Here is a 144,179-nt window from a genome sequence, read left to right on the forward strand (position 1 = left end):
TCTGCTAGCTAAGCTTGTTACCTCGTTTTTCAGCTCGTGAATTGAGTTTTTCATTTCTGTTTGATTTGTTTTTATAGTTTCAATTTCCTTGGTAATATATTCTTTGTGTTCATTGAGTTGTTTTCTGATCTCCCTATATTGCCTTTCTGTGTTTTCTTGTATATCTCTGAGTATTTTTAAGATTTCTATTTTAAATTCTCTGTCATTTAGCTCCAAGGCTTCCAATATGTTAAGTCTTTTCTCCATAGATTTTTCCACATCTATTTGTGTTACCTCTCTTTCTTTTGTATCCATAATATTCGATTTCCTCTTTCTTATTGGCATCTGAGGGTGGTCTTGTGGTCTTGTTGATAGCACTAATTAGAATTAATAAAGAGTAAAAAGTAAAAAAAAAAGAAAAAAAAAAAAAAAGGTAAAACACCCCACAAAAAAAAAACAGTAATAATTTATTATTTCCCCCTTTTTTTCTTTCTTCTCTTTCCCTCCTCTCCCCTCCTCAGGGAAATATCGTGCCTATAATGGAGGGCCTGATTTGGGATGAAGAGTTCAAGGGGCAAAAAAAAGGGGAGTAGGGACCTACTAAATGCAAAAAAAAAAAAAGAAAAAAAAAGGAAGAAAATCTTAGACAAGCATAAGATGATTTGCTTGTGAGTGATGGTCAACTAAGAGATATAATGAGAGGGATAAGAGGGAACCATAAAAAAGGACAAAAAAAGGAATAATAAAGAAGAAAAAAATAAAAATAATAAGTAAAAATCTGTTGTATTAAGTGGAGCGAAGACTAAATACAATGGAGACCTTGGGTTGGGAGGACCCAAAATGCCACAAAAATAAACAAACAAGAAAAAAACAAAAACAAAAGCGAAAAAGAAAAATAAAGCCAAAAAAAGCCTTAAGTCCCAAATTAACTAATTTGTTCGTGATTGAGGATTAAATGGGAGGAAAGTAAAACGAGAAAAGAAAAAATGAATAGAAAGGAAAAAATAAGAAAAAGAGAAAAATGAAGGAAGAAATAAAAAAGGAAGAGAAAAAAACAAGATAAAGCAAAACAAACAAACAAAAAAAACAAAAGAGGAGAGAGTGAGAGTTAAGTGTTTTGGAGTATAACCTTAAAGGAGGGTGAGGATGAAGAAGAGAAATAAAATGTAACACTTATGGGTAGTGTAGTTCAAGAAAAGGGAAGCATAAGATGGGCAGAGAATAGAAGGACCGAGGTGGAGGAAATAAAGGCAATAAGATAGAAGAAACAAACAACAACAACAAAAAAAAATTAGTGGAACAAATTGTAAAGTCTGTGGATTTTTCTTGATTTTGAGATGTTAACTTCTTCCTTTTTCTTTTCTCTCCCTCTTCCTGGTCGGTGACTCTGTACCCCAGGCTCTGCCCCGTGTCACACTTAGGTAGGGATTTGCAGTTGATGGGATTCTATGGCAATGTCATATAATTGGCTTTAGTCTTGCTGGTAGTCAAGGCTTGTTGGCGTTTGCAGGGTCCAACGATGAGAGAGTTTGCTTTCCTGGATTCTCTCTCCTAGTCCCCCCTTCCTGAATTAGCAGCCTGGTGATCCAGCTATAAGGCTGCACCTGCTTCTGCCTGGGGAGTAAGAGGCTCAAAGAGCTGGGGAATCCCCACTCTATCCCCACTCAGTGCAAGGCTTTGGGAAAGGCTCTGGCAGTCAGGGCCTCCAGTGTAATCAGGCGGGGGTGGGAGTCAATTGTTGTCAAGGTGACTGTTCAGCGCCTAGCATTCAGTTGGACCTCTCAACCCAGGCTTTCCACACTTTGTAGCCTGTTTTGGCTGCGAAGAAGAGGCACTAGTCTCTGCTTGCGACTAGTGTAGTATAGATCGTATTATCTGCCAAGTCCTTCTTGTTAGCGTTTATCCCTGAATATGGAGGCTCTATCAAACAGAAGTTTCCCCCGCCCCTTTAGCGAGAGGCACTAAAAAATATCACGCCTCTTGTCTTGGGTCACTGAACTGAGAGAGATCTTATCAATTAGAACCGAGGGTGCGCAGATTTCACGGGTTAAGCTAATTTCAGTGATTGGGTTGCAGCTGTGCTCCCGAAGGTATTTCAGGCTGCCTGCGCGCGCTCCTCCCCCAACGCTTGATTGTTAGCTTGAATGGCTGGGTGAGGTGCCCCGCCCACGGAGAGAATCTCCCAAGTAGGGAATACTGCCCTGGGGCCTCTCCCGCTCCCCCTGCTGCTGGCAGCTGGGGCGCACCGGGCGCAGGATGATGGGGCAGCCTGGGTGTGCGGGCCAGCAGGGCGCTCTGGGTGCGTGGAATGCCCAGGGTACACGCGCGAATGGGGTGCTCCGGGCACCGGTGGCTGGCGACTCTCACTCGCAGTGCGCGGGCCGCTGGGAACGTTAGCAGTGCTTGCTCTGCAACCGGGCGCGCGCCAGCGGCTGCTCACCGCTCCGGAGTGTGGGCGGTACTCGCTCTGCAACCGAACCGGGCGCGCGCCTGCGGCTGCTCGCGGCTGCTCGGGGCTGCTGCTCGCAGCTGCTCGCGGCTGCTGCTCGCGGCTCCCGAGTGTGGGCTGACTCACCACAGGCGCACTCCCTCGCGGCTTGAATGAACGTCCCTGCGGTAGCTTCCTCCACACCCTCGTCTCTCAGATTCAAGTGATAACAGTCCTTTCGCTTTCAGTTTGTGTGGAACTCCGGAATGCTCCGAGGATAAATTTTCCTGTTTCTAGTTGATAAATTTGTTGTGATTTTGGGGAGATCTGTCGGACGCGCTGCTCACGGCGCCATTTCCGTGACGTCACTCTCAATAGCATTATTTTTGTTTGTTTTCTCGTGATATTTTTTCTGTGTTTCCACTAAAGCCTTTCTAAATTTTATTTTGTTTTGGTGTATTTCTTCCTTCTCTGGGTAATTTTTTACAATCTCAGAATGCCATGTACTGGCTTGTGAAATTTACTGTAAACTCAGCATAGTCACTGTCACCTCCCAGGAACAGGAACTAATCTTGATCATTTTCAGGGGCTTTCCCCTTTTCAGACACCTGCTGGGATTCCTGGGAGTGAAAACATATGCTTTTCCTGCTTGGCTTGGAGGTGCTCTGAAATATGTACAGGGCTGTCAGAATTAAGTCTTCACAGGAAGTCAGACCTGGGGAATCATTCATTCAATATGATGATGTTTAGGTAGTAGAATTCAATGAGGTCATTTCAGAGATCAAAGGTCACAGCCCCACAGTCCAGTTATTGGAATTGTGTTTGAAAATTTCAATTTCCCCCTTTATATAAATACATGCACATGAATGTAGGTCCCCTGGAGATGTGGTTGTACAGACTCCCATCTAATAAGGTGGAGAAGATCAGAGAAGACCCTGGTTTTAATAGTGTTGCTATCTTGGCAACCAGACCTATGGCAGAGACACAGCTTGTGTCAATTCCTACTAACACACAGAACACATCCATCCTTCTATGTGTAGAGGGAGCATACCTTTTAACACCCAAACTAGAACACTTCTAGTAGTGAAAAGAAATGTCATTAACAATTTCAGCAGGAAACAGGTGTATACCAGGGACATTTGGTTAATGGACTAATGGGGAATGTTGAAAAGAGAATGAACACCATCCAAGTTTTTATTAACGGGCTCTCAAAGGCCCTGGATCTCCAGACTTGAGAGGGAGTTGATACAGCAGAACCCTGGCTTTGGCAGGACACACCTGGTTCACATCATAGTTGAGCACTTGTTATTTCTGTGCTCTTAGACAAATTTCCTAATTTCTCTGTCTTTCAGTTTTCTGGTTATAAGTGGGAACAATAATCCTTACTACTCAAGGTTGTTTTGAGGATTAAAGAGATAATTTGGGTATAACATTTAGCATGTTGTCTGGCACGGAACATTACTGGATAAATAACTATATTTTTAGTTATTGTCCCTACTTAACCAATATAAAATAATGATATAGCCACATATGAGGTAGAAAGGAGTCCTTTGACTTCTTGTTTCATACTTCCATTAGGTTTCCAAAACAGTCCTATTTAGGGGTTATTTTTTGGGTAAAAATACAAAAATTTATAGATCTTTAGTTACTCATTCAGCAAGATGATGATGATGATGGTTATTATTATTATTGTAAGTGAGGCACTAGATACTCCATGGAATACCATCATTGGCAAATAAATAAATATGTAAATAAAAATAGTACAATTTCTGCCTTCATGGCCAGTTGGCTCAGTGGTAGAGCATTGGCCTGGCGTGCAGGAGTCCTGGGTTCAATTCCCGGCCAGGGCACACAGGAAAAGTGCCCATCTGCTTCTCCACCCCCCCCCTCTCCTTCCTCTCTGTCTCTCTCTCTCTTCCCCTCCTGCAGCCAAGGCTCTATTGGAGCAAAGTTGGCCCCAGGCGCTGAGGATGGCTCCATGGCCTCTGCCTCAGGCACTGGAATGGCTCTGGTTGCAACAGAGCAATGCCCCAGATGGGCAGAGCATCACCCCCTGGTGGGCATGCCAGGTGGATCCCGGTCGGGCGCATGTGGGAGTCTGTCTGACTGCCTCCCCATTTCCAACTTCAGAAAAATACCAAAAAAAAAAAAAAAAAAAAGTAGGCCTGATGTGTGGTGGTGCAGTGGATAAAGCGTCGACCTGGAAATGCTGAGGTCACCGGTTTGAAACCCTGGGCTTGCCTGGTCAAGGCACATATGGGAGTTGATGCTTCCAGCTCCTCCCCCCTTCTCTTTCTCTGTCTCTCTCTCCTCTCTAAAAATGAATAAATAAAAGAATAAATAAACTTAAAAAAAAAGTATAGTTCAGAGAGTAAAAAATACTTACTCAAAAATCACACAAAAGTGTTATGAAAGTCAGGGTTCAGCCAAAGAAGTAAAACCAACAAAATATATATATTAAGAAATTTGTTGCAAGGACGTGGGTTCCTCAACTGGGTTGGCTAGCTAGGCAAGTCTAAAACTACTAAGCAAGCTGTCAGAAGACACAAGCCGGAATCTCTCCCATATGGATTGAAACTGATGTCCACATACATATTTCCTCAGCTTGATTTTTAAAACATTTTAATTGAGTGAATCAGGTTCTACCCAGATTTTCTAAAATAATCTCTTTTACTTAAATTTAACTGATGATAGATTTAAATACTACAAAAAACCTTCACAGCAACACCTAGGTTAGTGTTTGAATAAAAAATGGGGATTGTAGCCAAGTGAACACATCAAAATGACCATTAAAATGTAAAAGTACAATCATGGAAATAATTATGAAGAAGAGATGCATGCTATTATAAGATTGAATAGGAAGAAAAAGTTGACTAAACATGGAGGTAAGGCAAACCTTGACTTCTTCATTATCCATTTGTTGCTTTGCAGGTTGGCTAAGACATCATGGTTGCACACACTGACTATTGTCTTTAAAAAAATAATTTTTTTTTTTAAATTTTAGTGAGAGGAAGGGAAGCAGAGAGACAGACTCCCGCATGTGCCCACATCGGGATTCACCCAGCAAGCCCACTAGGGGGCGATGCTCTGTTCCTCTGGGGTCATTACTCTGTTGCTCAGCAACTGAGATTTTTTTTAGTGCCTGAGGCAGAAGCCTCAGAGTCATCCTCAGTGCCTGAGACCAACTCACTCAAACCAATTGAGCCATGGTTGAGGAAGGGAAAGAAAGACAGAGAAGGGGAGGGAGGAGGGATGGTCACCTCTCCTGTGTGCCCTGACCAGGAATTGAACACGAGTCATCCACACACTGGGCCAATACTCTACCACTGAGCCAACTGGCCAGGGCCTTAAAGGGAATAATTTACTTCATTTATATGGACCCAAGTTATCTTCCAAGTGAGCCAGGCCAAAATAAATCTTCTTTTTAAAATGGTTCTAAGAATGTTCTTTGTCTTAATGTAAACGTAGACACATATTTTATCATCAACACCAAAAAAAATTGTCTAGCTTTCAAAAAAATATTTTAAGATTTTCTGAAATATAATGAACATTAGTGTAATTAAGAACTTAATATATTACCTTCAGTTCTTGACAAAAACCTCTTGAAAAGGTAGTACAGTACATTTATCCCTTGCACTGATAAAGTAACTTTCACTGGAAAAGACAGTCTTCATATAGGACATAGACAACCCTTGGTGACAGCGTAGTCCAGTGGAGAACAGAATGAGCCTCAGTACTGTGTGTACAGCTTCCATCTTTACGGTAGAAGCAAAAGTAAATGTGTAGCTAATCATTGCAGGCACTCCATCTGCACTTTCAGAACCCAGATGTTTCGTACAATTGAAGTTTTGCACAGCAAATAAACTTTTTATTCTCTCGCTATTTTAAAGGTGCTGGTAGCCTTTAGAGTTTCAAAAAGTGTTCATAAACTAGCAAATTTTCATGGGTGACCTCAATGTGGATAGACTGGATAAAAACCAGGAGCTGGATGAAGAGAGAAGTCAGGATTGAATTACATCCTGACACTAAAGAGAATAACTGTCAGTTCATCCATATCATGCTTCAAAACATTAAGTCAGAAATTTTGGAGTGGATAAAATCATTTGTCAAGGGCACTGCCCCACTTATTTCCTCTTGTCCAAAGCACAACCAGTCCTATCATTTCCAGGACACATGGCTCTACCACACTCTTTCATAACTGTGAGAGTCTTCTTTTCTTATGATTAGATTTGAGATAAGCACATTTGAAAGATGCTTTTGACAGGGGTTGTATGTTAACACTAACCCACGTTTTGTTACAGTCCTAGTCTTTGCACATTGAACCTCCGCTTTAGACAACAATCTGTACTGATGAGTTGTTAGGATAGAGAATTGTTAACTTTGCATCAGCCTTATAATTCACATGTTTCTGTAAAAGGAAAATGATGCACTTCCTTGGGTACCCTTTGCTTTGGTCTTGAAACTACAGTGAGGCCAGAATCAGCAATCTGTCCTATTCAAAAAAATATAATTCTAATTTTAAAATCATTGACCAAAAAGACTTTATTTCTGCGTCTTATTCTTTTCTCTCCTCACTCTATTTTCCTTAGCAATTAGACTATTTATTTCAAATTGCATCATCCACCTCACAGAGCAACAACGAAGTTCCACCCAGCCAATGACACTTTGAAGGAAGCGTGGGTCAGAGCAGTGTGACTACAGAAGCAGGCGTGTTGGGGATTACCATTGCCATTCTCTCCAAATGAGCACTATCTTTAACGCCAAAATAAGGGAGCAAACCAAAAAAGAGAAAATCTTGAGATTCAGAACACAGATAATCTAAATCAGTAGATAGGTGAAGGGAATTCCTAGGATAATTAGGAAGTGATGACCTAAGGTATTAGGTGCAATTAATGTCTGCTCTTGATAAAAGCAGAATAAAAGCTCTCAAGAGGGAAACCTTCAAAAATAAAACATTGAAGAGAGATTTCTTTCTGGTGAAAAATTATACTGACTATTGGCATGTGTGTGGACACTTAGCAATAAATATAAGGAAGAAATAAAATAAATAAGTGGCAACAGACAGGTACCTAAGATGCCAGGTGGCTAAAACAAAGATTTCCAATTATGGCCAAAGGGAAAAGGCTGGAAAATCCTTTAACCCGCAAAATAAGTATAAAACTTGGCTTATTTTTTAAAAATATTTCAGGGTGCTGGAAATTAAACAAAGGCAAACAACAAATTGAGAAGCATTTATTACTAAAAAATCTTTGCTGAACTTCAAATAAGAAAGTAGAAATCTGGCCATTCTTGCCTGGGGGTGTTCCCATCTAGTCTTTCAGCTCAGTAGGTTTGGTATTTGTAGAAGGGTGAGGCTAGCCTCAAAGCTATCAGTTTTGCTAATGAAGGTGCTGACTTGACTTAGAATAGAGGCCAATCACCCCACTACCCACACACATACCAGCATTATTGCCAGTAATAGTAGCAATCTTTGTTTGTTTGTTTGTTTATCTTTGTTGCTTTAGTGAGAGAGAGAGAGAGAAAAACATCTGTTCTGGTATGTGCCATGACTGGGGATCAAACTCACAACCTTAGTATAAGATGATGATGCTCTAACCTTCTGAACTATCTGGCCAGGGCAATAGTAGCAATCTTAGCAGGAAAAGAATACCGAAAGCTCTGCAATGCAAACCTGAGATTGTAATCCTGATTGGTATGAGTGGCAGACCTGTGACCTAACCAGAAATTTAGCAGGTAGATTCCAAAACAATTAACCAAAGAAGAGCTTGCTATCCCTGGCCGGGTGGTTCAGTAGATAGAGTGTTGTCCTGGTGTGCCAATGTAGGGGATTCAATTTTGACACTTAGAAGAAGCAATAGATGAGTGGACAACTACTTGGAATAATTAAGTGGAGCACCGATTTTATGCCTTTCTCACTCTCCCACATCAATGGGGGAATAAAAGAGTTAGCTAACATTTTTTCACATGATTGGTTGGTTGGGAGGCCACAGGTATGTACTGAAATAAACCAAAATTAATTTTATCAGGTCAGACAGAGAAGACCTGAAAGAGAGTGACAGAGTGTAAAGTAGGGTCAAAGAGTCAAATTTAGATGTGCCCTAGCCAACAAACAGATTGTATAGGCAAGATGTACACCTTACTAACTTTAGGTATTTGAGTACAACAGTTGGCCTATTATGGGCTGACTAGTAAGCTATATTTACTATGTTGACCTTTAATTTAGTATGATTAAGAAAAAGACACAAATTAGTAAATTCAAGAATAAAAACGGGGACATCACTGCTAACTCTAATATCAGCAACAATATTTTGTCAAAAAAAATTAGAACACTTAGATGAAGCAATTTCCTCAAAAGACACCAACTACTCAAACTGACTCAAGAAGAAATAGAAAATTTGACTAGACGACTAAGTAAAAGAATTAAATTAGTAATTAAAAATCCACAAAGAAAAGCCCAGGCCCTGGTCACTTCATTAGTGAATTCTATCAAATATTTAAATAAGAAATAATAGTAAGTTTTTACAAATGCTGCCAGAAAATACAGAACAAGAATATACTTCCCAAAGCTAAGAGGTAGTAGTATCCTGATACTAAAGCCAAATAAAGTTATCTCAAGAAAACTATAAACAAAAAAAAAACAACAGGAAAAATCCATTGATACAGAGAATAATGTTGCCAAAGATGGTTACCAAAGATAAGTGAAAAAAAATTCACGATTAAAAATGGTGTGTGGGAGGTGGCAAGATGGCAATAGAGTAGGCAGACGTATCAACTTCCACCTCCCAGAACCAAAGTGAATTACAACCTAATTTTAAGAACCATCATCTGGAAAAACCAACTTTGAACTAAACTAAGAGGACTCTTTAACCAAGGAACACCGAAGAAGCCACACTGAGACAGGTAGGAAAAGCAGAAATGCAGAGAGGGCTGCCCAGCTCCCGGAGCAAATGGCAGCCCAGAGATACTTGTGTGGCAGGAAGTGAGTTTAGCGGAAAAGGGAGGGTCCTGAGCCCCAGGAACAAAGCCCCAGCCTGCAGCCCCAGAGCCTAGAAGAGGCATAAAGACAGTATTTAGTTGCAAAACAAGTCAGGATACTGTTTGTGAGAAAGAGACCGATTTTTCAGACCCAGGATTCTTCTTAAAGGGACTGCACAGAAAACTTTTGTAACAACCACCCACCCGGGGTTCTGGGGGATGGGAGAGAGGAGAGGACTGGAGCAGTGGGAAGAGAGTGTAATCTAGAAAGCACAGGAAGAAACACTTTGAGGGAGAGCCACCTTAACCCCTGGGCTGAGTGACTCCCCAAATCTAAAGCGAATATTTCCCCTGGAACTGGCAATACCAGCAAAGGGAAGAAGGACACCAGCCAAACAAGCTCTCTCGCAGCACTCAGAGCAGAGTCGCTAAGAAGGAGTGAGCTTTTGGGACTATAGTATGGAGTGTTAGGATCTGAGCTGCAGCGCCCCCACCCACACGGCTGAGGGCTTGCCCAAGGGCAAGCGATGGTAGGATGCAGAAATGTGGTTCCGCAGCAAGGGCAAAAACTGGCTGGCCACGACTAAGGCCCAGGTGTGAGCTCAGTCTTGCCTAGCAAAGGTGGAGGGGACGTGCAAAAGTGGTAAGGCCCAGCTGCGGGCCTACTGGCAATCTCACCTGCGGGGGAAGGGTGGGAGCCCCGGAAGGGGCGGAGACCTGCTGCTGAGCAAGGGCACATGGGTGCTCAGCCTCGCCCAACCTGCAGAACCTAGGCTTGTGGCCCGACATGTGAGCTGGCTTCTCCCACAGTGGTGGGGCAAAAGCCTAGAACAAGAGGAGTCCCTCGACTGAGTGTGGGCATGCAGCCCCATCTGGCCAGTGGAGCCAAGGCTTGCAGCTGAACCGCAAGAAGGCTTGTCCCATGGGGGCGGGATGAAAGCCCGGAAACAAGCAGAGACCCGTAGCTGAGCAAAGGTGCTCATCCATGCCTGTGGTGCTAAGGCCTGTGGCCTGGGGGTGTGGCACATAACCCCACCCGTGGGGCGGGGTGAAGGCTGAGTACACCCAGGCTTGTAGATCCCAGCATGTGATCACAACCCCTCATGTGGAAGAGAGGCAGAAACCGCAGTGACAGCCCCAGTGGGCTGGAATGGGCAACGCCCATATCTGAACATCCTAGGCAGCAGTGGCAGAGGGGGTGGTGGGCCTGCAGAAAGACCACACCTAGGGAACACAGAGGCCACACTCATTGGACTCCAGTGGCCAAAACCTTCTTATACACAGACAAAATAGGAAGGCAGAGAAATGCAACACAAATGAGTCAAGAGAAATCCCCAGAAAAGAACCTGAATGAGTCAGATATAATCAAATTACCGAATGCAGAGTTTCAAATAATGATTGTTAGGATGCTCAGAGATCTTAGAACAGGGGTCCCCAAACTACATCCTGCAGGCTGCATGCGGCCCCCTGAGACCATTTACCTGACCTGCCGCACTTCTGGAAGGGGCACCTCTATCATTGGTGGTCAGTGAGAGGAGCATAGTTCCCACTGAAATACTGGTCAGTTTGTTGATTTAAATTTACTTGTTCTTTATTTTAAATATTGTATTTGTTCCCGTTTTGGTTTGGTTTTTTTTTACTTCAAAATAAGATATGTGCAGTGTGCATAGGGATTTGTTCATAGTTTATTGTATAGTCTGGCCCTCCAAAGGTCTGAGGGGCAGTGAACTGTCCCCCTGTGTAAAAATTTTGGGGACCCCTGTCTTAGAACAACAATAGATGGTCATTACCAACACCTAAATAAAGATATAGCAAATATAAAAAAGGACATTGAAATAATAAAAAAGAATCAGTCAGAAATGACAAATACAATATCAGAAATGAAGAACACAATGGAAGGAATTAAAAGCAGGATGGATGAAGCTGAGGATTGAATCAGTGAGTTAGAGGGCAAGATAAATGAAGGCACAGAAGCAGAGCAGAAAAAAGAAAAGAGATTCAAAATGTCTGAGGAAACTCTGAGAGAGCTCTGTGACAACGTGAAGAGAAATAACATCCACATCATAGGGGTTCCTGAAGAAGAAGAGAAAGAACCCTTGTTCAATCATAGCATACCTGAGAACTTCCCTAAATTAATTCAGGAAAAAATCTCACATGTTCAAGAAGCACAGAGAACGCCATTAAAGAGAAACCCAAAAAATCTACACCAAACACATCATAATTAAAATACTAAAGCTAACTGATAAAGAGAAAATATTAAAAGCTGCTAGAGAAAAAAAGGCTATCACCTACAAAGGAGCCCCCATAAGGATGATATCTGACTTCTCAACAGAAACACTTGAGGCCAGAAGGGGATGGCAAGAAATATTCAAAGTAATGCAGAATAAGAGCCTACAACCAAGACTACTTTATCCAGCAAGGCTATTGTTTAAAATTAATAAACAATAAAAAGCTTCCCAGAAAAAAAAAAAAAAACAACTCAAGGAATTCACTACAACCAAACCAAAGCTGCAAGAAATGCTAAGGGGCCTGTTGTAAACAGATCAAAGGGGAAAAAGAATATAGTAAAAGAGGAATATAGCTTTAAAGAAAAAAAATGGCAATAAACAATGACATATCAATAATAACCTTAAATGTGAATGGATTAAATGACTTGATCAAAAGACATAGGGTAGCTGCATGGATAAGAAAATAGGACCCGTAGATATGCTGTCTACAAGAGACACATCTTAAAACAAAAGATGCACATAGACTGAAGGTAAAAGGATGGAAAAACATATTTTATGCAAATGGAAATGAAAAAAAGCTGGGGTAACAATACTTATATCAGACAAATTGGACTTTAAAGCAAAGGCTATAGTAATAGATAAAGAATGTTACTATATAATGATAAAGGGAGCAATCCAACAGGAAGATATAACCATTATAAATATCTATGCACCTAATATAGGAGCACCTAAATATATAAAGCATACTTTGATGGATATAAAGGGCAAGATCAACAGCAATACTATAATAGTAGGGGATTTCAATACTCCACTAACATCACTAGATAGATCCTCAAGAAAGAAAATTAACAAAGAAACAGCAGACTTAATGAACACACTAGATCAACTGGATTTAATAGATATCTTCAGAACCTTTCACCCTAAAGCAGCAGAATATACATTCTTTTCAAGTGCTCATGGTACATACTCTAGGATAGACCACATGTTAGGACACAAAAGCGGTCTCAACAAATTTAAGAAGATTGAAATCATATCAAACATTTTCTCTGATCACAATGGCATGAAACTAGAAATCAACAAAAACAGAAATACTGATAAATACTCAAACACTTGGAAACTAAATAATATGTTATTAAATAACGAATGGGTTAACAAAGAGATCAAACAAGAAATAAAAAAATTCCTAGAAATGAATGGTAATGAGCACACATCAGTTCAAAATTTATGGGACACAGCAAAAGCAGTCCTGAGAGAGAAGTTCACAGCATTACAGGCAATTGTTAAGAAGCTAGAAAAAGCTCAAATAAACAACTTAACCCTGCATATAAAAGAACTAGAAAAAGAACAGCAAGTAAAGCCCAGAGGTAGTAGAAGGAAGGAAATAATAAAGATCAGAGTGGAAATAAATGACACAGAGACTAAAGAAACAATACAGAGGATCAATGAAACCAAGAGCTGGTTCTTTGAAAAGGTAAACAGATTGATGAACCTTTACCAGACTCACCAGGAAAAAAAGAGAGAAGATTCAAATAAATAAAATTAGAAATGAGAGTGGAGAAATAACAACTGCACAACAGAAATACAAAATATTGTAAGAAAATACTATGAAGGACTGTATGCCAAAAAATTAGACAACCTAGATGAAATGGACAAATTTCTTGAAACATATAATCTTCCCAAAATTAATCTGGAAGAATCAGAAAACCTAAACAGACCAATTACAACAATTGAGATTGAAACAGTTATCAAAAACCTCCCAACAAAGAAAAGTCCTGGGCCTGATGACTTCACAAGTGAATTCTATGAAATATTCAAAGAAGAACTAACTCCTATTCTTCTCAAGCTATTTCAAAAAATTCAAGAGGAGGGAAGACTTTCAAGCTCCTTTTATGAGGCAAGCATATTTCTGATTCTAAAACCAGGCACAAACAACACAAAGAAAGAAAATTATAGGCCAATATCTCTGATGAATTTAGATGCTAAAATCCTCAACAAAATATTAGCAAACCGGATCCAGCAATACATGAAAAAAATCATACATCATGATCAAGTGGGATTTATTCTGGGAGGCAAGGCTGGTACAATATTTGCAAATCAATCAATGTGATTCATCACATAAACAAAAGAAAGGAGAAAAACCAGATGATAATTTCAATAGATGCAGAAAAAGCATTTGATAAAATCTAGCACCTGTTCATGATCAAAACTCTCAGCAAAGTGGGGATACAGGGAACATACCTCAACACGATAAAGGCCATCTATGACAAACCCACAGCCAACATCATACTCAATGGGCAAAAATTAAAAGCAATCCCCTTAAGATCAGGAACAAGGCAGGGGTGCCCCCCTTTTACCACTCTTATTCAACATAGTTCTGGAAGTCCTAACCACAGCAATCAGACAAGAAGAAGAAATAAAAGGCATTCAAATTGGAAAAGAAGGAGTAAAACTATCATTATTTGCAGATGATATGATATTGTATATAGAAAACCCTAAAGCAGGGGTCGGGAACCTTTTTGGCTGAGAGAGCCATGAACGCCACATATTTTAAAATGTAATTCCTTGAGAGACATGCAATATGTTTAACACTAAATACAAGTAAATGTATGCATTTTATGTAAGACCAACATTTTTTTTTTTTGTATTTTTCTGAAGCTGGAAACGGGGAAAGACAGTCAGACAGACTTCCGCATGCACCCGACCAGGATCCACCCAGCACGCCCACCAGGGGGCGAGGCTCTGCCCACCAGGGGGCGATGCTCTGCCCCTCCGGGGCATCACTCTCCCACGACCAGAGCCACTCTAGTGCCTGGGGCAGAGGCCAAGGAGCCATCCCCAGTGCCCCGGGCCATCTTTGCTCCAATGGAGCCTCAGCTGTGGGAGGGGAAGAGAGAGACAGAGAGGAAGGAGAGGGGGAGGGGTGGAGAAGCAGATGGGCACCTCTCCTGTGTGCCCTGGCCAGTAATCGAACCCAGAACTTCTGCACGCCAGGCCGACGCTCTACCACTGAGCCAACCAGCCAGGGCCAAGACCAACACTTTTGAAGTACAATAAGTCTCTGAATTCTTTTTAATAACATTGTTATGCTCTTGCTAACCAATGATGAATAAAGTACTTCTTACCATTAATGCAACTTCTGGTGCTACATGGTTTTGCTGATCGCTTTGTAGTCTGGTTGATATGTGGTGAGGTTAAGCTTCATGCAGGCATTGAGACTTCCATCTGTTAAATGTGACCGTAGGGTAGTCTTAATGTTCTTTAGATGTGAGAAAGACTGCTCACATGCATACGTAGAGCCAAACATTTTCAGTATAGCAATACTCACATGCTGCATTGTGTGATATGTGATGGGAAGCACTTTCCAAGTTTTGACAATCAGCTGGTCCGCGGGTTGAAGTTTTTTCATTTCTCTCCACTTGTGTTTGCTCGCCAACTCTGCTTGCTGTCATGCAAGTCTTTCAAAATCTTTATTCAGTGACTTGAACTTATTCACCCACATGTCTGAGGCCTTCAGGTCAGCAGCTTGTAGCTCAAAATCTTTGACGGAGACACCGGGGATGTAACTCAGGTTGGCTCTGTTCACTGCACACTCGTGTGGATGAGTGGTGAATTAAAAAGAGATGAGTGAGCTCACTAAATTCTACAAAGCATGCCTTGAATGACTGCAGGAGATTAGATGTGAAGCCCGCTAGCTGCTGGAAATCAAGATGTTGAGCAGGGTCACTTGCTGTGCATACATCTTTAAACTCTCCCAGTTTTTTAAAGTGTAGTAAATGACCTGTTTCAATGTCGACTATGAAGAGTTCCAGCTTGTTTTCAAATGCAAACACTGCTTGTTGAAGGGATAAGACTGTATTTCCAACTTGTATTTTCCCATTGAGCTGGTTCAGATGTTCAGTCATGTCCACAAGATAGTAGAACTTCAGGAGCCACTCAGTGTTAGCTAACTCAGGATGCTTGACGTTTTTCATTTCAAGAAAAGTCTGGATTTTGCTCAGATAAGTCATGAAATGGCTGAGCACCTTCCCTCTTGACAACCAACACACATTGCTGTGCAGAAGCAGACCAGGATAATTATTCCCAACTTCATCCAGCAGTGTTTTAAACTGGCGATCATTTAAAACTCAGGCAGCAATAAAGTTGATCACCCGAATGACCAGTGACATCACTTTACCAAGCTGCTTGCCACACATATGAGCACAAAGTGCCTTCTGATGTAGGATGCAGTGAAAACTTAGAATGAGTCTCTTTTCATGTTCACGAAGAAGCGCTAAAAATTCTCCGTTTTTCCCCACCATGCATGGAGCACCATCAGTACACACTGAAATAAATTTATCCATCAGTAGATTGTTTTTTTTCTTTAGCAAACTCAGTGAAAGACTTGAATAAATCCTCCCCTCTTGTTGTCACTTTCATGGGCAAAACAGCAAGACTTTCCTCATGTAGTGTGTCACCGACAGCATACCTCGCAATCACGCTGAACTGGGATAAATGGCTTACATCTGTTGACTCATTTAAAGTGAGAGAAAAGAATGGTGCTGCATTTATGTCCTTAACTTGTGTTGCCTCAATTTGATTTGCCATCATGATGGTACGATCGTGAACAGTTCTTGCCGACAGAGGCATGTCTTTTATTCATTTGATTATCTTGTCTTATCTGAAAAGTCGTCAAAAAGTTCATTGGCAACATCAAGGATGAATGTTTTGGCATACTCCCCATCTGTGAATGGCGTTCCATTTTTCACAATTGCTAAAGCACCAGCAAAGCTAGCTGAATTCCAGTCACCTTGTTGGGTCCAAACATGGAATTGCTGCTGACTACCTTGCACTCTGCACAGTAGCTCTTGACATACTTTCTTTTTGCTGTTCCCCGCTGGATATTTCGATGCAGATATAATGTGGCGTGTGTCAAAGTGCCGCTTTATATTTGACTGTTTCATCGATACAATTTTATCATTGCATATTAGACACACAGCAGAACCTGCTTTCTCCACAAAGGTGAATTCCTCTGTCCATTCTTGCTGAAAAGTACGATGCTCCTCATCTTTTTTTCTTTTAGCCATTTTCTTCATCAAAAGGGTTTCTGCAATTAGCTAGCTGACTACTTGATTAAAAGGAGGGAAGTTTACTTTTTGACCTCACAATGACCCGTGTACATTTCACATTATCCAATAAAAATTTGGTGTTGTCCCAGAGGACAGCTGTGATTGGCTCTAGCCACCTGCAACCATGAACATGAGTGGTGGGAAATGAATGGATTGTAATACATGAAAATGTTTTACATTTTTAATGTTATTATATTTTTTTATTAAAGATTTGTCTGCAAGCCAGATGCAGCCATCAAAAGAGTCACATCTGGCTTGTGAGCCATAGGTTCCCGGTCCCTGCCCTAAAGTCTCAGTCAAAAAACTACTGGACCTGATAAATGAATTCAGCAAGGTGGCAGGAATAAAATTAATACTCAGAAATCAGAGGCATTTTTATATACCAACAAAGAACTGTCAGAAAGAGAAATTAAGGAAACAATCCCCTTCATTATTGCAACAAAAAAATAAAGTACCTAGGAGTAAATTTAACCAAGGTGATTAAAGACTTGTACTTGGAAAATTACAAGACATTGATAAAAAAAATCAAGAAAGATACAAATAAGTGGAAGCATATACCGTGCTCATGGTTAGGAAGAATAAACATCATTAAAATGTTTATATTACCCAAAGCAATTTATAAATTCAATGCAATACCAATTAAAATACCAATGACATATTTCAAAGATATAAAACACATATTCCAAAAATTTATATGGAACTAAAAAAGAACACGAATAGCTTCAGCAATCTTAAAAAGAAAGAATGAAGCAGGAGGTATCACACTTCCTGATATCAAGTTATACTATAAGGCCAGTGTACTTAAAACAGCCTGGTACTGGCATAAGAGCAGGCATATAGATCAATAGAACAGAACAGAGAGCCCAGAAATAAACCCACACCTTTATGGACAACTAATACTTGACAAAGGAGGTAAGGACATACAATGGAGTAAAGACAGCCTCTTTAACAAAGGGTGTTGGGAAAATTGGACATCTACCTGCAAACAATGAAACTAGACAACCAACATACACCATTCACAAAAATAAACTCAAAATAGATAAAAAGACTTAAATGTAAGCCGTGAAACCATAAGCATTTTAGAAGAAAACATAGGCAGTAAGCTCTCGGACATCTCTCACAGCAATATATCAATATTTGCTGATTTATCTCCATGGGCAAGTGAAGTAAAAGACAGGATAAACAAGTGGGACTATATCAAACTTAAAAGCTTTTGCACAGCTAAAGACAATAAGAACAGAATAAAAAGACAAACTACACAATGGGTGAACATATTCAACAATACGTCTGATAAGGGGTTAATAACCAAAATTTATAAAGAACTTGTAAAACTCAACACCATGAAGACAAATAATCCAATAAAAAAATGAGTAAAAGAAATGAATAGACACTTCTCCAAACAGGTCATACAGATGTCCAATAGGCATATGAAAATATGCTCAACATCACTAATCATTAGAGAAATGCAAATTAAATCCACAATGAGATATCACCTCACAGCAGTCAGAATGGCGCACATCAACAAAACACAGAATAAGTGCTGGTGAGGATGTGGAAAAAAGGGAACCTTCCTGCACTGCAGGTGGGAATGCAGACTGGTGCAGCCACTATGAAAAACAGTATGGAGATTCCTCAAAAAATTAAAAGTCAAACTGCCTTTTGACCCAGCTATCCCACTTTTAGGAATATACCCCAAGAACACCTAGCACTGTTTCAAAAGGAGAAATGCACACCCATGTTTATGGCAGCATTGTTCACAATAACAAAGATCTCGAAACAGTCCAAGTGTCCGTCAGTGGACAAGTGGATTAAAAAGCTTTGGTACATATATACTATGGAATACTACTCAGCCATAAGAAATGATGACATCAGATCATTTACAACAACATGGGTGGACCTTGATAACATTATATGGAGTGAAATAAGTAAATCAGAAAAAACTAAGAACTATATGATTCCATACATAGATTGAACATAAAAATGAGACTCAGAGACATGGACTAAAGGGTGGTGGTTATGCGGGGGGAGGAAATGAAGGGAGGGGAGGGGCACAAAGAAAACCAGATAGAAGGTGACGGAAGACTATATGACTTTGGGTGATTGGTATGCAGCATAATCAAATGTCAAAATAACCTGGAGATGTTTTCTCTGAACATATGTACCCTGATTTATCAATGTCACCTCATTAAAATTAATAATAATAATTAAAAAAGAAAAAAATTAGCAAAAAGAAAAACTATAGATCAATATTTCCCTTTCATGTACATGCAGAAACCCTCTAAAAATTAGCAAATGAAATCTAGCAGTATAGGAAAAGGTTAAACCATGGCCAAGTGGGATTTATCACAAAAATGCAAGGTTATTTTCCTTCTGAAAATAAAGCAAAGTAATATAGCATATTAATAGAAAATAAAGGATAAAAACCACAAGATTATCTCAAGAAACAAATCATTATTAAAAAATTCAGCACCTATAAATGATAGAAACTCATCAGATTGAGAATAACATGGAACTTTCTTAATGTAATAAAGAGTATCGCCTGACCTGTGGTGGCGCAGTGGGATAAAGCGTCGACCTGGAACACTTGAGGTTGCCGGTTCGAAACCTTGGGCTTGCCTGGTCAAGGCACATATGGGAGTTGATGCTTCCAGCTCCTCCCCCCTTCTCTCTCTCTCTCTCTCTCTCTCTCACTCCTCTCTCTCTAAAAATCAATAAAAAAAAAATAAAGAGTATCTGTGGAACTCTACAGCTAGTATTATACTTAACTGTGAAAGATGTAGTGCTTTGTCTCTAAGATTAAGAATAAGAATAAGGTAAAGGTGCCTGCTTTCACCCATTCTATTCATTATTGTACTAGAGATGCTAGCCAGTAAAATGTGATAAAACAAAGAAATTAAGAGTATATAGATTGAAAAAGAAGAAGTAAAATTCTTTTTTTTTTTTTTGATGAAAACATGACCCTAAGTATAGAAACTTCTAAGAAATATTTTAAAATACTAGAACTAATAAATAAGTTCTAGGTCAAAGGATACAAGATAAATATACAAAAATGATTATTTTCCATACGGTAGCAATGAACAATGGGAAAATGAAAATTCCATTTCTGAGAGCATCAAACAGAATAAAATACTGAGAATAAATAATGACAAAATAAGTGTAAGTCTCATTCACAGAAAATTACAGAAGAGTGCTGAGAGAACTCAGGATTGAAATAAACAGAGAGGCATGACTGAAAGATTGAATACTGTTAAGATGGTACTTCTCTGTAGATTTAATATAATCTATGGAAATTCCTGGAGAGCTTATTTATTTATTTATTTTGTAGAAGTTTAAAAACTGTTCTTAAAATTATATGGAAACACAAAGAATCTAGACTAGATAATGCAATTCTGAAAAAAAAAAAAGAACAAATTTGGAGGACTTGGAATACCCAGCTATAAAACTTACTATAAATGTATAGTAATCAAGGGAGTGGATGGAGTATTTGGGCAAGGATAGACATATAGATAGATGAAACAGAATTGAGAGTCTGGGAATGAACCATTCGTTCCATTTATAGAAAACTGATTTTCAACAAAGTTGCCAAAGCAGTTCAGTGAAGGGAAAGACAATCTTTCCAACAAATGATGCTAGAATTATTAGGTATCCATATGTTAAAAGAAAAATGAACTTAGGCTCTTATACCATATGTATGAATTAACTCAAAATAGTTGATACATCTAAATATAGGAACTAAAATTATAAAACATCTAGATAAAAACACTAGAGGAAATCTTTGTGATGTTGAATTAGGTAAAGATTTATTTGATATATCAAAATAAAGAAAATAATAAAACGGACTTAAAGATATTTGCTCTTAGTTTTTCATGTTGCATATCAATTAGTGACTTAAAACAATACATACTTATTATTTCACAATTTCTGTGAGTCAGAAATGAGAGCATAGCTCAGTTGGGTTTCCTGCTTAGGGTCTTATGAGGCTGCAATCAATGTGTCAGCTATGGCTGAGGTTTCATTGAGATTTACCTAGAAGGGTCCAGTTTTCTACTTTCAGGAATGTTGGCAGTATCTGGGACCTCAGGCTTATGGGATTCATGGCAGCTTGTTTGCTTCTTCAAAGCCAGAAAGCAGGAAGAGAGAGAAAAAGAGAAGAGAGAGAGAGAGAGAGAGAGAGAGACTCTAGCAAGATGGGTGCTATGCTCTGTGTACATGGAACCATCTTTGCCACATCCCATTGGTTAGAAGCACGTCATAGGTCTCACCACACTCCAGGGGAGGGCTCACACCAAAGTACCAATACCAGGAGGCAGGGCTTATGAAGTTCTTATCAAATTTTTCCCACCACACTCTTTCAAAGACATCAGTAAAAAAATTCTAAAAGACATGCCAACAACTTGGAGAAAATGTTTGCAAATCACACATCTTGGGGGATAGTAAACTATGTTCTGTAGCCTGTTTTTGTAAGACCTATGAGCTAAAAATGGCTTTTATATTTTAAAGGGTTGTTGAGGAAGAAGGCAGAGGAGGAGAAAAAGAGATTCCACGTGACACACAAAACATAAAATATTTACTATCTGTCCACTTGCAAAAAAGGTTGCTAACTTCTGATAGATATGCTAAAGGCCTTGCATTCAGACTACATAAAGCAATTTTACAACTCAAGAAGACAAGAAATCCACTTAAAAATGGATGCTTTAATCAAGATGCCCTACCCCAACACAATGTCCATGACCTAAACCTTCAATCTGTGAATATGTTATGCTACATGACATAACAAATTTTGCTAAGGTAATTAAGATTATGGAATTTATATAGGAATATTATCCTAGATTATCTGGGTGGTCCCAATCTAATCACATTAGCCCTTAAAATCTAGAGTCAGAGAGATGAGGTAGAAAGAAGATAAGAATCAAAAAGATTTCAAGTGTGAGAGGAAAGCAACTTCCTCTTGTTGGAGGGGGCTACAGAGAAAGAAGAGAAGGAATTTAGACAACATTTAGAAGACTAGTCCCTGAATGAAAGCTAGCAAGGAGATAGAGGAACTGACTTCAGCCAACAACTTAAGTGAGCTTCAAAAAGGATTCTTTCCCAAGACATCTAGTAAAGAACACATCCCGCTGATACCTTAATTTCAGTATTGTGAGCTCCTAAGCAGAGAAATCAAATGAGCAGAACTGGATTTCTCACTGTAGAATCTGTGAGATAATAAATGTGTATTATTGTAAACATCCACATTATGTTAATTTGTTATGGCACCAAAAAAAACCCCAAAAGAACTAACTAACCAAGTGCATAGACATTTCATCAAGATCATGGGCTAATAAGCCCATAAAAAGATGCTCAAAATAATTAGTCATTAGGGAAATGCAAATTAAAATGAGATGCAGCTATACACTGATTAAAATGGCTTTAAAGAAGCCTGACCAGGTGGTGGCACAGTGGACAGAACGTTTGCCTGGGATGCTGAGGACCCAGGCTCAAAACCCCGAGGTCATCTGCTTGAGTGCGGTCTCATCAGGCTTGAGTACAGGCTTACCAGTATGAATGAGGGGTTGCTGGCTTGAGCATGGGATCATAGACATGACCCTGTAGTTGCTGCTTGAGCCAAGAATGCTGGCATGAGAGAAAGCAATCAATAAACAACTGAAAGTGATGCAACTATGAGTTGATGCTTTTCTTCTCTGTCTTTGTCTCTGTCTCTATCTCTCTTTCTCTCCTTGACTCTAACTAAAAAAAAAAAAAAAAGGCTTTAAACAAAACCACTGACAATTTTAAATGTAGGTGAGGCTATGGAGTAACTAAAACTCTCATGTATTACTTGTGTGACTGTAAAACAAGAAAGCTACTTTGGAAAACAGGTTAGTAGTTTCTTAAGAAGTTAAACATAAACTTACTATACAACTCAGCAATTCCATGCCAAGGTGTTTATCCAGCAGAAATGAAAACAGGAGTCAACACAAAGACTTGTACACATATATTCACAGCAGCATTGTTTGTAGTAGCCTAAAAGTGAAAACAATCCAAAGAGCCATCAATTGGTGAGTAGGTTAACAGTGCGTTGTATATCCATAAAATAGAATACTATTCATCAATAAAAAAAGAACACACTACAGATACATGCTACAACATAATGAACCTCAAAATATGCTAAGTGAAAGAAGTCAGACACAAAAGACCACATATTGCCTGATTCTATTTATATGAAGTCTCCAGAAAAGGCAAATTTATAGAGACAGAAAAGAGATGAGTGCTTGCCTGGGACTGGGAGCTGATGCTGGGACTGAGAACAGAGACTCAGAGGTGTTTTGGGGGGTGATGGAAAGGTTCCAAAGCTAGATTGTAGTGATAGTTGCACAAGTCTCTAACTAACTAAAATTCATTCAATTATAACGAGGAGTGCTTATTATTGTATGTAATTTGTACCTCAATAAAAAAAAGATGATAATTTCAGCCAAAATATCAGAAAGGAAATGTAATCATAGTACAGTGCCCAGCTGAAATATTCACATAGACATAACTAGATATTGATTTAATCTAAAATGAGTACAACTACATTGGAATCATGGAGTAGGAAAAACAGAGGAGATAGGAGTAAAATGCTCACCTAGCATAATAGAAAATAATTAGGTTATGTCCAATGTTGATGTTTCTAAACATAGAAAAATGCACATATTATTTAAACATATAAAGTTAGGTAAGTGGTAACCACCTATCACCACCACCAAAGGAAAAACAACAACTAAAAAAGTCAGTGTGATTGCTTCTAAATCCACCAAGTAAGAACTAGGAAGAAGTGGATGGGGAAGTGATACTTTTTTTGTTTGTTATAAGACTTTAGTATAATTTGATTCTTTAAAACATGTACATTTATTTATTAATGAAAATAAGAAATAATTTAAACCAAGTACTAAAGATTTTTTTCACTCCTATTTTCTATTTCTTACATTTTTCCTCTTTTTTTTTTGGGAGATTTCCTAAATTTTATTTTCTATTAAATCTATTAATTTTTTTAAAATTATGCTCTCATATTTTAAATTTCATGACCTTTCTTTTGTTCCTCGAATGCTCCTTTTTATACTGTCTCATTAACTGCTCTCTGTCTCTAAGATTACTGAGTTTTTCTCAAGCTTTCTTTCCCCGCAGAACCTGTTTCCTCCAAGTGCTCTCTTTCTCTGCTCCATCTCAGTCATTCCTGTTACAAGGTTTTCTCAGCTGTCGGGGCATCTTGCTAGCCCACTTTTGTTTAAGAATGATAGAGTAAGACAAATCTCCAGAGAATAAATTACTGGTCTCTGTCAGGTGCCGGAGGAGAATGTGCCCTGCTTCCCAGCACTCAGGAGGGGACCTGGTCTCCAGCTGCTTCTTAAACTGCTCTTCACCAATTTTCCTTATGTTAGCGCCCTGTTTCCGGAAGTATGTGGTCCTTTGAGACCTGAGCCTTTAGGGATTCTGTGAATACATTCATGCCTCCCTACTGGCTGATTAAGATTCATCTGTTTCTGGTCTTCTAAGTTAGTTTTCACTCCTTCATTCACTTTCCTTTTCCCAAAATGTCACTGAAGTTGTTTCTCCTTCTTTTCTCTCCCCACTGTTTGTGGATTTATGTCTTTAAGAACAAAAATCTCAGCCTGACCTGTGGTGGATAAAGTGTCAACCTAGAATGCTGAGGTCGCTGGTTTGAAACTCTGGGATTGCCTGCAAAGAATATATGGGAGTTGATGCTTCCTGCTCCTCTCTTTCTTCTCTCTTTTCACTAAAATAAAGAAAGAAATAAATTTTTTTTTAAAAAGGACAAAAATCCCTTTATGGTCATTTTTTTTAATTTTTTTATTTATTTTTTTTATTTTTTATTTTTATTTTTTTTCATTTTTCTGAAGCTGGAAACAGGGAGAGACAGTCAGACAGACTCCCGCATGCGCCCGACCGGGATCCACCTGGCACGCCCACCATGGGGCGACGCTCTGCCCACCAGGGGGCAATGCTCTGCCCATCCTGGGCGTCGCCATGTTGCGACCAGAGCCACTCTAGCGCCTGAGGCAGAGGCCACAGAGCTATCCCCAGCGCCTGGGCCATCTTTGCTCCAATGGAGCGTTGGCTGCGGGAGGGGAAGAGAGAGACAGAGAGGAAAGCGCGGCGGAGGGGTGGAGAAGCAGATGGGCGCTTCTCCTGTGTGCCCTGGCCAGGAATCGAACCCGGGTCCTCCGCACGCTAGGCCGAAGCTCTACCGCCTTTATGGTCATTTTAATGGAAGGTAGCAAAATTAGAGGTATGTATTAATTAGGTCTGCCATTTTTACCTACATATGTGACATGACATGTTAATTCCTGGACTATGTTTAATATTGCATTTGACAAAAAACAACTAGATCTTCAGTTTTTAAGAAAAATTGCTAAGTGATGTTTGGTGTGGACATCCTTACCCTAGACCACAGCATCACACTGTTGGGAAAGCCATAATGTTGAGGGTAGTTAAGTCTGAGCATGAGGAAGATTTGGGATGGGCTGGGGTTGGTGTAGGTGGTGAGGATGAGGGGTGTGTCAGGCAACATCCAGAAGGAAACGGCATAGAATCTAGAATTATATGTCTATTCTATTACAGGTTTTTTTCCCAGAAACATTCTCTGAGAAATCACTTGTATCCTCCATGATATGCATATCAAATCCTCCATTTCTCTCTTAAAATAAGAATAGTCACACTCATTTGATTTTAAGTAATATATGCATTTGTTGGCTTAATGATAACACATATTTTTCTTTAGGAAAATGTAAAGGAATCCTCTATTCTTGATAGGTTTCATGATTGCAATGCCTAAAGCAGAGTTTAAGCAATTCACAAATGCATTTCTTAATTTATCCCTATTGAGGACACAAAGAGGGAAATGTCCCCAAGAGGAAGGTATCTTCTTTTGTCTTCAGTTAAGGGTGTTATCATTTTGTTTATTTTTACATAATGTTTTAATTTTGATTTGGTTTTTATTATAAAATGGCTGTAAGAGAAGGGATATTATGTTACATTATGCAGTCTTATTCTCAGCTCTAGATTACACAAAATATTTTCAAATAATTTTTATTAGTTTTTTAGCATGCAATATTAAAAATATACATTTAATTGGTTACTTCAGGCTATTGTACAATAATGAAAATTTTTTAATTTAAAAAATTTAAATAATCTTTAAAATTATTGTTAGTTCTAAAAGTACTTGCAAGAAATTCATGTCATATGGGAATGAAAAAGTAGGTGAAAATTTCCCTTAATTGGAATGGGTGACTTATGTCTGCTAAGCATCTGACTTGCTAAAATAACAATATGCTAGTAACAAAGCAATGAGTTTACACTCTAGCACAGTGGTCCCCAACCCCTGGTCCGCAGACTGGTACCAGTCTGTGGGCCATTTGGTACTGGTCCACAAAGAAAGAATAAATAACTTACATTATTTCCGTTTTATTTATATTTAAGTCTGAACAATGTTTTATTTTTAAAAAATGACCAGATTCCCTCTGTTACATCCGTCTAAGACTCACTCTTGACGCTTGTCTCGGTCATGTGATACATTTATCCATCCCACCCTAAAGGCCAATCGTGAAAATATTTTCTGACATTAAACCGGTCCGTGGCCCAGAAAAGGTTGGGATCACTGCTCTAGCAGACTACTTTGGATGTGTATGGCCAGTGGCCACTGCCATTGTGGCCATGCAGGTTCTCATTGGATTCGGGCAGACAGTAAAGGAACAGTGGAGCCAGAAAATGGTGAGCCATTCCTTTTATTAAAGTCTCCTACTGGCAGACGAGCAAACAGGCAGGGAAGACCACTTTCCTAACATTCAGAGCTCCCGAAACCCTGATGCATTCTCTGGTTCTATAACCCAGAAAATCTTTCCCGGCTCCTCCTGGAATCAAAGGCCCCACCAGCCTCAGCGGAGCTCCCAAAGCCCCCTAGCTCAGGTTCCACATCTGCACTCTTTCTCTCCCTGCAAAACTCTGGCTGGGGGAAAAAATTCCTTCTCCAGCAAACATTAGCAATACAATGGCCCCTCCCAAGCAGGAAGGTAATCTGCAATTTGCAATCTGCCGCCCTGAGGGCAAGCACCCCTGCCTTTTACAGACTACATACACATAGAGCTACCCAGTCCAATGCAAAATATAAGAGACCAAACTTAAAAAACATTTGTTAAAACTTACTTGACCAGCCCTGGCCGGTTGGCTCAGCGGTAGAGCGTCGGCCTGGCGAGCGGGAGACCCGGGTTCGATTCCCGGCCAGGGCACACAGGAGAAGCGCCCATTTGCTTCTCCACCCCCCCCCCTCCTTCCTCTCTGTCTCTCTCTTCCCCTCCTGCAGCCGAGGCTCCGTTGGGGCGGGGATGGCCCGGGCGCTGGGGACGGCTCCTTGGCCTCTGCCCCAGGTGCTAGAGTGGCTCTGGTCGCGGCAGAGCGACGCCCCGGAGGGGCAGAGCGTCGCCCCCTGGTGGGCAGAGCGTCGCCCCTGGTGGGCGTGCCGGGTGGATCCCGGTCGGGCGCATGCGGGAGTCTGTCTGACTGTCTCTCCCCGTTTCCAGCTTCAGAGGAATACAGAAAAAAAAAAACAAAAAAACAAACCTTACTTGACCAACACGATGTTAAAACAGCCAGGATAATAGTCTTGATGGCTGGTTTATTGAGATTACGAAGTCCGCCTCAAATTTTCTAATCGTGTTGATTTCTGGTAGTGGCGCATCCCAAGGTGAATAATATCTGAAAGCAGATGAAAAGAGAGCAGTCTGGCAATTGTGAAGGAGGAGAGAAAAGTTGCTAAATTAGAGGGTGAGTCATTTGGGGAAGAAAAGTGATTTTCTGGTAAGTGCAACCAGACACTTTCAAGTTAGGTGTGGTCAGTGTTGTGAGTCAACATCTTTTCTTTTTTTTTTTTTTTTGTTTTTGTTTTTGTTTTTTTTGGTTTTTTTACTGAGACAGAGAGAGAGTCAGAGAGAGGGATAGACAGGGACAGACGTCAATCATTGAGAAGCGTCAATCATTAGTTTCTCATTGTGTATTGCAACACCTTAATTGTTCATTGATTGCCTTCTCATACGTGCCTTGACCATGGGCCTTCAGCAAACAGAGTAACTCCTTGCTTGAGCCAGAGACCTTGGGCTCAAGCTGGTGAGCTTTTTGCTCAAACCAGATGAGCCCTCGCTCAAGCTGGCAATCTCGAGGTCTCGAACCTGGGTCTTCCGCATCCCAGTCTGATGCTCTATCCACTGCACCACCGCCTGGTCAGGCTCAACATCTTTTCTATCTTTCAGGTGCCTCTCCTTAATGTTCTAATTCTCAGACTACAATGTCAGCAATTCAGGAATACATTTTTTTTTTTTTACTATATTTCTTTTTATTTTTTATTTTTTTATTTATTCATTTTAGAGAGGAGGGAGGGAGAGAGAGAGAGAGAGAGAGAGAGAAAGAGGGGAGGAGCAGGAAGCATCAACTCCCATATGTGCCTTGACCAGACAAGTGCAGGGTTTTGAACCGGCAACCTCAATGTTCCCAGGTCGACGCTTTATCCACTGTGCCACCAGAGGGTCAGGCTACATTTCTTAATTCATACTTTTTGTTTGTGAAGATAGTGGAAAGTTCCCTGAAATCTAGGAGATTATATATATATATATATATATATATATATATATATATATATATATATATATATATGCAGAGCCACCTGGCCCGTGCAGGTTTGCATTTGATTCTGACAGACGATAATGACACAACAAAGCCAAAAACTCGTGGGCCATTAGCTTTAATCCTAGCTTGCACCTGGCGGGCAAAAAATACATACAGTGGGAAAACACTTCCCTTTCCATTCAGGGCTCCCAAAGCCACTGATTTATCCGAGTTTTCCTAGAATCAAAGGTTTCTACCTCACCAGCCATATTCACCCCTGTCCCCCATCTCCTCTCTACATATACTCTGCACAAACTGACTTCTCCTTCAGCATTACGCCATCTTGGCTGCTTCTCCTCTCCTCCACGAGGCCTTTCTCTGCTCTCCTCCAGCATGGGCTTCTCTGCCCATTTTATAGTATAGAAATAAAAACCTTTAATCCAATATACAAACAAGGAAGTCTCTGATACAAAGTCACTTATCTGAGGCATAATGGGATTCCTTATGAGAGTGCACAACCCCTATCATGCAACAGTCAAAGGTATGGGGAAAAGCTTAGTTTTAAAACTAAGCCTTAGGCCCGTGATGGCGAACCTTTTTATAAAAACCACCCACTTTTGCAGCGCTGGTCAACCTAGTCCCCCCCACCCACTAGTGGGCGTTCCAGCTTTCATGGTGGGTTGTAGCAGAGCAATCAAACGGCACTGCAATTGGCCCACCATGAAAGCTGAAACGCCCACTAGTGGGTGGGAGGGACCAGGTTGACCAGCACTGCAAAAGTGGGCAATTTTTATAAAAGGTTCACTATCACGGCCTTTGGCTATAAGGATCCTGCCTACTTACAGCCTGTCCCCTACATTCAAAGCAAACTATAAGTGAACAAACCTATATATCTTATTTACAAACTTATTTGACCAACATATGAAATGTACCTTTGTAATTGTTGAAATTGTATAATTTGTCATGTTGTTGTAATTTGTGTAATGTGCCTAATTTTCTTGTGCAGTGTTGGGCAGATAAAATATATTTTTCTCACTTTGTTAAAGATGGCGCTGCCCACGTGGAAGCTCGTTGCCCAGGTGATGGTATTGGTTGCCCTTCTTGCTTGGGACGGGTGTGATGTGATTATATTAATGTGTGTTGGGGGCAGGTTGTGGGCAGGCAGGATCCTTGTAGCCTGGGGCTTGGTTTTAGGATTAAGCCTTTCTCACACTTTTTGATGTAGGGTGGTGCACTCTCATGAGGAATCCCATTATGCCTCAGACAAGTGGCTTTGTATCAGAGACTTCCTTGTTTGTATATTGGATTAAAGGTTTTGAATTTACACTATGAAGTGGGGCAGATCAGGAGCTTGCTCTCTATTGGTTCCTGAGATTAACATTAGAGAGGAGAGCAGAGAGAGGCCTCATGGATGAGGCCAGGATAAGCAGCCAAGATGGTGGAGTGCTAAAGGAGGCCATTAAAGGTAATGGCCCACTGTAAAGCCAGTATCCACGGCCACTATCACAGCCGCCTGGCCCATGCAGGTTTGCATTGGATTCGGACAGTCGGTAAAGAAACAACAGAGCCAAAAACTGGTGGGCCATCATCTTTAATCCTAGCTTGCACCCGGCGGGCAAGTAAAAACACACACTGGGCTCCAAAACCCACTTGTTCAGTGCTCACAAAGCTACTGACTTATCAGAGTTTTCCTAAAATCAAAGGTTTCTAGCTCACCAGCCTTATTCACCACTGTTCCCCATCTCCTTCTTTCTGCCCAAACTCTGTACAAACTGTCTTTTCCTTCAGCACTCTGCCATCTTGGCTGCTTCTCCAGGCCTCCTCCACATGGCCTTTCTCTGCTCTCCTCTCTGCTCTCCTCTCTAATGCTAATCTCAGGAACTGAGAGAGCAAGCTCCCGGTCTGCCCCACTTTATAGTGCAGAAATCAAAACTTTTAATCCAATATACGAAATAGGGAAGTCTCTAATACAAAGTCACTTATCTGAGGCATGATGGGATTGTACCACCCCACATCAAAAAGGGTGGGAAAGGCTTAGTTCTAAAACCAAGTCCAAGGCTACAAGGATCCTGCCTGCCCACAGCCTGCCCCCAACACACATTAATATCACCTGGGCGACAGGCTTCCACATGGGCAGTGCTATCTTTAACAAAGTGAGCATAATATATTTTATCTGCCCAACACCCACCAGTTCTTGGCTCCATTGTTTCATTACCCACTGTCCGAATCTAATGCAAACCTGCATGGGCCAGGCAGCTGTCATGGTGGCCGTGCCTACTGGCTTTACATGCAGGAATACCTGTGCTTTAGATTGTGAAGCAAGCAAAAGGGGTGGAATGTTGGTCAAATTAGTTTCTAAATATGATATATATGTTTGCTCGCTTATAGTTTGCATTGGGTATGGGGGAAGGCTGTAAGCAGGCAGGATCCTTATAGCCTAAAGCTTGACTGTTGCATCGTGGGGTGATGCACTCTCATGAGGAATCCCATTATGCATCAGATAAGTGACTTTGTATCAGAGACTTCCTTGTTTGTATAATGGATTAAAGGTTTTGATTTCTACACTGTAAAATTGGGCAGAGGAGCCCATGCTGAAGGACAGCAGAGAAAGACCACGTGGAGGAGAGGAGAAGCAGTGAAGGTGGTGGAGTGCTCAAGGAGAAGCCAGTTTGTGCAGAGTTTGTGTAGAGAGGAGATGAGGAACAGCGGTGAATAAGGCTGGTGAGGTAGAAACTTTGATTCTAGGAAACTCGGATGAGTCAGTGGCTTTGGGAGCCCTGAATGGAAAGGGAAGTGTTTTCCCACTTTGTGTATTTCTTGCGCGCTGGGTGCAAGCTAGGATTAAAGCTAATGGCCCACCAGTTCTTAGCTTCGTTGTTTCATTACCATCTGTCAGAATCAAATGCGAACCTGCATGGGCCAGGTGACTGTGATGGTGGCCGTGGCTACTGGCTTTACAATGACCAATCACATTATTTCTTTTAAAGGCTATTGATGATTGGTCAATGCACATCTATTATTCAGTTCATGCACAGACAGCAAGATGTGCGATTGTGTTGCCTCCTTGTCTCTTAGTGATAAACCTACATGACATTTTGCAAAAATGAATAATTGAAAGAAGGAATTTGGGAGGTTGCGGGAGGTAGAAAAGGGTATAGGTGACAAATAAAATGGCTACTCAGCCACCAACTTTCTTTCTTTTTTTTTTTTAGTATTTTTCTAAAGCTGGAAACGGGGAGAGACAGTCAGACAGACTCCCGCATGCGCCCGACCGGGATCCACCCGGAACGCCCACCAGGGGCGACACTCTGCCCATCAGGGGGCGATGCTCTGCCCCTTCAGGGCATCGCTTTGCTGAGACCAGAGCCACTCTAGTTCCTGGGGCAGAGGCCAAGGAGCCATTTCCAGCGCCCGGGCCATGCTCCAATGGAGCCTTGGCTGCGGGAAGGGAAGAGAGAGACAGAGAGGAAGGGGGGGGGGTGGAGAAGCAAATGGGCGCTTCTCCTATGTGCCCTGGCCGGGAATCAAGCCTAGGTCCCCCGCACGCCAGGCCGACGCTCTACCGCTGAGCCAACTGGCCAGGGCAGCCACCAACTTTCTTAAGAACAATGCAGGCCTGAAGGAGAAAGTACTTACCTACTCAGGAATCCGGCTCAGACCTCCCTTGTAGCTGGATGCTGATAAAGGACGGTTGGATCAGACTGCAGACAATTTTGAAGAACTGTGGCGCCGCTCCCAACCACCAACAGGAGAAGCAATCTTGCAGCCGCCTTTGTCCAAGGCTCTTTGACGAATCCATATAACTGCTGTCTATCCCGTCTTTGGGGCTGACACCCTTTGCTGGTTTCAGCCCACCTGCACCCAGGTGTTTTTAAAATAAACTTTTCTTTTGGAACAGACTAGCCTTGTGGTTTTGGTTTAGCCCGTGGTTTCTGCCTTTCAATAGGGAGGACAAATAGTGATGGAGGAAGACTTGACTTTGGGTAGTGAATACACAATACAATATACAGATGATGTATTATAGAATTGAACATCTGAAACTTATATAATTTTATTAACCAAAGTCACCCCAATAAATTCAGTAAAAAAAAATAAGTAACCCACAAAGGTAGAAATGCAGCAAAGACACAAAAAATGATAATGCTGGCAGTAAAAAATTCAAATCAAACATATGTGGAGTTATAGAAGAAATGCCTGTTTATGGGAATGTTGGCACAGCCATATTTTAGTAGACTCTAGATTTGTTGCTAGAGGGACTTAGTTTAGGTAGACTTACCAACATAAGTCAAGATGGTGGTTGTGACAAATAGTATAAATTTCCCAGTGGAGGTGATGCTGACAAATAACTTCACTCTAGGGGAACTCTCAGAGGTATTGCAACTGAAAAGGATAAAATATTGGAAGCCACCCAGACTTACAAAGGAGCATAAAAATTCACCAAGGTCTAGAAACAATGTTTGCATATTATTTTAAGTTTTAGAAGAAGAAAAAGGCAAGCTTTGTTCAAATTACTCTTGAAGAATTTTTTGCAAAGAAATAGAACATTGAATCTCAATGTTTCTAATGTTTTAAATTAGTATCCTAAATAAATAATAGATATACTATTATTTTCATTCTCCTATGTGTTAATACTTGATAATAGAAAATTTTAAAAAATGTATTAATTGATTTTAGAGAGAGAAGAAGGGAAAGAGAAAGTCAGAAACATTGATCTGTTCCTGTATGTGCCTTGACCAGGGATCAAACCTACAACCTTGGTGTATCCAGATGATGTGCTAACCAACTGAGCTATCTGGTCAGGGCAAATAGAAAGTTTTTAATGCTGAGAAAAAAATTTTAAAGGTTCTGAAACAATTGTAATTTTTTTCATTGACTACGAAGATAAGATTATTATTAAGATGCATAATTTCAGGAACATATTTCTTGTTCTGCAAGGACTATCTGGATTTAACCACCATCACTGCTACTACTCTGATCTGAACCACCATTATCTTCTCTTGCTGGATTATTGCTATATACAGAAGCCAGATGGATCCTGAAAAACAGGCAGCATTTTATACTTCTACTAATGGCTTCCTATCTTATTCAGAATAGAAGCTGCAGTCCCTACTTTTATAATGTCTAATGTGATCTAAGTCTCAGGTACTTTTCTGGCCTCATCTCCTATTCTGTTCCTTGTTTCTTTCTGCTCCAGTCAAAGAGGCCAATTGCTGTTTCTCAACACGCCAGACATGCTTTTGCCTCAGGGCCTTTGCACTCACTGTTCCTTTCTGGATTGCTCATGCTCCAGATAGCAATATGACTTATTTTCTTATTTCTCTTCCTTATGATTACTTCCCGGCAACCTTGTCTAAAATTATACCCCCACTCCGGAATATTTCTTATCCCTCTTTCCTTTTTTTTTTTCTTTCATTTTATTTACTCTAGCAAGTATCTGTAGCACAACATATTTTACTTTTTTATCTTGTTTTCTTGTTAACCTCACTACAATGTATGCACAAAGAACACTGAACTTTTTTTGGTTTTGTTCTCTACCTTGAATCTCCAGTGCCCACAATAGTGCCTGAGACATGGTAAGTGGCCTCTAAATATGTATAAGAGAAATGTTGAATACATGATTAAGAACCTACAGTTTTTAATATTTTTCAGAAATAACATGATTTCTGGACTATAAAAGAATTACTTTATACTATTTGACAAGTTAAATGTATATTTTTCCTGCTGAATATTAAGTTTTATTATAAGCTAAAACCAACTAAATACAGCTTTGTCTTCAATGACAAATATATTATCATTTTGTTTACTATTCATCTTATGTTTGTATATAGTGATGACAGTTATATCCGAGTCCATTTACAAATCTGGGACCATAATTTTGATTAATTCTCTAGTTCCTTCTCTGTCTTCAATGCCTGAATTCACCAGATGCTGTAGGTGCTACATCATAGTGTGTCATAATATGCATTGAGAGTGTCATTAACAATATAAAATGGTGATGAGTTTTCAGATGACTGAAAAAAGGTATTTATTTTTGGTAGGGTGCAGAATATTCAATATCCATGTGGTGATTAACAAATAAATCTCCATTATCAATTGTTGCTCCAGCAGTGCCATCTTCAATAATTACTTCTGTGCTCTAATTATTTTTGACTAACAAAAGGTATTTAATCTCTAAGAATTTATTTATTGAAATTATATACTTTATATAATAACATTTTACTTTGAAAGTAAAACTTACAAAACTTACAAAAAAGAGAAAATAATACAACCAATCTCCATATACCCATCATCCAGATTCTCTAAATGCTAACATTTCACCATGTTTGCCTTATTCTTCCTCTATGTATGGGTACATTTTTTCTTCTGTCCTGAACCATTTGAAAGGAAGTAGCAGATATATATCTCTTTAGTCTTAAATATTTCATGTGTGTTTTTAAAAACAAGGACATATTCTTAGATAACCTCAGCATAATGATCAAAACCAGGAAGTTATACATTTACTTTTAGACATCGCAGTTTTAAAACTGTGTGTGTTGGTAACTGATAGTCTAATTGTTATTGTGCCAATAATTTAATCTGCTTTCTAAGGGAGTACTGTGTTGTTGTTGCCATTTATTTTTATTTTCAAATTGTGCTTCAAATGATGTCAAAGTGAGGCTTATTTTGTCCTGCCAATAGTTTTATCACTCTGTTTCTGTCTTGTGAATTTAAAGCAGCAGATCAAAAGTTAATTCTGAAACCTCCCCAAAATAACCATCTGTCTCAGGATTTTTTTTTTTTTGTTGTTGTTGTTGTTGTTGTTGTTGTTGTTTTTAGTGAGAGAGACAGTGAGACAGAGAGACAGATGGGGGCAGACAGACAGGAAGGGAGAAAGATGAGAAACATCAATTCTTTGTTGCATCACTTTAGTTGTTTATTGATTGCTTTTTCATATGTGCCTTGACTGGTGGTGCAGGGAGCTACAGCTGAGCCAGTGACCCCTTGCTCAAGCCAGCGACTTTTGGGCTCAAGCCAACAACCATAGAGTCATGTTTATGTGCCTGCATTCAAGTTGGTGACCTCAGGGTTTTGAACCTGGGTCTTCTGTGTCCCAGTTCTATGCTCTATCCACTGCACCACCACCTGGTCAGGCTCTCAGTTTTTAATATTACTATTTTTGTTCTGGTAAAATTAAAGAAGACTTTGGGATTCAAAGTTTGTGATGCACAGTTTTGTATGCTTACAGAGCCTTTTCTTCCCACAAATTATGATGTAACTTTGTTGCTATGATGTCACAGTACTGTCTCCTTTAAGCACCAAATGACATCAGCTCTAGTGTATTGAATCCATGGTGTAATCTTCTTCTACTGCAGGTCTCTTGGTACTTTTGCTAATCATAACCTCGCAAATCACCTTTGCTGCTCAGTTCTCTATATTTTCTTTTCTTTACCCTCTTTTTCTTCTTGTGTTAGGGCCTAGGTGTAGTAACAGCATTCTTGCTTATGGCCCCAGATTCCTGCATTATCTGCTGTGGTTCCTGTACACCCCATTAAATTAATTTCCTGTCCAGTCAAAATTATTTTAATTTAGGTGTGCCATTTGTTCCTTGATAAGATCCTGATTTATACAATGTTTTTACTATTTAAACACCAGTTTTTATTGGGTTTTGTAACGCAGCCAAAAAAATCCTAAATTGTATGTGTATTTGTGTATCTGTATGTATGCATCTACTCACATAGACACCAATCATATTTGTGAACATTTATTTGTAATTATTCTGCATATTCAGCTTTTATAATGTTTCATGCATCACATAGCCTTTTATATTAAAGAACCTTTGGAGCTCTCACTTTTAATAATTTCAGTGTTTTCCATAGTGGCTAACTATAACATAGTTACATGTTTCCCTCTTTAAAACATTGAGTTCAGACTAAAACTTCAAATTCCTACTATTATAATAATTTTAGGCAGAATTTGTTACGTATAAAACTTTGGTGACAAATGCCCTTAAGCTGTATTAAAGTATATATTTGTGTTTATAAATACTTTTATATTTAATACATATATAATATTTATGTTTGATATACTACAAAATTACTTTTTTTTATTACAGAGACAGAGAGAGAGTCAGAGAGAGGGATAGATAGGGACAGACAGACAGGAACTGAGAGAAATGAGAAGCATCAATCATCAGGTTTTTTTGCAACACCTTAGTTGTTCATTGATTGCTTTCTCATATGTGCCTTGACCGTGGGCCTTCAGCAGACCAAGTAACCCCTTGCTGGAGCCAGAGACCTTGGTTCCAAGCTGGTGAGCTTTGCTCAAACCAAATGAGCCCACGCTCAAGCTGGTGACCTCAGGGTCTCGAACCTGGGTCCTCCACATCCAAGTCCGACGCTCTATCCACTGCTCCACTGCCTAGTTAGGCACAAAATTACTTTTAAAAAAAATTAAAACAATCTAGCTTTGTATGCAAGTACTCATTTTGCTGCATCTTTGCAAGCATTGTGTATTTCTGTTTTTTTTTTTACTTTTTGATAATTTATCAGAAGAAAATATCTTGTTTGCCTATTTTATGGATTATAAATTGAATTTAATTTATTTCACACACTTTCATTTTTTCTTCATAAACTTTCTTCTTTGTATATAGTTCAGAAATTTCTTTAATTCCCGATTTAATGTCAAATATCATATTTGTAAGAAAAATTAACCAGAACTTAAAAAATTCTCAATTCTGGAATTTTATTCAACTAGGAAGAAATTCTTGATACATAAATGCTACTTATCATTTGGAGGCTACTTTCTTAATATTGTATTACTGTAATCAGATGTGAGAATTTCTATCAATGACCTTCGCGGTCAGAGATCAAGCAACAGCATACTTTCCTATAACACAAAAAGAATTTTATTCTTCTGGGAAAGTGTGAGTGATTCTGGTGAGGAGTAGTATGAAAAAGTGATTGTATTGTTGGCTTATGGCATTGAAGTCCAGGGAGCTCAAGGGATGTCATTCGTTAGGTGCTGAATGAAATGTATAGTTGCATTTTACCACCCAATACAATTTAGAGGAACATGTTTTGTTTGAAAGGAATTATAGATTAAAAACTAAAGAAAAAAAGGAGCAACCACTGAATTCTTAAGTGTCCATTGATTTAAAAAATGAGAGAAAAACTAGCTCTTGATGTTAATTTTCAGTTTTATCTTCAATAAGTCACACTGCTTTTTTTTTTGTGAAGTCTCTGCGCTTTTTGTATATTTTTCTACTTCCCTACTTAATGCTTTTCCCAGACAAATCCATCAATTTTTTGCACTTTTCTTACTTATTTATATCCTTTTCTATTCCATGTTCTGTAAACTTGAAATTTTTTTTTTTTTTTTTTACAAATTGGCATTTTCTTTTTATCCAATTGTATCCTCACACTTTTTTTTTTCTATGCAGTTTTTAGAAGCTAGTAGAAGATTCTTTTGCAAAGGTGAAATATATGTGTTCTTAAGGTAGAACAAAAAGGTAAAGACAAAGTATTGAGGAACTGTTTTCCTAGCTGAGTGGTTTTTGTTTTCTTTGTCTAATTATTTAGTGAGTTCTGGGCTGAAACCCCTGCAGGATGACTAGGGGAGTGTCACATGACTTAGTTAATACTGGAGTTTATGCTTGTGGGAGCTGGGAAGTTCCCACCTTCCCCAGGCTCATGAAATCACCTGCCATCTCATCCTATGCAGGGCTAGGAACCCTTCATCCTGTGGTTCACCCAGACACTTGGGACCCGTTAAGTGATTTAAACTTATTTTTCAACTGAACTGAGCTGTGCCCTAAATGCCAACCTTTGTGGTCACCTGTTCCTTCCAGCCTTCTTTCCTTGAATCTTGCATGTTCTCACTGCCCATCTTTTTGTTACTGCCCTTTACCCCAACACCGTGAACTCTGCTCATGGGAGAACTGCTCCATAGTAAATAAGCTCTGCCCTGGTCTTTGACTCTCCATAACTTTCATTCACCTCCATGACTGAAATAAAATCAGACCTCCCCCAAATGGGCTGTTCCTTTCACGAGCACTCCTCACATAATCTGGGGAACAATGGAGGGAAAGGGAAGCAATCTTTAACCTTTTATGCACTCATTATATATACCTCATTGTTGTGGATGAAAAAAACAAACACAAAAAAAGACAGAGCTATGAACTAAACCTGACAAGCTCAGGTAAGTCCTGCACAATGGCCTTGCAAACTCAGACCACACATATTGGTCAAAAAAATGAAAACTTTCTAACTAAAAGCAGTTCATGATGATGGGTGGTCCTTTCCTAGGGAGGTACTTTTCTCTAACAAAGGTCAATGCTTATCATAATCTAGCCTATCTGTTATCTTTTGCATCTAAAATGTAAGGGTAATCTTTTCCGGTCTCCTCAGGACAAGCATCCCACAAGAGCAGGAACCAACAAACTCCCTTGTTGTTATTATCATGTTAACTATTTTATACCTGCCTATGCGAAAGAAGTTTCAGTATATACATTTTTACTTTTATCCAATCCCAGAGATTTTCCCACTTTTCTTTCTCCCTAATCTATCACCAATGAATTTCATGTAATCAACTCCCTAACCTCCTCCCCTTTGATTGTAAAGTATCAAATAAGTGGTGAAACCACCATTTTCCAGAGCATTTTCTCAATTCCCAGCAATTGTCAACAGTTTGGCTCAAATAAACTCATTAAAAATTCTTATAGGTTTGGAAGATTTTTTTACTTTGACATTGTAAACAACTGTTCTGTTTTGTGGCTTACTCTCTTTAGATGCTAACCACCTACCTTACCAGTCATTGTCATTAACTGGACCCCTGGTATGTACATCCAATTTCATTAACATCGTTGGTCCTTGGCTCAGTTATTTCTTTCTCCCTAAGTCTCACATCCATTCTTGATCTTTCATGTTTACTTTGGAGGCCCTTCAGCCATCAGGAGATCAATCCATATTAGGCAAAAATTCACTGACTGTTTTCATTTTAAAGGAGCCAAGTACAGTCTCTGGTGAACAAAACATGAATAGACTGATAATGTGGTAATTCCATTCTCAAGCTTTAAGAGCCAATGAGTGGCTCATTACATTTCCCCTCCTCTGTGGTTGCTGAGATGTGATATAAACGTGTAATAGACCAGTGGTCCCCAACCTTTTTTGGGCCATGAACCAGTTTAATGTCAGAAAATATTTTCATGACTAGCCTTTAGGGTGGGACGGATAAATGTATCATGTGACCAAGACAAGCATCAAGAGTGAGTCTTGCCTGACCTGTGGTGGCACAGTGGATCAAGCTTCAACCTGGAACGCTGAGGTCGCCGGTTCAAAACCCTGGGCTTGCCCAGTCAAGGCACATATGGGAGTTGATGCTTCCTGCTCCTCCCTCCCTCCCCTTCTCTCTCTCTCTCTCTCTCTCTCTCTCTCTCTCTCCTCTAAAATGAATAAATAAATAAAAATTAAAATGTTAAAAAAAAAGAGTGAGTCTTAGACGGATGTAACAGAGGGAATCTGGTCATTTTTAAAAAATAAAACATTGTTCAGACTTAAATATAAATAAAACGGAAATAATGTAAGTTATTTATTCTTCCTCTGCAGACTGGTACCAAAAGGCCCACGGACTGGTACTCGTCCGTGGCCCAGGGGTTGGGGACCATTGTAATAGACTATGGTTTTAAGCTGCCCTTACTTTCTGGTCCATTGCTTCTCTCAGCACAATTTAACATGTGCTCATGAATACATTAAGAAACAGAGATTACACCCTTCTCCCCCAAAATGTTTTATCTGTGAAGTCCTTTATTTCCTTCCTTCCTTCCTTCCTTCCTTCCTTCCTTCCTTCCTTCCTTCCTTCCTTCCTTCCTTCCTTCCTTCCTTCCTTCCTTCCTTCCTCTCTCTCTCTCTCTCTCTTTCTTTTTTTCTTTCTTCTTTCTATTCAGTGAGAGAAGTCAGAGACAGAGGAGGAAGGCAGGTCCTCCATGTGCCCTGACCGGGATCCACCTACAAGCCCACTAGGAGGCGATGCTATGCTCATCTGGGGCATTACTCTGTTGCTCAGCAACCAAGCTCTTCTTAGCACCTGAGGTGGAAGCCATGAAGCCATCCTCAGCACTTGGGGCCAACTCGCTCCAATCAAGCCATGGTTGCAGGAGAGGGAGAGAGAGAGAGGAGAGAGAGAGAGAGAGAGAGAGAGAGAGAGAAATGAGAGGGGAAGGGTGGAGAAGCAGATGGGTGCTTCTCCTGTGTGCCCTGACTTGGAATTGAATCCGGGACATCCACACACTGGGCTGACCCTCTACTACTAAGCCAACTGGCCAAGGCCAAATCCTTTATTTTTTATCCAAGATAATCCCTGCTGGTGAGTTTGTATGCGCATGCTCCCTAATTTTTGAACACTGAAGCACATTGAACTTCTCCAAGATAAAGAAGTATATAAAGAGAATGTTTTCTTTTTGTGCCTGTTTCTCTATTACCTTCCTTAAATGGGAACCTGATTGAAACAATGGTAATTGATTCTGATGTCTTCCAATTATACCTTTCTTTTGCTATTTCAGGGGCTGAGAGGAGATTTTCTCTAAAAAAATATTAAAATATTTCTTCTCTTTTTTCCCCTGTTCCAACACTTGTACATACCTTCTTCAGATGGAATGATGAGAATTTTCTAGTATTGATCTGAAAATTAAAGTGTCAGCTTTAAGATTCAGAAACAATCTTGCCAATACTGATCAATTCCATGTGTTTCTAAGAAAATGAAGAACTGCCATGTATTCACTATCCAAAAGAACTCCTTGGCCTACAAATTATATCATTTAAGCCATCCTGAAGAAGGGGTAATATTTAGAATACAACATTGATTCTGGCCTCTCTATTAGTCTCTATTTCTTATTTTCATCATCCCAGCACTAGAAGAATGTTCTTATTTTTATCGGTTGTTGTGTTAAAGCTTTTGAACATCAAGTCCTCTTTGCTTCTGACATCATGGTTATTCTCTCTCAGTTCTATGCTGGTTCCCACAACCTCTTAAAAACAGACTGCGTATTTCTTCCCAATGTTGTGTTCAGTGACTTCATATTGGACTCAATGGCTCCAGCCATGGTGACTGATTTACAGAGGAAATAAAGAACACTGGCTTATTCTATTTAATATTTCATCCCCAAATATATATAGCCATATGGATAATTTTCATCCGGGACATGAACCTAAACCTCCTTAACCTCTTTGACTCTGGCTGCTTACCTGCTTTCCATTTTGGAGGCTCACTCACAAGTCCATATTATCCTCAGAATAATTTGGAACTAAATCATATGCAACATTATACCCAGATAGCCTGCCCTGAGCTAAAACTTCAATATCCTCAACTCTTCACTCCCTTAACCTCCTTATTCCAATTTTTAAGATCTCCAATCCATTTATTCTTCCATTTTCTCAAATACTTCAGCCCTTTTCTGTCTAAACTTTTTTTGACCAGCCTGGTCCCCACAATCCAACACATCAATTATTCTATATTTCCTTGCTCCTGAATCCCCTCAGTCCCTTCATGAACCAGTCAATCCCTACAAGTGCAGTGCTGCAGGCTGTTGCACATAGCTGGAGGAGCTCACACAGCCCCAGAAAAGCAATGCAGATTGGGATTTTCATATCTAGGGCTGGCAAACATTTTCCGTAAAGAGCCACATAGTAAACATTTTAGGCTTTGTGGGCCTAAAGGGGTTTCATTTTTTTAAAATGTTGTTTTCTTTTTTGTATGATACTTTAAAAATATAAAATTCTTAGCTTGGGAGCTTATAAAAAGCAGACCAGAGTGAAGAGCCTACTCTTAGCTCAATCCGATCCGCAGCAGTGCCTGGTAGCCTCGCCCCGAGCCCCTGTTCTCCACAGCAGCTTCTCTTTGACCATGAAAAGGTCCCTGTATAATCATACGGGGAAGCATGACAGCAAATGCTATAAGTAACCCGGCAAATCCCTCATGTGAAATGCTACACAAGAGACACTTGTGGACACACTCACTGACACAGATGTCTCAAGCCTTCTAGTCATTCAGATAGTCACACTTCAGGGATATTACAGACTACTGCATGCCACCTTTGTGGTTGTTTCCAAGCACCCAGGTTGTGAAGACTGAGTTCCTGAGGACCAGAGAACTTCTGTATTCACAATTCAGGAACAGATCTTTAGACTTTCTGACACTTGCTGCTTTACTCATAAGGTTCCCTCAAGACTCTTCAACTACTCTCGCCCTTTCCCTATTTCTGGGATTAGTGGATCAAAGTTCATAAATGATAGAGTAGACAGGCCTGAGTAGAGCAAGAATGATAGGCCAGGTATGGAAGGTCACCAGGGCAGAAAGCCCTGGGTGCTTAGTAAGGGGAAAAACTGGGAAGACAAGAACTTTGCCCCTAGCACCTTGCCCTCCCCAGCACATTGCTGACCATGCAGTTCAAACCCTTCTTGGAACTTTCCTTTCTTAATATATTGCTAGTCATGTGGTAGACCCCCCCCCCTTTAAAGAAGGAACAAGGGGAACAGAGAACAGCCACTCTCTTAAGCACTAAGCCCTCAGGCCAATGAGGTTCTGACCTGCATCAGATAATCTTAGGAACAAAACCTCAGGCCTTTTGATCATGGAGACAATTTTGGTCACAGTAGAAAAGACATTTAGGTCTCAGTTGTGTTTCAGCTCCAGGCCCAGAAAAGCAGCAAGGCCAGGCAGGTGATGCAATGGCTGACATCAGGATCAGCTTCAATGACTAATGGCCTCGTACCCTAGCACCAACCAATCAATGGAAACCACAACCCTGAAAGAACACACCTAGAAAGCTGATTCATGTTCTATAGAGATCCCCCCTAGAATCATCTCTAAAATATCCGCCCTTCAAAGCCCTTAGGAAGGAAGACACGATGCAGCTTCCTTTCTTGAGCACACTTGCACCTTTCCTCATTCCCTTCTTTCCCCAGGGCACACTTTCTCTGGAGCACACCCCCACCCTTTTCCCTCTCCTTCCTCTAAGCCGTTACCTCTGCTTTTCTTCTCTAAACTCCAAGGGTCCTTCTTTTGCCTCTGTAATTTGTTTCCTGAGCCCACACAGCCCAGCTGGCTCACTTCTTTCTACCTCTGTGGCTTTCTAAATAAACTTTCTCTTATATCGATAATTGAGTTCTTTAAAAATATATTTTAATGACTTTATTCAATTTATTTTTCAGAGAGGAGAGAGAGAGAGGGAGAGAGAGAGAGAGAGAGAGAGAGAGAGAGAAGGAGGAGGAGCAGGAAGCATCAATTCCCATATGTGCCTTGACCAGGCAAGCCCAGGGTTTTGAACCAGCGACCTCAGTGTTCCAGGTCGAGGCTTTATCTCACTGTGCCACAGGTCAGGCTATAATTTGAGTTCTTGACTCTAAATTTTCCTCTAGGCTAAACTCAAGGATCAAGGTTGAACCAAGTTCTGGTCAAACTCCTCCAGTTAACACCTGGTGCCATTTTGTCACTAACATAAACATTAAAACATTATGATACATATCCTTGAACTAGACGTCAAAAATTTGTATCAATTTTGACTCTCATCAATAATATGTGAACGTGTTCTTTCCACTCAGTGGAGGCATTATTTAAATTTTGTGTTTCAAAATACTCTTAAACAAGTTGTTTCAGCAGGATGTTTAAACTATATGATTGTATATATATCCATCCTCATATTTTATTCTGTAAATGTTTTATTTACTTTGATGACAGTACTAATGGCTCCTTGCCTTGGTTTATTCTGTGGAATTATTTTAGCACTTTGGGAATTCATCTTGGATTTGTGGTAAGGTTTGGTTTACTAGCCATGACTGGCACCTGGAACTATAGGTATTTAAGTGATTGCTTCTTGGGAGGTGTTCATCTTGAGTGCAAATGAATTTGGCTCTAAACAGATTTTAGCAGGAGTTTGACAGCTTAGATGACTGGGACATTGTCATCTTCATAACACACCTAAAATTGAGAGTGCCAAAAATCACAAACAGGTTGGGCCTACTTAAAGATCTGAGACCTTGTCCAACTTAGTTAATCTTTTCAATCATAGCAGCAGAAATATGCCAACTTTAATTTAAAAAGCAGCCTGTAGTGTAAAATATGGTTCTTATCCACAGATACATCTTTTTATTTTAATACTCCATATTTGTGTTAAATGTGTCTTTGTAAGATTCATGTGCGGTATAGGATTGACAGTTCATTGAAGTGGAAACCTCTTTAGAAGACAAGGGAATTTTAGTATATCAAGCAGCATTTTCTTTCTTTGAACACTTTGAGTTTTTGTTCCAGGGCTATGCAATTTGGGGAATTTTTATTGATGAGGAACAAAATCCATCTTTGTTATATCATTAGTTGTTAACATACATTAATAAAGGATAGCAAAGGGACCCTGAGAAAATCAGTGATTAATATCCCATAAAATACCTTTGGATCTTTGTGTGCGTGTGTGTGTGCTTTAGTTAATATCCACAAGTTAGTAAAATAAAATATAAAAGAAACAAACAAACAAAAACAAGGGCCCAAGAAGGTATAAGGCTAATTTTTAAAAAAAATTTGGTTTCCAAGAATTTCTACCATATTGCGAAGCATTCACTAGATGTTTTCATTCTTAGTCTCAGGAAGGAAAAATTATCCTCTACCTTTCAAGTTCTTCTGGCTGCAGTAATAATCAAATTAACATGAGAGCTTGTATGGCCAGTAGCCACCATCATGGTCATTCATATGCAGGTTCCCATTAGATTCAGACAGAGTGTAAAGAGACAGTGGAGCCAAAAAATGGTGGGCCATTCCTTTATTCAAGTCTCATACTGGCTGGTGAGCAAACACATAGGGAAAACACTTCCCTTTTCATTCAGAGTTCACAAAGCTACTGACATATTATCCAGTTCCACAACCAAGAGAATCTTCTCCGGTTTCTCCTAGAATCAAAGGCCTCACCAGTCCCAAAGCCCCTCACCTCTGGTTCCCCAGCTTCTCCTTCAGCACTCTTTATCCTCTCTGCTCTCACTCTGCAATAATGGCTTCCTTCTCTTTCTTCTCCTTCTTCTCTTCTAAAATTTTTCCGGTGTCAATACATCTCCTCCAGCAACATTAGTATAACAATGGCCCTTACCAAGTAGGAAGGTAATTAGTATTTCACAAATCACATACCTGCTGCCCAGCGCCATTTTTAACAATAAAAGTGAGCACACTCAAAAATCATATTTTACAAAATCATTTGCCCAACAGAGATATTAGCAAGAGAAAAATGAATTAAAATTTAAAAACATGTATACCTACTGAATATATGGAAGAAAGCTAGGAATGGTACGTAACTCACCAAAGTGGTAGAAGACATCACCTAAAATAACACCTCTGTTAAAGACAAAAGAAGATGTTGTGGATGAAAAGTCAGTCATGAGTAGTTACCAGAAAAAGCATTGTAAACAAGGGTAATATTGTAATGTAGATCTAGTCCTGACCGCTATTGATATTGAAGGCAGCCTTGGTACATTGAGGGAGACACCCTTACAAATGGAGATTGAAGGCCCTGGCCGGTTGGCTCAGTGGTAGAGTGTCGGCCTGGCGTGCAGGAGTCCCGGGTTCGATTCCCAGCCAGGGCACACAGGAGAAGTGCCCATCTGCTTCTCCACCCCTCCCCCTCTCCTTCCTCTCTGTCTCTCTCTTCCCCTCCGGCAGCCAAGGCTCCATTGGAGCAAAGTTGGCCCGGGCGCTGAGGATGGCTCCATGGCCTCTGCCTCAGGCACTAGAATGGCTCTGATTGCAACAGAGCAATGCCCCAGATGGGCAGAGCATTGCCCCCTAGTGGGCATACTGGGTGGATCCCGGTCGGGTGCATGCGGGAGTCTGTCTGACTGCCTCCCTGTTTCCAACTTCAGAAAAATACAAAAACAAACAAACAAACAAACAAACAAAAAGGAGATTGAAGAACACTTTGGTTGTTTCCATGTCTAGGCCACTGTAAATAATGCTGCGATGAACATGGGGGTGCATGTGTCTTTGTGTACAGATGTTTTCCTCCATCTTAAAATTTGACATTAGGCCAAATCTGTCTCGTGCTGGTACTCTTGGGTTCTCCCTCTTGTGGCTACCTTTTCTATTTATAAGGCGCCTTAAGAGTACATTGGGCCATCCAGATAGTCCAGGGCAACCTCCTTATTTTAAAATCAGTTAATTAACAACTTTAATTCAAATTGCAACCATAACTTTCCCTTGCCATAATGTAGTCACAGGTTCCGGGAATTAGGATGTGGACACCCTTGGGGAGCCATTTTTCTACTTACCATAGGAGAATGCATATGAATAAGTAGAAGTCCAATAATCTTACTTGATTATATCTATGTTCTCCACAGGAGGAATCTGATCACCTTGATGTAGCTTTCATGGGCTTTGCTTTGTTATTATTAGTGCTGGCTGGCAAAGGTGAGTTTTCTCTTTGCCAGTCAAATAGTTTATCTTATATAAAATTTATGTTCAGCAATTTCTTTAAGGTTTGTTAGTATTATTATCCCTAATATTTCTCAACAAATTGCCCTTGAAGAAGTAAGAGAAGTCACCGTTGAGAGGAGGAATGGAAACACTATCGGCCATGCCTGTGCCGCACGCACCCTCACCCATAGTGCTGTGACTAGAAGAGCAAAGGGTAGGCAGGTGGCAGATGAACCTGGGCCTGAATTCTAATGCCCCTTGTTAATTAAATGACTTTGGGAAAGGTGTTGAAATTTTATAGTCTGCAATTTTCTGATATGCAAAGTAAAAATGTTCACGCTTATTTGCAGGCTTATTGATATGAAATGAAATAATGTATGTAAAGTGTTTAATATAGTAACCAATTTATAATGAGGACTTTATTAATGTGAGTAGTTGTTATTTTCTTTTTTAAATTTTTTTCATTGATTTGTGAGAGAGAAGGAAGCATCGACTTGCTTCACTTAGTTGTTCCATTTAGTTATGTTCTCATTGATTGTGTCTCCTACACACCCTGACTAGGGGGTCCAACACGCGAACCTTTATCCACTGAACCACCTGGCCAGGGCTGCTATTGTTATATTTCATCTCTCTATAGTTCAGCTCCCTTATCTGCAAGAAAGGGTTGGGTCAGATGATCTCTAAGGTTCATCCAATTCTAACTGTCCATGATTCTAGATATGGTTCTCCCTGCATAGAAGGATTAAACAAAGTAACTTTTTGTTTTATTTGTGGAGAGTGAAGTGTGTAGATTTTTTTTTAAAATATTTTATTTATTCATTTTAGACAGGAGAAAGAGAAAGAGGGAGAGAAGGGGGAGGAGCAGGAAGCATCAACAAGTAGTTGCTTCTCAGAAGGTCCCTTGACCAGGCAAGCGCAGGGTTTTGAACTGGAGACTTCAGCAATCCAAATCAACACTTTATCCACTGTGCCACCACAGGTCTGGTAAAGTTTTTTATTTTTTGAGATGGATTAGATAAGACAATGTTCTTCAGCTGCTGGTCCACAGACCATTCCGCCAGAAATTTCATGCCAGTCTGAGAAAGAGTTAACCACCCTAATGTCGTATGAAGATTATAAACCCAATGATTTTAGTTGAATTTGCTTATGCTCAGAATAATTTCTGCCTTAGCAGTTTTCAAAATAATTCTCCTATTTTCCCCAGTTTAATTTTAAAAAGGTTGAAAATCACTGAGATAAGGAATATATATTTTAAGAGATTATTATTTTTAGTTTTGGTTTCAAACTTAATGACATGTTTGGCAATAGTATTTATTGTCTTTGATTTAAAAACAAAGCTCTCCTCTTTCTGTAGCTATGTCCTTTTCCCCACTTCGAATATTATTTATTTTTCTTTTCCCTTTGCTTTCTTTATCATTTTGGCAAGTGGTTTGTGGAATTAGTCGTTTGTTTTTAAACCAGTTTTTGCTTTTATTAATTCTCTTTTGGTTTTTTTGTTGTTGTTGTTGAAATTAACATACCATTAATTTCTACTTTTATTTATATTATTTCTTATACTTTGTATTTTTCTTTGTTATGCTTTGAATTTCTTAATTTGGGTAGTTTAGTTATTAATTTTCACTCTTTTTCTAAAAATGTATATGCAGATTAGAGTACTAATTTTTTTGAGTATTGCCCTAGCTATATCCCACAAGTTTTGATATGTAGAATTTTCATTCTTAATTGTAAATATTTTTAAATTACCATTTTAAGAATTAGAACTCATAAATTATTTAAATGTTTGTTTTTAGATTTCCAAATATCTGGGACTATCTTTTTTGTGTTTGACTTTAATCCTTTTGCATTGATTCAGAAATTGTCTGAATAACAGAAATTCTTTAATATTTGTTGAGATTTGCTTTGTTTTCTAGTAGATGGTCTAATTTTATAAAGCTACATGGGCTTAAGAAAGTATATATTCTTTAACAAGTGGGTGCAGTTTTACACACAAAATCTGGTAGAACACAATATTGATATATCGTCCTTGACTTACCAAATAGTAAGAAAATGTTATTAAACTCTCTCACTAAAATTATGGTGTTATTAATTTATTCTTGAATTTTAATTTTCGCTTTATATATCTTGAGGCTATTTTTTTTTTTTTTTTTTTTTTTGTATTTTTCCGAAGCTGGAAACGAGAAGGCAGGCAGACAGACTCCCGCATGTGCCCAACCGGGATCCACCCGGCATGCCCACCAGGGGGCGATGCTCTGCCCATCTTAGGGCATTGCTCTGCCGCAATCAGAGCCATTCTAGCACCTGAGGCAGAGGCCACAGAGCCATTCTCAGCACCTGGGCAAACTTTGCTCCAGTGGAGCCTTGGCTGCGGGAGGGGAAGAGAGAGACAGAGAGGAAGGAGAAGGGGAGGGATGGAGAAGCAGATGGGTGCTTCTCCTGTGTGCCCTGCCGGGAATCGCACCCGGGACTCCTACGCGCCAGGCCGACGCTCTACCACTGAGCCAACTGGCCAGGGCCTTGAGGCTATTTTTTAAGGTAATACAAAAGTGCAACTTTTATATCTTATTGGCAAATTGTTAAATCAATAATACATTCAATATATAATGAACTTTTTATTAATTTCAAAATAATTCTTGACCCTAATTTGCATTATTTTTCTGCTGTTGATATAGTAACTAAATTTTTTTGGAAGGGAAGATATCCCTTTATCTTTTTTACTTTCAACTTTACTGTGTCTTTCTATTTGGGGTATCCTTCCTTTAAATAGATACTGATGAATTTATTTATTCTCTGAGTTGGTAATCAATCTCTTTAAAATTTTCACTGAAACATATTTTTTAATTGAGGTATAACATTATGTCAGTTTCAGGTGTACAACAGAATAGTGACATTGAGGTGTATATTGAAAAATAATCACCACGATACATCTAGTTAACAGCTATCACCACATGTAGTTACATTTTTTTTTTCTTGTGGTGAGAACTTTTAAGATTTATTCTCTTAGCAACTTTCATATATGCCGTACAGTATTATTAACTGTAGTCACCATCAGGTACATTTTATAAATGAAAGCTTGTACCTTTTGACCCCCTTCATCCATTTCACCCCCATACCTGCACCTCTGGCAACCATCAATCTACGAGTCCCTTTATTATTTTTTATTGTTTTAGAGATTCCACATATAAATGAGGTTTTATGGTGTAATGCCGGTGGCCGAGGCCAGGCAGGTTCTCACTGAATTCAAGCAGACGGTAGAGGAACTGAGGAGCCGGAAAGCATCGGGCCATGTCCATTTACTGGAGGCTCACAAAGACAGGTGAGCAAATAAACAACACAAGGGAAAGAGCTAATAAACAAAGAAAAATCTGCTTTTCACAGTGAAGGGCACAGGAGCAGGGAAAACTGCACCTCACGGTGATGGGAGAGCGATCTAAGAGAATTGCTGATCAGGGAAAGCACCCACAGCCTTACGTAGACCACACACACGAGGCACTGCCACACAGCCACGCACCAATCAGGCAAAGAGCTTGCAGCCCATAAACTCGCAAGAAGCCTAACACAGATGTTTTCCCCACATAGGTATTTGTGCTTGTCTGATTCATATCACTTGGCATAATGTACTCAAGGCCATCTATGTTGTCACAAATGGCAAGATTTCCTTCTTTTCTGTGGCTGAATATATTCTATTGTGTGTGAAAATCTTTTTAACTGGAAAATTTAGTTCTTTGATACTTGCTTTTATTAATGGCATTCAGGAGTTTAATTTTTCATATTATGTTATACTTCTTCTGTTTTCTCCTTTAGGAATTAGGTTACAGCTAAAGTGTGCAATCTATGTACATAGCTACTTGTAGAAGCCAGTGGAGTAGAATGACAAAAATGAGAGTGAAGGCAGAATTTAGAGGAAGGTTTAACAGGCCAGAGAAAGAGATCCACGAACAGGCAGATGAGAGTAAGCAGAGAGCCCACAGAAAGAACTGGAAAGACAATGTCTTATGGTCCAGTAGCTGAAAAAGTTTCAAGGGAGAACGTGTTGTCAGTGATATCATATGTTATAGATTCCATGAAACGTGATTACACTTGGTAGTTAGAAGATTGTTGAAAACTTTTGAGAGAGTTATTTCAATGAAGTGTAGGAACAGAAGTTTTATGGGCATAAAAAGAAAAGGTCTGGTATAGAATATGATCTTAGAGTACAAGGTTTATAAGGATAGAGATACTTCAGCAAGACAGCGAATGCCTATCAAGAGGTAGGAGCAATGAGGCAACAGAACAGAGGTTAACTGATGAGTCAATGTCTTCAAGATAATAAAGATCTCTCTACTTTCTTCTGATGTAAGTTTCTTTTCAAAAGTCTTAGAGACTGCACAGATTACATGCCTAATTACAAGTTGGAAGAAATGCAATATAAATGACGAGGGTGTCTCCATAGGCAGCCCTGATGAATCCATTAATTTGGGTATCATTGATCAAGCACTGTGAAGTTAATCCTACACTGCGAGTTAGATCAGAGCATACATTAATAAATGCACTTGTGCTTGACCTATAAAATGAATGATCAACATGTCCCATAGGGCTGTGAAACTGGTTAGCTCTCTGAAGAATCATCACTATTACTAAGCCATTTTAAATGCCTGGTTTTAGATTTTCATTAGGAGAAATATCTCTGAATGCCTTTCCTAATGAAAACCAAGTGCCTAATTTCTGCTAAAACAGACTCAGGGCAATCATTAAAGTTTTAGCTCTTAAAGTGAAAATAAAGAAATTTTATTTTACCTACACCTTTTGTCTCCTTTCCTTTGGGAAGTAAGTGCAAGTACCAATTTATTTAGCAAATATTTATTGAATAATGTTAAGAGTGTAACACTCATCTTAAATGATATCGGCTTATCAAATAGTTCGGGAGAAACTATTTATATTTGAATTAGGAAAAGAATGCTTAAATAGGATGCACTTCCTCTAGTTAACTTGAATACAGCTCTGTTTCCAGGTAATGGTATTATCCATGCTGTGGAGTGTGTTCACTGCTCAGGCAAACTTCGGTTCATCACCTCCTAGAACTCTAAAAACTGGGTGATGAGAAAAATGTAATGTCAAAAGGTGGCTGCCCTGTGAGACAGCTATCTTCAAAAGAGAAGATTTCTCTTTTAAAAGAAAAATCCCTTTTTAGCCTATTTAGTTATGAAAAATGAGTGATTCTCCCCAACTCATCTAGATATTAGAAAAAGTACTTTATTTGCATTACATAATCAAGGAACAAGAATTTGGTAATTATGTAAGGCTGGTTGTTATGGCCACGCAGGTTCACATTGGAGTTGGGCAGATGGTAAAGAAGCCGTGGAGATGGAAAAAGGTGGGCCATTCCGTTTATTAGAATCTCACAGCAGTGGATGAGCAAGCAGGCAGGGAAAAATACTCTCTCTCTGGGCTGATGAGCAAACAAATTGGGGGAAAAACCCCTTCTCTGGCAAATAATAGCATAAATGGCTCCTCCCAACAGTGGCAGGCAATCCACAATCTACAATCCGTCACCCTGAGGGAAAGCACATGCAGCCTTACATAGACTACGCATGTGGTGCTGCCCCGTGCTCAGGCACCAATCAGGCAAAGGACAAGCCAGCAAGCCTAACACACTTGTTTGCCCACTATTCTACCCCTTTAGGGTTGCTCGCTTCACAATGTACTCGACAGGTATCTTTCCCGATGATCCCTATGTGAGGAGTGAAGTTCATTACATAAACAAACAGACTACAGCAACAGCACTAGTTGTACAATTACAACAATTGCAAAGGTGCCCTTCACAGTGTCTCCCTGAGCACTCTGTCCTAAGTGCTAACTGGAGGCCCATCTTACTCTACAGTAGGTGGGAGGGCCTGTATAGTCTAGAGCTGTGTCCATGGAAACTGTAAAGTGTCCTTGGTGCACCTCTGCAGCTGGATGAGAGCAGCTTCCCAGGGCAGGAGGGCCTCCACCAGAGCTGGGCACCCTCATCAGGGTCTCTCATACTGTCCAAAAATGGTATGTCAATCCAGTAAGAGAGCTGGCACCCCCCCCCCCCCCGGTTGCAGTCCAAGAGTCCATTACACCACTCAGTGATCAGTCTACAATAGACAGCCCAGCTGTCTGTGCAAATCACCAAGGTAAAGGTCCATTACAGGCAACTGGACATATAACTTTTTATTAATGGACCTCAGCACCTTTCCATAAGCACTCTGTCTGTTGCCACAAGTCCCATGGAAACCCCTCAGCAAGCTCACAGGGCCTCGAGGGGTCAAACACATTCAAGGCCTATGCCACCTTGATAGTTCTCTTATCTGTTGTTGCTGCCACTGCAACAACAGATTATCTTCTAATGCCAACACCTGCTTCACAGAAGGTGACCAATGGATTGCCAGTTTCGCACGGGGCCTCAAGCCTCCCTGCCCATCCCTGTTAGGCAGGTCTCTCAGCCTTCCCCCTATTCAGACTGTAACAGTGGGTCTTGGGGAGGATCCTCTTCTCCCACAGCTGTCTCCAACAAGTAATCTTACAACCATGCAACCGGAATGCCAGCCATTTTCTTGGCAGCTGCCAGACCGCCCTCTTTTCCAGCGGCTGGAACTTCTGCTCTGGCTCAGGCTGTCACCTAAACTCTAAAAGGACTTTATTAGAACTGTCATCTAATTCCTCCTTATCTGCCCCAGCCACAATCAAATCTACCCACATCTGTGTTTGGGTAACCATTACAGGCCCATTTCTCTTGCTAGTCAAGGGAGGTGCAGGGCAGCACAGGCAGCAGCCCTCATGGCATTATGATTCCATGCTGCCTCTAGCTCCCTCAAATCTGTTACCATCTGTGTAACTGCATTGATGGGCTGTCCCACATAGGGGCCCAGGATACACACTAGTGACCCAAAAAGGATTGATGGGGCACTGCAGAGAATAAGGTCCCTCATCCCTGCCATAAACACTCCTTCATCTGGCCCATGGGACCTTGGGTTGAAAGCAGCATTCTTCATACCTAGTTCCCGAAGGGCCTTTACTAGCTCACTACAGCAATGCCACCTACTCACTGCTCCTGGCAAGTCTCTGGCATTCTGCTAGACTGTAAGAATGGCAGCCATCACCCATTCTAATAGAGTATGGTTTCCCGGGTTGTCATGGCAGTTCTGAAGACACTGACTTAAGGAGGAATGAGTGGTAATGGTGGCCAATTTCTCCATCTCTGTTCCAGAGAGTATGATGCCATCCACCCCTGTGTCCCACAATCACAGTAACCAGGCAACAGGGGCCTGGTAGGTTTCTGCCTAAATTGCACTCCCAACTCCATCTGCTCTGCCTGGGTATAAGGACAGACCACAGAGTGCTCCACCACCTGTGAACGAGGTGGTGCCTGCCCCTGAGGGACTCCTAGCTGCTGGGGTTTTACCTTCTGGGTGACCACTGGCTGGGCATTGAATCTGAGGATGGCAGCTTCAGCCTGAACCTCCTCTTCTTCAGAAGAGTCAGAAATGTCTGCTCCCTCTGGCTTAGATGCAGCTTTGTCTGCAGTGCCTGCTTTGGCTTTTGTGGTTGCAGCTCTTGGCCTGAAGCTGATTCAAGCTCTTAAACCTGCAATTGTTTCTCCACTAACTGTGGGTACCAACGTTCTGCTTCCAGGGCAAACTAGAGCTCATGAACTTGTAACTCCTTCTTCAGAGATCACTCCAGTTCTAAGTGCTGTTGGTGCTCAGCCTGCATCTCACACTGCAGTTTTCGAGAGCAGTCGGCCTCCTTCTCCAGTGCTTGTTCCAGTTCAAGCCATTGTTCCCACTCAGTCGGTAGCTCATCCTGGAGCTTTTGACCTTGGGAAACCTCTGGCACAGAACTCTTGGTTTCTTCTCACAGGGTTGTAAAAAACAACCAGCCTACAGTCCCCAACAGGAGAGCCACCGAGAACAGTCACTCTATTCCAACCTTCAAGGGTGTTAGCAGCTCCCTACCAATCTGATTCGAATCCTGCTGGCTATGCCAGGTTTAAGGCTGGTGATTGTGGCCATGCAAATTCGCATTGAATTCGGGCAAATAGTACAGGAACCATGGAGCCGAAAAATGGTGGGCCATTCTGTTTATCAGAGTTTTGCAACGGTGGACAAGTAAGCAGGCAAGCAAAACCACTTTTCTTTCTCTGGGATGATGAGCAAACAGGCTGGGGGAAAAATCCCTTCTTTGCCAAACAATAGCAAAAAATGGCCCCTCCCAATGGCATCAGGCAAGCCACAATCTACAATCTGTCCCCCTGAGGGCAAGCACCTGCAGCCTTACATTGACTATACACACGCGGTGCTGCCCCGTGCTCATGCACTAATCAGGCAAAGTACAGGCAAGCAAGCCTAACACACTTGTTTGCCCAACAAATTATCTCCTGGTAACTCAAGAAGGAGTTATTTTAGGATTCGGCAGTATTGAGAAGAGAGATGTAATTAAAGAATTTTAGTAGGAAGATGACATGGCTGAAGGTCAGGGATGAGGGGAGGAGGAGGATTGCTAAGAGGTTACCTGTGGCAGAATGGCTAAATATATTCATGATATGAAATATTCCACTTGAAAATTTTTTTAATTTATTGATTTTAATTTACTGTGTTTACATAGATTCTAGTGTTGCCTCCAATGCATCCTGAAGTTGGTTTTTGATCTGCAATGTAATATACTTTCCTTCTGTAATCTGCAATAAAAATCAGTTTTACACAGCAGCTCTCATTTAATGGTGCCTTCGGTGATAAAGGGAGAGGAGCTCTCCCGTGCTGTGACAGAGTGGGGATGAGGAAGATTTTACAGGGAGGCTGTTTTGATGAAAAAGAAAGAAAGTGCCAAAGTAGGACTGCATTTGAAACAATGAGACAATAATCATGACTACAGAAGAAACACACAATTTTAACATAGACAATGAAAAAATCATAACTATCAAGGATTTTGCTTACTTAAGTTGAATCATAAATTCACAAGGTAAATTGCAGCCAAGAAATCAAGAGAAGGCTGAAACTCAGAAGGGCAGCAATGCAAGAATTAGGAAAGATCACCAAGAGCAAAACTGAGTCACTCGAGACTACGGCTAAGAACTGCCACACTCTCGTATTCCTAATTACTATGTATGAAGACAGAAGTGGACAGTGGAGGAGGCTGATAGGAAAAGAAAAAGTAGTTCCTTTGAAATATGGTGTTTGAGGAAAAGCTCTATGGATACCCTGGACCACCAGAAATATGAACAAGTAGTTTCTAGAGCAAATTAAGCTTATTTGTTCTGTTTTGTTTATACTGGAGGCAAAAATGACCAAACTGAATCTGTCCTACTTGGGGCACATTATAAGAAAGCAGGATTCTTTGTAAAAGCCAGTAATTTTGGGAAAAATAGAAGGCAGCAGAAAAAGAGGAAGATCAACTATGAGGTGGACTGATGCCATAAAAGAAGACACAGTCATGAGCTTATAGGAACTGAGCAGGGCAGTTGAGGGCAATATACACATCATTCATATTCATAGGGTCACCAAGAGTTGGAGCCGACTCAAAGACACATGACACACATAGGGACTTGCCCGGCAGGGGTCCCCAAACTTTTTACACAGAGGGCCACCACATACAGTGCTCCTCTCACTGACCACCAATGAAAGAGGTGCCCCTTCGGGAAGTGCGGCGGGGGCCGGAGAAATGGCCTCAGGGGGCCTCATGCGGCCCGCGGGCAGTAGTTTGGGGATGCCTGATAGAGAAAGCCCTTTGGGTACCCGTAGAAATACAGTGTGTCCATAAAGTCATGATGCACTTTTGACCGGTCACAGGAAAGCAACAAAAGACGATAAAAATGTGAAATCTGCACTAAATAAAAGAAACCTCCCAGTTTCTGTAGGATGATGTGGCAGCATGTGCACATGCGCAGATGATGACTTAACACTGTATATACAGCGGAGCAGCCCAGGGCCATGCCAGTCGAAATGTGGACAGTACAGAGGAAAGTTCCGTGTGTTCTGTGGCTCGCTAAATTCAAATCCAAGACCAAAGTGCAACATGAATATCAGCACGTTTATAACGAAGCGCCACTACAGAGGAATAACATTACTCGGTGGGATAAGCAGTTGAAGGAAACCGGCAGTTTGGTGGAGAAGGTAGGCCATCAGTCAGTGACGAGTCTGTAGAGGCTATACGGGATAGCTACCTAAGGAGCCCTAAAAAAATCTGTGTGTGAGCCCACATCGAACTGCACTGAATAGGTATGAAACTGGGAGAGTTTTCCTTTTATTTGGTGCAGATTTCACATTTCTATCATCTTTTGTTGCTTTCCTGTGACCGGTCAAAAGTGCACCATGACTTTATGGACACACTGTACTGTGGAGGCACTAGTCTTCTCAAAGAAAGTGGAATGATTACAGAGTGATTTTTTTTTTTAATAAACATGGTTTCTGGTTCCTGATTGCCAGGGAATGGGGGACTGCTGCTTGCTTACATTTGAAACACTGATAACAGTGTCAGTTAGTCATGAGAATTTACGCAGTGCAAGCAGTCCAGGGCTGAAAAAAACAGTCCTTGAAAGTTTTAGGATTTGAATTAGAATTAACAGACTTTTCCAAAAGGAGAATGAACACATTATTTTTCAACATAAATGCTATTTTAATATTAACATTTTCTCCTATAGTTAGCACTTCTTTTTCAAGTCCTATTCAGCTGTAGGAAAACTTACTAGGTCAAATCATATTCTATACAGTAAGAAGGCTTTTACTCTTTTGAGAGCTTCAGTGGCTTGTAGCCCAAACGAGGTCCATGAAGACTATGTCTCTCATCAGTGGCTCTGTGTTCTCAATAGCTTTTCATGAGGGATTCTCATGCAGAATGCACACTCAGTCATTGGGGTTAACGCTTATTAAACATACTAACAGTGGCTTATAATGGGAACTATTGTCATTTGGTTACTTTTCTTGTGCTAGTTTCACCATAATAAGCTATGCAACTATATAAGAGAAAGCGAGAAAGTCATGAGGTAAAGCTTGGGAGGAAAATAGGCTCTGGGGTCAAACTGGGAGTATTGAAATTCTGGCACTGTTCCTCATCGGCTGTGACTCCTGATTACCTACTTGTTCATCCTAAGCCTCAGTTGTTTTGGGGTTTTTTTATGTATAAAATGAGTTACCTAGTAGAAGTGCACCTGACACGTGGTGTTTTAATAGACACTAGCTTCCATAGAAGGCGACTCTTGTTGCTATCTAAAGAAGTCATTTATACATTGAACATCTATGTGCCAGAACCAGTTAGAATAGTAGTTTTCCACCTTTTTTACACTCGGGACCAGTGAAAATAGGAGAATTATTTTGGGGACCACTAAGGCAGAAATCACCCTGAGCATAAGCAAAATCGACTAAGATCATTGAGTCTATAATCTTCATACATCATCAGGGTGGTTAACTCTTTCGAGGACCAACATGAAATTTCTAGTTGATCGGTCTTATGGTTGAAAACCACTGTGTTAGACTATAGAGATTTGAAGAAGAAACACTACCCCATTCCTCAAAGACTTCACAGGTTGTAGAATTTTGTGAAAGCCTAAGGTTAAGACTTACCCTTCTCTTCTGTGGCTTTACAAACAGTGAGAAATAGCCAGAAGAAGATGAGTGAGAGTCTGAACCTACTTGGAAGCACAATATTTCACACCAGGGCCCCTGGTAGAGAGAGACGGGAAAATGTGGTGTACCTAAGTCCACCTTTGTAGACTGAGCAGCAAAGGAAACATTTTTCTTCTTGAGGAGAAAGATAGCGCCAAGGTGAGCTTGCCTCATTCAGACAAGAAGTAGATAAGGAAACATATTTCCTGGTGAACAGGCAGGAATGAGAGAACATAAAAGGGGCACTTTTCCCAGTTTGAATCAAAATAACAGTTGGATGGAACTTGGCTTAATCTGTCCATCCTATAAATGATTCCTCTTCTAGTCTCACGAACATGCATATGTGTGCAGTTTTAAATGCTGAGACAATGGACTTTGTATCAAAGCATCTCCATTCATGCTTATTAATGGCGAGGTTGTAGAAGCAGGACTGGTGTTTGTTTCATTTATTTAGCACTTGTGACAGGAAGGCTCTGGGCCTGGCTGGTGCGAGGGCATTACTTTATTGATTAAATAATGTGCTGAAAGGGAACGGTGCTTATGTGTTGAGAGATTATTGCCAGAGACACATGGCCAACAAAGTGTTGAAAGGAGAGCAGTGTGACACTTTCACTGTGAGTAATTAGTAGTCAGTCGAACCAAAATGCCGTCTCCTGGGAAAAGTTCCAGTTAATGCTGCAGTTTTGCATTTTTGAAAGCATGCAGAATCACATATTTTGTTTCTCAATTGAACTCATTGTTTTGACTCTGAAATACAAAAAATAAACATCTGAATCTACAGTGATAGAAAACACTGTATTTGAAATAGTACAAAGGAAAACTGACCAATTTTTTTTTTTTACAAAAGGGCATGATTCTAATCTCAGGAATTGGATATAAAACAGTGAAAAAAAAATTCAAACTATGCATTTATTCCATTACTCTATTGCAGTTTGTAAAAATATCTACAACTCTCAGAAATGTTATAGGGTCTGTATGAATTGGATGTGTTTATTCACACATTTATGGGAAAACATCAGACGAATTACTCAAGAATGTAAACTGACATTTTTCTTTTGGCCTGTGGAATGATTTGAAAGATAGATAAGTTGCCAAGAACTATGGGGAGACCTTTAAGAATTTGCGGTGACAGAGTATCTACTTGGAGTGATGGCACTGGGGTCTACTCTCTGTTTCATGAATATAATCTAGTCCTGCTGCCGGGGATGACATGAGAGTTTTGTGGCTTCTTTTGAAAACTTGGTCTCTATTCCACCAATACTTTCAAGTATCACTTCTAGCTTTCTATTCTTCATTCTCTATCTTTATTGGTCTTCCTAAATTTTTTATTTTCTTTTTCTCTCCCTCAGTAGAGTAAATACATAAAACAAAGACTGAAGGCTGTTTTTCTGGCTTTAGATCCTGGTTCTGTGACTTAATAGCTATGTGACCTTGGAAAAACCACTTGACCATTCTGAGCTTCAGTTTTCTCATTTAAAAAATGATGATAATAATAGTACCTATCACAAAGGGTTGTTATGAAGAGAAAATGTTTAGAGTAGTTGAAGTGCTTAAGTCATTCTTGACACATAACAAATGCTATCATTATTTTTGTGTATTTAATACAACTAATAAATACACTGGTTTGATTCTCACTGACTCAGAGATATTTACTGGCTCTCTAAGACCTGCAAAATGATCCAGTTGATTCAAAGTGCTCTATTATTTGGCTACAAACATTCTTTTAAAACTTTTTCCCAAAGTGCTCTAACACACTGCATACTCTTGTTATTTGAATCTCGTCACCTTAGCCTGAATTTGCCATACATTTTTTTACTTCTTTATATTACTGACTCAGCCAGTAATGGCCCCATTTTTTGTTTTCTGCCACTCAGAAGCTAAGCACCTATGTTTTTTATCACTTATATTAAGAAATTGAACATTATTAGTCCATTAAAATTTTCCTGTGTAAACAGCTCCCCTATAATGTGGTTGTGGGAAACTGATAATGGCTCCCATCCCCTAGCTGTCCACATCCTAATCCCTGGAACCAGTAAATATTATTTTATAGGCAATGACTTTGCAGAAGAGATTTACTTAAAAGTCTTGAGATGGGGAGATTATTTTAGATTATTCATATGGGATCGAATGCAATCAAAATGTCATTATAAAGTGAGACAAAGGGAGAATTCACACAGAAGAAGAGAAAACAATGTGACCATGGAAGCAGAGATTAGAGTGATACAGTCACAAGTCAGGGAATGTCAGGAGCCACCAGCAGTTGAAAGGGGAAAGAAACAGATTGTCCCCTATAATCTCCAAAGTCAGTGTGGCCCTGCTTACACCTTGATTTTAAGCCTGTAAGACACATTTTGGACTTCAGAACTGTAAGAGAATAAATTCATGTTGTTTGAGGTCACCAAGTTTATAGTAATTTGTTAAAATAGTCATAAAAAACTAAGACAATGGTATTTTGGGCCAGTATGTTATTTCCAACATGTTTATTTATTTATTTATTTTAAATTTACATAAAGTTTATTATTTTTGGTATACAGTTCTATGAATTTTGATAAACATATGGTCTCATGTAAGCACCTCCACAATCAATATATAGAAGAGTTGAGAAAGAAGAACAAATAAAAAGTACATTCTGATTTCAAACTATATTACAAAGCTATAATAATCAAAACAGCATGGTACTGGAATAAATACAATAGACCAATGCAACAAAATAGAGCTAATTTATTTGAGACATGTTTGTATAGTTCAGGGGTCGGGAACCTTTTTGGCTGAGAGAGCCATGAACGCCACATATTTTAAAATGTAATTTTGTGAGAGCCATACAGCAACCCGTGTACATTATGCATTATCCAATAAAAATTTGGTGTTGTCCCGGAGGACAGCTGAGATTGGCTCCAGCCACCCGCAACCATGAACATGAGCGGTAGGAAATGAATGGATTGTAACAGGTAAGAATGTTTTATATTTTTAACACTATTATTTTTTTAATTTAAGATTTATCTGCGAGCCAGATGCAGCCATCGAAAGAGTCACATCTGGCTCGCGAGCCATAGGTTCCCGACCCCTGTATAGTTGTATACTTCTCTAGGATTTTATTTTCTGTGATTTATGCTGGCTGCTAACTCTCCTGTGGCCTTTCTTTAGGCGAATTTTGTAATTTTCTTTTGAGAGATAATACTTGAGAAAAAATTTTCAATTGTTTTGATATCAGATCTATGGGATCTATCTTTTTATGTTATCTTCTGATCTTCGGACCCCAAATCTACACAAAATAAAGGCCTATATGGTTTTGATCTCTTGAGGGAGGTGCTATTTTTGTTTTTTTCTATGTATCTAATGCCAGAAGATAGATTTTTTTTCTCTTTCCCATCATCTCTTACCTCCTCCCACCTATCCATTCTCCCTATAACCCTTCAGCATTGCATCAGCTCTCCATACTGATTGCTGCTCTCTATTTATGGACCTGAGCATTTTCATTTATTATTTTTTTAGTAAGTTTAAGCATTTGTTTCAAGCATGCTGTTGTTGCTACATGCTTATATATTGCTATTTCTCAAGAGGTGAACTTTATTGTTAGCATGGTGTGTCACTATGCTTGAAGAAATCCTGTAATTTGTTACTTGTCTATCCTACTTCAGCACTCCTTCAGCATAAGCATCATTTCTTACTGATTTTTTTCTTCCATAATACCTAGCATAGTATTTAGATGGAGTAGATGACAAAAATTGATTGTTAAAGGAGTGAATAAAAGTGAAGTATGTGGAATAAAAATAAAAGTAAATATATAATTTTGACCGATCAAATTTTATTTGTTTCCCCAGAATTACTCTTTCTGAACTTTTCTGTTCCATGTCCTGGCATGATTAACCCCTATGGTTGAATCAGGCCCTCTGGTTTCCTTGGTGTTGGGTTAATGGGAAGTATCAGTGGGACAATGAAAAACAAGAGAAGAAATGGTAAGGAAAGGACTTCTTGCCTTGGATGGTTTGCTCAGTGGTAGAGCATTGGCCCAGCGTGTGGATGTCCTGGGTTTGATTCTGGTCAGCTCACTCAAGCGAAGCAACCATTGCTTCTTCACTCCACCCCCTCTACCTTCTCTATCTCCCTCTCTCTTCCTGCAGCCATAGCTTGATTGATTCAAATACATCACCCTGGGCGCTGAGGATGGCTCTGTGGAGCCTATGCCTCAGGTGCTAAAAATATCTCAGTTGTGAGCATTGCTCCAGATGGGCAGAGCATCAGTCCCAGACGAGGGTCGCTGGGTGCAAGAGTCTGTCTCTCTATCTCCCTTCTTGGAAAAGAAGAAAAAAAGAGAAATAAATAAAAGGGCTTCTCAAACTTTAATACACATACAAATTATGTGAGGGTCTTTTGGGATAAAAATTTTGATTCACTGGGTCTGAGATGGAGTCCATGAATCTATATTTCTACCAAATTCCTGGGTAATTGCTATTTACATCTGAGGAGCACTTTGTAAATGGCAAAGGTGAGAGTCTTTTCCCTTATTCTCTCCCTTTCCCAGGTGTCTTCATTCTGGCACAGGCTGCATCATCCCCCTTTGACAGTGGTTCTCTACTTTGGCTATACATTCGAATTATCTATTAGTTTCTGAAAACCTGATGCCCTGGCTCCATCCCAGATACATTAAATCAGAATCTCTGGGTGTGAGACCCAGGTGTCAGTAATTTTTAAAGCTCTAACTTGAAGCCAAGGTTGAGAAAAGAGAATCTTTGACTGGATACTTTTCTAGCTGGCTCTTATTCTATGTTTACAATTCTCCAAAGCATATGATAACCCTGTTTCCTCCACTTCTTGCCCCTCAGGTCCATGAGTGGTATTGGCTTCTTGCTTGTTGCTAGTTACTGAGTGTGTCAACATTCTATAAGTAGATCTTTTAACATCTCTATATATAGTCTCTTTAAGAAATTATTTTTAACTCCTAGCTTTTTCGTGCCAATATTCTAGTTGATATATCAAGATTAGAGATTTGATTTTTATTTTGTAGGTAATTGCAAACTAATGTAATCTTTGGAAGAGTGTCAAGTTCAGAATTATACATTAGTTATTGCTTCCAAATGAAACTTTTTATTTTACATCCTTTACATTTAGAAGTATTGAATTTTACTCTTAAGTTGCCAGTTCAAACACTTTTTATTTGCAACAGTTCTGCTCAAAGTATGACTTAGACTAACAGTAACTTTTTGAAATTAGATAAAAATAGTATAACATTAATTCAGTTTCTAATTATGATTGTTTTTTTTGTTTGTTTTTTGGTTTTTTTTTGTATTTTTCTGAAGCTGGAAACGGGGAGAGACAATCAGACAGACTCCCGCATGCGCCCGACCGGGATCCACCCAGCACACCCACCAGGGGCGACGCTCTGCCCACCAGGGGGCGATGCTCTGCCCCTCTGGGGGGTCACTCTGCCGCGACCAGAGCCACTCTAGCGCCTGGGGCAGAGGCCAAGGAGCCATCCCCAGCGCCCGGGCCATCTTTGCTCCAATGGAGCCTTGGCTGTGGGAGGGGAAGAGAGAGACAGAGAGGAAGGAGGGGGGTGGGTGGAGAAGCAAATGGGCGCTTCTCCTATTTGCCCTGGCCGGGAATCGAACCCGGGTTCCCCACACGCCAGGCCGATGCTCTACCGCTGAGCCAACCGGCCAGGGCCTTATGATTGTTTTTTAGCCATGATATACCTATAACAATCTGTAGATCAGATTGAGTTTTTCCTCATTAGTATTGCTTTTTAAAATTAAGGTAACATTAGTTAATAACATTATATAAATTTCAGGTGTACAACATTAACATTATAATTTAATCTTTATACTTTATTGTGTGCTCACAAACAAAAGTGCAGCTTTATTCTGTTAGCATATATTTGACTCTCTGCCCATTTTGCCCTCTCCCATCCCCTTACCTTCTGATAATGGAGTTATCATAGGCAAATATCCTCTCCCATTTGGTTGGTGTTTTTTTTGTTTTATTGATGGTTTCCTTTGATGTGAAGAAGATTTTTAACTTAAAGTACTCTTATTTGTTTATTTTTGTTTTTGTTTTCCTTGCCTTTGGAGTCATAGGGACAAAAACACCACTAAGACTGATTTCTAAAAACTTAGTGACTATTTTTTTTCTTCATATTTTATTGTTTCAGGTCCTGCATGTAGGTGTTTAAACTATTTTGAGTTAATTTTGGGGTCTGCTGTAAAATAGTGGTCTAGTATCATTCTTTTGCATATGGTTGTCCAATTTTTCCCACACCATTTATTGAAGAGACTTTCCTTTCTCCATTGTATATCCTTGGCTCCTTTATTGTAGATTAGTTGCCCTTATATAGTTGGGTTTATTTTGGTAGTCTCAATTCTGTTTGTCTGTGTGTCTCTTTTTCTGCCAATATCACACTCTTTTGATTATTATATCTTTGTAGTATAGTTTGAAATTGAGGCATGTGGTACCTTCAGCTTTGTTCTTTTATGCCAGGTTTGCTTTGGCTAGTCGGAGTCTTTTGTGGTCCCATACAAATGTTAGTATTTTTTGTTCTACTGCTGTAAAAATGCCATTAGGATTTTGGTAGAGATTGCATTCAATGTATAGATTGCTTTAGGTAATATAGACATTTTAACAATTTAATTTTTTGAGTACATGAACATGTAATATATTTCTATTTCTTTGTGCCTTCTTCAATATATTTCAACATTGTCCTGCAGTTTTCAGTGTACAAGTCTTTCACCTCTTTTGTTAAGTTTATTCCTAGGCATTTTATTTTATTTTTTGTTGCAATTAAAAATGAAAATGTTTTCTTCACTTCTCTTTCTCAGTTTGTTGTTAGTAAGTAGAAACAAAACACATTTTTGTATATTGATTTGGTATCCTCCAACTTGACCATAATCACTTATTATTTCTAACAGTTTTTTTAATGGTCTGCATATAAGATCATGTTATCTGCAAATAGTGAGAGTTTTACTTCTTTTATTTTCTGAGTGCCTTTTATTTATTTTTATTGCCTAATTGCTCTAAGACTTCCAGTACTATGTTTAAAAAAAGTGGTGAATATAGGCATGCTTGTCTTGTTCCTGATCTTAGAGGACAAGCTTTCAATTTTTTACTATTAAGTATGTTATCTGTGATCTTGTCATATATAGCCTTTATTATATTGAAGTACTTTCACTATATACTCATTTTATTAAGAGTTTTCTTAATCATAAATGGATGTTATGTCTTGTCAAATATTTTTCTGCATTTATTGAGATGTTTATGCACCTTTTACCCTCATTTTGTTAATGTGGTGTGTCACCTTGATTTATTTGTGGATGCTGAACCATCTTTGCATCACTGGAACAAATTAAACTTGACTGAGGCATATGATCCTTTTCATGTATTATTGTGTTTGATTTGCTAGTATTTTGTGGGAATTTTTGCATTTAATGTTCATCAGAGATACAAACCAATAATTTTCTTTCTTTGTGATATCTTAGCCTTGTAAAATGAGTCAAAAGGCATTCCCTTCTCTTCAATTTTTTGAAGTCATTTGAGAAGAATAAGTATTAAATTTTATTTCAATGTTTGGTAGAATCACCAGTAAAACTATCAGGCCCTGTACTTTATTTGGGGAGAGGTTTTTGATTACTTGTTTCAATTTCCTTAGTAGTGATTGTTCTGTTTAGGTTTTTTTATTCTCATGATTCAGTCTAGGAAGGTTGTATGCTTTTTAGAATTTGTCCATTTCTTCTAGGTTTTCCAATTTCATGGTGTATAACCTTTAATAGTATTTTTAAAATGATCTTTTGTATTTCTGTGGTATATATTGTGACTTCTCTTTCATTTCTGATTTTATTTATATGAGTTTTTGCTCTTTTTTCTTTGGTCTAGCTAAAAGTTTTTCAATTTTATCATTTTAAAGAGCCAACTCTTTGTATTATTTTTTCTGTTGTATTTGTATTCTTTATTTCATTTATTTCTGTTCTGATTTTTATTATTTTATTTCTTCTACTGACTTTAAGCTTTATTTGTTCTTCTAGTTCTAGTTCCTTAAGCTGTAATGTTAGATTACTTATTTAAGATTTTTTTTGTTTATTTATTTGTTAGAGGTAGGTCTGTATTGCTATATACTTTCCTTGTAGCACTGCTTTTGCTGCATCCCACAGACTTGGTATGCCGTCTTTTAATTTTTATTTGTCACTTTATTTATTTTGATTTTTCAAATTTCTTTATTAATCCAATAGTTTTTCAGTATCATGTTGTTTTATTTTCACATATTTGTGATTTTTCCAGCTTTCTTCTAGTAGTTGATCTCTAGTTTCCTGTCACCATGGTTGGAAAAGATGCTTGATATGATTTCAGTACTTTTAAATTTATCGAGACCTTGTTTTGTGTCTTAACATATGGTCTATCCTTGAGAATGCTTCATGTACACTTGAGAAGAATGTGTATTCTGTTGCTTTGGAATGGAATAAAAAGTCCATCTGATCTACTGTATCCTTAAGGCCAGTGTTTCCATATTATTAATATTTTTCTGTCTAGATGATTAATTCATTGGTGTAAGGGGATTTTCAAATCTCCTACAATTATTGTATTATTGTCTATTTCTCCCTTTAGGTCTGTTAATAATTACATTATGTATTTTGGCTATTCTAGGTTGGGTGCATATATATTAATAAATGTGATGCCTTCTTGATGGACTATCTCTTTTATTAGTTTAAAATGTCCATCTTTGTCTCTTTTTACCTTATTTTGTCTTGAAATCTAAATAGGTACTCTATAGGTATGGCTACACACACTTTTCTTTGGATACCATTGGTTGCAGTATCATTTTTCATGCTTTCACTTTGAGCTTATGTTTGTCTTCAGAGCTTAAGTGGGTCTCCTTTAGGCAGCAGATAGTTGGCTCTTGCTTTTTAATTAATATATAATATTTACTCTGTGCCTTTTGATTAGTGAGGCCAGTCCATTTACATTTAGGGAAATTATGGATATATGAGGACTTAACTACTAATTTATCTCTTGTTTTCTGAGTGTTCAGTATTTTTTTTTTGTTTCTTTTTCCTTGTGTTTCTGTTTTCATTCTAGTTTGCTGTTTCCTCTATGTATCCATATCCCCTCCCCTCTTTTGGTGTGTGTTTTGTGTCTTAGCTCTACAGTTTTGTTCTGTGCTTAACAAGAGGTTTGTATAAAATGTCTTATAAATAAAATTGTCCTTTTTCTTGTGATAGTATTTTACCTTCATTAACCTATATAATTTTAATTCTTTCCTTCCTCCACTTTTGTGTTTTTATTTTCACAAACTATCCCTTTTTATGTTTTGCATCCCTTACCAAATTGTAGTAGCTATTGTAATTTTCATGCTTTTTCTCCCCATTAACATTTACGTTGTAATTAAGTATTTCATCCCTATTCTAAAATAGAGTTGTAATTTTCTGCTTCTTTCTGTCAACTTATTCAAAGTTTTGTGTACTTTTGCTTTTTTGTTTCAAGTGAAGAGCTCCTTTAAACATTACTTGTCATGCAGGTCTTATGGTGGTGAATACTCTCAGCACACATTTGTTTGGAAAAACATTTATTTCATCTTTATAGCTAAAGAATAATTTTGCTGGACATATTATTCTTGGTTGGTGGTTTCTAGCTTTCAACATTTTGAATATATCATTCCTGTCTCTCCTGGCATATAGGGTTTTTGCAGAGAAATCTGTTGATAATTTGTTGAAGTTTGTTTTGTAGGTTACTGTGCTTTTTTGTTTGTTTGGTTTTTTTCTATCTACTTTGAGAATTCTTTCTTTATCATTAACTTTCGACAGTTTTAATAGAAAGCATCTTGAAGAGGGTCTTTTTGCATTGAGATAGTTGCGTGTTCTGTTAGCTGTTGTACTTGAATGTCCAGTTCCTTCCCTAGGCTTGGAAAGGTCTCATTAATTATTTCCTTGGATAAGTTCTTGGTTCACTTTTTTTCTCTTTTCTCCATCTGTAATAGCCATTCTATGTCTCCTTTTCTAATGTTTCTTATGACTGCTATTTTGAGTTCTCTATCATTTAGATCACAATCTTTCATGACTTTGAGTTTATTTTCTGGAGAATTGTTATTTTTGGTGTGTGACAGAAACAGAGAGAGACAGAGAGAGGGACAGATAAGGACAGACAGACAGGAAGGAAGAGATATGAGAAACATCAGTTCTTTGTTGCGGCACCTTAGTGGTTCATTGATTGCTTTCTCTTATGCACCTTTACTGGGGGGCTATAGCAGACTGAATGACCCTTTGCTCAAGCCAGCAACCTTGGGCTTAAGCTGGTGAGCCTTGCTCAAACAAGATGGACCCACGCTCAAGCTGGCGACCTCAGGGTTTCGAACCTCGGTCTGTGCCACTACCTGCTCAGGCTGTTCATAGTTCTTGAAGTGTTCCTCTGACAGTACATTTGAAGTAGTAAACTCCTTTCTAATTTAAATACTCTTTTAATTTTAACAATTAAACAGGGTAATAATTGAAGTCTTTTTTGTTGTTGTTGTTATTTTCCAGTAGATGGTGCCATAGTTCAAGGTTTTATTTCTATTACCTGTGCTACTTGCACCTCTGGGGTCATGGTTAATGGGACATCACTGTGGTTGTGGAAGTTGTTACCTGGGTGACCAGGGTGGTGGGTGTTCTTGTTGTGTCTTGATTACCTGGGTCTTAGGGCACCACCATCATAGTAGGAGAATGTAGCATGTGGAGGGGCCAGATTTGCAAGTTCACTGTGAGGTTACCTGGATCCCTATGGCCACTAGTGCCATTGTACTATTACTGGGAGGCCATAGATGCATCTCTACTGTTGCTATTGAGCTCAGCGACAATGTGAAAAAGGTAGCTAGATTCTTGGATACTGAAGCTGCTTCAGCCCCTCTTACTCTACCAGCCCACAGTGTGGGAGTCACACCTCAACTCCTTCATTAGCTAGGGTTATAAGCTCAGCTACAATGCTGGAGGAACTCTTATCCTACAGACTGCTTCCCCTATGAGTCCCAATACTTCTCAAGCCTTCAGATGTACTAATGTGTGGATCTCTCAGACATGCCACTATGATAAGCAGAGAAACATTTGTTGGGTTACAGATGTCCAGCCACTTGCAATTTTAAGGGGAGATGCAAAAGAGTTCCTCTCACTCCATCATGATGTTGACATCACTCCTTGAATTTGTACCTTTACTTAAAAATTGACCCAAGTCACCATGCTATTGGTTTCTTAATGTTCCTTGAAGGGCATTGCAATTCTATCATTTTGTGATCCATTGTAGTATCATTACTTGAAACAGTTAGCTTGAATTTATCTTTCTTTCTTAAGTATTTCCCATTTCAAAAACTCCCTGGATATTCTAACTAAATTGCCATTTTAAGAAGGTCTCCATTTCAGTTTCTCAATTCTCTACCAATAATTGTGCCTTTAATCCTAACAAAGGACTTTCCCTACCAAAAAAACCCTGAACTATTACCATTCTGCAAAAGAAAATTATTCTCTAATCTTTCTCTCAATTTCTTCTGGTAAATATCGAGCCTCTGACACTCTACCCAGAGAGTTGTTAGCCTTTTGTCTCTTCTTCTATATGAATGGACTAATGCAATCAGATTTGAATATCATCTTGAATTCAAGTGAATAAATGATTTCTCCCCACTGTTGTGTTGCAACTATGTAGTGAAAGAAAAAGTTAATAATTTGTTTTTACTAATGAGAATAGGGTAAGGGTTTGGTGCTACTAATCCTACTTCAGGACACTGCCTTATTTTTAAGATATGTATTGAAAAATAGTGGTTTTTGAATGAAGCATAGTGTTTTTAACCACAGCTATAGATTTAGATACCTTAGCTCAGCCCATTTGGAAATATTTTGTTCATCACTGTAATTTCTTCCTTAAAATTTCATAAGACTAGAGAGAAGCAGTGTGATTAGTTAGAAGTCTGGCTATAATATAATGGCAAATAATCATTTTGGTTAGTAATTTGTTTTTGTGTAACAGAATACACTGGCTGGAAAAAAATGTTCAGGAAATATTTTATTGAGAACTTCTAGAAAAATAGATATGTATAAGATGCCCTTGCCCATGGCTTTTTGGAACCATTTATTTCTAAAGTATTTTCTTGCTGTTATATAGATAAAATATGAAAATTAAAATTAAAACAATCAGTGAACACTGTGAAAGAAAATGAGCTTTTGAGGCTTTAGTGGACTTTTAAATATGTGAAATTTTTGTAGGCTATTCAAATGTTAATAAAAAGATAAGAGAACTGATCAGATTGTCTTCATTTTTATACTCATAAACAAAATCCTGCATATTAGTTTAGAAGGAATGAATTTTTAACCAATTATAAACACCTGTGTTCTAATTATTTAAATTTTTTTACTGATTGATTTTGGAGAAAGAGGAAGGGAGAGAGTAAGAGAGAGACAGAGACAGGAACATAGGTTTTCTCCTGCAGTGCCCAGACTAAGGATCAAACCGGCAACTTGTGTACGTTGAAACAAGGCTCCAACTAACGAACCACCCAGCCAGCGCCACCTGTATTCTTATTATTTAGATGAAAGTGCTTTTAAGGATTGCATCTGGACATTCAGTTATTAAAATTAATGTCTTTTGTAAGTTTTTCCCCCTAACATCTTCAGTTTTATTTTTTTAAGTTAGAAAAATGTTCAGGTGCTTTGGAACATTCTTATAGCTGGTATTCATGAGCAATAGATGAATCGATTAGTAACAAGCTAATGGATCACTTGTTTCTCCAGTTTTTCCTTCATATTCTGTGGTGCACATCCAGACTGCTAAGAGAACAGTGAAAATATACTCACACCAACAACCCCTGATGAAGGAAGTTTGCAATGACAGCACAGATACCAATCATTCATATAAAACCACGGCTTTGGAGTGATGTTTGCTCTTTAAGTATGTTTTGCTAATGACAAATATTAAAAGCAGTTTGCCAAGGAAAAACTAGAGAACTATTTCAGTATAGAGAAATGAACAACTGAATGCAGTGCATGATGCATGGTGTTTTGTTTTGTTTTTGCCATAAAAACGTTATTGGGGTACTTGGAAAAGTTGAAATAAAATTTATAAACTAGAGAACAGTATTATATTGATGTTAATTTTCTGATTTTGATAATTGTGTGTAGTTGTGTAAGGGGATATAATTTTTTTTCAGGTGAGAGGAAGGGAGATAGTGAGGCAGATTCCTGCATGCACCCCAACTGGGATGCACCAGACAACCCCATCTGGGGCTGGTGCTCCACTACCAAGCTATTTTTTAGTGCCTGAGGCTGATGTACTGAGACCAACCAAGCACCCAGGGCTGACGCTCAAACCATTTGAGCCACTGGCTGTGAGAGGGGAAGAGAGAGAGAAGGGGGCGGGGAGAAACAAATGTTTGCTTCTCCTGTGTGCCCTGACCAGAAATTGAACCCAGATGTCCATATGCCAGGCTTATGCTCTGTCCGCTAAGTCTCTGGCCAGGGCTGGGATATCCTTCTTTTTGAGGAAAACACACAGTATTTAAAGCTAAAGGAGAATCACATTTACAACTCACTCTCAGATTATTCAAAAAAACATATTTGTGTGCAAACACACATATCACACATGTGTACATGTAAGGCATATACATATGTGTGTGTCTGCTTGTGTGTTTACATGTGTACAACAGAGATAAAAGAAATGTGGTATAAAGCTAACATTTGGAAAATATGAAGGCTATACAGAAATTCTTTGAGCCATTCTTTTTTTAAATTTTAATTTATTGTGTTTACATAGATTCTAGTGTCCCCACTAATGCATCCCCCCTCCCCTGTGTTCCCCACAACATCCCCCCTCCCTGCAATGCCCTCCCCTTTTCCCTCCAGGATTTGCTTTTCTGCTCTCTATAATGTTGTGTTATGTGGTTATAATTTCACCAATCTCTTTTCCCTTTTCTGATCCCTTCCTATCATCCCCTTTCCCTCTGTCCACTTTCTCTCTGGACTCTTTGATCCTGCCTCTGTCTCTATTCCATTCCTCAGTTCATTTTGTTTATTGGATTCCTCAAATGAATGAGCTCTTATGATTTTTTTTTCTCTGCTTGGCTTATTTCACTTAACATAATAGTTTCCAGGTCCATCCATGTTGTCACAAAAGGTAACATTTTCTTCTTTTTCATGGCCCCATCGTATTCCATTGTGTATATGTACCAAAGCTTTTTAATCCACTTGTCCACTGGCGGACACTTGGGCTGTTTCCAGATCTTGGTTATTGTAAACAATGCTTTGAGCCATTCTTATAGCTATTTTCTGTGAATCTGAAACTACGTCAAAATAAAAAGTTGAAGGAAAGAATAAAAACCATTGTGCATGTTTTTTGACAGGTGAACAGGTTGCTCAGATAGCAAAAGAACCCCAACTTTAATATGGGAAACTGCAGGTCCTTTTGGTCTATATACTTCTATACGGTTATTTTTCAAAACCAAAAACTAAATTTTTGCTTAGAAAATCTTATTAAATGAATTTGAACAAATCTACCCAGAAAGTAGGAAGTAGTAAATTCTATAACATTTACCTGGTATTTGTTGGCAAATGACAATCTGCCTTTGATGTGTTAAATAGAATGGAATTTGTTTATTCTTATGAACAGTGATATTTTTCAGATGTTTATTTTATTAATCTACATAACATATTTTTCCATGTATATGACACACCTTTTTCCAAAAAATCTGGGGTCTAAAAACTGGGTGCATCTTATACAGTGGTTGTAGATTTTTTTTAAGCATTTATTTATTTATTTATTTATTTATTTATTTATTTATTTTTTATTCATTTTAGAGAGGAGAGAGAGAGACAGAGAGAGGGAGAGAGGGGAGAGACAGAGAAAGAGAAGTGGGGGCGGAGCTGGAAGCATCAACTCCCATATGTGCCTTGACCAGGCAAGCCCAGGGTTTCAAACCGGCGACCTCAGCATTTCCAGGTCGATGCTTTATCCACTGCGCCACTACAGGTCAGGCTGGTTGTAGATTTTTTAACTTGCATTTCCTGCTTTATTGTGCTTGTTTTTGTGCTCATTGTTGAAGACAGTGATTCGTCATCAGACACAGATGAGGACAAACTAATAGGTGAGAGTTTTGACAGTGATGAGGAGTTGTATGAATTTTATGATGAATAAAACTTGAGTTCAATAACTTTATGTAATACATTTTTCCCCAAGTTTTAGGCCCCCAAATTAAGGCACGTCTTATATTTGGAAGTGTCTTTATACATGGGGAAATACAGTAGTTTTCTTCTTCTTGGCAAAGAAAACACTGGGTCCTGTTAATTTCAGAGCAAACAAGAAACACAAAGTATAGTCTTTATAGATATGAATTTGCTAATTTTTATGAAATATTAAATGTATTAACTAATGGGAAATGGTTTTACATTATATTTCACCAAACCTTTTGTTCAAACATTTTGCTTGCAGCAGACAGTTCTTACTCAGCATGTATCTTCCCACAAGACCCCACCTCTCTCATGCACAGACCCATGTGCTTCAAGGCAACTAAACTTATCCTTACCGCCCAGGGACAGAGTTTCTGATCCATTCACAGGGGTCCCATTTCCCTGGCTAGTGACTGAAGTAGGAATTACCATGTAGCTCATTTTTAGCCAAAGAAAAGTGCGGACTTAGATTGAAGGAACATTTAATTCACTTTTGAGAAAAAGACATTTCACTGTGGAGTTTGAACGTAACACCTAGAATTGTGCAGCCATCTGAGGGCAAAGCTGGCGAGGGATGGGAGGATGGAAAGATGAAAAGACTTTGAATCCTCGATGACGCTGATGAACTGCTGAATCAACCAGCCCTGGAACCTCAACTGCCTTTGCATTTTCAGAGGTTATAGACCATTATGGATGGGAATCTGTTACTTGAAGGTAAATACATGCTAACCTATTCCTATATATTCTGGAAGTTTTCTACAAAGTTATTTTTAATTTTATGATTTATTGTTAAAATACCAGTCAACTCATCAAACCAACCACATGATACAGGCTTTTATATTTTATTTAAACTAACCACAACAATGCAGACTCCTTGAGACATAGGCATAATCTTATTCATCTTTAGAGATTTATAATAATATTTTAGAAGAAAAATTTTTGAAAAGAAAGATGAAAAAATTCTGGCTATACAGTGAAAGTAGTGATATTTACTACCTCATAAATGATAGTGAGAATTAAATGAGTTACCATAGTTAAAGCTCACAGAACAGTGACTGGCAGGTAGTGAGTTCACAAGGATTTCTAACAATAACAATAGTGAATATTATTATTTCCTTCTCATGGTTTTTATTGCTAAGAAACTTACCTCCATTTTAAATTGTTTTTATTCAAAATAACAGACTCTTTTTTTTATTAAATAATTTTATTTTTTTAATGGGGCGACATCAATAAATCAGGATACATATATTCAAAGATAACAAGTCCAGGTTATCTTGTCGTTCAATTATGTTGCATACCCATCACCCAAAGTCAGATTGTCCTCTGTCACCTTCTATCTAGTTTTCTTTGTGCCCCTCTCCCTCCCCCTTTCTCTCTCCCTTTCCCCCTCCCCCCCTGTAACCACCACACTCTTATCAATGTCTCTTAGTTTCACTTTTATGTCCCACCTACGTATGGAATAATGCAGTTCCTGGTTTTTTATGATTTACTTAAAATAACAGACTCTTTGAGAAGCAAAGAACACTATCAACAATTTCAGCTTCATAAGAATTTTAGGGAGTAAATATTATAACTCTCAGCTCTTAGATGAAAATTTAAGAACTTGAATCATGTTGCTGGAACCATCTGCATGCTACTACAACTACACTTTTGGTCACAATGCTGATGCCAAGACCAACACAGCAAAATTTACAATTTTGAAGAACAGCATGGTGGAGTATGGCATTTACCAAATTGTGAGTCATACTATACTAATAGGTGGTAAGGTCAATTTAGTGGGGTTGCAACCAGAATTTTAAAGAATTAAACTATAATAGAGTCAGATGAGTGAAATTTGAGTAAATTGCTTATAAAAAAGGTAAGTATTGTTTTATGAAATTTTGTTTCAATAATGTATGTATGTGTAGTATTACATTATACAAAATTTTACTCACTGTGAGTTCTGATCATTGGTTTGGTGGAAAAACATGGGTTCTATAGCAGGACAGCCTTGGCTTCAAACATCTAACTCACTGACTTGTTATATGGAAAAGGGCATGAATCTCTGACTATGACAATAAGAACTCAAAATAATGTCCCTTCTTTCCTGCTTCTGTCCACAGGTTCCCTCCTTGACTTTCTCATGTGAATTTGTACTTATAAAACCATAGAGTAAAGCAGCACTGACCTTAGTGAACAAAATGTCTTCAGAAGAATAGATATTCCTGTTTTATGTATCACATATTCAGCCAAGCTTAAAACACCAGGAGCACATCGAGTGATCTGAGACCTGAAGCAAGGAAAATCAATTTTATTTAAACCACAACAAATAGTGTCTCCTATGCTCCTCACGGTGAGAAAAATCACTCTTCCCTTATTACTAAAATAATAGGTATTTGGGGTAGAGCTATTGATTGTTTTTAGTTTGGTTGCCTCAGCCAATGACACATCATCCATTAAAAATGGGAGTGTGAGGACGATGGCCACCATGGCATGTTGAGCAGCTGAGATGACTGAGTGCTGAGATGCCACTGAGCCACATGCTCTGAGGCCACTCCGCTACACAGGCTCCTCTTAGCAGAGGTGAGAGGGGGAGAATGAGAGGATAAATATATTATCACATGGTGACCATTGCTTATTCCATAGAGCCCACATTACCATAGGAATAAATCATTTGTTTTCTTCAAGCCTGATTTTTTTATTTGATGATACAATGTACCTTAACTCCTCATTTACTGTGTGGAGTTCTCCTGTGAATCCCAGGGAGAAGAAACAAAACATATTATTTGGTTTCACTGACACAGTATTGAGCAAAAAGAAATAAAAAAGACACTGGTTCTCCTTCCTCCCTCCCTTCCCTCCTTCCTCCCAGTGCCTCTCTTCTTTCTTTGCTTTTTCTCTTCCTCCTCCTTCCTCTCCTCTTTCTTTTTCTTCTTCTTTAATAAAACATTTATTCATGTGTGTGTGTGAAACTGCTGAGTTAGGCAAGGCAGTAAATCACATGGGTGCCTTTTACCTCTAGAAAATACAAAAGCATCCTCCTGCCAGTGAGCTGGACCCATGGCGGGATCAAGTGTTCCTGTTAACAGGAAGGCAGGAAAGTACATTATCACTTCAGGGCTGTCATTACCAGAGGGTTTCACTGTGAACTGTAGTGGTCAGGGAAAGCAGACAGGAGGGAAAACGGGTGGGGTGTGTGTGTGTGTGTGTGGGGGGGGGGTGCTGATGGGCAGGGAGAGAGGGAAAGAAAAAGCCAGTTAATCTGGGTTTGTTTAAGAGGCTGACCAGAAGGCTGGTGATATTAATAGTAGAGGAATTCAACTTGAATGCAAAACATTGTACTGCTTTTGTTTAAAAGGTGATTAAGATAGCCACCTTCTTCCGGTTATCCTATAGGTATGTATTTGGGAAAAGCTGCCACACCTGATGGCTTCAGCTAATCAATTCATGGACATTTTAAACTTGTCAAGACAAGGTCTCCTATCTAGTTATAAACCTGAAGATGCTTAAAGAGATCAACTCATTTTATTTTTTCTTTCTGCTTAAAGAAGAAACTCACAGTAAGGTAGTTTTTCCTCCTCAATATAAAATTTTAAATTCGCTTTAAATAAATCACTTACCTACTATTTTAAATTACAGCAATAAAATAGCTAAAGATAGCGTGATTTAGACTCTTTAAATTAGTTCGTAATTCAGTTGCCAAGTGCTGTATCTATGTAGGTGTTATCATCTTATAACAGAAGTTCGCTTAAGAAGGAAAGTTCAGAATCTCGGGTTTTGCTTTCTTCATTTCCTTGCAACTAGGTTGCTTACCACAGACACTGAGCTCTTAAGTGAGAGTAGTTAGAATCATTTTTATATGTTTCTTCGAAGTCTGTTTCCTGTCTGGACTCTTGTCGCGGGGCATGTCGGATAAGCAGATCCGGAAAGAGTTCGAAGTCGGCTAGTTGGTTCCTGGGTGTGTAGCAGGTCGCTCACTTCCCCATTTCTGCTCTACACTCAAGTTTCTAATTTTATTGCAGAATGATCCACCTTTTAGCAACAGAGAAATCATTAGCATTATTTTAAAAAGCAATGGTGGTAAGAGTAATTCTGAGCCAAGTGTTATAGAAGAAGTAAACAGTCTGTAACAGCTATGCTACCATTCCCCACAGGACTGTTTTCCCAATGAAAAAAAGTCGAGTGCTTCCTCGAGTTATTTTTTAAAGGGCTTAAACAGTCATTCAGATAATCAGACTTCATTGCTGTGAAATTTCATCAAAGTGTACTCAATCCTTGAACTCATATCTGGGTCCATTTTGCCAATCAGATAAAACTTCTTAGGCTTTTTCCTAGAGGCATGAGGGTTAACTTGATCTTATTGCACTTCGAAAGATTTTGTGCTACGAACCATTTTTCATAAAAGCTATTTGTTGTGTTAGGAGGACTCCAGACAGGCTCCATGTTAAAATAGATTTCAGAGGGTGGGATGGCTTGCTCTGCTTTGTCACTTTGGATGAAATAAAAAATTCTTAGAAATTCTTACAAGTAATCTGCAGAAGAAATGAAAAGGAAAAGAAAAAAAAAAACCCAGGAAAATTAGCATCTTAGTAAATATAAATGTTATTTCCCATGAACAGACCAAAAATTGTTTTAAAAAGAAAAGGAAAAAAATAATAACCCTAAGAAAATCTCTGACTTGGAAGCACTGGAATTTATTTGTCTTAAGTTTATCACTGGCTTCTTGTTTGGGGCACACAGGTTGAAGTCAACTGAGTCCTTTCTTTCCTCCTTTGTAATGGTCAGCCCCCCAAGGCATGCCCATCGCATCCACAGTAGCACAAACAGCCTTTGCATCGAAAAAGCACTAGGTGGTGCCCATTTTCTTTGCCGATGAAAGAGCTGGATTTTCCCAAGGGAGTCACTCCAGGGAAGTTCATCAGCTTGGAGCCCCACACAGAGCAGTCCCCTCCTCTAACAGATGACCAAGAGCGTGGTACACATTTTGTTATTTCCCTTAAGCATCCGGGGGCTTGCCCGGTTTAAGAAAGAGCTTCGTTTGGGCGACAGTGTTTTTAAATGTGAAGGTGGGGATGAAGGGGTGGCAGCGGCAAAAGGCTTTGAATATTCTCTTTGAAAATAAAAGATAAGAGGAATAAAGGCTGCAACTCTGCCATCTGTGTCTCTAAAAAGTGGTAGCATCACATCCCTGCCAAGACTTTCCTCCTGCCAGCTCTGTCTAGGCAATGCAGTCCACGTGCTAGTTTAATTTTCCTCATTTTTATCCATAATCAGCTATAAAAATAATAAAAGAAAATAAAGGTTAATTTTACATTTTAGTTTGTTTTCTCCAAAAAAGATTTTTTTTTTTTTTTTGTCAGAAGAAGTATGGTTAAACTGAAGAATTTGCATGCTCATATCTACTGTTTGAAGAGGTAGCTTTCTATCACTGGTTTGATTCCTTAAAAAAAAAAAAAATCTTATTAGGCACGCTTAACAGATTGTTGCTTTGTGTGCAAGGAAAGCAAATAACTGGCTAAGAAGATGTTTTCTTCAGGAGAATTTTATCCAGGCGATATGCCCATCAGATTATGTTTTAGGATTTAGAAGCATTTATAAAGTTTTTGTTCTTGTAGAGATCTGGTAGCTGCAGTTGGGTGTGATCATATGATTGCCACGTAATGAAAAGAAGAAAAGAATATATTAATTTTTTTCCGGTTAAAATATGTAAAATAATTGTCTATGAATTATTCTCTGAAATTTTACTGAATAGGGTCAGTTTGTTCACATATATTTATTTTGTTTCGAAGAAGACAAGAAAATGGGTTTTTTGAATGTCAAAAAGTAGGCTTGTACTAAAACTTGAATCCTGTTTCGTAGTTGGTGTTTCCTAGCATATTTTCCAAAATAAAGGGACAATAAAAACTGTTAGTAGTTTTAAAAAGTTGAAATAAGAAAAAGGCTTTATTATGGAACTCTGAGAATTATTTCTGTGCTCTAGCTGCCCTGTCATATGTCATGACATGTGGCAGGTTGACTGCTCATTAATTCTATTTATATCAGTATGATAATCCACCCCACTGAGTACACATGTGTTAAAATATTCATAAATTATGTTTATTGCGGACAAATATACATTAAATGCCAAAAGAAGACCATTATTTAAAGACAAAACTAGTCAAAATCAAACAAGCATTGCCTTTTTACTGTCAGACCACTACATTACGTTTTATCAAATTCACATTAATTGCCTCTCCTTCCAGTGCCTCATAGGAAATGTTTATTTTTTAGATGTGCAAAAGAAATAGGTTCCACTGAAAGGAACACACTTGGAAAACAAAAGATGTTATGTTATTTCAGACAAATAATAACATTGACTGGAACAAACTGTCTAAAAAGAAATGCACTTCTGGCCCCCCAAAATTGTTAAAAGTAAAACATTTAAACCCTAATACAGAATTGAATTGGAGGATATTTTTCATGACATCGAAGACCAGATTAAATAAATCAGAAAATTTCTTGACAAAAGGCTGCAAATAACAATTTTAAGTTTGTATATATTTTGAAACCAAATACGTAAGAGATGGTTAAGAATGTTGAGCATTGAAACCAATAATTAAAATGTACTGCAGCACATCATGTTTTAGAATGTATTACTTCCAAATGAAACAATTCTGAACTACTCTATTTTGAGTGATTTCAGGAAGTTGAAAAAGTCGAGGTGATTATTCTTTTTACAAGCTGCCTGTGCCGTTGCAGACCACAGTTGAAAAGTTTGAATTCCTTGTCAAAATCCAAAGTGGTTTTAGTTGAAATATATTGCCTAGCTTATCCAATTCATCACATTCTGAATTAATGCCATGAAAACATCTAGGATTATTAATTATTAGGACCACACTTCAGGTGTAACTAAAATAATGTTCCTTTAGAAAAGTGAACTGTGTGTTGGCCTAATAGTCTATTTGCAATACTCTCTAGCAGACTGTTATAAATTTTCAAAACTTTAATTATATGTTAAAGGGACATATGTTTTTTCTAGAGGGAATGACAAATGACGAGTAAAACAAAATAAGAAATTCTAATTTTATTTCATTGTTTATCGCACACTTTTTCAAACGAGGAGCAGGAGGGGACACAATAGGAAAAATGAACCATTTTCCTCATGCTGTCAGTATTTTGCTACAAGAGTGAAGCCATCACCTTTGGATTGCATGTTAACTTCAGGTAAGCTATCTGTTATTTGTTTTTAAATTTCAGCTTTTTTGAGGTCTAAGTGACAAAACTGTAGGATATTTAAAGTGTATGTGGTGGTGATTTGATACAAGTATTCATTGTGAAAGAATTCTTTCCAACTAGTTAATTAACTCATCCATCACCTCACATTCTATCCTTATCTTTTTGGGGTGGTGGTAAGAACATTTCAGTTTTACTCTCTTAGCCAGTTTCAACTACACAGCACAGTGTTATCCACTCTAGTTACCATGTTGTACATTAGGTCCTCAGACTTCATTCACCTTATAGCTAAAAGTCGGAACCCTTTTGCAAACAACCCTTCCCTATTTCCTTCATCTCCAGCTCCTGAACCACCAATATTCTAATCTCCATTCTATGAGTTTAACTTTTTTAAAAATAGATTTCACATAAAGGCAAGATTTTCAATATAGCCATACCTCACAAAGTGTTTTACTTTCCACTTTCCATGGAAGAAAAATTTCTTTACTTATACATCATTTTAAAAAACTTATGGGTGTGGGAATTGATCCTAAGGAAATATTTCTAAATGGGAAAAAGCCATATGCATAAAAACTCGCTTTATAATGCTATTTATAATAACAAACATTGGAAGACATTTTAATATCTAAGAAAAGAAGCATGGTTAGACAAATGATAACATTCACCTGATGAAATATTATGCAGTCAATAAAAATATGGACACATAACAGTGGGAAATGTGTAATAAAGTACTGAATAAAAAAGTCAGGATACAAGATTAGGGTACAGTATAATTATAATAGTTTTAAGATATACAAAAAATAAAGCAATAAAAGATGAAAAAAATGCAAATCATTAAGGAGTAAAACTGATTTTTGTCCTTTTATGCTTTTAAAACTTCTCTTATTCTGTCTTGCTAAGATAATTTAAAATGCATTTTACAATTTCAAAGAAATTATTTGGAAGAAATCAGTAGTCAATTTACATTTTTTTCTTTAGTTGTCATAAATAATCACCGCAGATTTTTGAGGAGAAAAATTATACAACTCTCACTTCCAAAAATGCGAACTTTGAAACCGGCATCCCAGTGTGCGGCTTGAGCAGTCAAACTTAATTTGCTTTTGACTGAATCACAGCGCACATATATTTTATTAGATAAAAATTCTCTCTTTTATTTTTTGTATTTCCTGGCTTCTTATATGCAGCCGCAAACCACAGCATTTTCATCTATCAGTTCTCAAACATTCTGAGCAGCCATTAAAAAAATAAAATAAAACAAAACAAAACAAAAACACGTATCAAAACACCACAAAATCCTCTCATTAAACTCTCTGCGAAGTTTTGGATATACTTTCATGTGAATGTTGGCCTCTGTACAGCACGCTGCACAATTATTTTCATCTGAGATTTGAACATATTGGAAGAACTAGAGCCTTCCTTTCTTTTATCCTGTCATTTCCCCCCCTGGAAATGACGGGCATATGGCAGGCACCCTCCCTGGATTCTCAAACAACAGGAGGGACCTGATTTCAATTCCTACATCCTGTCATCAGTGACTCTCGGGATATTTTGTTCTTGCAAGGCTAAAGATGTGATTCGAATTTGCCATACGGACAGAGCTTACTGAGATGCCATTTTTGCCACTGGAGCCCTCAATCAGTTAATTAAACATGATATAAATCACCGCATGTATTTGTAAAGTAAGATTAATATGGCAAAGTCAAAGTAAATGAGGAATGCTCCCCATCCTAGGAGTGTGAACCACTGATAGGAAGATTACACTTTTGGAAACTCAATACTTTTGAGCAGGCTTTGTTGGTTTAATCCCTCAGACTGCTTTGTGCAACTTGAAACCTGGAGCTGTCATCTTTAGCCGAAATTTCAGCCATAACTTCCTCAGCTTTCACCCTATTATTGAAATCAGCATTCACAATACTTAACAAAGATGAACCTTTCAGTGGACCACAGGGCAGCTTCTTACCACCTGGACACCAGAAACGCGTTTAATAAATATTTCATTTTGTTTTAACATGAAGACTTTCCCCAGTTTCCCTTTTTTTTTTTCTTTCCTGGGGAGTTCAGGGCTACCCCCAAGCTGCACATTCCATCACTGTGGCCAGTTAGGTTTATAGCCTTAATAAAAGGATTTTCCCCTTTCACGTGCTAGGGAGCCTTGTTAAACCAGAGCAATTATAGAAACACAAGATAGGTGCTCTACAAAGATCAAAGCTCACCTAAAGACAGCTCTGCAGGAATTTGGAGCTCTCTTTGAAAAGCACTCAGTTTACAAAGTATAGAGAGGTATTAAACCTCAGGAATTAAAAAAAGAGCCGAGGTTCAAATAATGTTAAAAGTCTGACAGTAGTTAATATGGGATCTCCTTCAGCCACTCTTTGTGTATTATTCCTAATATCTATTCACAGCGTATCTATAATAGCTCCAAAGGAACCATTATGCTCAGAAGACATACGCATATGATGGATCCTTAATACCAAATACATTACCTACTCAGTAGGTACATTTTAACCTCAATATCCTAGCTCAGAGGGAAGAGTGAGAAAATAGCCTGTAAATTTCTTTAGGAGGAAAAAAAAATGCAGCCTGTCTGGGTCTTAGTTTGTGGCTCACTCAGCAGGTTCCCTAGAGGCTGTGCCAGGTGACAAGAGCACCTGCCCCTTTGGGGGCCATTGAACAACTCACCCAACTGCAATTGGGTATTGTAATGTTTCCTCTACCTCCCTAGTTTGTATCATTCCTCCTGAACACACACACACACACACACACACACACACACACACACACACACACACACACACACACACACACACTGCTTGTAGATTGCATTTGAGAGTAACACTGATAAACCCTGAATGGTGTAAACTCAACCTCGTGGTAATGGGAGCTTTCAGGTGACAAAGGTTTGAGGATACCTTTCTTCATCGGGCGCCTGCAAGCCCAAATTTTTCCTTTTGTTGTGCAGCATCTTAATACAACAGAGCAGAATAGATGGGCTTAGGCTGGGATTTTGAATTTCATGCTTCAGTGTAGAAAACTGAGTTATTCAAAAATCAGCTTTTGCCAAAAAATATTATGCTATTGATTTAGAGAACACCATTTGGGGTTTTGGGGGTTTAGTAGTTTTAGCTTTGAAAAATGCAGAGATAAATGAAAACCCCTTATTTTATTTAGTCATATCCATTTTTAAGAAAACAGTTAATGGTGATAAAAATAATAGCTGATATTTATTTACTACTTATTATGTGCTAGGTTTTATGCCAAAGTGGTTACATGGAATGTCTTACTAAGTCTTCACGACACCCTATGAGGTAAGTTCTATTATTCTATTTATTTTATAGATGGGGAGACTGTAGCACAGAGCAGCTGTGCAATTTGCTGAAGATCACACAGCTAGTAACAGATTTGGGTTACATGACTCTAGGGTCCCAGTTTTTCAGCCTATCTCACTTAAGTTTATTTTGTGCCATGATCTAAAGTTTCTATTTAGTAGCTTCTTTTTATTTAACAGTAACATTTAAGAGTTGAGATTAAAGTTAACAGGGTTGGTTATTCTTTCCTGATTAACTTTTTGTTTTTAATTTTAGTGTTGAATGAAAAATGTAACTTTATTAAATTAAAAATTTTATTAATTACAGTTGATGTTCAGTGTTGTATTAGTTTCAGATGTACAGCATAGTGGTTAATGTAACTTTAAGTCTTGTGTTCTCATGATTTATTTTGGGAAATGCCGTACACCAACAGTAAACTGAGAGTTTCATGATAGTAAATAACTTTTTTTAATTTTTTCTTTGGAATCATCATTTCATAATTCAACTAAGAAAATGTCATTATTGAAAGTAAAAACATTCAATTACCTTGTTTGCCTTCTCTTCAAGTAAAACCTTTCCTGTGACTAGCTCAGATAGTGATACTTTATGTAATAGTGAAGGGGATTTTCAGATTTGGAAATATATGCTGCAATGTTAATCAGATAGGCCTGAATTAGAATCTTAGATTCACCAATACTGGTTCTATAATCTTGGGTTACTAGGTAAAACCTCTTGGTAAAGTGAGAAAAGCAGTGCCAATCATACACTATTATGAGGACTGAAATCAATCACCTATATACAATACCTAGCAGAGTTCTAACCCATGGTGGTCCAATACCTACTATTTCCTCTCTCCTCCTCTTAACTGTATTTGTTATATATTTGGCTGCAAAGTATCTCCATGCTCCCTTGGATAAGCTTTGGTGCCCCTCCTTTCATAGTCTGGCACTTTATTGAAAAATAATTCTGAAGCCCTGGTGGAGCTGGAGTGTCTGTATTATCCGGAAGCCCTTGAGCTACCCCTGCCAGACCGGAAGCTCTGAACACAGGGACACTCACTCTTCTTGTCAGGGCTTTGCTGGATTGTCACACATCAAGGGGGCCCTTGAAATTGACGGAAAACGTACAGTTTCAGTTTTCGGATTATAAACATTATGGATTTTAAGAATTTTCTGGCTCTTTTCTGTGGACTGTCAGATCTCATTTAAACAACCATCTTAACCTGCAGCACGGCAGCAACACAGGCCATCTTGCCCTTCAAGACCTTGTCACCCGCTGCTCCAAGAGGAGCCACTTCCTTCTGAGGTTACGGAGACCTGGCCTGCGTGTTCCCATTGCTTCTAGCTTCTTACTTGGTACATAATAAATATTAATAATTCTTCAATCAATCAATCTGCTGCCTTTCATTAGCACTAAATTTCTTTCACAGTATAAAAACACAGTTGACACTTTATAGAAATTCAAGACTTTTTGAGGTGTCATTTTAATCTTTGATCCGAGTATGTGTCTATAGAAACATATATGCATACCAATATTCCCTTAAAAGAAACTGTGAATGTCAAAAAAATGTTTATTCTGTTTCTTGACATCTCCTGTCTTTTCTTTCTTCACTTTTCACAATCTTTCTTTGTCTGCATGTAATGCTCTCATTGTCTTTAGGAGCGTTCAACATGCCGCCTAAATGTAAGATCAGTCCTCTTTAAAAATATCATTTTAGTGAACTGTGAAAAGTTGGTTGTCACTGAGTCATGAGTCAAGTAATTCTTCCATTGCTCCTTACCCAAAGGTCTACCTACTCTACCAGAGGCTGCATGCCTAAAAACATCTAGCATTCAGTCAGAACATTTGCTGTCCTTCTAGAGTTGCCTGATTTAACAAATAAAAACATACAGCACCCAGTTAAATTATAGTTCCAGAAAAACCATGAAAAAATTTTACTGTAAGTATGTCTCATATAATATTTGGGATGTACTTATGCTAAAATGTTATTCATGGTCTATCAAATCCAATTTAATTGGGCTTTCTCTATTTATTCTGGCAACTATATTTCTTCCATCTCTTTAATGACTAAAATAACAAACTCAGTGCTGTTCCTGTTAACTCTTAGGGGTTCAATAACATGCTCCTTTGGCGGTGGTGGGAGGGGCCTCTGCCTTTGCATAAACACTGGGAGGACTTTGAACCAAAGATTGAGGCCTGACTCAGAAGAGATGGTTTTGGTGGTCTTGGTCTGGAAGGGCTGAACATACCAAAGAGTTATCAAGTCACAAACTATAATTCAGTTTTCTGATTTGGTTTACTGATGTCTCTTAAAGGCAAAAATGAAAATGACTCAATTAAAATAGTATAAAGCAGCAGACTTCCCCTGGATATGTTATTCATTTACTCATATTCATTCTTTCACTTATTCAACAAATATTTATGGGAGGCCTACTATGTATCAGAAACTTCATGGTATAATAGTTTTAACAACATTTTTATTTTTACTCATGTTCAGGTTCAAGGGCACTGTGTACACCTGGATTTTAATGGTGATTGTTTGAATAACAATGGTTGTAGATGCCTAAGTCATGCTTCTTGCCTTCTAATCAAACAGCAGTGATAGACATCATCTGTACTCATGATAACTAGTGATGTATATTTTATTAGAGGTCTTTTAATTTTACCTTTAAAAAGTAGCGCATACTTTGAAGATTATATTATAACAATACGAATATTTATAGATATATAGCTACATCTTTGGAAAGAAACTTCCCCCACAGAACCAAGTTAAATTATAATTCATTCTCTATTTTTAGAAACCAGAAGGTCAAAATATTGTTCCGGTATATTGCTTCATCTGTTAGACATCAAAATGACTCTTATCAATTGTCTTTCTTAATTTTTAAGTCATTTTGACCCATTTTGAGGTTATGGGGAATTTTGCATGTGTTTAATTGGATTCAGTCAAATAGGCTGTGCAGTTTTTACTATGCCTTGTAATTTTTTTCATTACAATAAAAAGCCTTTTAAATCACTGCTACTTAGAATTATATTGAAAATACTTGTGATACTTTTATATACAGTGAGTTTAATGCCAGGATGTGAGAGCAAATTGATTGTAGGCAATTCTGTGCTTGAGCACCCCAGAGTAAAAAGAATTATACCAGGAACCCTGGGGACCTCCTGCTCTCGGAGAGGCTGGCTGTGCACTCAGCCACGGGCAGGTGAAAGAAGAAGAGATTGTTTAATTCTGATCTGAAATGGTGTGAACACATTTTAATTCAGAGAAATAATTTTTGAAGGGGAAAAAGAGCTCCTCAAGAGACATTTATGTTTAATGTTTTTAATTTAGTAAATTAGCTGTGAGAAGAGTGTGTCATCATTCCAATGAACTCTTGAACATCTTCAAACAGTGATGGAGATGCAGACAGCTTGCCATCTGGCCGGTGTGTTGGGTGTGGAGGGGCTTGGCTGGAGTAGCAGATAAAGTCCTCGTGTACTTTTTACCTCTGACACCCTGGTCAAAGTGAGAAGTACTTGGGGCTTTTAACCAGTCTCTAATGACACATACCTCAGTCAGCCTGAGGAGCAGCTGACGTGTTTCAGGAGTGATCTTATGCTGTCATGCAAGCATTAGAGAGAATGAATTAATATTTGGGGGGAGTGGTGGCCCTTGGTCAAGATTATGATGCCTGAAAAGTTGCTCTTCACTCTTCTTTCCTAGACCTTCAAGGTGAAACGTTCAGGAAACCAGAAAGTGCTTGGCTTTTCAGGGAAAGCAAAAATCAGATGTGTCAGGTTTGATTTTAGCAGACAGACTAACAGCATAAAATTGTTCAGATCCCTTCCCAAGCTTGGCTGGGACAGGCATTGTGGGAGGGGGCAAAAGTGAGAAAGAGATAGAGTATGTCTACTGGTATGGGTCATCGTATCCTGGGGGGACTAAAAGGGAAAATCTATACAGATGAGCAGGCCTGGCTACAGTGTGGCTCTAAATGAAAGTCAGGCCTTTCACATGCAAACCTGTTTCTATCAAGGATGTGGCCTTGAACAGCTTCCAGAGGGAATCTTGTAACATAGTGGACATAAGCACTCATTGGAACCAAGGCCCCCTACCACCAGTTCCCTTGAAGACAGGGCCTCATCTAAGACCTTACCTTTGGGTTTGAATACTTGCCTGGGTACAACTCTACCATGCATGCCACTCACATCAGGCAACAATGACCTATTTCTCCTTCGAGAGGTAGTACATACAGAGGGTATAACAGTACAGACCCCAGAACCCGCTGCTTACCTCCTATTCCCAGCTCTGTCATTCATTAGCTGTGCAACTTGAGGCAAATCATATAACCTCTGTGTACCTCAGCTTTTTTATCTGTAAGATGGGAAAGATTGAGTTAATATATATAAAGTCCTTGGTTACGACCAATGTATTCACCATCCCTAGCAGGCTTGTGAGACTTGCACACTGAGGCTGCATGCCATTTTTGCAGTCACTGTTCTTGGGAAATAAAAATGGGTCATCAGGGATAAGCAATGAGAGTCTTTTCATGTGTTTGCTGGAATTATGGCTTCAGACCACAGTGAGGAGTGGACCAACAGCTAAGGTATAAGATCATTTAAGTCCTTGTGATCAAGTGTCATGTGTAAATGCTGTTTGAAGGTGGTTCTCAGGGATCATCTGGCCCAATGTCTTCCTCATCCAGGTAACTGCAGCCCAGGGAAGTGGGTCCTGTTGCCATGTTTTGGTGGGGCCAGGACTAACTTTCATGTCATCTAGTGCAGAGCTCATTCCCTGATAAGAGCCTAGTCTTTGTTACAACATAGATTTGAGCCGATCATTATTAAGAGGCCCTAATTTTTCTCCTGAAAAATATACCCCTCTCTTGCAAATGTCCTAAACCATTCTCTAGAGATTATCCATCTGTGTATCCTGAAAACTGGTGAGGTTCATTGCCAACTTCATTGCTGAATTTTATATTTTTATCATTCACTAGTCTCAACATCAGGTCTATTCTTCCACCTGTCAGAAATAGTCTCTTTGCCTTAAACACAGCTTGTGAATTCCTACTGTGATAGCTTTGTTTATGTTGTATCTCATACGTGGAATGGCCTTTCTGCTCAGACCCATTTTATAAGGTCCTTCTCAGTTTTGCATCTCTCACAGAACCTTTATTAAATACTCCAGATCAAAGCTAGTTTGTTGAAGCAGGTAAGGGTTAATGTCACACTCTGTTTTGATAAACTAGAGCCAGTAAACATCCATGATATCTCATGGTCCTTTTATGAATATTACTTAACCTAGACCTCTGCTCTTTTAGGCCAAAGCTGAGTACGTTTCTACATGTAGTCTGACCATCTGAACTATGGACTAATGCAACTTCTTGTTGCCCGGTCTTCCTGAGAATGCATTATATAGATTGCGGTTCATTTAGAATGCAGCTGCTGGGGTCGTGACTCACACAGAGATTAATCATTACGCCTGGGTTAGCTTCATTACTTTGACTACCCATTACATCTTGCCGAGATTATAAAATGTTGCTTTTAACTTACAAGCCCTTCACTAGCATCCACTTACCTCCAAGACACGCATTTATGCAGTTTTCTTTCGTATTATCAGGTCACTGGAAATTGCTAGTATTTCCCATAAGCTTTGACTTCAGAAATTAAGTCATGCTGAAGCTTTCCAACCTCGGATTGAGTAACATGTCCAGAAAAGAAAGTATATTGTGTGCTTTGTTATAAATAATGTAAAAAATTACAGGGCCTGTATAAAGATTTGGGGTGAAATTTTTAATAAAAGAACGAAACTTTTCTTTGACTTCTGAAAAAAAATAATAATGTCATCACAAACGGGTTTTGCTGCAATTGTTGAGCTATGAATTAAAATACTGGCACACTGGTGCAGCCATCTGGATATTTGGTGGTGTTATCCTGTCCCCTTCATTCTGTGATTCAGCTCAACCCGGAAAAAATAAAAGGACACTAAGGATAAATGTAGCTATTACTCCCTGTCCATAGTAAGTGTATGAGAAAAGGTTAAGAAAGAAGATATTTACCAACAAAATTGCTGCATAAATTGAATTCACAAGAATGGATAAGAAGCACAAGTAGAGATGGGCTTTATCAATTTCTCCCAAATCTATATCCATGTGAGATCTTCACAGGAACAAAAAGGAAAAAAAAAGGTTAATGTAATAAAATTTTTCAAGAACATTGTGGAAGTGGGTTTGACATATTTCTGCAGTTATGTTCCCTGACAATTATAGCTTAAGTAACTTAAAATTAAACCTTAAAAGATATGTCACATATGTGAGAACCTGAAGGGGAAACGGGAAATTAAAGATGTTGTGATTAGTTATATTTAAGAACAAAAGTTGTATTTTAGAGTTTGAATCCTTGTATGAAATTATGACTATATTTTTTTAGATGGAACTTAAACTTACTTGTAGTTCTTGATACAGGTAATAAGGATGAACTTATTTCTAATCAGTCTCAGAAATTTGATAAGGTCATCATAAAACATGACTGAAGAGTAAATATCAAATTGCTAATAATAACAATATATAGAAATAATTTATTCTATGCCAGGTATTATTTTAAGCACTTTATATACAATAATTTATCAGGTTTGTATTTCTATCTTCACAGATGAAGAATCTGAGGCCCAAAACTTTGACTAGTTACACAGCTAGTAAGTTCTGGCACCAGAATTTAAACCTAGCTGGTTTGGCTCCTAAATTCAGGTTTATAGCCACATTATGATATACTACTTATTGGAGTCAATGTAGAGGGACATTCTTTGATTATATTATAAATTATCTGAGATCTATATTATCAAAATAGTACTTTGAAGTTTGCAAGACTCAGACAAGAGATTTGATAATTTATTGATTAGGATCCGGGGCCTAAATTTATTTTATGAAGAAACAAGGTCTATTTTATAGTCTAAGATAAATTTGCGATAGCAGGTAGATTCTATATAACTCTATCTGATGGAGAATGGAGGGCTTTGGGGGCAAGGAACCTAGTGCCTCATTGGAAAGATAGCCTGGAGACATGCCTGCAATCTCCCATCGACACTTCTCACGCGTTGATCTAAATATTTGTGTCAAGAATAGGATAATTATTTGATCTAGAAAACAGAAAAAATTAAAGCGCATTCATTCACGTAGATAAAGGAACTCTTGACTATTCAAACTAGCAGAATTTGTGATAGTCAATCAAGGACCAGCCACAAAAAAAGAAGCAAGAACATAAAAAGAAAAAAGCATACAGATTTTTATTCTAATTCTGGAATTAATGTGTCCCATGATTAAATAATATCAGACCTTCTTTGTAGTTTCTTGGGAGCATAGAGAACGGCATACAACCATGCCTTAAAATCTACAAAAGAATAATTTAATTTTTTAATTATTATTCTCCTATGTTGTTCTTTTCTATACTGCTGAATTGTAATTTCCTTTGAACAAGGACATTTTCTTTTTTCTTTTTTCACCATGCCTTGAATAGAGCTTTTCCCTGAGGAGACTCTCTGTATGTGTTGACACTAAATGTAAAAGCTGCAGTGTGGTCCAGTTACCAAATATGCATGAGGTGCTTATTGCCTAAGAGGAGCTGTGCTAGGCATAGGGACATGGAATGAATTAGGTGAGGGCCTTGTCCTTAAGGAACTTAGTCTTGTTTTGTTTCCTGTAAAGCATTTACTTGTCAGGATCATTGGTTAAGGGCCTACCAGTCAGGTTGTAGATTTCTTTTCCAGGGTCATATTCTTGTTGGAACCAGTCTGAGTGGCTCACCCTTAGCCACTAAATTCTATGAACTGGTGAAACTTGTCTGCTATTCAGCATTTGGGGACTTGGCAAATGCCATTTTGAAAACCCCACAAACAATTTTTAAAATCTTCTTAAAAATACAAAACAAACACCCTAGTAACTATCGTACAGATTTAATGCAGTTAGCTGTGTTTGAGGAATAAATAAAATATTGAGAGAAAATGATGGGAGTGTTTCATGAACAAGATAACAGTTTATTTACGTCTCAGAGATCTGACTGGTTCTGTTAGAAGAGTTAAGGCACATGCCATTTTAAATAGAAGAAGAGTGAGCAAAGACATGCAAGTAGTTTAAAGTATGGAATGTCATCTTTCATAAAGAATCAGTTAATTTTGACAGAATATACTTGTTCTGAATTAAAAAAAATCAGTATAAGACGTAATGATTGCAGAAAGGGTTTGGAAGAGATGGGAGACATGGCATTTTCCTGAAGAAGCTTAAACTTGAATTATGGATTCAAAACTAAAGCCTGTAATTTTTTTAAAGTGCAAGACTTGTATATTGAAAACTATAAGACTTTGTTAAAATAAATGAAGAGTACCAAAGTAGATGGAAAGACATCCATGTTCATAGATTGTATTACTTAATATTTTTAAGATGACAATAATCCTCAAATTGATTTATAGATTCAATCTCTGTCAAAATCACAGTTGGCTTTTTTTGAAGAAATTGACAGACTGATCGTAAAATTCATATGGAAATATGAGACCCAGAATTGCCAAAAACAATCTTTAAAGAGACAGAACATGGAAGATGCACACGACAATTTAAAAACTTACTACAATGCTTACCATGAACAAGACTGTGATATTGACATGAGAATAACCACAGATCAATGGAACAGAATTGAGAGTCTAGAAATAAATATTTATGGTCAGTTGATTTTCTACAAGGATGATGGTACAAGAAAATGGGAGACAATAGTCTTTCTAACAGGTGGAATTGGAGCAACTGGATTCACACACAAAAAAATAATTTTAGACCCCAACCTCACACTATATATAAAAATTAGTTCAAAATCAACCAAAGACCTAAATCCAATAGTTTAAACTATAACATTTTTAGAAAAATATAGCTGTAAATGTTTGTGACACTGGATTAGGCCATTGTTTCTTATATAAAACAGCAAAAGCACAAGCAATCAAAGGAAAACACAAATTGTACTTTATCAAGTCAAATTTTTTTCAAAGAATATTGTCATGTAAATAACAGTCAAGACAAGCTACAGAATAGAAGAAATTATTTGTAATTCATATATCTAATAAGGATTTAGTATAAAGAAAACATGGAGAATTCTTATAGCTGAACAGTAGAAAGAAAGATAACTCAATTTAAAAGTGGACAAAGTATTTAGATAAACGTTTCTCCAAAGATGTTATAGAAATGTTCAAATAAGCATATCAAAAGATGATCAACATAATTAATTAGAGAAATGAAAATCAAAACCAGAATAGAATACTATTTTATACTCACTAAGATAGCTATAAACAGAAATGTAGATATTAACATTTGTGGGCAAGTATGTGGAAAAATTAGAACCTTCATACACTGCTAGTAGAAATGTAAAATAGTGCAGACTTTTTGGAAAATAGTTTATTAGTTTCTTAGAAACATAGAGTTACTATATATCAATTTTATCCCTAGGTATATGCCAAAAATAATTAAGCTCTGGCTAAGTAAGTTGTTTACAACGTTGTTCCAATATGTCGAGATGACAGGTTCGATCCCTGGTCAGGGCACATACAAGACTCAACAAATGAATGCATGAATAAGTGGAACAACAAATTAATGTTTCTCTTTCTCTCTTCTTTCCTCTCCCTCTCTAAAATCAATAAATAAAAAATTTTTAAAAAGAATTAAAACATATGCCCACACAAAATCTTGTACAAAAATGTTTATAGCAGCATTATTAATAATAGCTCCAAAGTATAAATAGCCCACATGCCCATCAACAGATAAATAATAAACAAAATATAGTTTTCTATACAATGAAATACTATTCAGCCATAAAAAAGGAATGAAATAACATGAATGAACCTTGAAAACATGCTAAGCCTATAAACAAGCCAGACACAACAGGTGACATATTGTATGATTTTGTTTATATAAAATATCTCAAGTAGGTAAATCTTTAGAGGCAGAAAGTAGATTATTGATTTTTTAGGAGCTAAGAGGAGGAAGGACTAGGGAGTGACTGATAATAGGTATGGAGTTTCTTTTTAGAATGATAAAAATTTTCTGAAATTACTGACGCTGGTTGCACAACTTTGTGAATATAGTACAAATCACTGAATTGTACACTGTAAAAGAGTGAATTGTATAGTACATGAATTACATCTCAAAAAAAAAAGACAAAACAAAACAGGAAAATGAAAGCCTATGAAGCAGTTAGCTAACTGGGTGAGGATGAGTCTGTGGGAAATGGGAGTTTAGATAAGAGGATGCTCCTATGTACTAAAGGAGCTGGAACAGTGAGAAAAATTGATAAGACAGCCTTGACTGCAGCCAGTTGTATGCTGGGAAAAATAGAAAATCAGTTCAGAAATGAAATTTTTGTTAGGTTACTTAGGGGCCTTAAGAATTAATTAGGAAAATGTAAATGGGTTCACATGGAGAAATAAGGAATCATTGTAGGTTCAAGAAGTTGAAAGTAGAAGAAAGAAAACCACAAGACATAAAAATAGTAGAATTGCAATGCAAAAGCAACAAAACCTCTTTAAACCAGGAAAAAAACAATTTAAATAAGTTAACTATATTTTGAAATTATATTTATATCAATATATTATTATATATACTAATTTTTGATATATGTATAATATGATATACATAATGATATATATATATAAATTATATGTCAATATTTGCCTGAATTTAGTGCACTACATTATTATATGAAATCACATATACGTGTATAACTGGTGATATATAAGATCCCATATAATTATGTTATAGTGCACTAAATTCAGGCACATTCTGTATTGATAATTATCTTTTTTGTTCAAATTAGAAACATAAATTCCATTCTTCTATCTAGTCAAGAACTATTCAACAATTTTTTAAAATTACAGATCTTAAAGCTCACTGAAAATAAAAGTAATTAAACAAAATCCTTCAGTTTACTGATTTTACCATAGTTAAATGTTTGCTGTGACAATCTGGTTTACATTTACAGTAAACTAAATGGCTCTCTTTTATTAATAGGTAACTCTATGTTTCAACTCTATTACCCATTGAATATCACAAAAGGAAGATTTTATCTTGTTTATTAGCTGCCCTCTTGAGAGTCACCACAAATTTATTTGCTGTTCTGTAGGTCTGCTGATTGAAAGCTCCGATAGGACGAAGTGCTTCCAAATCCATCTCAATTTTATGGGGTGACTCAAAACTATGGGCAGAACCAAACTTTTAACCTTGTATTTGTGACTTAATCCTCCAATGCTTTTGAAATGAAGGAAGCAGGCAAGATCTTGAATATGAGTTTAGTGCTGTGGGTCTATAGCTATAAATGAGCTTAGTCATTATGGCAAACCTGTCTTGACCAGTAATTTTTAATAGCCACCAACAGTCAAACTCAACAGAGAGTGTAAAACTATCCACAAAGAGGGTGTATTTGTCAATACTCAGGTATCCTATAAGGCACTTAGACATTGGATTGATTACTGGTCATGGGTAAATTATGAATTAAAGGGTGTAGGCATCCTCACATTCACCTACTTTCATGTAGTTATTTACCAGAGTTTCGGCATAATTTAGACATCAGGGAAGAAGTGACAAAGTGTTTGCAATAGGTATAGATTTCCTCAAGTGATGCAAAGTGCAAACACCATACTTTTAAAGTAATTTATGGTATATAAAATTCTCAATAACTTTCCACCCATACTTTATTCATAGGAGGAACACTTACTAAACCCCTGTCATATGTAAAATGCTGTTTTAGGCATATATTTTTTCTGGTCCCAGCATTTGAGGAAAAAATGCATTAGAAATGCAAGAAGAATTTTGTAAACAATGAAAAGATCAAACTGAAGATGTAGTTGATCTTGGTGGTGGGAGTATGTATCATTTTACATTTTTAATATTTTCAGTATTTGAAAATTTTCCTCTAGTGAGTAATCGTTACTTTGATAATCAAAATAACAGAACAACGGCAGGAATAACAAAACATGAAAAAGTTCTGTCTTTGAGAGAGGAGATAAAGGCATAGAGCAAGGCTTCAGCTTACAGGAAGATGGCAGACGGGGTTGGTAGGAAGGGGTTTTATTCTCTGACAGAGGAAATGAGGAAAGACTAAATAGGAAGAAATTTGAAGGTGATCTTCACGACAAGCAAGTACCAGTTGCCAGGCCAGGGCCCTCCTATTGTCTGACCCTACTTTTCTGCCATACCCCCTAAAAGTCTGCAGTCTGCTTCTCTTTTATCCTGTTTGCTGATTCCAGAAGTTTGTATCATGTCTACCTTCAAAACTTCAAATGATTTTTCTTTGTCTAATGATGAAGTTTACTCTTTTTATCCTGTCATTGAAGATGTCTGGTCATCTGACTCTAACTGAACTACCCATTTTTGATGTTCATCAGATGCCTCTGTTAATGTGCCCACCACACCGGCCTACCCTGAGTCTTCTGGTGAACCCTCCTCATTTCTTCTTCCTGCTGAATTTTCCAACCTGTGTCCCCCACTTTCTGACTAAATAACTCCTAGACATCACTCAAAGCTCAATTTAATCGATCCATTCACAAAACTTCCACAAAGGAAATCAGTTTATTGTCTCTTACTTCAGTACTATTTTGGCACACATTACACTAGTTTTTTATTTTTAAAACTTTTTTCTATTGATTTGAGAGGGAATGAGAGAGAAGCATCAACTCATTGTTCTACTTAGTTGTTCCACTTAGTGTGCACTCACTTGTTGCTCCTCATATGTGCCTTGAGTGGGGAACTAACTGGCTACTTTGGTGTGCCAGGATGAAGCTCTATCCACTAAGCCACCCAGCCAGGGCCCATTGCACAAGTTTTTTTACTTGAAATATCACTTAATATTTTTGTTACTGTTTCTCCCTCTCCCTCTCTTTCTCTTTAATTTATTTATTCCTCACAATACTCTTATAAGGTAGAAATTATTATTCCTATGTGGCAGACAGGGGGAAAGAAAGCACTAGGTTCGCACTGTCTAAAATAGTAACTACTGGCCTTATGGGGTGATTTTAGCTTAAATTAAAGTTTTAAAAAATTTAAAGTTTTATTACTTTGTAACATTAGTCAAGTTTAAAATGACCAATGGTCACATATGGTTAGGGATTATTAGACTGAACAGCACAGACTATTTTAATCATCACAGAATGTTCTGTCTGCTAGTGGTGATCTACGTGGTTAAATGACTTCTCTCAGGTCAAACGGCTACTTGCTGTCAGTTAGCACCTTAAACCCAGTCTGCCAGGTTCTGTGTTAATGTACTACAAAGATTATTTGTGAGCACAAGTGCACGAGAAAACACACAGACATACACACACTTGGACATAAATGCATGCTCACTGAGGGCTGAGGGACAAAAGGACTGAATAAGTGGACAGGGGGGCGGAGTTTTCACTGCTGAATGAAGTGTAGGGAAAGACAGCTGCTTTCCCAGCCACATGGCACCTGTTGTACGCAGAACAGCAAGAGGACGTAAGGAAAGCCCTCAGTGTAGAAAACCAAGTCTGGGCGCCAGCTTCACTCACTATACCCGCAACACATAACTTTTGACTTATCCAAACAGAGTTTCTAAATTTCAGGTTAAGCTTCTGGGGACTATGAAACATCTACTCGGTTATAAAAGTTTTGTACATTTATGTCTGTGCATGCCTTCTTGTCTTTGGAGAAAATCCATAATCTTTCTCAGATTCTCAAAGGGATGTGTGACTCTAAAAAGTGTAAGAACTATTAATGTAAGGTAACAAATCAATTGTATCTTTAGTCTGGAATTTGAACTTGATTATTACTTTGAAAATTTTTAATTATGAAAGAACTCTTACTCATTTTTGATGGTTACATAAAATGGTATCAACTCTTGAGACCAATATGGAAGAATCTAACAAAATTTAAGAAAATTATTTGAATCAATAATTTTTCTTATGAATATCTGTCCTAGAGAAATATTTAAGCATATATGTCGAACAGTATATATGTAGCCTGGTATATAAAAGTGAAAAGTTGTAAATGACCTGAATGTTCATTAATGGAATGATTATTGACATCAGGTAAAGATTAATAGTATTTGGAATATTATACAGTAGTTAAAAAGGGTGAGACAGATCTTTTTCTACCTGTAAAGATCTTTAATTATATTGTTTAATTATAAAGGAAAATTGAAAAAAATTATACAGCTTTAAAAAGCTTTAAAAAGCTTAAGATTTACACATATTTGTAAATGTATAGATTAGTGGCTTGGAGCACTAGTCCTTAATGTGAAGGAAATAAGAATGCTCCCGGGGGCTGGGAGACAGGGCCACCAGGGGAACTTTTACTTTTTACTCCGTTTGCTTCTGTACTGGTTGCATTTCTACAACTAAAATGTATTTAAATACTGCTTGTATAGATAGAGAATAAAAAGAATGCAAACAAATTTGTACTGGACTATAAGATAGGTCTTTAATTTGCCAGTAAAACTGATATTAGATTTCTGTAACTTAAATTCCTTGTATTTCTAACTTAAATTCCTTGTTATTTCTTGTGATCAGCAATATTCATTTTTGGTATTAAATCAGTAAATGTATGTAGTACACCAAATTCTTCTCCATAAAACAGTGCTTTGACCAGGATGCAGCCTTAGATAATTATTTCTCTGAAGTCTCCAATTTGGTATCTAAATACCCTCAATGGTAATGACGACAGTAACGAGGATGACAGTGATGATGATTTCTACCAATGACTGAACTCTATATCCCAGGTACTAATCTAGATGCTTTACAGGTAGTAACTCATCTAATTGTCACAAACTATGAGGTAGGCACTACTATTATCCTCATGCTATATATGGGGAAACTGCAAAGCAGAGAGGTTAAGTAATTTGGCAAGCTCATATGGCTCCAAAGAGGCAGAGCTGGGGTTCATGTGGTCTGGTATTCCAGAGTCCACATGTCTTACCATGATGCTCTTCTGGCTCAAACCCACCTTTCCAGCCTTACCTTTCACTCACCTGCAGTCTCTCTACTTCCCCCACTCACTGTGACTCAGCCACATAGCATTCGTCAGCGTTTACCATTATCCCCTGTGTTTCAGAAGGATGGGGTCTTTTGCACAATGCTGAGAAACACACCCGAGAGACACCTGGAACACAGTGGACCAGCACCTTGGGTCTTTGCCCCCATCATTTTCTCTAATATCTACATTCTTTCAAGGCTCACATTAAATGTTATCTCTTTCATGAAGCCTATCTTGCTTTCTTCAACCTGAATTTCTTCCTTCTGCTCTGTTCTCATGGCCTTTGTTTGTCACTTCTCTTATAACATATACACCAAATTCTGTCTTCTATAAGCCTCATTGCTATTTATGTCTTCTCCCCATCCCCGACCCCCATTAGATTGTAAGGTCTCTGAAAGCAAGGGTCAGCTCTTTTCACTCTGTCCAGTTATATTGCCTTAATTACAACCTTTTTAAATTTATTTGGATTTTCAGAATTGTCCAGGAGCATATTTAGATCATTAAAGTCAATTAATTTAGAAACTTTTTTTTTTTTTGTATTTTTCTGAAGCTGGAAACGGGGAGAGACAGTCAGACAGACTCCCGCATGCGCCCGACCGGGATCCACCTGGCACACCCACCAGGGGGCGACGCTCTGCCCACCAGGGGACGATGCTCTGCCCCTCCGGGGCGTCGCTCTGTTGCGGCCAGAGCCACTCTAGCGCCTGGGGCAGAGGCCAAGGAGCCATCCCCAGCGCCCGGGCCATCTTTGCTCCAATGGAGCCTCGGCTGAGGGAGGGGAAGAGAGAGACAGAGAGGAAGGAGAGGGGGAGGGGTAGAGAAGCAGATGGGCGCTTCTCCTGTGTGCCCTGGCCGGGAATTGAACCTGGGACTTCTGCATGCCAGGCCAACGTTCTACCACTGAGCCGACCGGCCAGGGCTAATTTAGAAACTTTTAAATAAGAGTTTTATGTGCATATATAAGAACTTAGAGCCTGAGCCTGACCAGGCAGTGGCACAGTGGATAGAGAATCAGATTGGAATGTGGAGGTCTCAGGTATGAAACCCTGAGATCACCGGCTTGAGCACAAGCTCACCAGATTGAGCACAGGGTTGCTGTCTTGAGTGTGGGATCATAGACATGACCCCTATGGTCGCTGGCTTGAACCCAAAGATCGCTGGCTTGAAACACAAGGTCACTGGCTTGAGCACAAGGTTGTTGGCTTGAGCAAGTGGTCACTCACTCTGCTGCAGCGCCCCACCCCTGTTCAAGGCACATATGAGAAAGCAATCAATGAACAACTAAGGAGACTAAGGAGCCACAACAAAGAATTGATGCATCTCTTTCCCTTCCTGTCTGTCGGTCCCTCTATGTCCCTCCCTCTGTCTCTGTCACACAAACACACAAACACACACACACACACACAAAAGAAAGAAGGAGAGAAAGAAAGAAAGAAAGAAAGAAAGAAAGAAAGAAAGAAAGAGAAAGAAAGAAAGAAAGAAAGAAAGAAAGAAAGAAAGAAAGAAAGAAAGAAAGAAAGAAAAAACCTTAGAATTCCCATTGTAGCCAACAAGGTATTCAACAGTTATCAGCAGAAGTAAGTTTCATGTACATGTTTTAATAATAATAATTAATAATGGTAGTAATATATGACATTTATATAGCACTTACAATGTACATGTACTTTAACTGTTTTGCTTGATGTTTGAACAAATGTTTGAGGTTGGTAATATTAAATCTCCTTTCTATCGAAGGAATTCAGGCTTGCATAAGTTAAAAGTGTGTTGTCCAGCCTCACAGAGGTAGTCAGAATTTGAGTCAGGAATTAAGTCCCATTGGCTTGATCCAGAATCCTTGCTCCTTATTCCTCATGCTAACTTCCAATAGTGTTCAATAAAGCCCAAGGAGGCAGCATTTTGTAGTGGGGTTAACACTGGGATAAATCTTGGATAATAAGGCTTCCGGTTGTTGGTCTTCAATCAATTGCATAAACTTTGAATTGTCCTTCAACATCTGTGGGTCTCATTTACCCAATGTGCTAAGGTGGACTGGGGTGGTGGATGAATAAACACTCCAGTTCCCTCCAGTTCTGCTCTGTGATTCTCAGAAGAAGCCGAAGCTTCTTTGACGTTTACCAAGCATTACATATGGCACGTGTCAAGAGCTGTGAAAATTTTATTTAATCCACTATGTTTATGTTCTTCAACATAAAGGTGAAATATTTTTGCATTTTCCCAATGCATTTCTCAGTAATAACATAACCAGTAAAAATATTTTTGTTCATGTAGAGCAGTGCTATTATAACTTAGCCAAAAAAAAAAAAAAAAAAAGCACACTATTATACTGGTGCAGGGAAAAAAGCCTCATTTGTTATAAGAAGGAGCAGCAATATAGTAATTATTACAGTGCCCTTTCCCTAATTTAACTTAAATTAGTGACTTTAAGTTATCAGAGGTTCTGAAATATACAGTATGTGCACATAGTAGACAAAAATATTGCTTGCTAGTACCTACGTTTATGACATTAATCTATCTCTCAATGATCTAATATAAAATAAACCATTTGAAAGCAATTTCATTGAAATACTTTCAGAAATGTTGAAATGAAAATATTAATCTTTTGGAAGTGTCATGTTGGATGCTTTTTTTTTTTTTTTAATCCCAGGAAGATGGGTTAGGGAGTGCTGAGAATAAAGAAACAGCCCAAAAGATGCAAAACCAGGAGGTAAAGATGTCAGCCACGGACCAAGAGGGCTGTTTTCTTCATACTTTTCTTCTTTCCTCCCTCTCTCTTTATTCTCCCCTTTCTGTCCTCTTCTCCTCCTACAAATCTGATGGCTAAACAAGATATCATGCCAGGTACAGATTAACAGACAGGAAACAAAGGAAGACCCTTTTCCACAGAATATGGCCACTTGAGATTTTCCATAGAAGTGGGTCAGGTTCCTTGGGATTAGGGGAGGGGCAAGTGTGATGAGAAGCTCAGAGGTCATACTAACTCTATTTACAGACATTCATTTTAAGCTGGCGCCTATTCCACAGGTCAGTTTTAATTTCATTTTTCAAACTATTATACATTAGGATATTTTCTTACTCAAGATACCTTTTTCTTAATCAAAAATACATACATATATAAGTAGCTAATTTCAGTCTTTAAAGAACATTGAAATAAGTTTAATATATGTAATTAAGGTCATACTGGAAAAATATAATTGCGAATGGGAGTTGTATGTATTTTTCTACCTCTGCTATTCAGGAGTATTTTATTCCTACCTACATACTTCCTTTGCATTAGAAACAAAGGGAGCAAAGGAAAATTCTACCTTCAATATGATTAAAAGTTCTCAGTGATTTATCACTTTACCTAAAATAAAATCCAGTCTGCTTTCTGAGGTCTGGGATGATTTGGCCCTTTTCTACCTCTACCTCCTCTTGTCTCCTTTCTGTGCCTTGAATATGCCATGGTCCTTTCCAATTTCATCTTCTCCAGCTACAGTGTTGATTTTGTTGTTGTTGCCATTATATTATGGTGTCTACCTTGTTTGTATTTTCTTACTTGTTTATTGTCTGTCTTCTTCACAGAATGTGGCCTCTATGATGGAATTTGTTCCTCTTGTTTACTACTAGATCCATAGGGCCAAGCATAGGGGCTGCACACAAATTTGCTGAATAAGTGAGTGGACAGATGAATGGGCATAATCAATAGAAACATGGGAACAACAACAACAACAACAAAAAACCCCAAAACCAGAAACCAGAATGGCCAGTATTCTACAGAATGAAATAAAGTGTTAAAGGTATGAATTTGAGGTATCACAACTTGGACTCAAATGCCAGCTTTATCATTTACACACTGTGTGACCTTAGGAAATGATTTAAACTCTATGCCTCAGTTTCTAGACAATGAAGATAATAATGATACCTACCTCAAGGTTTGTTGAGATTATTCAACGAAGTAACACTTTTAAAGTACTTTGATCAGGAGATGCTGAAGAATGCTTAGGAAGTCTCCTATTCAAGAGTCTCAGAAATGTTGATAAACTGCTAGAATTTGAATATCAATTAAAGTTTGAAGACTGGGTGTCCCATGGCTCTTTGCTCGGTCCAGTATGTGAACCGAGAGCCGGTTGATCCCTAGTACTGGGGGGCCCACAGTACTTCCTTTTATATGGCTGACCCAAGACTTAGCAAATGCTCGCAGCCCTGTTCGCTTTACTGATAGATACAATTAAAAGCTGTTTGTTCCTAGGTGCAGTGTGGAGCTGGCTGTAACTGACAGTATTTCACTCACAGCTCAGAAGAAAGCAGGAGTGAGATAACCAGCTAATGTCTGCCCAACTGCCAGCCGCCAAAGCATCAGGGTTTTGCTAGGCAGAAATGACAAGACATTGACATTTTTTAGACTCTACAGTGGAATTTGATTTGGAATCAAGGTTTGTAACAGACTGAAAGTGATTCGTCAGTTCATTTTTTCCAGATAAATGAGCAGTCCCTTGTTTCCTTGGAAACTCGAACCTGAGCAGATGTAGCTCAGAATGTGCACCCTCATGTTTTCAATTGAGAAGACACAGGGTGAGTTTCTCCCAAGAGATTCAATATGTTGCCATAAACAGAAGGACCTAGAATAAGAGAGAAATCCCATATTAAAACCTGATACTGCAGACAAGACCGAATAGCACAAAATGCAGTAATTCCAGACAAGAGAGACAGATACTGTCATAATCTGACCCTTCTTGGATTATTGATTTCTTTCATTTCCATAATTTATTTTTCTGAATTGAAAAGATGAGTATACTTCTTGAAATATAGCTTTGTATATATTCAGAATGTCTAATATTTACACCGTTTCCTCTTTGGGGATCTTCATGAGCTAAAAGCAAGCCCTAAGCTCCTATTTCTGCATAGTAGCATGTAGAGAACTAGGTAGATTAATTCTTGCCTTGGAATATTTATGACACACATGAGGTCATGTAGACTTCTTAAAGCAGGGGTTTCAAACTCGTGGCCCGCCGAACAATTTTGTGCGGCCCGCAGACTAATCCATGAAGTTCAAAATATTTTGGATAAAATTAAGTAAGCCTAGGGGTCTACTTGTATTTTCCATTTCTCTAGCATCCTAGCTAGATATTAGCTTAGTTAACAGCAGTTGTGATGCGAACTACAGTTTCTGGTCGTTTTGTGACACTGAGTAAACTGCATGTACGATTGTGCTTGTTGTACTGATTTTTTTTTTGTTTTCAACTGCAGTGAGAAAAGTGTTGCGTAACAGTTGCCTTTTGTAGACCTAGTGCGGCCCGCCGAACGGCTGTGATTTTGCTCTGCAGCCCACATGCTGAGTTGAGTTTGAGACCCCTGTCTTAAAGGAAGTCTTAAAATATAGGGTGAATTTTAATTTCTAAGATGTTCCCAGTGCTTCCTCCGGCTGATGTCTGGGACCCAGGGATGCTCTGGTACCTACACATTTATCCACAGCATGTCTGAAATGCCTGCTACTTCTATATACTACAAATAATAGCTCCTTTTGCTTCATGCACCATGCTGAACCCTCTGTATACTTTCTTTCAAATTCTCATACTTTCTCTATTTAGTAAACCAGCAAATTGATACTCAGAGAAGTTAGAGCAATTTGCTTTGGCCAGATCATCTTTAAGTGGTGAGGCCAGAAGTTAAGGACAAGTCTATCTGAATCCCCAACCTGTGCCTGTTAGTTTAGTCCTACCTTACCTGCACTGATGAGACAGAGTAAAAGGATGGAGTGCTCTGTTTAATCAGTATTCTGGGAAATAAAAAGTTATAGATATAACAGAGCAACTGAGTGGCAAGAAAGTAGATATTAGGGTAAGAAAGTAGATATTAACTCAGGGAAAACAATAGCAAGAATAAGAGTCAGACCCACCATAAAAATAGTATGGGTATCACGTGACATTGTATGCTCCCTCTCATCAGGTATCTAATCAGAGACTGAAAGACCCCAGGTGAAGTATATATATAAAAGGTTTCTGCTTTTTTTGGTGAAGGATTTTGAAGCTCCTTAACAATTTCAATACTACAATCTAGATAACAGAGACCTATGGCAAATGAGATTTAATCTTTGTTGATTCAGAATTTTCAGTGTTTCATGGCCATCAGTGTGACCATCAACTATGAGTCCTGAAATGAGTGACAATATCAGATTCCTGGCTAAGTAAAGGGCAGCTAAGATACACCTTTTTTATTTTTAATTTAAAAAAACCCCAAAAACTGTTGCCAAGAGCCAAAGTTTCTCCTAGGTCAGGAGTCTGCAAACCTTTTTCTAAAGGGCCAGTTAGTAAATATTTAAGCTATCCATACCATATGGTCTCTGTCACAACATTGGACTCTGCCTTTATAGAATGCCAGTGGTCACGACAGTTTGCAGATGAATGAGCACGGCTGGGAATGGTTTTATTTATCAGACCATTTGGTGGGATAGATTTGTAATTTTCCAACTCATGCCCTAGATTAAACATCTCAAAATTTTCATACATATTTTCTTCTCTGAGCCAGACCCAAAACCTGTTCACAATGGTTTAAGATCACCTAAGAGTTTTCTCTCATTTTATGTATGTCAGCGATAATGCAGTCAAAGATAAGATAATACAATGTTAATTGGTTTCTTTGATAAAGAAAGCCAATAGAATAAGTGTGCTTGGAAGCAATTTCCAACATTAAAAAATACTTGCAAGAAAAAGAAAAGAGTTTTTAGAACAGCCCCTGGGAAATTAACTAAGACCATCAATTAGGCTGTAATAATCTTCGAGGAGTTAGTTGACACAAAGCCAATGTTCAATATGATGACTGTGGCCAAAAATTATTTGTGAAAGTAACTACAGATGAATTTAGAGGAAATTGTAATTTTTTCTTTTAGTTATTTAAGAAGCAAGAAGCCCATCAAAATAATGACAAATGTTACAAGCTGACTTTGCTCCATGGAAGTGATGTTCAAATAATACAGTGCCTGAGTACCTCAACCTAATTACCAAGGCACTTTAGTGACAGATAGTTTAGAAATATTGAGGTAGCTATTGATAAAACATGTGGAAAATGTGAATATTCTTCAAATTTCTGACAGCAGAGATGGACACTGAACTCCTGGTTTAAATGGAGAGCTCCTTAACTTCCTTCAATTGCTTGAAGCTCTCTCTGGATTTAGCTCATTTCAGGTGCACTGAGCATGCATTAGGATCAGTAGGGGTCTTTCTGTGGGACATTATTTTTACTTCTGATTTAAAATGCTGTAAAACACTGTTTGTTTGTTTTTTCCATTTTAAAGAAAGCAAGCTCACCATTGATTCACTTGTGACTTAAAAGTACCTAACTTATGGAGAGTGAGTCATAAGCTTACAATTGATTCACTTGTGACTTAAAAGTACCTAACTTATGAAAAGTGCATGCTTATAACACTCAGGTAAGTCGACAGAAGGGAGATTCTGGGATAGGAACATCTATGGAGCTGCAACTAATAAATTGTGAACCTAGTTTAGTTGTGTGACCTTTTACCTAACTTCTTCAAGTTTAAAATCAGGTCAACAATTGTTTAAAGTCCATCATAAGGATTATGAGATATAATATATGGGAAAATATTCTATTCTATAAAATAGATAAAACTCTGATTATAAATTTTATTTTATTTTAATTTTTTAGCAAGAGAGACGGAGAGAGAGAGGGACAGACAGGGACAGACCGACAAGAAGGAAGAGAGATGAGAAGCATCAACTCATAGCTGTGGCAATTTAGTTGTTCATTGATTGCTTTCTCATATGTTCATTGACCAGGAGGCTGCAGCTGAGCCAAGGACCCCTTGCTCAAGGCAGCGACTTTGAGCTCAAGCCAGTGACCATGGGCTTCAAACCAGCAACCATGAGATCATGTCTATGAGCCCATGCTCAAGCTGGCAACCTCAGGGTTTTGAACCTGGGTCCTCGGCATCCCAGGTTGACGCTCTATCCACTGCACCACTGCCAGGCAAACTTTAATCATTATTAATGTTGTTAATTGATTGTCTTAAAAGACTATATTAATATATAGGCAAAACAAAAAATTCAATAAAAATACAGTAAACTCTCCCCTTTTCTTAAAAAAAATCTGACTTAATTGATTTAATATAATTAATGAAGTATCAAATGTCAAGATAGCCACAATGTTTTTATTAATAAGGATTCCATTCTGTGAAATTTCTTTGGCTATGGATTTTGAAGTCTTATAGAGAAATTGGGGATGATTCTCTTGACTCAGTGCGTAGGGGCTTTGCCTCCTGACATCCTGTCCAGAGGGATTTTCTTGGTTTAGTCTTCAACAGTCTAGTTTTGTAGCTACTTTGAAAAATGTTTACCCACAAATACTTAAGTTATAATTCTGCTTGTGCAAAATTCCTGCAACCTGTTTACTAATAAGAGAAAAGCGAAGTTAATAGATGCAGGTGGATGAGGCTAGAAATAATCATTGTATTTCTCTCTGTTAATCTTTCAAGGGCAAGAAATACGGAGTTACTCAAATCACAAAGTTCCTCCTGGAAGCTGGCAATTTAGTGAACAAAGTTATTCTTATTTATCTAATAAAGTAAAAAAAAATTAATATAGATAGTATATTAACAATATGTTACTATGTGATATTATAATAAACACATTATTGAAGAATCAGGTAGTTTATTTTAGCCTGAAAGAAAACCTTCAACACATTATTGCTTAAATATAAATTTCTCCACAAAAAATGGAAAAAAGTTTTCCATTCATAGTTTGTCTCTGGACTACCCGCAAATCTTTGGTTCATCTCTACACTTAGCTTCAACTCTTCATTACCTGAAAATCCATAAACCCTGCCATTTATTTCATATCAGACTAGAGTTCTTGTTATTTTTTACATTGAAAACACAGTGTATGTTTATGGAGCACTTGCTCTGTGTGAGATACTGTGTTAACTTCTTTGCTTACATTTATATCATCTTTGTAATAACACTCAAGGGAGTAGATATTATTGTTATTTTTAAGTGACATCAAATATTAAAGCATAAAATAGGTTAAGGACATAACATTTAGTGAATGGTGAAAGCCAGTATTCAAACCTAAGGCAGTTTGACATGAAAAGTCAGATTCTAATGTATGTTTCATAATCTAGTTTTTGAATTAGTGAATTTAGAATTTACAGATGAGAATGATATCTTGATATGTATGTGTTGTTTATATATATATTCCATGATATATTGCATATATTATATATACTATATATTATAATATATTGTGTATCTGTCATATTGTATATACCTATAACTGTGTCTATCATATATGCCTATTATGGTTTATATGTATACATTATGCATATATATTTCATGTACACATAAATAAAATTTCCCATTTTATTGCAAATGTAGCATAGATTTTACATGGTCACTTACATGTTTTCTGCATTTCTACAAAGGCATCTGCAATGAAAGCCATTAAATAGGATGCAATTTGTAAGCCTTTCATTAAATAATGATTCTCAGCTGGATTTCTGAAAAGGGAATATTAATGCAACCATATGTAACTAGCATTGCAAGAAATTAGCGTTGCTGATTTAGTCTTGAATCAATCATTTTAAGCTATGCATTAAACTCTTTGCTGATACATTTCTGTCCCTGACAACTTAGCACAAATTGTAGGCTGAATACAGTCATGTTTAGAGTATAATTTTTGTGAAATACCACTAGTAATTCAAGTTTCTTGGGTTTTGTAGGGAATGATCAAATCCATATGCAGGAAGTTAAAATGCTGCCACTCAAGGCGCAGTGACTAATTACTAATCTGTACCATGTATGTTCTCGGGCATGAGGTTAGATGGTAAGTCAAACTTTGATGCCAACCCACAGCTAGATTTCTGGACATGGGAGATGGAATGAGGATGTGGGTGTAACTGCTCTGTGTTAAAATCTCTAAACCCTAATCTGATGGCCAAGGTTTGAAAATGCTTTGAGGCATTTTTTTTTTTTTTACATTTAAACTGTGTTATCAGACCAGCTCTACAGCATTTTCTGCAAGTTTGAAGTATTGAAATATGCTATCAGCTATGCTTATTTTCTTAGTCACAAGAAACTGTTATAATAACAAAGATTAAGTCCTCACCCAGTGACAATCAGAGAATTAGCTAAGAGAGATCATGAGAGGACAGGAAGCAGAAGAATTCTAAATAGAACTAGATAAGACATGTCTTCTGGGGAGAGAAAACATGTTAAGAAGCTCTGGTAAGATATACAGATATGGGGTCCCTTCAATGTCTGAAATGTTCACTTTAGACAGATCTCTGGAACTGATACCATGACTGTATTTGATAGTTCTCTTAATTTTCTTTTAGTCCATAATAGCTCTCTCCTCACTTTTAATTTGAGTTATCAGTTATCTTTATTCTGAGTATGGATCTTATTGATTGCTTTCTCATAGTGTCATTTAGCTGGTTTCTCTACTTCCCATATTTCTTGTACACTAGTGAGATCTAAACTTTTGGTTAAATTGTGGTTCAAATTTGTGGCCAAGAAGATTTCATAGGTGTTGCTGTGTCTTTCCTATTGCATCATATTCAAAAGCACATACTATCTGGTTGATCAATCAGTGAGCATCTTCCCAGATGGCATCAGTGTGATCCAGTCATTATAAATTTTCCCAGCAACCCTTCACCTAATGGTTTTGGCAGCAATGGAGAAAGGCTGATTTGATACATTATTGCATTAGGGGGAACTAAACTCTTGTAGAACAAAGTCTACTCCAGCTAAAAGGAGAAGTGAGGTGGGTCACAACCCTTGAGAAGCGCACACGGGCACTAGCTAACAGGAATAGTACAAAAGTGCAGAACAACTGAAAACAATGATTTAAATGAACAAGTTGTTAAGATAACATCAACATTCTCAGGTATATTTCATAAGCATATTTGCCAGTGTTAAGCAATAGGAAAATCTGTAGTCTGGTGTAGCAGCCAAAGCCTCACCACAAAATAATTCAAAGGCTCAAGAACTGAATGGTTTTTCCCTTTATGCTCTGTGGCATATCTTCTACTGGTATCTAGGTGGTTTTCGTCTCCATCAAGCCTCAAGTAGGATTCCAAAGAAGGTAATGAAGTGAATGTCGTATCTCTTTTTTATGAATGTTGTACATTGAATTCTTCCAAGGCAAATTTTTTTTTTAAACCAAGCAAACATTAGCCGACAAATTGTCTTCCTGTTTCTTAGTATATAATAACAGCTGCTGATATAGGTGAATTGAATGCCTTTAAAAATAAACAACTACTAGCAAGAGTAAAGCAAAGAAAAACAGGTCTAGGATCTGTTGTTCATCCATACTTCTTTCTGTCTTTCTCACCTGGGGTTTCTCATCTCTACCATAAAAAAACAAAAAATGAGTTGAGTAACTATTTTCTTTCTCAGTTATCCCAAGGATGGTTCATAACTAACACTCTGGATGTGTAGCAGACAAGTTAATTCATGACTTAAAAGGGAGGCCCCAAGGCATTAGGCCTCAACTCTTTTGTGAGACCCAAGTGGAGGAAGGCCGCTAGACTATAACTGCTTAAGCACCTTTGTTAACCTGAAAGATCCTTGAAAACATTTTTTGTCCATCTTTATTTTCCTTATGTTGCTTGACTCAGCATCTTGCCCATAACAAATAATCAAATAACATTTTACATTCATTAGTAAGTGTTTCATGAAGCTTAGATGCATAGCCTTGGTTGCCATAGTCTACAAAACTTGCTCATTGGCAAGAAGCATAAAAACAGTGCCAACATTTCCTATTTTGTTATTTCTAAAATATTTTTATTCCCCTTCCCCTCCCCTTTTTGGATAGAATGTATTGTTGTCCAACAGACTTTATATTGTTACTAATTTTTTTCTATACGTCCCTAATAGAATATGAATTTTGTTCACTGCTTCCTCTTCTCCCATCCCCCAGTTTCTAGACTAGTACCTAGAACATAATGGCTATCTAACAAATATTTAAGGAACAAATGAATAATCAAGGGCTTATAGGAAATGTATAAATATCCACTGGATATAAATATATATAATTTTAAAAAGTAAAAGAAAAAATGTATAAATAACATGCTCCCTGTCCATTTAACTCCATATTTGGGCATGTTGCCCAAATATTCCCAAGCTCTTTTTTTTTATCTTAATATCTAAATAAAATGACTTAAACCTATTCCTTATGCGACTTTAGAATAACCTGCCCCTGAATTACTTTGCTGGTTCCTGGTAGGTGCTTAGATATCCTATTCATTGCCTGTCACTTTTCATCCTGGGCCCCTACCCAGAACTGTTCCATGGTTGACACCAACTCTGCAGGTAGTACTTGGGTGGGCTATGCCCTTTCCTCTTCTCATTCTTCCCTGAGTTCAGACACAGCCCCTATCACTATTCCTCAGATTGTCATAAGAGTCACAGTACATGTCATGATTAAGCAACTTTGCTGAAGTTTTAGGGAAATCATGAGATACATACAACACAGATAATTACGGAACAAACACTTCTGGTGATGAAGTCTGTTGCTCACACTCCATCACAGGTGATCGCCTGCTGAAATTTCTCTTTTTAAACCTACATCATGTTTCTGGGGCTCATGCCCTCACCCATGTCCGAGTCTCCTTTCCCCTTTACTTGTCTGTGCACTTAGCTCCTCCACCAGGCCCGTGCTTAATTAATATCAAAATAATATCCCTACCTATAGAAAACAGTTTTGCTTTACACTGTTGGTTCCATTGCTGATGGCTTTCCTTCTAGACTAGGCTCTAAGACTTGCCTTTGAAAATCAAAGAGTTTTCCTAAATAAAAGGAAATTATCAACATTTCCCCATTTGATACATTTGGTTGTCCCTTTTAGAGTGTGACATAATGTTCTTGTTTTACCCTGGGTTCCTTTTGGAGAACAGAGTGGAAGTAGACTTTTATTTTTTTTAATGTGGTTCCAGGGAACAAGAAATGAGACTGGGAGAGTAAAGTGACTCAAGGGTGCATTGTTGGGTAGGCCACTAATATGATTCACAAGTTTGAATCCGTTGGCACTTTCCGAGGGCTTGGGCATACATAGTGTAGAACTGTCCCAAAGAACAGAAGGGAAAGCCACTCCTGTGCTTGCTTCTGTGGGTGTGAACCAGAGTCATGGTGTCAGAAGACCTGCAGGGCCTATGCCACATACCCGAGGGAAGCAGTGCAAGAGATCCCTGCAGAAGATTGGCTGCCACCACTGTGGCCAGGGGAAAAGTGGGCTGGAAGCAGAGAAAGTGATGTCTCAAGTTGTTAAATAAAAAATCTAATTCTAGGAAGGGTCTCAGAATGCCTGGGTTTGTGATGCCATTCTGTGCCATCACTGATTTTGTGAACTTGAACCAGTCCCTTTACCTCTCTGAGCTTACATTTCTGCAAAAATAAATGATACCTCCATCAGAGGATTATTGGCATTTGTTTAAAATTTAAAGAAAACACAACACAGAGGAACCAAGCGGATAATAGGTGCCCTGAGTAGAGTAACTCTTATTATAATATATAAATTAGATTTCAAAATATTGGCTGAGTGACTACTCTAATTGAACTCAGGAAATACTAAACTATTTCTGTAGGAGTACATATGCTATCTGATTTCCTTAGGAGAGGACGCTGGGCCTCACTGTGGGAGGTAGATTCTTACCAGTGGTTTTCTTATGTCCTCATCTGGAGAGCTCTGCGAAGCAGGAATGCCCTGTGGCCTGGCAGGGCCCTGAAAGCCGGAAGTAGATGCATGGCAAACATGGCCGTGGTGTTAGTGACCTCATGCTGTGTTAGCACCATTACAAGTAGGCTTGCTTCGGTCTGTCAAGGAAGGAAAGCTGAGTAGCAATATGGTAATGCTCCTACCTAAAGAAGACAAATCTATCCAGTGAATCCAACCTTTTCCGTGTTTCCTTTTCAGGGCAACATGGTTGTCACACTCTCTCATGAGTGCTCTTGAAAATTTTAGCGGTAGAGACAAGGGGTTGGACTGAAATTTCAAGATGAACTTTGAAAAGATAATACTTCCAGGAAGGAACAGATTTAATGAAACCGTCCCTGAAATTCGTCTGAACAAGTCAAGAAAGAAAGCCCATCAAGATATATGCAGGCAAATCCAGATTTGTTCCTCAGCATATTACCATGAAACATAAACAGCTGCCAGGCCAAGCGAAGGTACATTTACCAAATGCTGTGAAAAGTGTCTTCTTGTCAGAAATTTCAGGCAAATAACAAAATGAAAAAAAAAAAATTACTAGAATTATTGTGGGTTAAAAATACCAGAAGTTGTTTTTATTGCAGTTACTAAAACAACACTAATTCAGACTCCACGGTCTGTGAATGGGAAACAAAATTTAAAAATAAGGAGTCAGCTTTTGTAAACACATTTAGATTTGCCTTAAAGATGTCCTTAGTTGATATTTTGTTAATGACTAGTCACAGCAAGCTGTGTGTGGCTATTTTTGTCATTAGGTAAAAACTCATATGTTAAAAGTCAGTTCTTTGGTTGAGTTATTTGGGATTTGCCTGGGTTAGTTTATGTCATTTCTGTAATTCTTTATTTTGTCTGTAATTCTTTAGTGTTTCTTTATTTAATGAGGTCATTGCCAAATGATTTGACACACATTAGCAGTTTATATTTATGAAATGTTTGTAAGTTTTCAAGGTTATTTTTATATTTGTTAATCTCATGTTCACATGCCTTGATATTTCCACTTGAAGTGTTTGTGTGTATGCATATGTGTGTGTGCTTATGGGCCTGTGTGTACATCCCTGGCTGAATATACAACTGTAAAAAGGTAGGAGGTCATCTTATCCACCCTCAGTATTCTTCTTCAACCACTAATGCTCAAAATTTCACTTTTAGTGATTCATTACTTTGCCTTAAGTGTTCTTTGTAATTTCTTTAAGAGAGGTGATACATCAATATTGAGTGTCTATGAGCTAGTTCGTCAGAAAAGAGGTGAGTAGTTTGTCAGGGCACTGGGTACCCAGAGGGCAGGAATGGAGTCACCACTGAAGCCTGGAAAGTGGTAAAGGACACAAAAAGGAGGGACTGGAAGTACTTGCACCAGCTGTCCCCACAGTGGGTCCTCTCCCTCTCCATAGCTCTAATGGGATATAAATCTGAAACTATGAAATTGATGAAGTTCTCATTCTTCCTCCCACAAGTAAGTCCCATCCTCAATAGCTACTCTTCTCATAGCCATAGGGAAAGGAGGAAGGCAAATATCACTCTTGGGAGGTGATGAAATAAAACATGGGGATATCCCAAGACCTGCCTGAGAGGGGAGACAAAGGAAAGCCCTTCTGGTTCTCAGCGCTGTGTATGGGTTAGTCTTCTGAGTTTTCTAAAGGCTGAAGCAGAGAGCCAGGAAAGGTGCAGGCAGGTGGCCTGCAGGAGAGTCTGGGTGTCCTCAGAACACTGAGCATGAAATTAGCCATGATGCACCAAACACTAAATGAGACCCTGCCCAAGAGACAGATGGTAACCTACCATGAGGGAAGACACCACACCCATTAGAGAAGGGGTTGTGTGGAGGAAGAAATAGTTCTCACAAGAGGTTGACCTGTTAAAATTTGAAAAAACAGGGTGGGTAATGGAGGAGTTTTAGATCAACTGTTGAAACAAAGATGCCAAAATTTTCCAGCTCACCCGAGTCGTGTGGATAACTTTATGGCAGCAATAACAATTTTCAAGGAAAATATACACTTTTGGGTATCTTGTTTGTGTTCTAATGAAAATAATTTTTTCATTTCTTTATTCCAAGAGAAAATTCTAGGGCTTGTCTATCTTTCTCGACGGGCAGAAAGAACAAGTCATCCTTAGTGATCTGTTTCTGTCCTTAACAGAACTTGTAATTTGTGGAAGAAGATGAGAAGCTCTTATTTATGATGGGTATTTGGTAGCTTTAGTGGCCATGTTCCATTAGCAGATTCAAATTGTGAAATTTTATTAAAAATATGAAGATCTGTCAAAAAAAATACTGCCAGAAACTTGTGAAACTCAGTTTGTTGGAACTCCTAATTCTGAATACTAAGTCAGTTCTATAATGTAGTGTTTTGGGGTTGTGGCCTAGATTCTAGGTAAAAGCAATATGGTGGTAATCTTCTGAATAGGCTCATTGATGGAGGTCTTGGGTTCTCTATCTTTAATGGCTGTGACTTAAGCGTATGGTAGTGGGTGGCAATAAAAGTTATTTGAGATGTCACATTATACAAAATAATAATGACTTTTTAAAAAGGTGTGAATTGAAATGAAAAGACTGCATCTCTGAAGTTTCAAGACAAGCTCTGCTAATATAAATAATTAAAATATCATTTGGCCTCAGTTTGAGTCCTAATTCTAAACAGCTTACACATTTTCAAGACAGAGTTACAGGAAAAACATTGATAGCTAAATAAACAGAGTGAGTACATGATTAATGTTTTAAAATAGTAAACACTTCACATTTGTAGCATTCCTTTAACAGATTGGTCTGGGAGACCTTGTTTTCATTCCTTCTTTGCAATCTGTGTTTTGTTTATTTATTCTCTTTATGTTGAATTCCTGTCTTTTAATTTACCTTTCATCTTAATTTACTCTAGGGGGAAAAGTGAAAATGTTTAAAAATAAGTGAAAAATCTAAAACAATTAGAAAATTTAAGACTGAGCAATAATCAACTCTAGGAACATAACGGTCTTTTTCAGCAGAATGAATTGTGGGCAATAAAAAGATACCATTAGTAGCTATTTTCTGTAGACTTTTAAAGACTCATAAAGCTGCATTTTATTTCTAACAAAGAAATGAAATAATCCAGGAAATTTGAAGTCTGAGTTGGACCTTTTTCACTTATTATCTTAGAAATTATGTAAAAATATGAAGAGTGAGGGGCTTGGAGTGGGGGTATCACCTACACACCCCAATAGCTCTGGCCAAGATGTATACATATTGTGTCATATTAAGTATCAAACTCATTAGGAAAAAATTAAAGACATATGTGACTCCTGTCATTTTTAAACATCAAGAAATAAAAAAGGAGAAATTCTCTAGACAATCAGAGATAATGCTTGAGTCAGACTGGATCTCAAATCTTCTCCAGCTGGAGATACTATATATTTTTTTGGATGGAAAAAGTAAAAGATCCTGTGAAAAAAGCTTTGATAGCCATGAATGAGCTAAAAAACTCAAATGCTGAGCATGTGGGTATGTTTTATAAAAGGTTACTTGCTGCCATCCAAAGAGAGAAGAAAAGGGATACACGATCCCGCCAATTTGTTGGTGATATGACCCAGGTTTCAGTTACTCAAAATAATTTTCCTGGGCAGAAACTTGGATCCTTTCTTTGAGCTGAATGTACATGACTTCTCTTCATGGGAGAATTACTCAGTGGAAGGGCAGCCCAGGTATACACCCTCTGTGCATCTCTTGGGTTCTTTCTTTGCTCAGTGATATACTTTCTGGGGCAGTAACAATACAGTGTTGTGTTGCTCATCACCACCCTTGGTCAAAGATTTACATTTGGGAGATAGTTTAGAAAATGTATACTCATCTTGTTTCTTTGTGATGTTACTATTCCTGTGTAAGTAAGGTCTACTTTAATTCTCAAAAATCAACAACCCATTAAATAAAAACAGGTCCAGTCCCTGGGCAGTTGGCTCAGTGGTAGAGCGTCGGCCTGGCGTGCAGAAGTCCTGGGTTCGATTCCCGGCCAGGGCACACAGGAGAAGCGCCCATCTGCTTCTCCACCCCTCCCCCTCTCCTTTCTCTCTGTCTCTCTCTTCCCCTCCTGCAGCCAAGGCTCCATTGGAGCAGAGTTGGCCCGGGCGCTGGGGATGGCTCCTTGGCCTCTGCCCCAGGCGCTGGAGTGGCTCTGGTCGCAACAGAGCGATGCCCGGAGAGGCAGAACATCGCCCCCTGGTGGGCGTACCAGGTGGATCCCGGTTGGGCGCATGTGGGAGTCTGTCTGACTGTCTCTCCCCGTTTCCAGCTTCAGAAAAATACCAAAAAAATAAATAAATAAAGTAATTAATTAAAAAAAAAACCAGGTCCACTTGGCCAGGGACAGCACTATGCTTAGCCTGCCCCTTTCCAGCAAGAGCAGCTTACTGCCCTTGATGCATCCAGATTGTACTTCAGAAATAACTTGCATGGGAAGTTTACACGAAGGTAAATGGACTGGCTGGACTGTGTGTTTAGATCAAGCATCACCACCTTCAGTTTTTTAAGGTTGTCGCTGTCCTTTCAGGATGCCGTATTTGAAAAAGCCTAGGCATTTGGCATTAAGCTGAACGTAGAATGAAGATTAAACAATTGTTGCACTCATCACCTGGCGGATACTGTACCTGATGTTGTTGAAAAACCACTTGTTATGCTTGAATGTAGATTTCCTGAATGTATCACCCACATAAAGTGGGTGTTTCACAGAATTGGTCTGATGGGCATGCCATATCCTCCTTCTTCTCTCTTATAAGCACTTATTGAGTACCTATTTTAGACACATGCCCTGGGGGCTACAAACGTAAATAATTCCTTGAAGAATATACAGTCTAGGGTGAATGCAGACAAGTAAAGACCAAGTGAGATGAAATAAAAGTTATAATGCTGAATTATACAATAAGCTATGAACATGCTAAAGTAAGATTAATCTAGGAAAAATTTCTTAGGATGGTGCATTTTGAAGGATGTATTTATATCAAATTAGTGGAATAATGCATGGTTGAAATGTAGAGCGAGGAATGGAGCATAGTCAAAGGCAAACTTGATGTGTGATTATGGACCAGTTTGTTGAGGAATACAAGTATTCATTCAATGAACACCTTTCTAGTCCTGATGATGTACCAGGCACTCATAACAATGTAATGAAGTTGATGCTAAAATTAATCTCTACAGATGAGAAACTTGAGGCTCAGAGAGGTTATCCAGTGGTGCGAGATCTGCAGCCAGCAAGTGCCAGAGCTGGGATTCATGCCCTGGCTCCAGTATATATGCTTGTCTTGGAAAGATGTGAGTCTTAGGAGTTGGTGCCATGTTCTTTATGCAATGAAAAGTCTTTGGCAGATTTGAAGAGGCTAAGGATCTAACATGAGTGGTATGAAGATCATTCTGCCCACAGAATGACAGCTAACACCGACGTGGAGATCTTAAGCAGAAGAAGATTTATACTTTTTGATGCCTTTACATTGAAGGCAACATTCTGGGCTTCCTTTGTACATACAGTGAATTTTCCCAGTTTTCAGCTTGGGTAAAACCAGGTCATGTTAAAGAGGATAGTTTCTTTTTCACTGACTCATCCTTAACTACTGTTTCAGAATGTCATTCATGCTCCACCTCTACTACCTCAGTCTTCAGGCACTTCCGTGGTCCCTTGGGGATCTTTCACATGTACTTTAGAACAGATCGGTCATCTACTAGCCCAGAATTGTCCAATAGCACTGTCTACCATGCTGGATCTCTTAGTGAGACAGAGGAACTGAATGTTAAATTATAATTCATTTTGATTTAAATAGCCACATGTGGTTGGTGATATCATTTAAACAGCACAGCACAAGTTGGTGTTTCCTAAGGACTTTTGCTGGTTTCTACTTCTCCTGCAGGCTATTTTTTGGAAGATGGTTTATCTCTGAGCATGGCTGTCACCTCTGTTGGGAACATTCCAGTCCCCTTACCATCACTTCCACCAGGCATGGCCACTGCTACTGACACACCTGCCCCTGCACAGTTCTGTCCTGGAAGTGAGAAAGAAGGATCTTCAAATAGTACAAATTGTGCCTTAGTATATTGTAGAAACTTTAGAGAAACAGCTAGTTCGGTTTTTACTTTTAGTTACTTATGACTTCCACACAAGTTCATAGACAGACCTATACTAATATGTTAACATTATTCCTCTCAACCAACTTCCAGGCTTGGTTCCCAAGTTTGTCTTCTTGCCTGACACCCTTTTCTTTTGGGATGAGCTTTCCTTCAAAGAGCTCAGTGGTATGTAAGACACTTAAGTTTAAGCAAGTTCAAATCTTTGAGAAATTAGAATGCCAGTTTAGGCAGATTAGGGGCCTGGAAAAACACAAGCTACTTCATTTAATTCTTACAGCAAAAATACTGTCCCTGGTAGACAGATGAAAAAACTGAGACCCATAGAATTTAAATAATTGATCCCAGGTCCCTCAACTTATAGATGGTTGAACGAGGATTCAAATCTAGATCTCAAGTCTTGATTCAAATCAAGTCCAGCCTCTTTCCATTTCCAACCTGCCTTTCTGTTAAGAGTCTATTGCAAAAAGAAAAGAGAATTTGTAATGACTTTAAAGGTACATGTATATAATGTACCAGTTTGAAATTTAAGTACAAAGAAATTACAAAATGCATATTTAAGAATAACTAACAAATCTCAAATAGTAGGTTAGTGCATTATAACACATCATTGTTTTCAAATTAACTGCTATTTTATTTGGGATTTCATGTTTCAAAGTGGTTTGGCATGCATATGTCACCATAAAAGCCCTAAATCATAGCAAAAACATACACTAGGAGGTGGTTGGAATGACCTCAAGCAAGTCACTCCTTAGAACAAATAAGGAGTCACCAAGAAATTATCCATGGCACATGAATTACGCAGTTGCCCCTACAGTGTATGCTTATACTGCGGAGATTTATGTTGGGTCAGCACTATGTATACAACTAAGTCAGGAACACAGTTTTGTAAAACAATGACTAAGACTGGAAGAGAATATACAACAAAACCAAAGTATCAGCTCCCCTTCCTATGAGGTGCCTACATTTTAAATATTAAAAAAACAAAACAAAAACAAGAAACCGAGCACCTGATACTTTGTACTCTGTGCTTTAAGTACGCCTTTCCCCATGAGTTAGTATAACAAGAGATCTGATAGGATCTCATAGCCAGTGTGTGTGTGTGTTGTGTCTGTGTGTGTGTGTGTGTATATATATATATATATTTATATATAGTTTTTTTTTTAATGCTGGACACAGGGTTGAAATTTGTTTGCTGGGAAGGGAAAGAAACTCTCCCCCTTTCTCTGTCATCAAAAATTCATTCTTCTCTTTTTGTTCTTTAATTAAGCAAGCTTTAGCTATTTCCCATAATAATGACTTTGCAAAGTTTGAAATTCAACTGGGAAGATGTCGCTCATAGAGGGCAGATAATTTGTTGCATTCTTTCCACCAGGATATGCTGAGATGGATTGTTTTGTCCATGAATTTGATCTGTTGATTTTTTTCACCATATATGTCAAACGTGCCATCATTGGGCAGCAAATATATTACCTGGTATTTTTTGGTAAGAAACAACTTTCAGATGCTTTGAAAAAAAATGCAACACCCAACACATGATTTCTCAGCACACTGTTGGTACTCGAGGTAGACACATCTTTAGTTGAAGGCCAGGTGGCATGGCATCATTATCTGGCCTGGGCACTGCAGCACTAAGTGATAGGAGCAAAATCCTACTGTTTCATCAAGTCTTATTTAATAGATGATATTACCTTAGGCCACTCCTTTGATGTAAAGGTTTTGTATTTCATGGGAAAACAAAAGAACCTCCTAGTGTCACCTCTGCATATTTACTTCTCTCTCCCAAACCTAGCAGCTCTGGGTCTTCTGCTTTGGTATATAAGGTCGAAAACAGAATTTCTAGAAATCAAACCACAGTCCCGCCATTCCTTGATGTCCTCCCAGGTGAGCTCCAGGCTTCATGCTCACACTTCTAAAGCAAGCAAACTTTAAACTAATTATGTGCTAGTGTATTCTCCCTTGCTGAATTTTGGCAGGTTGCTTCTGTAAATTATGAAAAATAAATGTGAAATATGCAGATGTCTTTTGTTTGAAGCAGATGTTTGGTCCGTCTTGCCAGAATCCAATCAGCTGTTCCCCTGAGGACCTCCCCCATCACATTATCCTAGAGCAGCTCGGAAACAAGAAGGGGTGATCAGAATAGCACTTTGCAGGCCTTTGAGAAAGATTATGGACTTGGAGGTTTTTGTTCAAAAGAATTAAAAATAGAAACCTCCCAATCCACAAGAATCAAACTGTCTCTGGTAGAAGACACTGGATGCTAAACACTTTTCTCCAGTGGTGCTTGACAGAACTGGGGAAAGGTGAGCTCAAGTGTTGCCATAGTGCTCTCTAAGGGCCTACATTTCATTACATCACCTTGATAATCTGTAGTAATATCTTGGGCTGTAATAGCCCCCAAATTGCTTCTAGTGCGGCTCACACTATGGTCCAGTGTCTCCTCATACAGAAATCTCACTTTAGACACGAGTGTCTATAATTCAAAAGTAAGTGAATATTTGACCACCATGTAGCTAATTGATTGAGTTTATATAGTGATGCAAAATAATTAAATGAAAAGACCCTTTTATTGATGTATAGCCAGAAGTCAGGAAAGTACTGTTCAGGACTACATGCTCTGTTTTGAAGCCTCTCCACTTGCTGATTTCAGCGATTCTATCTTACTAGACTCTAATTTTGCTGTGAAATCTTGGTAGGGAGACTTTTAAAGTAAGAGTAACATATTTGCATTAATTATTATTTATATATTTTAACAAATAACTCTGTGGGAAACAGTTGTAAGTGTTTTTCATTATCACAGCTGTCAATCAGCTTTTGCTGCCATTCTGTCGATTAAGTACAAATAGAAACCAGTTGTAAGATCCTCTAGTCTCCATGGAGAAAAAAACTGTAGAGCTGGTCAACGTTGAGACAGAATGTGGTGGGTATCTTAAATGAACACTTCAAACCCAGAAGGTAAAGAAGTGCACTAATACCAGGTTCTGTTGACCACTAGCATGTGACTTTCAATGAGTTTCTTATCTATTCCTAGCCTAGGTTTTTTTATCTATACTACCAACTGCAGAGACCTAGTTTAATGAGATACATAGTGTCTGTTTCTGACACATTGTAAAAGATCAATATGGAAAACTCAGGCTCTCATTTAATAGTCACTTTCTATCATTTCTTAATGAAGGTTTATTTTACATATGCATGCATGTATGTATTTACATATTTATTTATTAACTTTATGACATAGATGAACACATTAACTCTGCTTCTATTCACAGCAAAGGAAAGGAACCCCTTGCCAACATGTTCTACCCCATAGCATATGTCCTTAATTTTTCTTTTTTTTTTTTTTTGAGTAATTTAACTTTCTTTCATGAGTTTTGTCTCCAACACTGTTTCTCTAGTGAATCCATTTCAAGTTTCCAAGTTCTTTAACTGAAAAGTTACATAGTCTTCTAAAGGTCTGGTTTGTATATAAACATGAGAAACTTTCTACTTAGGTAATAGTTATTGAGCACTAACCATATGTCAAGCACCCAAAGTACTAAATGCAAACAAGACAGACAAAGGCCTCTTTTAATGAAGTTTGCCTTTTAGTAGGGTAAGTAACTGGGAAAGGTCTTACAATTCTGTACTTGAAGCCCCTATTCATCTTTTCCAGAGTCAGGTACTGTGGCTTTTGTTTTAGCAATAGCATTAGAGAGTACATATGTGTTTTATTTTTCTGTGCTTTCTGAAAGCATTTCACCATGTGCATAAGCCAGTACAACTGGTTAAAAAGTGAAGATTTTTTAAAAATCAAATAGTAGATTATTTATTTCTACCTGCACCAAGTAAAATTAATCAGTTATTCTGACATCTAGACAGAACTTCACTGAACATTTGTTTGATTATCTGTGCTGGAAAAATTTATCATCTGAATCTATTCATCAAAGCAGCCACTTAAAAGAAAGGAATATAAGAAAAGAATAGAATAAAGTAAAATAAAAAGGAAATAAAAGATAGACATAGGCTGTATTCTAGGGCTATTCATATTAAATTGATGATATAAAATCCACACACTAAAAAATAATAATAACTTATGGTGTTAAAAATAGCATTTTTATGTATTTCACATAAAAATAGATGGGTAATAGTGTTCATTTTATATTGTTGTTTGGAGATTAAATGAGACAAATATGCAAGAATTTTATAAACCTGGAGAAATGTGCAATTATTAGGTGACATACTGCCAACTTTACAAAGCACATAAGTTGGTTTTCTTATTCCTCTTTGACATAAAAGAAACTGAGTCTCAGAAAAATTAACCAAGCTAAGACCATACAGATAATAAAACAGAATTTAAATGTGATTCTAAGTCTTTTGACTGCAAATTGGACCTTTCCCACTATATCTCTCTGACTCTCAAATAAGTTATGAATAATTAAAAAGCAACATAATAAGACCATGTTAATGAAATATACACTTGATACATCAGTGTTTGAGAAATGGAAAGAAAACAAGCATAATCACAAAGGCTTCCCGAGAGAGGCTGAAGTTTTGAAGGAACCGGAAGTAGATTAATCTATAGATTGTATATATTATATGTGTTGTCACCTTATGAATTGTTCGTTTTGCCTCTGACTTCCTTTATAACGTCATTTTATAATTCAAAATGAGTTTTCCAACCTTGAAGGTGTTTGCTACATCTTCCAACATTTATTCTCCCACAAGAACTTGCTTCATGTTCTGAGGTGGGGTACCAATGGCCAAGAAGCAGCCTCACATGACACCGAGGTGGGGGCACAGCAAAGAGCATATGTTGACAGCTTCCTCGTCACCATCTGGGGGCAGGGGGGGTATTCCAAATAGCAACCCAAAGGTAAAAGATACCACGAACAATGACAAAATCCTTAAGAAAGCCAAATTTCCATTTCCTGGTCATTTGTTATTGGAATTTTTCTTGAAAGAATAGAAAATGCTAAAAACGACAGATGATATCAATAATAACAATAATAATAATGATAATAAAACAATTCTTTGGACAGCTACACCAAGAGTTAAAGGGAATATAGTTTAAAGACATCACTAAAGCATTTATCTAGCTTTAACTGCCTCATCAAAGAATATTATTTTTTAAAAAGAAGCTTCATAAAGATGTATGAATATATAGACCTATGATTATTCAAAAAAATTGTACAAATCAAAATAAATTTGCTGGAGCAATTTAAAATAATTAACCTTTGACAAACCTCCCTCTCTGGTAATGGAATAGTAACTATATGAATAAAAGATAAGTCGTGACATTCAATGAATTACAATATTCATCCCATAAATTACTTGATATAATAGCTCTATAGTCTACATTTTTATAACACTAAAATGTCCCAAACACTAAAGAATCCATTCATTTCCAGTGTGCAGTTTGCAGATAGGTTGGGTAATTTCTTTTGCTTTCTTCAGATATCCTTTAATTAAGTCTTTAGTATTATTTTCTTCCCGACATATACCTTGTTTCAGCCTGTCAACCATTTCTGCAGACACTTGCAAGAATTGAGGCTTGTACTCACCACCCAAGTAGCTCAGGAAAATGAGTGTGAGCCTGATTTGCATGCTGGGTAAAGCCCAGCGTTGCCATCTAGCTGATTGCCACATTTAAGGATCTGGAGGCCTAGTCACTTGTATAGACTATGGGCCCGTTAGGCAAGCTGCTGCTCCTCTCCATTTTTCTGCCTCCACTTCCCTGAGATAAAAAAGCAACAGGGTAGGCCATGGCCATTTGGCTCAGTGGTAGAGTGTAGGCCCAGCATATGGACATCCTGGATTTGATTCTTGGTTAGAGCACATAGGAGAAGCGACCATCTGCTTCTCCACCCCTCCCCCTCTGCCTTCTGTCTATCTCACTTCTCCTCCTGCAGCCGTGGCTCTGTTGGAGCAAGTTGGGCCCAGGTGCTGAGGATGGCTCCATGGGCTCACTTCAAGCCCTAAAATAGCTTAGTTGCCAAGCAACAGAGCAATGGCCCCTTATGGGCAAAGCATCACCTGTTAGGGGGCTTGCGGGGTGGATCCCAGTTGGGGTGCATGTGGGCATCTGTCATTCTGCCTCCCCGCTTCTCACTTAAGAAAAAAAAAGAGCAGCAGAGTGAAATGAAGCCATCTTTGATCAGGTAACAATGATTAGAGACCAGAGCAAGAAATATCAGTGCTTAGTAATGATAATTAGCTGGTGTTTATTGGCATATTCAAGCCTCAGGATGGAAAAATAGCTGCAAAATACCCAGATATTTTTGGTCCAAAATGTGCTGTGATTTTAAGAAAAGAATGGAAATCTATGGAGAAACAATATCTCCCGAGAAATGGATGCTTCTTTGGCAATCCATTTTATCCATTACATACAAGACTTACTAATTATCTAAGGGTGAGCAATTGGTTTTCTTCTACTCTTCCAAACCACTGACAACAAAAAAGTGAACCAAATGGACCCTAAAGGCAGTACTGGTTTCCAATTCAGTGTGTCTACTTCCCTGGTGTCTTTCCCATACAGCTGACATCACAGAAGAATGTCTTCACTAACACATCATTAATATTTTCTATCCTTGCTCCCTTAATTATGGTCTGGTTTCAGTTATACCATAATAAAAATAGACACTATTTATTGAGCACTCACTAAGTATCAGATATTGGATCAAGTTCTACAAAGTATTTCCTCATTTAATTCTTTCCACAATTCATGAGGTAGGTTCCAGTTTATTCCCATTTTTCATGAGGACGTTGAAGCTTAGAGTTCTGGGTGACTTAGCTTATGTCATATTATGCTTTTAGCTGTTCTGTGTGCTTCCCCAGATAAACTGTGCACTCTAGCTACCCAAACTCAAAATCCCTTTATGGAAAGGGTTACTTATATTTCCTGACTCAGTGTTACCAAGCCAGAGTTGTAGCTATAGGTGATGGTGGATATAACTCCAGAACTAGATTCACTTGGCTCCCCTTTATGCCAAAGTTATGGAAGCAGGTGGGTGGAGCTTGTGCTACTTGCAGGACTCTAAGTAGGTACTCACCTTCCAGAACCACCCCTGAACAAATAATGCAGAATGCCTGTTGTTGTACTGTTTTTTGGACAAGATACTGATTAGAACCAAAAAATGCTTTCTGTTTCTTTGTCCTTGTGAAAGGTCAGAAGTATGAAAATAAAAGATGTATGGGAAATAAAAGAGGCTACTAATTCACAGTGAAAAATATTTTTTTTAGTTTGAGATGCTTAATAGACTCTGATATATGCAGTTGGGTATATATTTTTTCTATTAAAGAAATTTAGAATGATATGTGTGTGTATGTGTGTGCATGTATTATTTTATTATTTTTTTCTTTTTGGTCTTCTTTGGGGTTTTTTTCTTTCTTTCTTTCCTTCTTTTTTCTTTCATTTTTTCTTTCTTTCTTTCTCCACCTTTCTTTTTTTTTCTTTAGAAGTCACTGTTTTTGAACCGGAAAGTTAAGACTCATTGGATGATCCTAAATGCATAGATAAGGATAGAGAACATAGAAATTTGGTGCAGGGATCACCTAAAGACCTATCAGTTACAGATGATTTTCATAGACTATCTATTAACATTCCATAGAAAGAGTTCAGCCAATATTCCTGAAAAACACACTACTTTTGCCCATCTTTTCTTTTTTTTTTTTTACAGTTGAGATGATTGGAGCTCTGAGAAGTTAAGAACTTGGCCTAGCTTTGTTTGCACAGCAAGTTAACAGCTTAGGCAAAAGTTGGCTCTTAGTTCATTCAGCATTCATTCAACACCTATTAGTAAACATTTACTATGTCCAGGAACTGTGTGCATTAATTTGTTTTTTACCTCAAACTAACTTTAGGAAAGAAAAAAAATGTGTCTTAAAACCATGAAGGAATCTGTTTTCTTTATCTGTCATTTCCCCCTCGTTTTTTAAGTTTTTTTTTCCATATTAGTGATCTACAGAACATTGTACTAGGCTTAGAGTGGAAAGAACATTTTAGGCTGCAATGATAAAAAAAAAAGTGACTTTAACCAAAGTTCCTCAAATTTTTATGAGAAGGTGCTGCTTTACGTTTCCTGATTTTTGTTTTGTTTTTAAAGTGGGGCCGAAAGTGAAAATTCTACTGAAGGGAATTCCCATTTTTTAGTATGACCCACAGTACGAAATACATTTTACATTATAACCCAGCTTAGATGTGTGTGTATATGTGTGTTTATACAGATATAATTAAAACATGAAATGTTTTGTGAAAGAATACTCTTGTATAATGTAATGAAAACAAATTTTATATCATATATGACATTATTAATATTTAATATTTAAACACTACAAGATGTGTCACACTGCCCATTCTCTTTTATTTCTATTTTAAAAATAAAAATAAACAAACCTCAACAAACCTCATAACTTAACCAAAGCAATTTGTGCAAATGTTACAATTCTCTATTCAATTTTGCCTGTGAAAATACCGAAAGCTCAGGTGGCCAGTAAATTTTGTCTGGCTTAGCCCTTGAACTTAGATGGAGTCATTTACCATTTAAATGCAGAGGTACAATAGGAAACCCCATTTTCTCTTTAGACTTTAGATTTCCTGAAATGTAATCATGTGAGCAATGCTGAGTATGACTTAACCTCCCTGAACTTTCATCACACATGTTAAATGAGGGGTAGGCCTGCGTGACTCTCACGATCCATTCTAGCTTCAAAGGTTTGTGAAACCTGGGTACCTGTAAAAACAAAGTCTTCTCAAACATATTCTATGCATAAACTACGAATTTTTAGAACCACAAATGTATTCCACTTGAAGCTTCTCTAAAATGTTGACAGATGTGAAAGTGAGCATTATCAAATGCTTAGTTTTACATTTGCATTCAGATCTGTTGTTTCAATGGGGGCATTTTTATAAAATAAAAATATGTTACTGCTGTTCTTGGAATTCTGGTTCTGCAGTGAATTTAATTAGCTAAAGCACTGTATGTACTTATGTGCACGTTGGTTGTGGGGAGGCTTAGCCATTGTTGGGTTTAGGGTAGCCCAGGGAGAGAGAGGTCCAGTGTTTCATTGTCATAATATTGTAACAGCAGCATCTCTAGTTTTGTGAGGGAATTACAGTGGCAGCAATGCCAGCACCAATGTGCATTACACATATTCCTCAGAGGCAGGGGGATGGCATTTCAGTTAAATTTAGTAAAAGTAATCTGGGTAATAGCCTGAAGTGAAATTATATTTATTAGTAATGTAGCTCACTTGTCAAAGAGGTGAATTGTTTTTATATTTTCTCCATATGTGGCGGTGTGAACATTCAAGTCCTTGTGTTAGAAAAACAAGTGAATCTACCGAGAGGTAGCATTTAGGGGCATGGACCTCATGTGGAATTAGTATAGAGAATTCAACAGTCAGTGAGGGGAAGAAGACTTTATGCCTTGAGCCCCAAAACAACTGAAATTTTTGTCAAATTAATTTTATATAGAATAAAGCCAATGTATTCATTCATAGTAAGAAATAGATTGCCCCGTGGTCTAGACTCTAGAATACGTGGTCTAAAATACTTACATGGGCATGCCCTGTGTGGAGTCTCACTGTTAGCAGCTTGCATGAGATCCCAACTGATAACTAGCAGGTTGCTGGGTGATGCGAGAATTCCAACAAGGGACATCGGTTATGTAAATGAAACATTTAATGCCAGAGGTCCAAGCAAGTCCATGTGTCCATCTTAGAAAAAGGAATCGGACTGCTCATAGCCTATTGGCTACACCTTTTTTTTACCTCTAGATAGCAATTGGATGCTGAGAAGAATATCATCGATCCTTTATAGCTGCTGTGAAGGGTAGAGATAATGCACACTTAGCACAATATCTGCTGCATTATAAAGATGCTCATAAAAGTAATAATTATTTTGGCCCTGGCCGGTTGGCTCAGCGGTAGAGCATCAGCCTGGCGTGCAGGGGACCCGGGTTCGATTCCCGGCCAGGGCACATAGGAGAAGCGCCCATTTGCTTCTCTACCCCCTCCCTCCTTCCTCTCTGTCTCTCTCTTCCCCTCCCGCAGCCAAGGCTCCATTGGAGCAAAGATGGCCCGGGCGCTGGGGATGGCTCCTTGGCCTCTGCCCCAGGCCCTAGAGTGGCTCTGGTCGCGGCAGAGCGACGCCCAGGAGGGGCAGAGCATCGCCCCCTGGTGGGCAGAGCATCGCCCCTGGTGGGTGTGCCGGGTGGATCCCGGTCGGGCGCATGCGGGAGTCTGTCTGTCTCTCCCCGTTTCCAGCTTAGGAAAAATACAAAAAAAAAAAAAAAAAGTAATAGTTATTTTAACCTTTGTGACAGGGTTTTTGTGTCTGACCAAGCTCTCATCTTGACTTCTGTATGACTTTGTTTTCCTATTACACAGAAAATAGTAATCATTGTTGATATTTGCATAAATTAGAGAAATTTGAAAAAATCAGAATTTGAAATATAAGGAAGCAGAAAACAATCAGAATAGCAAAAGAAAAAGAATTCAAAAAACTGAAGACAGTGTAAGAAGCTTCTGGGACAACTTCAAGCGTACCAACATTTGTATCATGGGGGTGCTGGAAGAAGAGAGAGAACAAAAATTGAAACTCTATTTGAAAAAATAATGATAGAAAACATCCTAACCTGGTGAAGGAAAAGACATACAAGTCCAGGAATCACAGACAGTCTTAAACAAGATGAACCCAAAGAAGCTCACACCAAGACGCATCAGAATTAAAATGCAAAAGTTTAAAGACAAAGACAGAATCTTAAAAGCAGCAAGAGAAAATTAGTTTAGTTATCTATAACGGAATTGCCATAAGACTGTCAATTGATTTCTCAACAGAAACTTTGCAGGCCAGAAGGGAGCGGCAAGAAATACTCAAAGTGATGAAAAGCAAGGACCTACAACTAAGATTACTCTCCCCAGCAAAGTTATCATTTAGAATCTAAGAGCTTCCCAAACAAGAAAGAGTTAAAAGAGTTTATCACCATCAAACCAGTATTACAAAAAAGTTAAAGGGTCTTCTTTAAGAAGAAGAAGGAAATGAAGAGATTAAAATATGAACAATAAAATGGCAATAAATACCTACCTATCAACAATTAAATCTAAGAAACAAAACAAATGAACAGACAACAGAAACAGACTCATGGATACAGAGAACATTTTACAGTTGCCAGATAGGAGGGATTTTGGGGGGGGGGGTGAAAGATGGAGGGATTAAGAAGTACAAATTGGTTGTTCCAGAATGGTCATGGGGTTGTTCCAGCAGAGGGAGTATAGTCAATAGTATTCCAATAACTAAGTATGGTGTCAGATGGGTATGAGATTTATCAGGATCGTCACTTAGTAAGTTTTATAATGTCTAATCACTGGACTGTATACCTGAAACTAATATAATATTATATGTCAACTGTAATTGAAAATTAAAAAATAATTAAAAATAAGTTTTTCATAATTTAATTCTACTTTCTCCCTCTCTGGTTAAAGAAAGGAACTAATACGAAATAAAATCTCAGGATTGTGTCTCCAAATCACACTAAGCCAGAGAGCTAAATAGCAGGCCAGAAATTATCTGTGAAAAATAAAAGACTGGTAGCCTCAATTTCAGATCTACAGAACAAGGAGGAAGGTGGGAAGGAGTTAGGGGAGGGTAGGAAGAGGTGGGGAATAGGAAAGAGGACAAGGGAGGTGTTTAGCTTTCATTTGCAAGCGTGATACCCGCTGCTTTGTTTATGAATTTGATGCTATTCATACAGTCTTTGCAATATTAATTTTTAATTTATGATGCTCATTAGGAGACACTTAAAACAGAACAATTATCATTTATCTTGATATATTATTTACTAGGACTGACTGTCATGGTTAGTGGCCCAGGATTAGTGAGAGGAGGCTCAAGGAGAGCTTCTAAAAGGTGCTGGGGTAACAGGGAAGGAGCTCTGGAAGCGGTCGCCAAAACCCAAGGCTCAAAGTTCTGATGTCAAAGTGAAAGCCACACAATCCCTAATCAAGACTCAGGAGGCCCCCTCCAAGAAAAGCCTGGAACAGGACTTAATGAACCTGCAGGATCATATTAATGAGACTCTCTGTTAAGCCACCAGCTCATCAATTATTCATCCAGCTGCATTCCTGATACTTTACTATCTTCCTCCTCTTTCAGCATTGGTGTGATTACTTTTTTTTAACCCTCCCTATCCTTACCTGGAGTGAAAACAAAGCCTTCTCTTCTATAGTGCCCTTTTCTTCCGCTCAAACCATCACCGTCCCTCAGTGCTCAGCAAGGATATCACACATGATGACAGAAGTCTACAAGAAGGGAGTCTAACTTCTGAGAGTCTCAGAGTCTCAGGGAATTAGGGCAGCCTTGAGTTTGTGCTTTCCTAATATTCAGGGCCTATCTTTGACAGTGTGCTCATCTGGCTGTGTTATAATTATCTATTTGTGTGTGACTCTTCCCCACTGGAGTGTGAATTCCTAGAGAATGGGGCTTAAATTTTACTTACTTTTGTATTTTCAATTCCCAGCATAATGCCTGCCACATAACAGACAGTCACCGAATGGGTAAATGAATGAATAAATGAATGAATTACGGGTATTCAATCATGCCTAATATTCAGTCCTGTCTATCTATAGTCAAACAGACTGTGAGGTAGAGGTCTGAGCACTGCCTGCATGTTTCACAGAAAAATAAACAAAACAGAACTTCTCATTTACTATCTGGGTTTGTGCAGAGGATGTGTTTGCAGGCTCGAGGCAAAGTACCTAAGTCTCATTCTGCTTAAAAATGTTAAGAAATTACTTATTAAAATTGGATAAATTGTGTCTTACTAGGACTGAGTGTCATGGTTAGATGACTGTCGTGGTCTAGATGACTTGAAAGTAAGAGAAAGATTATTGTGAGCTTTGACAATAAAGACCAATGAGGTTGGACTGAGTGAGCTTTGGAGTGGGAGAGAGGCCAAGGGCTGGGACTTATACCCTGAACCTGTTGTTTGGCTCACTCATTCAAGGTCAATCATGGAAATCCTCTCCTTCAGGAAGTGGAATGCCGTGATGCTGACCAAAGTCTTTACCTCATACAGTGAGAAGAATAGGAGAGGACTGAAAATGCTTCCTTTTTATCCTAGACAGGCAGGATGGTGGACAATAGAGGTGGCACTACCTGAAAGACAGATTGATAAAACAAAGAAAAGGCTGAGATAGGTGTGACACTCCATCCCCTAGTAACATCCTCGAGAGTTACAACTATTCAAATACAGTATCCCTGGTTTTTAGAAAGCTATGTTATGCCACGTTGTTCTTACTGAAGACTTACATTAGTATTTGTTTTTGATGATGGCAAAAAATCTGAAAAAAAATTTTGCTTTTATATATATATACAGCTAGTGCTCGACTTACAACCACGATTGGTTCCAACAGACCGGTCTCAACACGATTTGGTCGTAAGTTGAGTAGGCTATATGTACAGTACTGTAAAATAATGTTATAAAAATCTTTAAGTCATATTTTATCATAATTTTCTTTCATTATTGTTATATATCATAATTTTCTTTGTTCATTTTATGCCATTTATATCATCTCTACACCATTTTGTTTCTTATTTTTACACTTCTCAGGTTTAAGTAAAACACTGCATTACCAGTACAACTGGTTTAATATTTGCAAAGACAATTTCCTCTTGGTACACATCTTGGGAGGGGTTTGATGAAAAATATCCAAGACACAAAACACAAATTGCTGTACCGAGTCTGGGATAACAGTTGAAATGGTGCACACGGAGATGGTAGTGCTGCCGGAAGCTGGTCCGCACTGCTGTACACCCAGCTGGGCAACGCTTGCGCTGCCAGACGCGGAGCAGTTGTGGCTAGCGATTGTGGTCGTAAAGTCAAATGGTTGTAAGTTGCAGAGGTCGTAAATCGATCAATATTTGTATTAAAAAAGCAAAAATAGTGTCCAGCATTTACTTTGCAGTGAGTCATAATGGAGAAAGCCCACACCCTGAGAGGTGACCGTGATACCACCAAGCTCCTTCCCCAGGATCTACTCTCAACATCTCCGCATCAAATTGCCGAAGCTTTGAGCTGTGTCTGTGAGCATCTGTGCTTTATCTCAATTTAGTCTGTGTGTGTGTTAGCAAGATATGTCCTAAGGTGATTGCTTTTTCACTTTACTCCATTTTGACCTGTTGAAAGTTTCACAGCAACACTCTCTTTTAGACAGTGGGGGGAACCTGTGCTAAAGAAAAGCAAAGGTCAAATTCCCAGAAAGAGTAAAAAAAAAAAAAAGAGAATACATAGATAATAAATCTTCAGCTTTGCAAAGATTTGCAGTAGACTGTAAAGCCAAAGGCAATTACGGATTCTAATTTGTCACATTTCAACTTGAGGCAATTCTACAGAATTTTATTTAGGGAAATATTTCTATCAGATGTCTCCATCAGCTTCTATGTTGGCTCTTGCTATCAGTGTGTCAGGACGAGAATGGGTTATAGATCTGTTCAAGCTACTGTTCTTCTTCCTCCTGGGGGCCCCTGGATGAGCCAGGGCTACTGGGGCCCTCAGACTGGTTGTCCTGGGCTAAAGAGAAGAGCCTTACCCATGTAGTCTTATTTCATGGATTTGAAGATAAACATTTTCCCCATCATGTAACATCTCTGAAGTCTCCCCATTAATATTGTACAATTGCTTTTGGCCAGGTAGCAGTGATATAGTAGTTGTCATTACCTGCACATAGCTGGACTAAATTTGGTGGCAGCTGTTCACATTGCCCTAACTTTATTTATTTATTTATTTATTTATTTATTTATTTATTTATTTATTTAGAGATACAGAGACAGAGAGAGGGACAGATAGGAAGGGAGAAAGATGAGAAGCATAAGTTCTTTGTTGTGACACCTTAGTTGTTCATTGATTGCTTTCTCATATGTGCCTTAACTGAGGGCCTCCAGCCAAGCCAGAGACTTTTGGCTCAAGCCAAGTCCATGGGCTTCAAACCAGCAACCTTTGGGCTCAAGGCAGCAAACATAGGATCATGTCTATGATCCCACAGTTAAGCCAGCAACCCCGCGCTCAAGCTGGTGAGTTCGTGCTCAAGCCAATGACCTCGGGGTTTTGAACCTGGGTTCTCTGTGTCTCAGGCTGACACTCTATCTGCTGTGCCACCACCTGGCCAGGTACATTGTCCTAACTTTAATTGACTGATATACATTACTGTACTATAAGTATTGTGTTGAGTTTCCCTTAAAGTGTCTTCAATGCAATACAATTATGATTCAGCGTTGAAGCACAGAAGTTATTGTGCGCACAGAGAAGCATGCAAACAGAGCAGTGGGTATATGATCTTGATGAAGCAAAAGATGTCACAGAAGGATGAGAAGTCATATACTTGAGGAGTCCGAGGAAAGGAAGTTTCCCCTCCACAGATGAAGACTCCTAGATGCCAAGCTCTGCCATGAAAAGTGGGAGAAATTATATATTTTTCCTTAATGGTATATAAAATGATGGTGTATATTTTAGTGGTGAGATTTTCACTTTCTAACCATTTTCTGTGTGATCCATGATATGAACCACATCAAGAAACATGGCATTAATTAAGCTCCTGGATTTTTGTTTTTCCCTTAGTGAAGCTTTCTAGTAAAGAAATAATTTCTGTTCAACTTAAAAAAATTAAAATTATTAGAATGAAAGTGTTGATTATATTTTAAAAGAAAAAATTGGGGTTAATATAACTTTTGTTGCTTGTTAACTTCTACCACATTTCAGTGTAACTTTACATGCTAAGGATATAATCAAACTTGTGTCCTTGAAGCAGGTTAGACTCTGGCAATTTACATAAACAATGGGCAATGGGTCCAGCATTGTCATTCTCGTTGGGAGCAGTGAGAAGCACTCTGAGAGTGAGAGGTAACAAGTTCTTTCTTTATTATTTGTGATATTCATATTCCATACTCCACACTCAGTGCATGTGATTAGTAAGGACACTAGCTTTCTCATTTTGGGAGACGTTGCTGGACGCTGGCATCCAACATCATTGGCCTCTTCACCAAAACAAAGCACGTCATTCTGAAAATACAACTGCAGGGTATGAATCGGTAAATCAAATAATTATATGTAGAAAAGACCTGGAGATAATTTAGTTCAATTCTTTCATTTTACAAGTGAGTAATCTAAGGTCCAAGTGAGACGGCCACCTGGGATCTCACAGCTGCTTCGCGGCAGTAACTGGGACTGCTGGCCCTGGTGGTGTGTCCTGCCACCACCAGACACATGGGTCTCACAAGGTAAATTTGCACAAAAACAAAATGCAGAACTTTTGTGTATTTTGGTTATGTATAAATCTTTATTAGATTTAATTCTCTTAAATCTTTGTCCTATTAGCATTGATGAACATAGATTGAAAATTTGTTTCTGGTTAGGGACTTAATCCTGGATTTAAAAGGATACTTTTCTACCCAGAAGTTTTTCTTTATAAGTGATTGTAACCTCTGTGATTTTCATTCTCCCACCTCTAATCTTGTTTTTTGTTTTCCCAGTGAAAAATGTAAACCTGGAAAAATGCTACAACCTCTCTTAGGTTTTAAAAAGGCATCAACATTATTCTAACCAAGAGGATAGAGATGGGAAGAGGAGGTAGCAAAAGTCATTTCCTTTCCCTCTTTCTCCACTTCCTCCTGTGGAATTGACAATACAGTTTACAGGGGCCTATTAATCTGATAAATACATTCTGAATAGAATGACTGGTCCTACTGATTTTGGGATATGACATTTTAAGGGCTTATGAAAAACAGCAGAGAGGGCTTGCCAATATATTTTAGTATACAACAAAATGAGGTCGACCCTGTTTCTTTTTCTTTATGTTTTGCTGCAGATTGAGGTTTTAACATCAAAATTGAAAAGAATTTATTTATAGTGCAGTGTGTTTTTGTATGTTGGTGTCATGATATAACACATGTGTTTACATGCACAGACATACAAACCTATGAATTTAACATGACATAGATTTTTATTCTCTCATATGGATCCTAAAGTATAAAAAGACTGTTTCCTGCTATCCTCATAAAAATCTGTGTTAAGCATCTCTCTTTTCTATATAGAACCTTACTTCCCTTGCATAGTTTTCCTAAGACTTAAATTCATCTTGGTTGTGTAGTTTCTCTAGAGCAAGGATCAAATATTCTTTCAAATAAGAAAATGAAAGTGAAAAAGTCTTAAAAATAAAATAAACAGAGGGAAGAAGGAAAAAGAAACTATTTTTAATATTCAAAAAGAGGAGAATGATAAAATAACACTGGAGAACAATTTTTTTAATTTTCTGTTGCATGAGGTTTTAGAACTGTTTCTATATATTTCTACATCGCTGATTACAAATCTGAAATCCGATTTTGGGTGCATGCTCTAGTTTTTATGCAATTTTAATTTCTTTTTGTTACAGTTAATGGCATGCATTGGTTTTTAAATTGGAGTTAAAGGGCAATGACTCTTGGATTGAATGTAACCACAAGGCAATTAATGTTTTACAACATCACTTTTACATAATTATAGTTGTTTTTAAATGTTAAAAATTATTATCTGATAAAAACACCCTCTTATTTTGTTTTAAGATTGAATCATGGCTTCTTTGAGTAGGTGTAAATGTAAGGATAGTCCTGACACCTTCTGTTATATATGTGGCTGTTACACACTTCAACGTCAAAGGCATAATATTTCATCATTTGTGGCATGTGCATATATTGCCTATTTTCAAGTTCCCCTTGGTGATCAAGACAAGAATTGGGCTCCTCATATTGTGTGTCATAATTGTGAGAAAATGCTTCATGATTGGACAAAAGGAAAACGCAAAGGAATACCTTTTGGTATTCCTAAGGTTTGGCATGAATCTAAGGACTACAGCAGTGACTGTTATTTCTGTCTGATCCATACAAAGGGCATTCGCAAGAAAAAAAAGGCATATGATCACATATCCTAATATTCCTTCAGCAATACGGCCTATCCCACACTCTGAGACACTCCTGGTTCCAGTTTTCAATGGTTTTATTTCTTCTAAGGATGAAGAAAGTGAACATGGTGATCAAGTGTATTTTGATAAGATGCATGAGGAAATGGTTGTAGAATCTGAAGGGTCTTCTTCTGATGCCAAGCAGTCATTAACCCCTCAGCAGTTTAGCCAACCCGAATTGAATGACTTAGTAAGAGATTTGGGCTGATCAAAGAAAGCAGCTGAGTTGTTAGTCTCTGGGCTTCAAAAAAGGAATGTACTTCCCGGTCAGCTAAAGTATCCCATTTCAGGAAGTGTGAACAAATTTTTGTGGACTTTTTTTCCTAAGACAAACACTTTGTTTACTGTCATGATATCAGTAGTCTTCTCAGCCAGCTAGGTGTTATCACTTACAGTCCAACAGAACGGTGGCTATTTCTTGACAGCTCTTAAACGGAATCTGAAATGTGTTCTCCTATACAATGGTAATGTTTATGCAGTGCTTCCAATTAGTTATTCAACTCATCTGCGAGAAGATTATAATGACATAAAACTTGTCCTTGACTTTCTGAAGTATGAGGAGCATAACTGGATCATTTGTATGGATCTTAAAATGGTAAGTTTCCTGCTAGGACAACACAGAGGTTTCACGAAGTATCCTTGCTTTCTGTGTTTGTGGGACAGCTGAGCTCAGGAGAAACACTGGACACAGAAGGAGTGGCCAAAACATGAAGCTCTGGAAGTAGGGATGCAAAATATTGTGAATGAGCCTGTAGTTAATTGAGACAGGATCATTTCCCCCCCACTTCACATCAAACTTGGCTTAGCCCTGGCTGGTTGGCTTAGCGGAAGAGTGTCGGCCTGGCATGCAGGAGTCCCAGGTTCGATTCCCAGCCAGGGCACACAGGAGAAGCACCATCTGCTTCTCCACCCCTTCCCCTCTACTTCCTCTCTGTCTCTCTCTTCTCCTCCCGCAGCCAAGGCTCCATTGGAGCAAAGATGGCCCGGGCGCTGGGGATGGCTCTGTGGCCTCTGCCTCAGGCGCTAGAATGGCTCTGGATGCAACAGAGTGACGCCCCAGAGGGGCAGAACATCGCTCCATGGTGGGCGTGCCAGGTGGATCCCGGTCGGGCGCATGCGGGAGTCTGTCTGACTGCATCCCCATTTCCAGCTTCAGAAAAATGAAAAAAACAAAAACAAAAAACAAACAAACAAAAAAAAACAACCCTTGGCTTAATGAAGCAGTTTGTTCAGGCTTTGAATAGAGAAAGTGAATGCTTTCAACATATTATTTCTGCTTTTCCTGCCTTGTCTTTAAAGAAGATAAAAGCAGGTGTATTCAATGGACCTCAAATTTGAACCCTCATACATGACGAAGAATTTGCCAAGAAGATGAAAAAGGAGGAGAAAGCAGCATGGCAGTTTTTTGTGGCAGTTACAAAGAACTTCCTTGGCAACAAAAAAGCAGAAAACTATGAAATTCTGGTTCAAAGGATGCTGTTCGCTTTCCGTGACATTGGATGTAACATGAGCGTTAAGATTCACTTCCCGAAGTCACCTTGATAAGTTTCCTGAAAATCTTGGAGCTGTTAGTGATGAGCAGACTACTGCTGGAGTATCAAACGAGTTTGTCTTCAACAAGTACATAAATGCAAGAGCTACAAATGCAAATTTTTGCCTGAATAGCATTTAAATAAGTTTTGTGCAAATTTTATGATTAAAATAAGAGTTTTGGCCCTGGCCGGTTGGCTCAGCGGTAGAGCGTCGGCCTGGTGTGCGGGGGACCCGGGTTCGATTCCCGGCCAGGGCACATAGGAGAAGCGCCCATTTGCTTCTCCATCCCCCCCCCTCCTTCCTCTCTGTCTCTCTCTTCCCCTCCCGCAGCGAGGCTCCATTGGAGCAAAGATGGCCCGGGCGCTGGGGATGGCTCCTTGGCCTCTGCTCCAGGCGCTAGAGTGGCTCTGGTCTCGGCAGAGCGACGCCCCGGAGGGGCAGAGCATCACCCCCTGGTGGGCAGAGTGTCGCCCCTGGTGGGCGTGCCGGGTGGATCCCGGTCGGGCGCATGCAGGAGTCTGTCTGACTGTCTCTCCCCGTTTCCAGCTTCAGAAAAATAAAAAAAAAAAGTGTTTTAATATGTTCTATTTTGAAATTGTAGACAAATTCTGCTGCAGTCATATCTTTTAGTGTGTTAGTGTATTTACTGCATTATATAAATTATTATATTTTCACAAAGATGATGCCAAGAAGACATTCTACTTCATTATGTTAAACTAAATGTTGAAAATTTTACAATGAGATGCAAACCTAAAATATTGAATTGCAAAAAAACTGTAGCTTACAGACAAAAACTAATGTCAGATTTGAGATCAGCACACTCGAATTAGATAAGAACAAGTGTTTTTGTGGATGCAACAAAAATTTTGTTCCCCAGTGTAATCTAAGGGCCTTTAAAAAAATCACGTCTGCGAATATGGTGCCTGGACAGTGACGCATGATGAGTAAGTATTATATGAAACCTATGACCTGAATCACTATCAAAAGAAACTATATATATAACACAAATGTTTCTCCTGACAATCTACAGAGGTAAGGTTATTGGAGTGAATAATTAATTCTGAAATAATGATTATATGCAAACTTCCATTCAAAATAGAAATACCTTATTTTTTACTCTACCTGTGACTACTCAACATGAGAAGTTTTGCTAACATTTTTCTTTAAAGCTTTTCTTATTGTTTAAAAAAATTCTTATTGTTTAAAAAAATCTTCAAGCCTTGGTCAGATAGTTCAGTGGGCAGAGCATTGTCCCAATACTCCAAATTGTGGTTCAATCCTTAGGGCACATACAGGAACAGAGAGATGTCTCTGTCTCTGTTTCTCTCTCTCTCTCTCAAATTAATCAATAAATTTAAAAAATAATAAAGAAATTAAAAAATCTTAAGAAAATAATTAAAAGCACATGGGAAGCAGTGCTGAGCCATGGAATAAACCTGCACCTAGAGGTGAGATGTGCTGTCCAATCCCTGACAGGAATTTATAGGGTACTTTACAAAACCATTGCCCAAGGTGGGTGGTCCTGGCTCTGTGTGCCCCAAACTGCAAAGTGGCTGCCTAAGCTCATTGCTGTTATTATATTACTCTTAGCTTTAACATTTTGTGGTTCACTTGCTTATCTTGCATCATAAAACCTCTAGAAGTTTTAGCTTGAATGAGGTAAGAAATAGCCATTAGATCATAAGAATGCATTTTAGTTAAAAATGTGAAATTTCTTTACTCTAAAAAAAAGTTCTCTGGCCTCAATTACCAGCATATGCACCTGCTAAGAAATCAAATTTGTCAACTCTTATTTCCAATCGTTCACAGGGCATCATATTTTCAAAATGCCACTTGTAATCATACCCTCTTGATATGGTGATGCATCGAAATTGAATGTCTGCCTAGGTTTTCTTCTCTTGGCCCTCATGTCTTAGCCATTTAAAGAACAATGCTTTTGAGTAACAGAGTTACTCTTTCCTCCTCATTTTTTTTCTTACAAAATTCAGTTTCCTGGGTAGCTTCTGGGGGGGAAATTCAATCACCGGATGTACTGTAGAAGAGGGCACCATGCTACTTTTAATATTAGCTTCTTTTAATCTAGGTAAGGTCCTCGAACTTTTCTGATTTTTGCCTAGGGAGAACTTTCCCCTTATTTTTAACATATCCTTTTGTCTGGTTGGCCAGTAATTGACTTTGTCCCTTTTTCATTTATTTCCCTGTCTCCTGGTTGTAGCATCTTCTCCCCAGAGTCTCAGGTTAGAAGTTTTCCCTTTTGTGAAACCATGACAGGTGCCTAATTGAATGATGAATGTCCCTTTATTACTCTGTAATTGAACTGCCAGCTTTTTGATTGGTTTGTAGAGATGCTCCCCCCCCATCAGGCACTGCAGGGGGCTTCGTAGTTGGCAGTCTGGTCCTACACTCCATCTGTCTAATCCCATCTAGCCCCCACTTGCTTTTTGGGGGGTGGTGATAGAGGTAGGGAATGAGGGGGAGGGGAGTCATAATAAATTATGCTAATTTTATGTGGCTCTGACAATGAGAAGATCGTATTGTTCCGTGCATCTTAGGGGTAAATGCTTCAAGACATTTTGTCGTCATGGGTGCCTAGCTTGACAGGCCCAGGATGAAGATTAATGGGCCTCACCTGAGTGACAGAACAGGGGATTGTGGGGAAGAGAGGGTCATTCATCATACTCTGACAGGTGTCATTCAATCCGACAGCAGCTCCACCGTCACTGGGCGAGCAGTTCCATTTTTCTGCCAGTTAAGCAAGGACTTTAATAACATCCCCAGAATTAAAACTCATTCTTTGTAGCAGGTCTGACAGCTGAAAATAAGAAAATCAATTCTTCACATGTTATAGCACAGTTACCTGACTGGGGCTTTGACTGTAATTTAGTCTTTGGGTTAAATTTCAAGCAAAGAGCTTTTTGTAAGACATCATTTATTAAAATTTATCCATAGTGCAAACTTTGGTGGTGGTGTTATTTTGGGCACATTAAAGAGTCAGACTTTCATACATAGTGCGCTTTTCCTCACTGCATGCTGAAAGACATGTCCACGGTAGCTAGGTGTCTCTTGCTTTGTCCTCATTAGCAATGTTTACAGCTTCTCTCTTCATTAATATTGATCCCCTCCCCAACTACTGGCAACAACAAGACAGACACTAATTTGAAACATTTGGTATCATTAAACTGTTTGGATTTCAGGTTTCAGAGATCTTGGAAGGCAGATAAGATGGTTCAAAGGTAAGGCGGAGAGTTCAAATTTGGTGCTATCAGGTTGACCTGATGAATAATGACACTCTTGGTTGGAGAGGATGGCAAACGGCAAAACATGGCTCTGGATTCCTTTCATCTCTCTTCTCACCTGGAGGAGGCATGTGTTTCAGCATCTCCCTGAAGCTGGCTCTGTCCGAGCCTGTCGCTGGTTTTGACCAATGGAATGTAGTGAGGCTATGTCACTTTCTACTGAGCTCAAGAGATCAGGATCTTCTATCTTTACTCCTTGTGGAAGCTAGCCACCTGGTAAGATGTGGGCTTGCCATGCTATGAGAAAGCCCATGCGGGCTACATGGAGAAAGGCTCTGCAGAAGTGAATTGAGGCACCAGTGAATTGAGGAAAGCATTTTTGGAACTTCCAGCCTTTCTCAGCTGGATGCAGCCACATGGGGGTCATCATGGATGTTTTGACCCTGGCTGATGCTATATGGAACAGAACTACGTACTGAGTACAGCCCACATTTCTGGGCGACAGAATTGCAAACAAATAAAACGGTTGTAGTTTGAAACCATTAATCTGGGGGTGGGGGGGGTAGTTTGTTACACAGCAATGGATCACTGAAACAAGGCCGGGGAGATAACGGGAACATCGTGTGAGGGACTCAGGGACACAGCTGTTTCTTATAACATAGATGTAGAAATGTCTTAGGTTTTGGGGTACCATCCTTTCCCTCAAAAGCTCCCTGGATTGAATACTTTTGCCTTCTCAGATCATACGTTCTACCTACAATCCTCTTTCTCTCACATATGATAAAACAGTTTCTCAAAAGTACATTTTATTTTAGGTTGAGAGAAGGTATGTCTTTGGCCAATAGGACTTGCTAAATTTATTTTTATTTTTCTCAGTTCCATTACTCTCATTTTATACCATGAGGGTCAAAAAAGGCATCTGTGAAAAGTGAATTCTGAAATTGGGATATTAAACCATGGTATTACACTAAGTTTGATAAAAGGTCTGTAAACTGTGTACATGGATGAAATGAACCAGATTACTGATCATGTCACAGGGTGCTATATAAAAAAAGTATATATGAATAAGATAATTATTTTCTTGTGAATTATCTAATTTGATTTTCAACAGTAATCAGATAAACTAAAGACTTTGGTCTAATAAACTATTGGGGCATCAAAACATAAAATTGTTTAATCTCTGTTGCATTAGATTTCTGAGTAGTAATCTTTGAAAGAACTGGGATGAAAATGTGATGTGAGAGATAGCTATTTGTTTGAAGAGAAACTTTATAAAGGCACATGCTACAAGCACATTGAGAAGATGCCATAACTGTGCTAGATTTTCCAAATCTACAAATCATGGATATTTGACACATCTAAACAGAGGAACACCTAAAGCTTAGGAAGAAGAGAAGAATTAATGGGGCAATAGAATCTTGAGAAAGGTATTGAGCCCATGGTTAATTCCAGGCGATAAAACAAAGTAAAGGTCACCAAGGCAATTTTTATTATAATAATTTATACAATAGAGCTTTCCCTTTCCTTAAGACCATCCTTCAAAAGTCAGAATTGGGCTCATGATACAGTGTTTTTGAAACCAGCTGGAATGACTTGCTTGAAGAGTCTTAAAAATAGACTATGAGGGCTGAAAATTTGCTGTGACCTTGAGTGGATTGTCTGCATTGGCCTTGCCTTCTTCAGAGTTCCTACTGTCCTTAATTTTAAATTGCCCTGCAAACTCACGTCTGTTCATAGTCAATGTCTCTTGATCCCTATACACATGCTTTCTAGCATGGTGATTTGAAAGCATCTTCTTAGCATCTGCCATGTTCCTTTCCCACCCCTTATATTTGATTTTGCTACTCAATTTTAACACTGATGTCATAAAGAGATATCCGCTCTGATACCCCACCCTTAGAATAAGCAGTGGATCATCTAAGGTTTATGAGGAAAAACCAAGAATTAATTACAAAAACAAACTTTTGGTATCTAGAATGGTCAGCTCATTTTAGAGCACATGGGTGATGCTCCAATACAAAGTTACTGTATTAATTAATAGCTCATAACTAGCAGAGAGCCCAGCACATAGCAAGTGCTCAAGAAATTATTGTGAATAAATATTAACAAACCAATCCATAATTATTAATGGTTAACTGCCCATACAGGCAGGAGTTTATATCATATGGAAAAAAAGCACTTGCTAACTTTTAAAAGTTGTTGTTGAGACTAGCAAGGCAGTTTTGTGTATGTACTATAGCTGAAAGGTAGAAAGATTCGTTGATTTTAATCCATTGCTCTGAATCTAAGAACTTTTTTTTTATTGCAACCCAACTCTACCATCCAAATAAGTGTTTGGAGGTAGAACTTTGAATTAAGAGTCAGAAAACTTGAATTCTGATAATTTAGGCTTTGTCACTTAGGAGGTAACTTTGGGCAATTTACTTTACATCTTTAAACACCATTTTTCCTACTTATAAAATTGAATAAATCTTTAGTTCTTTTCCCTAACATTTGTTTTATGAGGATCAACTTACATGACATATAAGCAGTTAATAAATCTTAAGTTAACCTTATACTTACCAACCTCACCATCCTGCTGCCCCCCGAATGACTTAAAACTTATTTAAACATTTTCATATAGTGACTGTAACTCCAAACATTTTATATATGTAAATATATATGTA

This window comes from Saccopteryx leptura, chromosome 3 (genome assembly GCF_036850995.1).
Source record: "Saccopteryx leptura isolate mSacLep1 chromosome 3, mSacLep1_pri_phased_curated, whole genome shotgun sequence".
NCBI classification, from domain to species: domain Eukaryota; kingdom Metazoa; phylum Chordata; class Mammalia; order Chiroptera; family Emballonuridae; genus Saccopteryx; species Saccopteryx leptura.